Source organism: Haemaphysalis longicornis, unplaced genomic scaffold (assembly GCF_048455015.1).
Source record: "Haemaphysalis longicornis isolate Haplotype H1 unplaced genomic scaffold, Haemaphysalis longicornis Haplotype H1 scaffold_8, whole genome shotgun sequence".
Taxonomy (NCBI): domain Eukaryota; kingdom Metazoa; phylum Arthropoda; class Arachnida; order Ixodida; family Ixodidae; genus Haemaphysalis; species Haemaphysalis longicornis.
Genome location: NW_027526445.1, coordinates 124,773,275 through 124,889,075, shown reverse-complemented (window position 1 = coordinate 124,889,075; position 115,801 = coordinate 124,773,275). Strand labels below are relative to the sequence as shown.

At 46.6% G+C, this 115,801-nt stretch overlaps 3 protein-coding genes across 3 annotated transcripts; 1 reads left to right on the top strand and 2 right to left on the bottom strand.

Moving 5' to 3' along the window:
• Nucleotides 1-11,913: 11,913 nt before the first annotated feature.
• Nucleotides 11,914-55,379, bottom strand: LOC144149022 (WD repeat-containing protein 43). The gene is made up of 17 exons (XM_077680565.1): nt 55,147-55,379; nt 54,517-54,660; nt 50,709-50,830; nt 49,420-49,537; nt 46,997-47,121; nt 46,151-46,250; nt 45,159-45,223; nt 38,652-38,823; nt 37,828-37,920; nt 31,753-31,857; nt 30,754-30,897; nt 28,928-29,046; nt 21,630-21,693; nt 20,212-20,325; nt 19,253-19,313; nt 15,007-15,065; nt 11,914-12,928 (listed from the first exon to the last, which is right to left on the bottom strand). Exons 1-17 carry the CDS (start codon nt 55,369-55,371, stop codon nt 12,776-12,778), a joined length of 1,983 nt encoding a protein of 660 aa, XP_077536691.1. The 5' UTR covers nt 55,372-55,379; the 3' UTR covers nt 11,914-12,775.
• Nucleotides 41,484-44,521, bottom strand: LOC144149021 (uncharacterized). The gene has a single exon (XM_077680564.1). It carries the CDS (start codon nt 44,199-44,201, stop codon nt 42,147-42,149), a length of 2,055 nt encoding a protein of 684 aa, XP_077536690.1. The 5' UTR covers nt 44,202-44,521; the 3' UTR covers nt 41,484-42,146.
• A 321-nt stretch (nt 55,380-55,700) lies between the features above and the next one.
• Nucleotides 55,701-102,997, top strand: LOC144149023 (equilibrative nucleoside transporter 1-like). Its single transcript, XM_077680567.1, has 13 exons — nt 55,701-56,335; nt 64,765-64,846; nt 67,577-67,731; nt 71,342-71,436; nt 74,461-74,511; nt 77,393-77,478; nt 82,132-82,278; nt 84,633-84,666; nt 89,718-89,788; nt 92,869-92,983; nt 93,955-94,040; nt 97,676-97,875; nt 100,835-102,997. Exons 1-13 carry the CDS (start codon nt 56,112-56,114, stop codon nt 100,944-100,946), a joined length of 1,458 nt encoding a protein of 485 aa, XP_077536693.1. The 5' UTR covers nt 55,701-56,111; the 3' UTR covers nt 100,947-102,997.
• Nucleotides 102,998-115,801: the final 12,804 nt, after the last annotated feature.

Below are 115,801 nucleotides of genomic sequence, written 5' to 3'. Positions count from 1 at the left end.
ACTCTTGTTCCTTGGTATGTGACAAATGTGGAGAACGCTAGGCTTTATCCACATTCTAAAAGGGTAATTTGTTGCAGGCCCGTTGCAGGCCCCAATGATGCTGCGACGGGGAGGGCCAGAGTGGCGCCGTGCAACGTGGACTGCCCTGCCGGGCCGTGGCCGAGAAAGGAGCTGTGCTCTCTGCCTGGCGACCTGTCCCGTTCCATGCCCTCTTCGGCCCTGAAGGTGCACGTGCCTGGACGAGTGGTCAACCAGGGGCTTCACACTGGTGGCCTGTCCTGGTACTTCTTCAGGGGCCAGGGTGATGTGTTGGACATTAGAGGGACCATAAAGACAAAATACAACTTCACCCCAGTCGGAGGATTGCCTCGTATGAGTGACACTCGTGCTTGCTTCCGTGCCAACTTCGGGTGATTTGAATCCAGTCCCGAGCTACTTTCCTTGCATTGTGACCCAATACGGCTGGGCTCCTTCATTTGGCTGGCGCAGACCAAATTGGTTATTAAAATGATTGGGGGTGTTGTTAGAGCTTGTAGCACTTCAGATGCATGTTTTGTGGCCCTGAGAATTAACATGAAACTTTATATGAATCGAACACTTATGATGAGTGCTTCGCCATGTTTTAAGTGGCTTGTGTTACCAGTGACATATATATGTTGTAAGTGTAAAAAGCTGCCCATGGAAAATGTCATTGCACCCTCTTCCCCATGGTGATGTTGACCGAAATAATCTTGGTATTATATTTGTAAATGCTCATGTGGCAGAAAAATTGCAATCTGCTTGCCCTTTGGGGTCACTAATAAATGTTTCATTGATATAACAAACTCTTGTGCAGTTCTTTCGAGACAACGAACTTCGTTGTCCTTACAACCTAGGTCCAGGGACTAGGTCCTTCTGGTGGTTTGGTGCACGGTTTCCACGCGGTGTTCATGTGAGGTTCCAGTGTTCAACTCATTTCCTGGGCAGCCTGGACATTTGCTGTTGGCATGTTGGCCAGAGCTCTAAGGATGCGATCAAGGTGTGGGATTGGGCAATGTACAGTGGGGTGCTTTTCCGGTAATAAACCAAGTGACATAAGCCCTTTTCCTCTAGGAGCGACAAAAGTGTCACCACACGCTCCTTTTGACATGGGTACTTTGCTGAACCAAAAGAAGCGCATTACAATGTGGATACCTTACAGTCTTACAGGGTTTTGGATGGAACAAGTTGACAACAATTTTTTTTATTTCGAAAAGTGTTTTTAGTTCAGGTTCTGCAATCAGGGCCGGCCTTACCTCGTTTGGCGCCCAATGTGAACTCCTGCTGCCAAGGCGCACCCCCGCCACCCCCCCCCCTACTTCCCTGCAGCCATCAAACTCATTTTTACAGCGCAGCTGTCTGTGGCTAGGGTCCAGCAGATCGTCTCCGACTAGACAGCAATGTAGATAAGGACTGCACGCGAGCATTGCGCCCCCTTGCGGTGCCCACTCAATTCCACAGGATCGTAAAACTATGTGCCACATTTTCAGCGTATGAAAAAAATTCATGCAAAAATAAAAACACGTCCAGGACCTTCATATTTTGATAGGAGGCGGCTTGTATTGTCTTCCCAGAAATGCGTTTGTGTTGCGCCAGATGAGCCTACCTAAGAAGCTCGGTGTAAGCTTGGTCTTTGTAAGCTGGCTTTCCCACACTGGATGTTGCACAGGGAAGCATGTCCATTTGGGAGGGAGTATGATTACGAAAAACAACTCGTTTCATTTGAACTATTCCGAGACCAAGCGTTTGGAAAGTTATCCTCCAGGTTGTGGCACATGACATAATCTCTGACATGCGAGTGTTCTTTCTCCTAGATGAGTGAGACATGCGGTTTCGGTCGGCAGCGTGTCCGATCTACCGATATGGGCAGACCTTAGAAAAGCCAAGTCAGACCACCAGATCCTGCGTTTCCTCCAAGACGGCCGAATTTTTAAAGTGCAGAGCACTTTAGGGGCTCGCCTTGTCGTCGTAGCTCGCTCGCTCGTTGGACCCAAGTAGGGCCACACACATGCGGTTTTCCGTCGTAGCTGCTGTCGTCCCGGCGTCCCACAAAGGCTTCAAAAGCCAGGCGGTTTGTATAGTCATGACTCATAAGCGTTCTAAACTCGTGAACCACTGGCGCTTGTCCTACATCTCCCCATTGTTTAGCGCAAAGAAAGCTGTGGGTACATTTGAGGCAAAATATACGTAATTAACCGGCAGCGCCCGCGTTCATTAATAGTTGAAAACACTCGTTCGGTTGGTTTTTACGATAGTAAGCGAAAAAACATGGCAGTGAAACGCCGGCACGTGCCGGAGAAAAAGCAAGCACAAAAAGAACAGAACTTCCGCTGGCACAGTTTCAGGCAGGGGTCGCGCGAGCACTGCGAAGGTGGCAAATTTGAATTGCATTGGGTAGGAGCAGTGAGCGGATAGCGGCGCTACAGCCCATTATGGTGAATCACTGCTCTGTACTTCCGACAGCTTTCACATTGAGTGGAACGGCTTTATTTTTTCCCTCTTTCCGTCACAAGTCTGTAATAGATATCGCAACATTGTGGCAGCCATAGAGCTCAAAGCACATATCGTCCAGCAGGGCTTGGCAATTTTCTGTAAGAACAAGCAGTCACTGTGCTCTTGCTTAGTGGACAACCCCAACTTCGGGTCTGCAATGGTAGCTGTGTGAACACATCGCGGTATGCGCAGAATTTCCCCCTACACAGCTGTTCACTGTGAATGCACATTTCAACGGTAAAGGGCACAAAAAGCCATCAAGATGAGCGAGGTGTCGCAAGAAGTCTAGCTGTGGTGCCGGCAACAGAGCACACATGCTAAGCCGCTTAACCGAGCTGCCATGGATAACGGTGCTGTAGCCTTACATCCATGGGTTGAAGTTGCCCAGCTTTTCACCCTATCAGAGCGTATCCAGGAACTTACCTGGGCAGTGGCATGTGCACAGATACAAACCAAAACGATTAGGCCTGCACACACTGCAGATCATTCAGGATGCGTTAAAGGGACAATGAAGTAAAAATAAACGTCGCTCTATATCAATAGATCAGCTCACCAGGAACGCGAATACACCATACTTACGTGTAGCCTTTTATAATTGAGGCAGAAAATAGCCGAAACGTGAAGACGGGTGCCGCCGCCACTGGCTATACCACGCACGTGCACGAGACCTCAAAAGGACGATATGCCTTTCGTCAACATAGCATCAATGCTGATCACGGGTCCCACGAAAGAACATCCCAAGCAGCAGAAATTGCCAAGCCCAAGCATGGCAAATCATCAGTGGCCAATGTGTCCGAGCTTGGCAATACCTCGGCCGCCAATATTGGCTGGTGTTTGGGAAAGGTGACAAGCCAACAATTGGCCAAGCCCTGGAAGGCCAATATTGGACAACGCTTGGCAAAGTATCTTGCCATGATAATGCCAATGGGTGGACCCCACGCTATTTTCATGCACATTTTTGGCTTTGTGGCCAGTCCTTATGGCCAATGCTTATTTTATGAGTTGCCTCGCGGCCCGATTTCTGCTTTATACAAGCCATTATACAGGAAATTATTTAACGAGTGCGCATTAAATAAATAATGCGCACTCGTTAAATAATTTCCTGTACAATGGCATGTATAAAACAGAAATGGGACCGCGAGGCACAATAAGCGAACTGCATCAACTTTGCGAAGCAATTATACATACGTGACTTGCCAAAAACAATTCAGCAACACAACACACCGGGTCTCTCTGTGTAGCTTTTTTATTATGCACATCAAATATACGAGAAACCTGGCTTAACAGTGGCAAGAATACGAACACAAACACAACAGTCGAGAAAAAATTTTAAAAAGCGCTGCTCATGAAGCGCGAACCGATTATCATTCGTTTAACTGCTTGAGATGCCTACAAAACAGAAGCATTCAGGTAAATGAAAACAGGACGCTCATTCCCGGTAATTCGCCGACGTGCCAAGATCACAATATGTTGTTGAACAGCACTATTGTAGAATAGCCCAGTTTGGAAAGCTTGTCACTGCTGCATCCGCCACTTGTCCACGGGAAACACCTGTGCGTCGTAGCGCCTGTAATAAGTAAAAAAAATAGTTCACTATAATGGTCAATTCACGCTGATTACTAAATACAGCCCCTATACAAGCCTTACCACATGTCCGTGTGAAAATATTCAGCCTAAAGTTCTAGCTTGTTAACACTCGCTATGAAACATAAAACGTACTGCACTATTCATTTTTCAATACTGCGTTTTACGGGAGCAGTTACTTGGCTCGTTCTTGAGACAACAGTCCAGAATTTCACCGAAAATGGGCTTCACTCGTATTGCAGTCGCGCAAGGTAATATAAAAAGTCCAGTAGACAAAGCAACACGCCAGCGGTTCCGTGAAATTTTGTTGTGCCTTCGCTCACTTCTGCCCCGTCAGACGCGCAAGACGCGAACGGAACCGACGGAGAAGCCCAGCGGTAGTGTAATTACTTTGTCGCTCGACAATACCTTTACGTTGCTCAAGAAAATAATGAAACGAAATCTTCATTAATAGCTAGAGTTTAATTAAGCCAGCTTAATACATCCGCAACTCTTATACTGCACACGAGTCTTGCTTCAACGCTTGCTGAACGTCGTGAACCTGCAGTGGGAGCACCGCTGCTTGTTCGGAAAACACAAAGCCGGAAAAAGGATAGCTAGAACTGGCGTCACACAATTGGAAGCACATGTATGTGACCACTTTTTTCTTCGCAAGAACCAACAACACTAAGCAGCACTCGCGAGCGCCAGTTATAAACGACAGCTGAAGTTTTGGCGGGAACGAGCGCGAGCACTCCCACACCGCGAAAAAATGAAATGGTGACTTACGTTTTCAGCGGCGGCCGTAGCAGGCAAACGATGTTATTACACCAGTCAGGTATACTTCACACAGCCACCGACACCAAAACGCACCTCACAGACACGTACAGGAGTACTACCGCAGTTTCAATGCCACAAAAGAGACGGAGCCGTCGGTGCAACGCGCCCGTCCACGAGCCCCGCCGCGGGTTCAAAGAACGCGCAAAGGCACAACGCTGAAGTAGTTCGACGTTCACCGTTGCGTTAGGACACACAAATGACCAATTCCTACTGAACGTTTAACACTCACTCTCACGCTGTTTTGAATAAGCTGCACTTTAGTTTAAGTACGCTTTGTATCGTGGCACGGTGCTGTGGCTCTTTAGGTAACTACTTTTTGCTGCGTTTTGGCGGTTTTGGCCTGTTCACCGCGCTCTAACCGTCGTAAAGGCGCAACCACATGCGACGTTTTGGTCGCGTTTGGAGACCGTCCGCGGCGACGCGCGTTCAGCGCGCGCCACCAAATACACAGCAGCGCGCTCGGAGCGCCGGTGTCTGCGCATCCCAGATTTTCGGTCCGTTTTCGGCGTCTGCGCCGGATGTTGCTATCCTCAATTTCCGGTCCCCCTCCGCACGCAACATGGCGGCTCTTTATTTGGCGGCTCTTTAGCACTTTATTTAATAGAACATCAATTTAACTTGTTTTGTTTGTTGAAGTTTTGATTATCCTTCAGTTTATTAGGCATGACTTAAACAGAACGATGCTGCCTTTACCAAAGTAAGTCTGGCAACTTGGATCGGAGAAGCGCTCTTCGCGCGTCTCTTGTGGTTGCTCGCCCTCTCCAACGCCCGTTCCGCGTCGGCGCCAGGCGCCGCAGACGGCCGCAAGACGCGACCAAAACGTTGCATGTGGTTTCGCCTTAATCCGTCATGTTGGGGAACCGCCGCACCGCCGCGGGCAACGACCGCAGTGCTGCCCTCGAGTGGTGCTGCTTGCGCGCCGGGTGCGCATGTACACACGCAAAATAACGCACACGAGTGCTCTACAGTGAGACTTCATGCAACAATATGCAACAACAGGCAAGGCTGTCGGCATTTACACCTGCCAATACTTTTTATTTAAATGTGCTACTTGACACAAGCTTGAAAATGATTTGGAACTACTTTTTTTGTTGTGCGCTGCGCGTGAAAACAAATTCAAAAACACGCAAACTTCAGTAATATTTTGAGTGAACTTGAGTGGTCATTCAACTAACAAGAACATGCCAAGACGTGCGCAAAGGCACTCATAAATACCTGCGTCACATATAGGCTACTACTCTTCATAAAATTTTATGATCAAAAATTACGTCTGAATGAGCGCGCTGTCCAGTGTGATTTTTTGCGCACCGGCCAATGCGTGTCCTCAAGGCCGTTCGTATAGCGCTCGTTGTCCACGAATGGCTTTTGCGTACAGGCCGGCGTCTGGCCAAGCTATCGGAAGCCAAAGGGAAGCCAATGGGCGTCCAATGATTGGCTATCGGCCAATGCTGCTTGGGATTTTGCTTAGTAGTTGGGAGCTGTAAAGGACATGGGAGTTTGGGAAGGCTCGTCTGATTTGACCGAAACTGACCAAACCACTTGGTAGGTGGTAGCGTTGTATTCGGTGGCTTCTGTACCATTATAAATAACAGTTGCTCCGCTCGCATCTGGTTTATCGTGACTCAAACAGCGACTCAAGTCGCTGTTCGTGGATCATCATGTTTAAATTAGCAATTTCTCAGTAATTAACGGATCTTTCGGCGCCGAATGAACACTAATATAACTATGAGAATGTCAGACTTTTGTCTGAAACCAACTTGAGCACCACAAATGTGAGAAGTGTATTGCTCAAGATGTTTTCCTATTGCGTCCACGGGAACGATGTGAATGTAAGAAAATCACCAAGAAATCCACACCCAGTATGTCTTAAACGAAAGCGTGGCTTCCTGTGTACTGTCGCTACATTTTTGGATTACTGATGCATCCAATTGCTCACAAATATGATACAAACAGGAGGCTAGGGGCAGTCATAGTTATGTCACGAATTTGTTTGCTTGCACATTTTTCTCATTATACAGTCATTGGTGGATGGTGAGTTGAGCTCAGCAGGTTTAACAATGCAGATTGGGCTGTTGTAAAGCAACAGGCTCAAAATAAGGTGCAATCACATTTGAACTGCACTCACACGAATTTGATTCAGTTTTTCAGCGATTAGCAAGATCTCTGTTGTTTCGCATTCACTGTGTGAACAATCAAAGGTGCCCTGAAGAGTGAATTTTCCAAACCCAGTGATTCCAAGCAGCTTTGATCAAAATGCAGCACTGTGCAACTTGGCTTGCAGAAAGTATGGACTCTCATTTAATGAAGTATGTGAACACCGTGGAATGTACTACTACTACTTTTGGGCTATAAAAATGCATAGTGCCTGTCTCCAACCTGGCTTCAGTGCATAGAACTGCTAGGGCGCCCACACAAAATGCTGTCCGCAGACCCTAGCTCCTCGAGACACGAATATATATGAAAGATGAATACCGGATTGCATCCTGGGATGGTATGGTCATGCTTTGTCCGTTTCGTGTTCGTTTCAACCAAAAAGTTAGCTTTGAGCTGGCCTTGATTGGCTAAAAGCGAACAACTGGATGTGACGCAATGCAACCATGGCAAAGCTACTGCGTTGAATTGTGGCTTCTCTGAACAGACGATTTTGGCAGTTCTAATACGAACGTAGAAATTATTTCGTAGAAAGAACGTAGACAAACGGACGTAGACACATTAGCAGAAATCAAGAAATGAGTGTGGGCAGGACATGTAATGCCAAGGCAAGACAACCGCTGGTCATTAAGGGTAACAGAGTGGATCCCTAGAGAAGGCAAGCATGGCAGGGGGCGGCAGAAAGTAAGGTGGGCAGATGAGATCAAGAAGCTTGCGGGGATAAATTGGTCGCACTTAGCACAGGACCGGGATAATTGCAGATATACGGGAGAGGCCTTTGCCCTGCAGTGGGCGTAGACAGGCTGATGATGATGATTAATATGAACGAACCAGGCATCGCCTCATTGCTTCACCGGTGGAACAGGTCGACTGGGGAGTTCCAGGCCGAGTGGATCGATGACGAACGAGCTCCGCATTCCCAGCCATTGCTAAAGCCGTCACCCGGCCGCCTTTCACAGCTCCAGGATTTTACACCAGAGGTTTAAATGACTCATTTTGGCAGGCTATTCAAAGTGCCTGTAATGATGCCAGCGCCGATGCACCTCGTCAGGGCGATGACCCTCCTCCGTTCTTGTGGCTTGGTTGCGTCCCCCCCATCCGGTGGCAGAATGTCGGGGCGGCCTCCGCCGACGCCAGCGAGTCGCAACCCTTTGTATGGGCCTCTCCGGCGGCTTTTTACACGGCGTCAGGGAAGGCTTTCCTGTCCTCCTGACCTTCTGGGACGGTCACGCGGGGAGCGGAGGACAAAACCCCAATTGGAATGTGCGCTGCTGTGAGGCGGTGGCTTTGCGTGCGCCCTGCTCGCGCATACTTCAACAAGTTCATCCGGAGCAGCCGCCGAGAGCGCACGCTGGCACACTTGCTCCCGTGGTAGCCTCTGGGCGCCAGAGCTCCACGCACGTTACAGCCAACCGCGCGGCGGTTCGGCACACTCTCGGCCTACAGGCTGTTCTCCATTGGCGGTGAGCGCGAACACGGGCGGCGCTGCGGAGCACGCCTCCGTGACGTAAGCTTAGGGATTCTCGCATTTGTCGTCTGCTTCACTCAAGCTCGCTCTCCCTGCTGTTTCTTTGCGCTCGGTCAACTTCCAATGCTTGTCCGCACCAGAATTGGCGTGTGGGTAACATTTTATCATAATAATAGGCTTAAAGTGTGAGTTAAAGTATAGTTGTAGATACCGCTACGGAAGAAACATTGCCGGCGTCGCCCCCTTCCTTGCGAAGCCGGTCCTGTGCGGAGCGCGATGAGTCGGAGCTAGGCGTCAGCTTCTGTATTAAGCAATTGTTCGAAAAGGGAACAGATAATAACCGACAACAGCGAAAATGAAAGACCAAAACAAATTCTAGGCCTTCAGGGCTATCGGCTTTGGCAAATGCATTATGATTCCCGGTAATCATATGTATGGTAAAACAGTTTTTGCGACCTTGCCGTACGCTCGAAAGTATCACATCACATTGTATCACATCACTTTACTTTGTCATGGCATGAAAGTTTGCCGACGTGCACTATAGGCTGCAAAAACTATAGGTTGAGTTCCAAATAACTTACGGTGTGTATGGGCGCGCGCTGGTTTTGTACGAGGCTTCTAGGTTAATGGAGCAAAACGAGTCACGCCTACGTTAAAGATACAATAACAGTCTGTTTGTTCAGACATGGAGGGATATTTCGGTACATTTTCCACAGCCATATCCTCCCGATATTCGGATATGCATTATAGGAAAACTGCACTCAATACGAGGAGGAGGAACGGGAGGAGGAGAAAACTTTATTTAACAATGAAATCGAGGTGGTTAGTGGGCCGGGTCCTCAGTCCAGGACAAGAGAGTAAAAGCAATTTTCGTTAATTCTTCGAACGCCATCCCGAGTAGAATAGGATTTGGTCTTTGCGCCTGGAATGGTTGGAAAACAGTAAATACCTGCCTAGAATTATTCATCGGTTTCGATTCTTGTGTTATTTGCAGGTATACTATTTATTGCGTTATTTAGCGAGTATATAATGCCTTCAACACCGTAATCATGTCATCATTATTAGGGTTGAGAGTCAGTTCGTTATGATAACAATGGTTACGATAAAAATTCGGGGCACAAAAGCCACCTTCGAGTAATGCGGACAACGTTGTTTGGGGTGCGATCACGGTATCGCAGCACAAACCTCGTCATTGTATTTCCATGTGAATAAACAAAGCACGCTGCGGATATGCACATTCTTGCACGCAGCCGTAGTGAAAGCCAATTTGTGAAAAAGGGAATGTATGCCATACAACGTAAACAAAATAGCCACAGTATCTTTGTGAGACTCCCAAACATCCCCAAACCTCCTAATAAGACGTTTGGGATGGTGCAGGAAAGCTAATGCGTCGGACACAAAAAAAGAACAAGATACATTCATCCGATACAAGGCAACAACAACGAAAGAAATAGAAGACAGCCGTTTTATTTCCTGCTGTACGTGCGATGCGCATGTAGGGGCCCACGCTGCTTGGTACGCAGCATTAGACTTTTGGGTCTTCATAAGAGCAGCTCAAAACTTCTGCATGGAAGCCTTCGCACTTTGAATACTTATCGAGGAGCTCTTTGAGCGGTGATCCTCGCGAATAAGCTAGAAAGGACGAGTTACACGCGATCTTCTGACCGATGCTCTAAAGAAAGTTCTCTATCTCCTCGTGTGTTGCAAACTTGTGGGGGATACAGCTTCAAATTATTCAGATGCGTCAGAAGCTGGCAAAATAACTGAAGCACTAGAAATGCGCTTTTTAATGCACTACCGCAACAAAGCGGGCGATTTCTAGCACAGACACTGCTGCCCCTCACAAGCGGAGTGTAGCAGACGACAGCGGCGCGAGTCCCTAAGCTGACGTCAGAGCCAGGGGGCGCCACTCAAACATCTCACCGCCAATAGGGATTGCACTGCGATAGCCCTCGTACGCGGCGGAGTATTTCATGTTAACCCAGTTATCCGCATCTTTTGTTGTTGGTATGCCCTGTAAATACTCGTAAATAGACTTTCCTGAATCACCTACGCCGCGCGTCTTGTCATCTGGGACTTCACTCCATCCACGACGACCTCAGCAATCTTCATCGACGAAGCAACCATTACTGTGCCAATCATCTGTTATGAAATGTGCACCAACATTACTTTCAGAGGGCGAGTTAGAAACCCCCAGTGTGAAAGTGCTTAAATGTTTTAGGGGGGTCTTGCACGTCGAAGCTGTACCTAAGCCACACAGCATACTGTGTTTGAATAAGACCACCTGGGAGTCTAACAGAAGTCATAATCTCAGCACACAGGCGTTTTTGTTTTTCACCTCCACTAAAAAGACAAAGGCTGCCATAGCTGGTCGTTGTGTTTCGCAACATATCTCCTTCGTCTTTGTTATGTTCATAGCGGGACTCGGCGAAGTGACACGACTGCTAGCTACATGCATGTACACCCTTCGTGAAAATTTTCTAGGCGAATCCTAAGCCCTCGCGACCACGAAGAGTTCAAAGAATAAGCTTTGCCTTTAAATGTTACAAAAACATTTCACGAGAGCAGGAAAGGTGTTTTCTCTAGCCTTCCGGCATAAAAAGTTTCAGCCTCGCTCAGGACGTAGGCTTGGAGATTGAATTTCTTGTGGCCTGAGCGCTTCCAGCGTGGCCTTGACTGTACACCTTTTTTAAAACGAAAGTGTTATATTCCAAGATACACGAAGATTTCACTGACGTCATATCCATAACGGAAGTGACGCCAGTACAACAAAACAAGCGGCCCGTAAAGGGTGCACCCCTGCACAGAGGGTCTTCTTGCAGGGAAGCAACCTTTAGTACTAAAGAGTACGTTATACTTCAGGAGGGTTGTTCGTTTTCGGGTTTCATATTTTAACACGAAATTGTTTTATGCCGCGATCCCCCAAGATTTCACTGGCGTCATATCCATCACAGAAATGACACCAGTGCACCTTTACCAAAGCGACCCGTCGCTTGCCAAGCACACCCACAAGACAGCCGCCGACCCGCAAATCATGCTCAGCTGCAGATTTCACTGCACATTTCACTTTCGCGTTTTTTTTCTGATTCCCATGACAGAAGAATCAACCACTTTTTTTCCCCTGTCACTGAATGAACTGGCCAATGTCGCGCTCATTTTTCTTGGACCAGGAACATGTCTTGACAAGATCTTGGAGTGCAAGTAATCGCCGCACGGTGTTTAATTTTCCAGGAAGACGACTTGCATCGCCACACACAAGGCAACATTGTCACCAACCTTATAGTATAGCTCAACACAAATTTGGCAGTGCAGACAAAGCAGATTTAAAACCCCTCAAAAGAGAGACAAGAAAACAGTCCAGTGACACAGATACGAGAATGTTGCGTGCTTGCCTTTCTTTTTTAATGTGCGCACAGACTCGTGTGCCTTGCATCATCCGCTTCGTTTTCTCTGTACATGGCACCCACCCCCCGAAACGTCCCCAGCTTACCGTCAATGTTTGTAGCCAAAACCTACCTCACCCCTGCTCCCACCAGGGAAGAAAAAACCCCACTCGCCGCCAATAATTGAGGCATTCAAATGGGCAAAAATATTTAAGCAACAAAAAATACACAAAGAACAAAACACTTTCGACATTTTACGGCCACTTTTTTTACACACAAAGTACCCGAGCGAAGCACCCTTTTTGTTTCATGAAACACGATGGCAGCAGTGACGTGAAGCCAAGGAACCCAAAGAGGACCCCAAGCATGGAAAAGGGAGAGGACTACAGCGGGACCAAGCATGTATAAGCTGGGACCCGCGAAATGCTGGTAGAGAGCAGTAGAACCCGAACAAATTTATGGCGCCCACCTTATATGACGCCCACACTATTTAAAAGGACAAACAAACAAAAATAGGCGACTGCTCCACGAACAATCCTCCCACACTATTTAAAAGGACACACAAACAAAAAAACTGCTCCACGAACAATCCTCCCCTCGACGACGCTTGTGCTGCTCTCAGCGTTTACACACTTTCGCAGAAAACGCGTGCGGCGACGGGATTCTTCCCTGGGGTGGAGCAGTGTGTGCTGCGTGTGTGATGCCTTCCGAATGGCAGCTATGGTGATAACAATCGAACAGTAGTCCAGCCGGTAAAACGCTGCGGTGATGGGTGCTTTTGTTTCCTATTGGAGCGCGGGCGTGGCAACCAGATGCACGTGATGGGTGGTTGCTCGGCCTAATGGCACACGCGAGGCTACTATGCAGAGTCCGAATCGTCGAGGAGTCCGTCCTCGCTGTTTTCCTCCTCTGCAGAGTCCGCCTCTTCTTCGTCCTCCTCCCCGTCGGCCGCATTTCTCTTCGCCTCGTCACTCTGGCTTCCTTCGTCTTCGGACAGCTCCCACATGTTGTTCTGAAATGGACGACAAGCCAGTGTTACCAACCCTGCTAGCGCACATGAAAACCAAAGAAACATGTACTTCTTCAATTCGATGATGGTGGACGGGCATCAGAGAGAGAAAACCTCTAGGGGGTACAATGGTTTTAGAATATTCTTTTTTGCTTTCCAACCAATTTTGACGAAACTTCATGAGCTTGTTCAGTTTTCTTTTAGCTGATTTCAAATATGCAATAAGTTTTGATGTTAGGTAATTAGTTTCCGAGTTAATCAAAATTCTTCCTTTATTTTTCTTGAGAATAGGGAAAAAATTATTCAACAAAAAATTAAGAAATATACATGAATAGATACCAGAATTTGCGGAGAATGAAATGTGCGAAGCAGCTTTTTTTTTTGCAACCACATACAATTTTACATTGATTCTAACTTCTACGTCTGAAGTGCTCCAGCTAACCAATTAAAAATAACGCTAATTACGCAACTACTGAAACACGAAATGCAAAATCTGCTTCCCTTATTGGATGGGTTAAACATTCAGCTTCACAGTGCAAAAGAAGCGGGGAATCGGGCACCGTTTAATAAGAGAACAGCAGTGGCCACCTGGCTTTCTCTCATGATGCAAGCATACGTCAGCATCACCCCGAGCTGAGGGATGTCACCAAGTTATGTCAGAGGTTAGTGCCGTTGAGTTTAGCGTTGCTGAGTGCAAGGTATTGTGAATTATGCAAGACACTGCACCAGCCACATTTTATTTAACCTTTTCATCGCCACCTTTTTCCTTCTGTGCCATTTCCTTCTCTCCGTTACTACACCTGAGAGCTTGGCCAACTGCCTCTATGAGGAGGCATATGTTTACGCCAGGGATGTGCAAATATCGAATAGCGCCTCCCCGAATAATTGGATTTGTACATCGAACATCTACTATTCGACTTTTAGAATAGGCAAGTGGCATTTCCGAATGCTCCCAGCTTTGCGAAAGCGAGACGTCGGCGCACGCTAACGCACTGCTGCTACACAGTCTGCTCGGCAAGTTTCATCCAAATCGTGCTTTTGACAAGCGCACCTTGCAGAGGCCGCAAATTTTACCTCGCTGCGTGGAGTAATCTGTGATTGCGTCGATCAGATCTTTCTTTTGTGCCGTCACCGTAGACTGTGGCTGCCATTTCGAATTCTGCAACGGCATGTTATTGTTCATGTCTGCTAAGTGCTCGCTTCTGAGTTACAAGGCGCTCATAGTTGTTTTGTTGCCTATGATTGCAGTACAGCAACTTCACTGAAAGCCGTCTTTTTTTTTCCCCCCCAAATGCGTATTGTGCCCTCTCCAGACTCCTGGAGTGTCGCCGATGCGAGTTGAAAAGTTCGTTTTCCGGTTGAAAAAGAACGTCATATCTCCCAAAAAGTAGCTTCTGCCTTTGCACAAAAACCTACGAAGAATCAAGGCCTGTAAAAAAAAAATTGATATTCGATTTGATATTCAGCTGTCTTTCCAAATTCGATTCAATATCCGATTCAAAAGTTACTATTCGGTATTTGCACACCTTTAGTTTACGCTTATGGTAACCCTAATGTTGACCCTAATGACAAAGCAAGCAATGCGACACTCATTGTATCTGAAGCAGCTGCTGACGTCACTCCTCAAAGCACGACGTTAGGCCTAATGTTGGGGCACCGCATATCCGCATTTGCAGGCCAGTGCAAACCTGTGTTTGCAGCGAACGGGAATGGGGTTTCACGACGTAGCCCACGAATTTAATTACGGTGCTATGCCTCGCGAAACCGCGCCTCACGGGTTCTCAATGACGACCGCGATCATCAGTGGAGACCCCCAACCGTGGTTGCGAGAACTGCTTTGCACTTGTCAATGAATTTAGTGCCCCGCTGTGCATGTTGCGATGAAAGCAAGCGGCTAATCAAGTTTCCATTGCAGCGCTTGTCGGCTTCTGGCGGTCACCTTGAGCAACTATTCAAGTTATTCCGAGCAAATCACGGTTTGCTTCGTGGGCAAAGACAACTGTTCGCACAAGCCTCGGTTGTACAAGGCAAGGCAATGAACAGAAAAAAGCACCCGCAACATGCATGACAATGAGCCTCACCTCTTCTTCCTCTTCCTCTTCTGAACTGTCTTGATCCATGTCCTCATCCTCCGATGATTCTGAAAGAGGGGAAGGGAACGGTTACGAAAGCTGGGCACAGTCTAGCCATTCAAAAGGTTATCCACGCTGCAATGTTTGGTTGTTTTTTCCAAGCTAGAAAATATTCAGACACAACAGTGCTAGCAAAGTCTGCAAGTCCTTTGGAGAGCATAGTAAGCCGTAAAAACAGGTGGATGTCCAATTACTTCAAATGAACAAACACTTCCTTCGCTATTTGGCACTGACTTTGAATTGAACATAGCCATTCGACAATACCAAGCCATTTGAGATTCTTGAATAATCTGGCTTAATTTAAGACATTTACAAATCCAATTTAAAGATGCTTTGCAAACAATAAGTCTGAGGGACACGGCTGCAAAAATTTAATTTTCACTCCACCTCGCTTTTACATTCACACGTGATTTGGCAAAGCTCAAGAGCGCTATGTTATCATCACCTGTAGCAGATACCTGGCCACCAGCGGCCAGGAAATTGATTTCAGCACTTCGAACCATGTTTGGCGAACATTAGCATGGGATCATTTGACACCTACCTTTTTTATTTCGCATAAACTTACAGACCTGCTACTCAGCAGATATTAAAATTCATTAAATTTCTATGGCCATGTACGGAGGTGGAAGTGGGGGGGGGGGGGGGGGGGAAGGGGGGACCGTAACGTGCACTTCAATGCATCGAAGTTTTTGATACAGGGGTTCATTTTTGCTAAAGTTGCACAACCTCGCTGTTGCTCAGTCCATTTTCTATTTTACGGAGAAAAATACAGGCCATTTGCTAGTACAGTAAAACCCCGTTACACACTGTTAACAAGAGGCACTCGGTTATAAGAGATGCTCGAAGGAAAATGGTTTGGTTGGTTTTCGAATGCTCGCCATGTTAGCAACATCGCACACAAGAGACCTTGGTTACAAGAGGCATGTTTCCCGGGCCCCTTGAGTGTATATTGTGACGAGGTTTTACCGTAGCACGCTTCTCCGCGTACCGTATTTTCGCGCGTATAACCCGCACCAAAAATGCGAAAATGTCAGAGGTGAACTAGAGGTGCGGATTATATGCAAGGTATTTCATTTGGTGCAGCTTCACCTCAATGCGCATTGGGCCGTGATGCACCTACAGCAGTGATAGTGACTAAGCCACTGTTATCCCATTGACAGTGCTTATTTTGCACCCACAGCTCAACAATATACCAACCTGAAAAAATGTATGCGGCAACAAGTCATCTAGTTACGTAGTCAGCTTGGTAAGTTCTTTTGCATAAACAAATGTTGCTTGTGTTAGTGGCTTTGGTCCATCCTTCTATGTACAAAATATGCGGGCAATACGCGGGGATGCATATTTTTTATCCGTCGACGGAAAGTGGGGTGCGGGTTATAGGCAAAGGCGGGTTATACGCGCGAAAATACGGTAAGCTTGCTCAAGGTGTGTCCTGATCTGGTGCGCACCGTCACGAAAAGATTCACACGGCACGCCGATGAGCAAAACTTCATTCCAAGTCTTCTCGGAAGAGCTGAATGTCGTCCGGTATTTACTACGACTACTGCGCAAAATTGACAAGGTCACTAGCAAATCCGCTAGTACGTCTCCGCGTTTTTCAGTGTATGTGCCACCTTGGTTCATCGATGCTACACAGCGCTCAGGGGGTTCATACCTGTACTAGTGTAGACAGCTTATAACGTATGTCGCGGGAGCCGCAAAAATCCGCACTATAACCAAAACATGCACGAATCCAACCACATCGCAACCTGACTCTCAAATCGTCCTTTATTTGTCATCCCTCAAACGCACGGCACTTAAAAAGCAAAGGCCTGGTCTTTATATTGTATTTTTTTTATTTTCATCAGCCGCTGCTGCAGGGTCACTGCAAGCGCTGTGTTACAGACAGCGAGTACGGCTTTAACTTCCATTTTGTTTGTGTTTTGGGGGATCGTGGCTGCGTTTTTAGCGTCTATGAACAGATTCCGCAGAACGTGACAAGAACGCCTGCGGGATTTTTTTTTTTACCCCACCTTGCGTTCTCGATGCCGAAGGCGGCTGCTTATCAGCGCAGCGTACTGATGGGGGGAATCTTCGGCTTTGCGCGGCTCGCTTGTTTGGAAAGAGAAAGAGTGGTGGCTTATCTGCACAACAATCTAAAGCGTGAACCGCATGGAGCGATTGCAGTGCACGCATGGAACATGCAGTACACGCCGCAGGCGCAGCAATGCCGGCCCACAGAACAGGGAGGGCCGACCCAGTTACAACAGGCGTGGTATGCGGCGCAGTAAGATGCAGCAACATGGCGTCGGCCCTGGCCGCGAAGTGGTGCAGGCAGCTCCAGCGACAGCTTCTAACTGCTCACTGAAATGCCGCACGAAGCGCAAGCGAGGGTGCTCACGCAAGAAAAGAGCTGATAATATGGGCGAAAAGAGGAATATAAACTGCCATTCACGTTGCTTGTGAAAGCGCCCATCAAAAAACACCGCGGTGGTAGGCCTAAACATCTCTGACGTGGCCAGCCGGCTGGTCGGAGTGTTTCGGACATGGAGGATGGTTTCGGATCTCCCGCCATTAGGTGCACGTCTCCCCATTGGTGCAAGTCGTCAGGCTCCTCCCACTGCCACGCGAAAGAGCCACCGCGGGCGCAAAATCGTCAACACAAGCTTAAAAAAAAAAAAAAAAAAAGAAGCGTAACGTTGTTGTGCACGAACCATGTGCGATAACGGGCCATGCGGTTCATGCTTAATAGAATCAAGTTGATAAGCTGCGCGCGGACGGGGGTCGCTATCTTCCGAGGTGCGTCGAGCAAGGTCAGTTGTGGTTATCATGTAGGCGTGAACTAAAGGGTGCCTATTCTTTTCTTGTGTGCCGAAGTCAGAGGAGAGCAAGGGGTGCGCGCTGCGTCGATGGCGTATTTCATCCTTTCTTTTTTTCTTTTGCTACACTAAAACGATGCCCCAGCTGCGCCAGTCGATCAGCAGTCCCTCCAGAAAACCGCAATATAAACGGTATTGTGCTTCGGCCAACCGCATTCTAAGCGGTATGCTTATGCATTGAGTTCTATGGGAGGTGAACCGGTGGTCACAAAAACCCGCATTATATCCGGTCTCGCACTATAAGCAGTTACGTTATAAATGGTCTACAGTGTATTTCAACAAGGCCTCAAACTCCTTATTCCAATGCCAGGAACCACTGCTTTTGCAAAGCCACTGCAGGAAGCGACACCAATGCGACAGCGTGGCATCAGACATTGTTGCATTACGGGGGCACATGGGTCTTCGATCAAAAACTTTATTTTTACAGCTATGATGACGAAAATGGGAGGACATATAGTAGTTTTTCATTCTGATTGTACATGTAAATGTTTTTGTGTAAAGCGACTACATTAAAATTTATTCGGATTTTTGCATTTGATTGTTTGACAGCCATTATAAAAAAAAGAACTGCTGGAGGGATGCAGCTGAACAAGGCACCAGTGAACTGTGCACACATCAAGTAGTGCAATAAGACTAACAGTATCATTCTGTCTGGTCTGCAGCAGAAGTTACGACCACTTGAAGTTCGGGCCTGGAAGGTGGGAACCAGAAAAACTGGTTTTGCCTTCCAGGACCAAACTTCAAATTCTCGGAACTTCTGCTGCAGACCAGACAGAATGATACTGTTAGTCTTACTGTTAATATACTGCTAGTTAGTAAAAATAAATATTTTTGGTTTATGACCAGCGTGCCCCCTTAATCACGCGGGGAAAAAAATAAATAAAATAAACCAAACCAAAGGTCTGACGCAACAGAATAAAAGAGGGCAAGCGGAATGCTCGTTTATTGGGTGACCAGCATGGCGGTCACCGATGGGGATGGGAGTGTTTGTTAAGGACACTACAATGGCGCTGTGGATGGCGCCCTTGGCCTTCCCACGGCGGCGCGAGTTACCACCAAGAATAGGAAGCCTCTCTTCTTCTTTAGCGTTTTTGGGTATCAAATGCCGAGAATTTTCTTAATTTTTAACAATTCGGGCAACATGCGTCAAGTCACAAAGCAAGTGAAAATTCCCGGACTTTATAAAAAGTTTACGACAGCTGTGTTCTGGTGCTCGCACAAGAGGGATTAACGCACAAAATTTCTTTTACACAACCACGTTAGCTTTGCTTCCAACCGGGGGGGACCTAACTTGCAAGGACTCAAGCCGGCTAGTGGTCACACAACGTCCATCTTACCTATTTGCACAACGCAGAGGGGCTCCATAGACACCTTTGTGTCCTCGTGCCTTGCAGCCACCTAAAGAAGAGAGGGGAAAAAAAAAAAAAAAAAAAAGAGTCAATTCTCTCACTTTTACACTACACACGCCTTCTCTCTCTCTCTCTCACACACATATCTGATGGAGTGCGGCTTGCCCACGGGTACAATTTCTGGCTACTGCGCCACTACCTACAACTATCCTTTATTTGCGTCTGGCCACGCTTGCTAGCAGATTTCATCACTCAGCACGTGGGCACGCACGCATTTGTCTCGTGTCGACGAGCTGGGCTTGACCACGGGCGAATGCATTCATCGCTGACGCCGACATTATAGGCCTGCACATTTTCCGCACTGTTCGGGGCATGCAAAAAAATAACCAGGCTTCATACTGGTGAACAGGAAACGCAACTGTTGCTTCACATTTCTTTTCTTTCCAAAATTCGTTGGGACAGCTGAAGTGCAACCACAAGCACCATGCTTTCTGGTGTTTACGCCGCACAAAATTTAAAACTGCAACACACGCAAGGGTGCGGCTTTCGCTACAAAAGTTTGGCGAAAAGTACGGCTGCTACGTGACGGTGCAACCCATACAGTGTCGCAGCTTACGCGCCAGAAAATACGGTAGGCATTCACAAAGTTAAGGGAAGCACAGTTCATGCTACGCCCGACAACGTGCATTGAGCCCAGCTGCGAATTCAGATACATTAGAGGTAGAAAGAGCAAAACACGATGGCCAATAAAACGCGAGCTGGACTAACAGTTGATAAAAAAACGCTTCTAGTACACACAATGTCACTTGAGGACACGACACAGCGGGCGGACAGAAAATTGCTGTTCTAAGCGGCTCACGCAAACCGCCCAGCAAAACACCCACCGAAATGAGGGTGCAAGGGAGATGGGAGAGATCATGAGCATTTCCTTCTTGCTGCGAGCTCACCTGCGACATGATAAGGTCTACCCGGCCTCTTAGCCTGCAGACCTTGTCGAAGACCTCCGTCCGGGCCTCCAGGAGCTCCAGTAGGGGCGTGAGCAGCGCATTCGCCTCCTGGCACTGAAGGAGAAAGTAGAATAGAAACAATCGAAACAAATCAAGAATGAAGGCCAAGGCACCGCAGTACAGGGAGTCAGTCGCGTATAGTATTCTCGAACCACTGATAATTTTTAAGGGGGCAGATGGGTCTTTAGGGCCAAAAACCATCAAAATGATCTTTTTTTGAAAAATGGCATTTTCGGCATCCACGGCCATATTTCAATGAGTCTGCAAATTTTCTCATCAAAAGTCACGAAATTTTTTTGTAAATAGCATTTTAAAGTGCACTCTACAGCTCAGTTTGCACAGAATTCAATGGTAAAACGGCATGTCCCTTGCAATGCGAAGCTAGCAGTTTGCTGACGGATATCTCAGCACCTAGAGCAGGTACGACTGTAATTTCTTTTGCTTCCGATACCTAAATGTGTGGACAGTACGATGTTGGAAACACATTTTTCAAGTGGATGCTTTGGAAAATTATTATGGTGTTCAAGTGACACCATCCGTGAGCCATTTCTGGCAGAGTGTTGGTGGAGTGAAGTTCAGTGTGTTGTAACATGACCAAACACGATTAAATCAAAAAACTTCTTCCAATGTTGCATTCTTTAGTCATTTCTCTGCCTAGCCACTTGGTAATCGCCCTTCTGTATGGAGTGGTTATTTTGTAATTGTGACCCAGAATTACGGCAATTAATAATTAATTAGCTCAACAAATAACGAGCAAAAAATCCCATTGCAGATTTGAAATCAGCACAAAAAACTCCATAATGCCGGCAGTTTCATTAAAATTGGTTTGTGAATAAAACAAACAGCTCTAAGACCAGTCTAAACAAAAGCCACAAAGCGTCATAAGCGCGCATGCCTTCATGTATGCCAACTGCACGAGAGCAGACTCCCTCCCTGCTTATGTGTGCACTAGCAGAATGAACAAACTGGCACACTCTGGAACAAAGCAAAGTTACTCGCTGTCTTCACATTCCCCTGTGATCTTCTTCAAATGCCCGGAGCCCCTTGCAAGTGAGCAACCCAGGGCAGCTAACTCTTTTATTACGAGAGATTGCCCCACAACATGAAAGGAAGTTTTAAAGGCACAACCTGCACCTGTCTCACGCAAAAATCCAAGAAGAGACTGCTGCCCAAGGCTCTTCTTGTGAAAATCCTGCCACTAGAGAGACACACTTGCACCTTTTCGAAGCAGGTCACCCTAGTTTAGTTCTTGCAAAAATGCTCAAAAGTTCGTGCTTTTACGAAGTAAAAGAGTACCAGTGCCCTTCCTTAAAGGCCCCCCTCGACAGCGACTGATTGCTGCAACAACGATCACTCACTGTCATGAGGTAGGACGTATGTGTCGCAATCAGGGCCTTGGTCCACTTCATGTAAGGGAACACCCTGCAAAAGGGCAGAGAAGCACCGCTTAGGTTGTACACACCACTCAACGATGCAATCGCACACACAGAGAGAAACAGTGTCACTAAATGCAACAGGTTATGTCTTTCCTTGCAGTGTCTTTGCAAAATTGTACTGTCATTAGAAGGCATCAATCAATCAATCAATCAATCAATCAATCAATAAATCAATCAATCAAACAAATATCTTTGTTCAATACCAGGCCTAAAAGCTGCTTTACGCAGCTTGATGGGGCCCCAGATACCATTACAAGGCACGTAGGTGGTGATAGACAATGATACATCGTGGAATACAGCAATCACAGTAGAATCTCGATGATGTGAATCTCGTGGAACTGCGAAAAATACAGTTGAACCTCGATATAACGAACCTCGATTTAACGAAATTCGCGATATAACGAATTTTTTCAAGTTTTCTAACAAAATTTTGCTAAATGCATGTATTTTTGTCTCGATTTTACGAAATAATTTTGTGCGGCGCTTTCGATTTAACGAAGTCACGGCAAGAAAGGAAGAACGAAATTCCGGTCGAGGCACGTTTTATTTTGCCTCTCAGGCCCTACATTGAAAAAATTCAGTACTCAAATTGACTCTTGTAGGCTAAAATAAAAGAAAAGCGGTGAAATCTACGGTTCACAACAATTAAAAGCGAAGAACGAAGCTGCACAAACCGCTAGCGGTCATAGACGGTTTAATAGTGCAGCCACTATTTTGACGTCTCCATCGTTGCCTACGCCAGCGCCCCCTATGCTTAGGCTACCGAAGCCTACTTCAAGCTTTTTTTTTCTACGCGTCATTGCTCACGGTGCTGCTGCGCTAGGTTATGCTCGCTGATAACCAAATTAATATTTCGTTCGTGCATCGTTAGGTGAGTCTTGTAAGCAGCATGAGCACTCCAAGAGAAAGAAAAGTGTTCCGAACAAGAGCCTGAGGAAGCTCGGTGAAACTGACAGCCACCGAAGTGTGATGGATGCCATCGATGTTCTGCGGAGGCACGCAGGTGCACACGAATGTTTAAGACCTTGTTAGCGCTGTCAGCATACGAGCGTCACGTAAAGCCCGCCCTGGTCAAGAAACGCCAAGCACTGCTTACGGACTTCTTCACTACGGCTTGAACATCGAGTGCTGGTGGCAATAAATTGCTCTCTTTGAACGTGGTCATCTTCGTTTCACCAGCGTTCATTAGACAGCTGCGGTGCGGAGAAATCAGTTTCGTAAGGGCTCAGTGGGCATAAAAGTAATTGCTTAATTGAATTTGGCCGGAAGATTTTTAATGTAAGCTTTCCGCTTTCCGGATCACGTAAGCGCTGCTCCACACAGTGAAGCGGTCCGCGTGTACTCCGCTCAACTCGCAATCATGGTTTTATCTCGAGTGTTGTGGTTGAATCACGCGCCCATACTGCGGAGCCCTTGTACATGAAAAAAGTCTTTCGAAAGTTTCATAGCAGCCTTCCGCTGTTGGCCCGCCGCGCCTAAGCCTACCACTGAATGGACGAAAAGAGGGGTAACTTCGAACGAGCACCTCGGCGGGGTGAAGTTCACGGGACATGGACGCGGGTTCAATTGACTAACAGCGGCATTTAGTAGTGACCGAAATGAAAAAAGAAAAAGTGGAAACCTAGTCTGCTATCATATTTAATGAGGCGTTGCAGAAAAAGCACCGGTTTTACGATGACACATGAACTACCGTCGGCTATCCGAATTCCATTGCCCAAGTGTTGAAACTCTTAATTCACACAATTTTCGCGGCCAGTTTTAGTACAAATTTCGCTTTAATTGGAGAGGGAACTACATAGCAGTTGTTGCCTGGCGAGGGCCAAAGTGTTAAAACCCCAATAACTGGTTAAATGAACTGTAAAATCGGAACCTCGATTTTACGAAATTCTCGATTTAACGAAATTTGCGGCCCCAAGTACAACTTCGTTATATCGAGGTTTAACTGTATTCATATCATCCGACATTCGTATGAACTGCCACAGACCAGACAACTGAGCACTAAAAAACGTTTTTGTTTATACGTTGCCGTTACTTGCTCGCTCAGCAGTCTGGCGCCTTGCCAGCTCGTTCGTATCATCTGCCGGGTGCGCAGGTCCTTTCATAAAAGCCGAAATTTTGCCTATTGCAAACCATACAATTTTGCCAGGACTTGTATCATCCTGAAATTCGTATCACTCGGAATTGTATCATCGAGACTCCACTGTAGTACTAATGACACTGCACTCGAACCAAACATTCACGCTGTAACATGGATTACCAATTCGCCAAAACCTACAGCAAACATGCACATTGTAACAAGGCATATCTCGGCTGTGACGCAAGCCACAGTGGAGGCCTACAAGCCAGACACAACACACATCGATGGCAAGCACAAAAGAACACACGGAGAATAGACAGCCGGTTTTCCACCCGACAGTGTTTGGACCCTGGTAAATGGTTAATTAATTGTAGGGTTTAACGCGCCAACGCAACGGAGGCGATGAGGCGCGCCGTAGTGGAGGGCTCCGGATTAATTTTGACCACCTGGGGATCTTTATCGTGCGCCGAAATCTCGAACACACGGGCGTTTTTGCTTTTCGCCTCCATCAGAAAAGCGGCCGCCGCGGCCGGGAGTCGAACCCGCGACCTCGTGCTCAGCAGCGCAACGCCTTAGCCACTGAGCCACCGCGGCGGGTCCTGGTAAATGGCAGATGGCACCAAAGTGAAAGCAAAGGGCCCTCCTTTTGAGGATTGGGACTTCCAAATGTTCGCATCACAGGACACACGACTCAGTAACCAACACCGAAAGTTGTAGGGGAAGATGCTCACAAAGTGTCTGAAATGACAGTATCCCCCCACAAGAAGCCACAGCCCCTTACCTACACGAAATTGAAACGCACAAACAGTTTTGTTCCTGAACGTTGCATTACCGACGCTTCTCAATGGTGCCGACACTCGCATTCTGTGTTCCCAGACCTCCTCATTTCACCCTTCTGTCCAGCTCAAAGGATTGGGTAAGAGCCACTCCAAGCCACCCAGACATTTACACACGGTTGCACCTAGCATCACAGGATTCGTACAGGCTCCAAAGCAAAAATTCAAGGTCCCCATCTAATGTTGTATCTGGGAGTATTTATAACTTTTCCAACACTATGCAAAAGTTTTTTATTGCACAATACCTAAGCAATTAGTGCACATTTAGATAGGTGCTAACGGGTTCATAAATGCTCCCCCAGCTTCATTTTTTTAATTTCATGGCTGGTATTTAGAGGTTTTTCTTTTTCCTTGGTGTTCTTGTGAGGCTGTTTGATTTCAAAACTTCGTTAATGTTGCCTGCATCTCCTGCGTTGTCAGCAAGAGTATCAGCTGAAATTAACTCGGCAAGTGCTGCTGCTAGGCAGGATGAACAATGTGCACGTCCACTATTTGCACATAAGAGCAAGCGCAGATGGAGCGCATGAGGCACAGCAAACATGCAAGGAGTGAGCGTCCACAGACTAGATGGAAGATGCAAGATGGAGAACAGAAGCTGGCTTTCACTGGATTGTATCGCGATATGGATTGGATTGACAAGTGCCTGCTTCCAATGTTGCCTTGTAAAATGAAAATCCACCAAACTTGCAATTTCACGCAATACACTGAAACTTGTTACAATGTTTCTTTACATAACACCTAAAATCCATGACAAACACTTTAAATTCTTGTGAAAAGACAGGGCCGTTTATTCTGTCTGAAAAAAAAATCAAGAATCAAGGGTTTTCAAGGACCATTTAAGGGGGGACGTGGCTTTCAAAATCAACTTTTTTATTTCTTTGTGGATTTTGATGAAAATTGGCACAGCAACTGGAAATGCTTCCATGATAACACCATAAAAATTTCAAACTAATATTTTGATAACTTTTTTATGTATTAAATTTTCTTTCTGTTCCGCTTGTACCGAGCTTGAGCGGCTTATAAAACATGATAGAAAACTTGTTCGAAGTGCTTTGCATTCCCAAATGAATGGACGAGGTCGTGACAGTTTTAGAATTTTTTTTTACAACACAATGTTTTTTAGTTTTCATTTTTTTAGAGGTTAATGTGCAATAGGCATGTTGACTGTGAACAATTATTTGAATAAAAAAATCACAAAAAACAAATCTGGAAAACCAAGAGTGTCACGACCTGAACTGTTCATCAAGGAATGTAATGCAAGAAACGGAATCAAAATAGACCCAGCGGCCACAAAGAAATCCCTGGTACAAGCGACACAGGTGGCAAAAAAAACTGTTTTGAGAAAACGGCTTCCGAAGTTGCAACATAGGTTTCACTTATCAAATGTCGTCACGGTTGTAGCCTTTCATGTCCTTTTGAACATGGGGCTTCTGGAATGCCTTGCCTTGAAATTGGAGTGCCTTTTACAGCCTTTCTCTTTCCAGAAAACATCATTTTCAGCTCCTCCGTGAAGAGTACATACCCCCCTTTGCAAACCAAACGGAGGGGAGACGGGTTTCAATGGGCTGTCAATGCAAAGTAGGTTAGTTGGTTGGCTGTATCGCACTGGACAACCTCCTTTTGCAGTGCTTTCACCATGGCAACAAGTTAAGCATTTTTTTTACTTAAATTTGAACATTTTTGGCTTTTTTTATGTATTATCATCTTGCCTGGCACAGCAACTTAGTACTCATACGTGCAGGTGTTCATTGCCAAAAGTTTGCATACCACAAGGATGAAAATGAGCTACTTTGAAGCTTCGTAGAGTATTCTGCATAACTCCCAACTTCAATGCAAGAGCATATTTTTTTACTACTTTTGACATTCAAGGCATCCAATATTTCTCGCAGCAAAGCCAGTATGCCCTAAGCAATGGTATGATTTCACTAAAAAATCACTGTTCAATGCTGCGACAGTAACGTACATTTTTAATGCAGAGAACATATTTTTATTCCTATATTACTAACTCAAACCTGTTTGCATGAAAATTACAAGTGCACGGGAAACGTTGCGCAAAGGCGATATGGCTCGCGCGCATCGCAGCGCACGCTTACCGCGACATATCGAACTTTGATTATACCTTATATGGCTGGTCAGGTCGCTTTTAAGATTAAATCTAACGTCGCAGGCATTAATTACAACTACTGGCGTTCAATCGTAACCGGTTGCCCAGTCATGTGCTGCTCCAATGCGCGTCGGCTATGCCGTGCGCGCTGCAGCGTTTGACGCGTCGACCGTTTCTTTCTCAAGGCTAGCGAGCCCACAGTCAAAACACAGCAATAAATAAGCGTGTGAACATCGCAAAAACGACTAAAAGTTCACTTCACGAACCGCTATCGCAAGCGCGCACACCGCGTCACCCTCCGGGGTCTGGCGACGGTAGAGTCACGCGCACCACGAAGCGTTCGATGACCTCCTCCTTTCAAGCCACACAACTTCCCGTAATCTGGCTCGTTATCTCCGGCATTCCCACCGCGATAACGTCCGTGTTGAATACCATAGATTGAACAGAAACTCGGCCGAGCGAAGCGGCGAAAATGAACTCAACCCGCTCGCTACGCAGCTCAGGCGGCCGCCATCTTGCGTTGCGCCCGTGACATCCAATCAGGAGGGTCGTTGTTCTGCGCCCCGACGGAGGACCAATAGCGCTTCAGCATCTATTTCTAGCTTCGTTTGTGCGTCGTTTCTTTTCTGCCGTTTGTGCGTTTGGGAATGAACGAAGATAAAAGAGACGAGCGGAACCGGAAAGACGATCGCTCGGCCGATCTAACCATATCAAAATGGCCGCGCCTGGTGGCACCGTTGCGGAGATAGAGCTCTCCGAAAATTGCCGTTTTTTCGCCCTTTTGCGCTGATAGTTTGTCACCGCGCCTGACAAAAGTATTTTTTTATGCCACTTTGCGACTCTTTTCGGCCTAAAAACTTTGCAGACGCATAGAATAGGAAACATAGAAGCCGAATATGCGGGTTTCAAAAAAACGATGTTTTGGTCATTTTTCCGAAGTTGAAAGCCGCGCCCCCCCTTAAAAATTCCAGGACTTTCAAGGCCTTGAAATTGACAATTCTAAATTCAAGGGTTTTCAAGGTTTTCAAGGACCTGTGCGAACCCTGCATCATTGCTACATTCACAGCCCACAGACAAGGTTGCCCTGCTTTCGCTCATTTCAGCCTTCTGGAGTTCTGACGCAGTGATACAGTATCATTTGTGCGACCACAGGATCGACCGCTTTGGCATTTATCGCTTCTCCAGTGCACCACCCTGACATCGGCGGAAGTGAATGTCATCAAAGGTGATGTCACACCCCAAAGTCGCATTCCCTTTGATGTCACTTCCGGTGACGACTGGTGTAAAACATTTCCACCTGCCTCTTCGACCCAAATAGGACCATTACCAAGCCCGTGACCTTCACATGCCCTCCACAAACAAGGCTTTACAACACCTAGCCAGCGAGGCCTAACAAATGCTACTCAGACGTTTAAAAGGGGAAAAAATAAAAAAATAAAAGAGCAAGCCAATCCGCCCTGTGGAGGTGGTTGGAAAGCGAAGCTCTAAACGACACCCACAACAATTGCCCACGTGACGTCGTCACTTGAATTCACACACACGCAGCTCTACAAAGAGTGCAATGCACTTAATAACCACACCCTTTATTACTTCAGAGATATTCTCTGCTAAGGTTAAATCAATGCATGATCCATGAACGGTGGTTGGTTGAGTTTTACTGCACATAAGTGGAAACTCATTTTCTTATAAAATTAAAGGAAGCTCAAACCCAGTGTTAGACAGTCTCACTTTTCCTATGTCTCTGCCACTGCCGACGGAGGCGACGAGATCGGTGACAGAGACGGAGGAGAAGTGAGATGCTATGCGTTGGTGTGAAATGCTTTTAATTTTTATGAACTCCTAGCGCAGTACAAGGCGTACGCACGGCCGCTACACGTGCCATAGCTGGAGCGCACAGCTTTGCAAGAGGTTACGTGACGCTATCACGTGGAATTCAGCGAGAATGCAGCGGGTAAACCCACAGACGTGCTCAGTGAGCGCACTGTCTGTCTCCCCCGTCTCCGTGTGGGCTTGTTGCTCAATCGGTAAGACAACGGGCCCTCTCTCCACTTCTCTATTACTGGCGGTGCCAGTAACTTCTTTCATTTGCTCGCGGGAGTTTTCTGTTGACACCAACGGTCGCGACAGAACCTTTGGGGGGCAGAAGTAAAAAGCTTCTGCTTTAAAATAGAAAAAAAAAAAAAAAAAAAGCAAGCCCACTGACCCCGATCCCCTACTGTGCATCCGCTTGTGCAGTTCTTTGAGCAGAGAGAGGATGCTGGAGAGGGGCAGCCTCCGAACCGTGTTCTTGATGAGCATCTCATCCGTCCGCTGAAGCACACTCTGCACACAAAAGAAGAAGAGAGGGAAGAGAAGGACGCGTTACATAAGATTTTGCAGTCACAGACGACAGAAGACGACTGCCTCTGAAAAGGTCAGAACATGGAAACTCCTAGATGAGACGAAGCCAAGTGGATCTAGAATGCAATTCCTTGCCCTGGGCCACCAGGACACATTTTTTTTTATCCCAATAAATTAATTTATTTAAGAGTCACGGTGGCGTGAATTGTAGGGGGGAGCCGGCGTATGCCGCAGAACTCCCAGCATGCAACTGAAGGTGATACAGTCGAAACCCGCAATAACGAAACCGCCGGGGAAATCAAGAAAATTCGCTTTTGCGGGAATTTCGTTGCCGCGAGAATGAAACATAAACGACCGGAAAATTGGCCACAAACCAAAAATTTATTTCCTAAAGTCGGTTATATTACTTCGTGAGCCTTACCTTGCAGAAAACGTCACAGTTCAGCTATCACTGTACATGTGGTTCATTGCTAGTCGTCGTGCGCGCCCAAGAACGAGATCGTGTCAAACGCATCCAAAACATTCCGTGGGTTCACCTTCTCTGCACGTTTTCCGCCCTGGCCCTCGGCACCGAGTACGTCTGATCATGCAAGTGGAGTCCAGCTTCTTCTGTTTACGAACTTTGCCAGACAGAGTGGCACCTCGTTGCACCAATACTGTTTACAAAACTTAGTGAGCACCGCTTTCTAGACGTCCAGAAAGGTCACAGCTGTCACTGTTTTGCTTTGCGCACGTGCGCCATTGAAAACTGGTGGGATCTTTGGTTTTCAAAATGGTTGAGCTAGTTGCAGGCGTTTCGAAACTCGTCGGCGCTATCCTCCCTTGGGCCACTGACTTGGGCGATGATGGCTGCCTTATCTCGTAGCGATAAAAACCTCCACTTTTGGGCTGGCGAAGGCATCTTACTGAGAGCAAACATGCCAATCGCCACACACAAACAACAAACGCACGCGCTCTGTTCAGCGGTAGTGGGCTAGCGTAGCCCAAGCCAAAGCCGCGACATAGAGAAAGAAATGGCCGCGACTTGAGTCACCATGTGTCGCCCCCTGGTGGTGCCGCTGCGAGGCTGCCTCCACGGCCGCCGGCTGCGCGGTCTTTTGTAAACAAATATGGCGGCGGCCATGCAAACGTGCTGTGGCTGAAGTTTACGCACTTTGAGTCCAAAAAAAAATGCACTTGAGCACTTTTTGGATACAGTTACCCTCCAACGGGTAGGTAAAATGCCGACCAAACTTGCACCGAATTTCGTTAACGCGGGATCAGTTTCCGAGAACGTTTCGTTGCCGCGAGATATAAAATACATGGGCGTCTATGGACGTTCGCCGGGGATGCGAAAATATTTCGTTGCCGCGGGAATTTCGTACCAGCGGGGTTTCGTTATCGCGGGTTTTGACTACAGCAGAGAGGGGGCCGGAGGAGTGGCGCTGTTGCCACGGTAACACTGCCAGCCTTTCGCTGCTGCATTTTGCAGGGTGGGCATTACTACCTCTGCCGATTCTCCAGACAACCACAGCGACTGCCTCAGGCACCAAGTGGGCTAACCATTTCTCTTTCGCACACAGTTCTAACAACTTTGCCCAGACTTCAAATGGGATTCTCCTCCCCTCATCGGCACTGATGCTGCATCCGGGAAAACTGCGTCCCCAAAAAGCCCCGAAAAAGGAACTCGGTGGCGAGGTCACTACTCACGTTGAGCAGTTTAGGGTCGTCGCTCTGGAGTCCTTGCAACAACAGCTGGGAGAGGTTGTCTGCCCGCGGGGGTTCACGGCGGTTGCCCGTCGACTGCGTGATGGCCGCCGTGTCGATGGCCCGGAGCCGCTCCTCCATGGGAAGCTGCAGGGACAAGGAAATGATTGGGAGTCATGCGACTCGTTGCACGGTGCGATCGCCATTTGCACTTTTCTGAGGGCTGGGCTATGCCAGCAGCTAGACAACTAGATTGAGTTTCGGGAAGAATCACCCCCCCCCCCCGCCCCCTTTTTTTTTGCTGTGAGGTCGCTTGCTACTATAAAAGGACCAATTAAACCTTTCAGCCTCGAGTTTTTATTTGAAGCAAAACAATATTCTCTGTGTTTTCTTAAACTTTAGGATCTCAAAAGCCTCCAAACAAAAGTAGAACTGAAAGTATAAATAATAAAAGATTTATTAATGAGGCAATTAATTAAAACATCTTGGATTAAAAATGTTGTCGAGCACAGACATAACTTTTGCATGTTTTCCTCTACTTTACAACTACATGAACCTACAAACAAAAAATGAGCTTTGTAATGCACGTATGTATAGATTTACAAGCTTGGGAATAGAGCTCAGACCGCCATGTATTTTTCAGCTTCAATGCTGGAATTTCGTCTTCCCTGGGGTTCTTCTTTGTAGTGTGCAGCTTCACTAAAATGAAACAACAGTGATATCAATCGCAATAGGCATCAATGAAGAACATTTCCTCAAAAAACTAGCAGCTTTGGTTACGTTTTCTATGCGCTAAAGGCACTTTTATCTGATGGCGTCAACTGACACCCAGGGCCGAAAGGGTTAAAACGGGAACAATCCCAGAACTCCCAATGTCAGCTACAGCTGCGGAAAAACGATGAGTGATGGCCTTGTGGAATGCTACCACTTACAAATATCTGCACTTAGATTGACTGATCTAAATTAAAGTAACAGAGCACTACAGTCAGTGCTGTGCCGTACCTGTGTGACCGGGCCGGCCTGCTTCTTGGCCTCGCGGACGTTGGGCGCCAGGTGACCGGGTGCCAGTGTTGTCACCTCCCTCGAAGGCTGCACTGGCTGCTTTACCTGGAAGAGGGGGACACCGGACATGCCATTGATGTCAAAGCCTTCAGAGCATTCTAAATGAAGTGCACGTCCCACCACGGCAGTAGACACAGTGAGAAGAATAAAACTAGCCCAAACTTTTCCCCACACAGGGGTGAGACAGCCCAAACAGATTTGGGAGCAGTTTTCGGAGCAGCAAAATTTCGATTTTGGAGCAGAAGAATCTTGATTTGGAGCAGTTAGGGACATTTAAAACATCGTCTTGTGAGCTAAAAAATCATTATTTCAGCAATTTGCAGGGTCAAGTGCACATTTCAATAAGTTTTGAATATACAGAACACTCAAACAGCCTTACCTGAAAGAGTTTTTAAGAGTATCACAAAGTACTAACTGCACTACCTTTTTCCTAACTGGTGATATTGTGTTGCACCTGCATGCAAAACTGACAACACAACTGCCGTTAACATTAGAGAGTTTTAGCAGTCCATCTGTTCTGTTGGTTACTTTGTTACCGGGTTGACCGGACCGGTCTGCGCCTACGGAAGGGCGAGGAGACGCGGACAAGGCGAAGGCAGGTCCGCGGAACTAATCCCCCTACGGCTACGAATGCCCAAGTGCCCAGACGAGTCCCGGTGAGAACGGTAACTACGTACACGACGGAACAGACGGACTGCTAAAACTCTTGTCAAATTTAAGGGCTCCGCAATTGTGGCATTTTTTTGCTGTTTTAATGCTAAAATTATTATTTTTGTAATCCCAGGCTGCGTTGTACGAACGACTGTAGTCACGGCAACAGTTGAGCAGCTTCGAGCTAACGGTCGCATAGCCCAACCAGCCCACCCGTTTCAGTACCCGGGGCGCAGGTTCACCCTATGGTCATTTGAGTAGCGTTAATGTTCAGCCACCTAGATTTTGGCATTAAATTTCCCTTTGCATACATCAAGTGTTATAGTTGCGTTCTATGGCAACCGTGTAGTCCTGCAGCTATTGGGCGCTGCCTGAACAGGTCACGGCGCCGCAGCACAGCCCGCAACTTTAGTGTCGACCGTTCCATCCCCGAGGCTCGCGATCGCGCTTCTAAGCACAGCAACACCTCAGCATTTTACAACAGCACAAGCCAAAAAATTCACTTCACGAACCCAATTATAGACACCCGCACCGCATTTCGCACTTAAGGACAAACCATGCCGAAGTCGTAGGCCCCACATATCAATGAACTTTTTTTCGAGCCGCCCAACTTCCCGTAATCTGGCAACAATCTCGAACCATATCCCCGCGTTAACGTCACTGTTCAGAGCCAAGAACTGATAGCATGAATAGACTGGAACCCAGCTGATAGCGTAAAATAAACCAGGGAAAATATCGGCGATACGCACTGAGCGCGTTGGTAGCAGCCAGATCAGGCGGCGGCCATGTTTGTTGCCACAGCGATGCCTTATCGAGAAGGCCGTTTCAGCGAACCCGGACGGAAAGCGAATTGAGTTTTAGAAGCTATCGCATGCTTCATTTCAGTCTTTCTATTTGTGCCATTTCTGTGTTTGCGATTGACCGACGATAAAAGTGGTGACAGGGATGCAGGAGGCTTTTGTCCCCGCCGAAACTGACATGAGCATCAAAATCCGTGTCGTTTATTTATTTATTTATTTATTTACAAATACTGCTGTCTCAACGAGAGACATAGCAGGAGTGGAAAAGTTACATGAAATACACATACACGATAGATACAAGTAATAAAGACTGTAAAATGTACACGTCTAACAAAAATGTTACATCACTCTTACACATAAAAAACCACCTAAAATTCATAGTATTATGGAACATGATCAGGCAAGTCTTTCAAGAACAGTTCAGTGGGCAAACGTCGGAGGGATGGCTCAAGATTGTTCCATCGTTCAATTGTTTGCGGAAAAAAAGAATGCTTAAAAGAATCCAAGTGCGCTCTAAAGGGGACAATGTTCAAAGGATCAGTGCGTCTTGTTGCGCGCCACGAGCAGTCTACGAAGGAAATTGGTGCGGCTAAACAAGTGGAACCATCTACAATCTTGTGCATCAAAGCAAGCCTGTCACAATCACGCCGGTGAGATAAGGGCCGAAGCGACAGTTGCTCAGCGTGAAATGTAGGGGAAAAGTTGCGATCATAGCGACGGAGTATAAACCTAATTGCCTTCTTTTGAACAGATTCAATTTTACCAATATCACATTTTAAGTAAGGCGACCATACAACTGAAGCGTACTCAAGTACTGGACGGATAAGGGTTTTGTAAGCAGTTATTTTACAAGGTGGAGTAGAATTTTTGAGAGTGCGTTTTAAGTAGGCAAGCTTCCGGAGCGCCTTCATACAGATAAGGTCGATGTGTTTGCTCCATTTCAGGGTTGGTGTAAAAGTGACACCGAGATATTTAAACTCATCGACATTAGTTAATTGTTGTCCTGCATAACCGTAAGTGAAATGACAAGGCTGTTTTTTGTTAGTGAAAGTCATCGCAACTGTTTTGTTAAAATTAATCTCCATTTGCCAGTCCCGGCTCCATGCGCAAAACTTGGTAAACACATCATTCAAGCACCGCTGATCTTCAACGTTTCTAACATTGCAATACAAAGCACAGTCATCCGCGTACAACCTCAATTTAACAGGCGTGTCACAAGTAATTTCAACGACGTCATTGATGTAAATAATGAATAACAACGGCCCAAGAACCGAGCCTTGTGGCACGCCTGATGAAACTTGCACTCGTGATGACCGCCTGTTGTTAAATGTAACGAACTGTGATCTTGAGTGCAAATAATCTTCTAACCATGAGAGCAATGGGCTGTTTCCAAGAAGTGTTCGTAATTTGTGCAGAAGTTTTCTGTGACAGACCTTATCGAACTCTTTACAGTAGTCAATGAATATCGCATCAATTTGACCCCTGTTGTTAAGTTCTGAAGCAATGTCGTGTGTGAACTCTAGTAGCTGCGTGACGGTAGAGTGTCCTGCGCGGAACCCGTGCTGATGCCGTGTTAGCACACCGTTTTCACTGAGGTACTGGACAATGTGCTTGTGGATAATATGCTCTAATAACTTACAGCATGTAGATATTAATGAAATTGGCCTGTAATTTGGAATTAATTGCTTGTTGCCCGCTTTAAGGGGGCAGTTGGGTCTTTGGGGCCGAAAAAACGGTCAAAAAAAGCATTTTCTCAAAAATGGAATTTTTGACCTCCACGGCCATTTTTCTAACAATCTGTAAATTTCCTCATCAAAAGGCATCATATTTTGTTGTTATTATATTATAATAGCATTTTAAACTGCACTCTACAGCTCAGTTAGTGCAGAATTTGATGGTGAAACAGCACTTTTCTTGCAATGCAAAGCTAGCATTTCATCCTCAGATATCTTGGCACCCAGAGCAGGTACAACTTTAATTCTTTTTGCTTCTGATACCAAAATGTGTGGCGAATACAATATAGGAAACAATTTTTTTAAATGGAGGCTTTGGAAAATTGTTATTGTGTTCAATTGGCACCACCTGCGAGCCATTTCTGGCAGAGCGCGGGAGAAGCGAAGTTCCCTGTGTTGTAAAACGACCAAAAATAGCTAAATCAAAAAAGTTCTTCCTATGTTGTATTCTTTAGTCATTTGTCTGCCTAGCCACGTGGTAATTGCCATTCTGCATGGAGTGGTTATTTTGTAACTGTGTCCCAAAATAATGGCAATTAATCATTAATTAACTCAAAATATAATCAGCTTACAAAAAATATAATAGGAGATTTGAAATCAGCACAAAAAACTCTATAATGCAGTGCAGTTTCATTAAAATTGGTTGGTAAATAAAAAAAATAGCTCTAAGACCAGTCTGCCCCCTTAAACACCGGTACCACATTGGCTGTTTTCCACACCCCAGGGACAGATGCTGATTCAAGAGATCTGAAAATAACGGTTAAATAGTGGGAAGACCATTCAGAGAACCTTTTCAAAAAAAGGTTGGGAATGTTGTCAGGGCCGGCACTCTTCGCTGTGTCTATGCTTAATAAGAGTTTACGAACTCCAGCTGAAGTAATCTCTAGCTGAGGAAACACCGTTAAATCACTGGGAGCATGAAAGTTAGGGATTACGCCATTTTCAGAGACAAACACGAATTTGAAAAAATTATTAAAGGCCTCGGAGATAACACTGGCATCAGAGCATGGTTGATCGTCGATGAAGAAAGACTGTGCATCGCTGCGGATGGGGCAAATCGTCTTCCAAAACTTTGAAGGGTTATCTTTCATGAATGTCGATAGCGTGTGGTTGTAATAAAATTCTTTTGCTTCCTTCATCTTAGCCTTTAAGGAAGATTTCATAGAAGATAACTGGCCATTTTGATTTCGATCGTCTGGTGGACAGCGCCTGCGTGACCGCTTGATACGACGTATAAGCTGTAGAATTTCCCGGGTGTACCAGGGGTGTTTTTGGGTGGCGTTTGACACATTTGTTTGGAACAAATTTCGTCATACATTCAGTGACAATATTGCAGAATTGATTGTACAAAGCATCGACCGACAGACTCGAGCTAGAAAATAAAAAGTTGTCAAAATAAGAAGCCAGAGTAGAAACAATTGAAGCATCGTCAGCGCGGCTGAAGTCGGCCACAGTTCTGTAGGATGGCCTACTCTGCTCACACGTGATATTGAAGTCTACTAGGACAGCCCGGTGGTCTGACAAACCTTCAACTATTTGTTGTTTGACACCACCCGGCAGGAGGTCACTGACGAAGACAAGATCTAAGAGGAAATTTTCCCGCGTTGGGGCCTCTATTACTTGGGTTAGGTCATAGGATACTGCTATGTTAATTAAAGAGTCACAGATCAATTTTTCGCGGCCAGTTGAGGTAAGATCTTCCAATCAATGCAGGGGGTATTGAAATCACCAGTGATCACAAGCCTAGATTCGTAGAACCTGTGTTCTGCGAGGTAATCAATAACAAGGCCAAATATATCACTGGAATTCAGAGAACGGGATATTCCTCCTATAACTATAGCCAAGTCTTTAAATTTAACCTTGCACCAAACTGATTCTGAGGCTCTTGAGGCTCTTCTGGAGCAGTTTGGCGCAATTTTCGCCATTTTCGTGCTTTTGGAGCAGCTTGGCGCAGGAAAATGGAATTGTATCACAAAGGCGCAATATGCGCAGCTGTCTCACCCCTGCCCACATGTGGTACAGTAGCCAACCGTTTTTTCGGACTCCGAAAAGTCACACTTGCAGAATATTCCGGACTTTCCCTAGGAACCGCCAGTTGTCCCATAGGAGTAACGACTCACTGATTTTTCGGACTTCTCTCTTATTCGGACTATTCTTTGTTCCCCTCCAGGTCCGAAAAATCGGTTGGATACCGCAGTGCCAAGAGCCTAGCAAGAAACATGGTAAAACAGCGTGCATTGGGCCCTTGCTAAACTAATCAGACAACACCATCAACGCTGTTCAATTGTTATACGTCATACATTTAACACTAAGCACTTGAACCTAACATGCTCAACATTCTACCGCACACCCGATTTTCATGGCTAGAAAACCGAAAAAGCGCAGAGGTTTTTCCTCACAGGACAAACCGTTTACGGGCACAAGAACATCTTACATTACTGTGATACGACAGCTTTTGTCACCCTCCAGTTCTAACATACGTTATGGTAAACTTTTCATAGGGTGTGCCCTTCTGCACTGAAGTCTCAAAAACTCAGGAAAATATTTTAAAAAATTTTCAGCGCAAGGCTGAAGAAACACTGTTCAAACGAGCGTGTAGGACTTAAGTTAGCCCATACAAATGACAGCAATGCAGCAGTTGTGCCTGATGTTTTTTACATGAAGGCAGGAGAAGGTGATAAGTGCGTAAAACGTTGCTCCAGCCAAGACTGTGGACGACTCTACTCGATTCTAAAGTACATGCAATTTTGCAACGCATTACCTGGAGAAACAGTGCCCGTTAGATTCGAGTAATTACGGTAAACGCAGGGTCGAAGAGACGGGGCACTCACCAAAGAGACGCCGTCCTCGACGGTGCACGGAACGGGAGGCTGCACTTGCCGCACGAGCCACGCCTGTGCCTGCAGCTCCGGTGATGAGATGCTCTGAAAAATATCCCTCCTGTTAGCCGGTTCTCACCCCTCAAGCAGGGTTCTTTCACCGAGAGTCTGACACAGTGAAGAGTTGCTTTTGTTGATGCCTTAAAAAACCAGCTCATTTTGAATGCCACTGCCAAACAAACTCCTCCTAGCCTGCAGACCATTATCCTGCACAGACACTGTGTAGTGGGGGGGGGAGAGAGAGAGAGAGAGAGAGAGAGAGAGAGAGAGAGAGAGAGAGAGAGAGAGAGAGAGAGAGAGAGAGAGAGAGAGAGAGAGAGAGAGAGAACCATAGCCCTGGTTTTGCATGGTTGCACTCTCTTGACGTCTTCAGTTTGCTAAAAGCCAGGCAAACTGAAGCCACCTACCAGCCTGAACTTTCCCTGGTCTGAGGATGCCGCCACCTTTCGGCGGGGGTACAGCGCTGGCATTCAAAATAAACAGGGCCAAACAGACAAATCTTTATCGTACAACATGTGAGTGGCTATCGATTTCCCAGGCTCAACTTCGGTAAGCGCCTTTCGGACAAACCCACCGCTACTGTTCTCAAAGTGCTCCACAGCAAACCATGTGGCCCCATTTGATTGGACTGCAATAAAGTTCGGTAAGAACATACACGCGAACAGCTTGGGCATGGCTAGTAGTACCGCAAGCCAGCCGTCTGAGTACAAAACAGCCCACAATGCTTGTTGTTTGAGGCCACCACAGCGAATCAAGCCCCGAACTACAGCACTCACCAGGCGCTCGAAGCTGGGCCTGAGGAAACTGTTATAGCACATGACGAGGGCGTCATCTTGGGAGAAGGCCGCTGCCAAGACTGGCACAGGCTGGGGCTTGGGTGCCCGGCCGTTCTGGGCCTCGCTGGCGATCTGGATGGTGAACTTTGGCTGCAGCGGCGTCTTGCACCTCCTGCACAGAGATGCGAGGAAGACAACAATGCAAAAGTGATTACAAGGAGACTGCTGCTATGCACCCATCTCTCGCATCGAGAGAGGGAGATATATTACCAGAGGGGGGGGGGGACTCCTATTTCAATCTACCTTAGCACACCCAACGGGTAATCGCTGCAGGAGTACCGCATTTTCACAATTCTAGCTATTGTAATGCGTAGGAAAGTTTACTTTAAAATTTTCGAAAAGAAAAATTTTGTTTTGACGGGATTGAGTTGTATCTTTGCAGGTGCTCTTTACACAGATATGCTGCTGGCCGCTTCGAAGCCAATTTGAGCCCGACTGTAATGCACACACAAATCTCAAAGTTACTTCCAGCAAGAAAAAAAAAAAAGGGGGGGGGGGGCGGGGGGGGGGGCACGTTAGGATTGTGCAAATACGGTATACCGGAAGGTCCCCCAGACGGAGGTGTTCTGGAAATGCGCAAAGGGGGAGACTGCCTCTCTAAATCCTCGCATCGACAGGGAAACGACTGCAAGTTGGGGGAGGTGGGGGAAACTAGGTGTGCCTCTCGTGAAGGAAGGCGCGAAGAAAGCGGTACACGAGATGACCGCAGGAAAATACAATGCACGCCTCAAAGTTATTTAATACCCCTGTCACACGGGCACTTTAAATCGCGATTGAAGTGAATCGCGATCGAGTTTTCGAGCGCGCTCGACGCACTGCCGCTGCTACACAATCACGATCGAAAAGTTGCACCGGTTGCACTCGTGTACGCTAGATGGCGCTAACATTGCACTTGCGGCCGGCGTCTGGTAACGTCTCGCGGTCGTGGGTATACGTAACTATGTAAATGTTACCGCACGCTTAACTGGGTCAAGTTATTTGACACAATTTGTGGCGTTAGTTGAAGTTGTCACCTTCTGTGCCATTACTAAGCGGGGACGAGAGTATCGCCGCCTTCATTCGATCGCGCTTGGAAGCCTCGATCGCGCTTGAAAACCAGGATTGAGTTCGAGCGGGATCGGGCTCGATTGCGATTGAAACTGCCGTATAGCAGAGCCTGATCCTGATTGAGCTCGATCTGGATCGACTCAATCGCGATTGAAAGTGCCCGTGTGAGAGGGGTATTAGACCCACTTCAGCCAGGACGGCATTCAAAGCACCCGAGAAGTGCAAATTACGCAGAATTGGCGTGTGCAAATGCCACTGTTTTCCAAAGTTGTGCACGAACGAGGCTGGGGGCTTTTTATAGATGGTGAACCTCAAAGTGTTTACAGAACTGTGAGCTAACAGTTAAAAAAAAAAAAAAAAAAAAAGAGAGAGAGAGTGAGATCGACAGAGAGAGAAAACGGAAAGCAAGGGAATGAATGAAAAAGAAGAAAGAAATAGGAACAAGACGGTAGAGTTAAACTGATTTACCGTAAGTTCCAAAAGAATGCCCACCCATGCAGAGGTATCCACCGAAAAATACAGGACGGGCAATCTTTCGGGTCAGGTGTGAAAAACTACAAAAACGTGGCCGCATGGCCAACCAAAGCTGTGGAGGCATTAAAAAAAAAAAAAAAAAGGAAACAGATAGGCGAACTTTCAAGTCAAGTGCGGAGAGGGCAAATAAATGACAGTATCAACCCATGAATCAACGATTCATGTTTATTTTGTACACTCATCGGAGCTAAAGCCATCTCTTTCATGGGATGGGCGATCTTTGCAGTGTTCTAGTATATTAATATTGTTCACCCCTAAAAGGAAGGCAGGCAATGTTTCGGGGGTGGGAGTTCTCTCTGAACTTTACTGTAAGGTAATCTTAATTAAAGAGTTTATTAAGTATTTACGAAGAAGAGAAAGACCGAAGAGCCCCATTTTGAGAAAAGCCGTCCTTGTCGTAGTTGTTCGCTCAAGGAAACAAATGTCGCTGTACAGAGTAAACAAAAGCACACTTGCGTTCACACGGGATTTGAACCCAGGTACAGGATGAATTTTTCTTCAACTGTGAAGTTTCCGACAAAGCTGCCAGCTTTCCACTGTAGCTCTATGGCTGCATTTTTGCATATCTGTCAAAATTTTCCTTCGCAGACTTAAGGGGGGACACTGGTCTTGAGGACTGAAAATTTGCCAAAAAATCAGTTTTCTGTATTAATTTTATTTGAAGTCTACAGGTCCCAAAGAATGTACCTGCAAAATATCATAGCTGTACCATAAGTATTCACAAAGCTGTCGCCCTTTGAAGTCGCCTAAATGACCATTTTTGCCTATGTTTGCAAACTTCGTGCTCGGTTTTCTCAGAACCAATTTTTTTCCCACATGGTCAGCTGTCGGGTACAATATCTTGGGATGTACTGGTTCAATTTACATCATTTTTGCTGCATTCGAAAGCTTAAGAACTGAACAGTGCAATAAAGCCACAAAAGTACACAATTTCTTTTTGCTTGCACAAGATTTTATGCAGTTAGTTTTAAAAAAACATTGTAAACTGATGACCTGACATTTACGAATTTTACAGCATTTGCAGAAACCATGCTAAAATTACTGCAGTGGTATAGTTGCACTCCTTGATCCTTGTAGAGCACAAAGGGATAAAAGCTATTTGGGTATTTCATAGGTACATAATGAAAAAAAAAAAAAAAAAAAAAAACGCCTGAAACGGAGTGACATAACATGTTGGACAACTCTAAACTTACACCCTATAGACGAAAACTGAAAACTGACTGCATATTTGTGCTCAGGATGTTGAAATACACTCAGTGTGTAAATCTCAAGCACATAGGTTAAAAAATAACAAAAATGTCCTCAAGGCCTTAAGGGGGGACGTGGGGATCGAAGCTAACTTTTTTATTTATCAGCAGATTTTGATGAAATTTGGCACAGTTGTTAGTCATTTTACAAAACCAAAACTGTGAAAATATGGTTGAAATATCTCAAGTACTTTTTTGTTTACAAAATTTTTCCACTTTCGGTTTTGCAAGATGGATGCAGACCTGTAAACTTATGCTAGAAGATCTAGCACACACTCATAGTACACCTAAACATATACTCCACACAATGACATTCCTATAATTTTTTTTACCCGACAGAATTTTTTTTAATTCTCGTTAGTTGTCACCTACTCCTGCTGCATGGAAATTCTCACCGTGGAAATAAAAAAATAACAAATTAGCAAGACTAAAATTTTGAAAACAAAACATGTCATTGTGTGCAGGAATGTGCAAGGAGTGTAACAAAACAAACGGGGTAAAAATATTCAAAGCGGTTGTTGAGATATCGGCATTGCAAGGTGACCTTGGTAGTGAAAAAGAAGTTGCGAGAAAAAGCTGTTCAAAGTTTTGAGTCATGTTTATTGGCTTAGAAACCACCGGCCTTGTAGTTGGTTGTGTCGGGTCTGTCTCTCTTCTTCTTTGACTTGTTTTGCTTGTCTTCATGGGCTTTCTGCGCCCTCTTCTTGCGCAAGGCATCCTTTTCGGCCGCTCTACGGAGTCCATGTCCTGCAGGCTGCACACCAAGTGAGGTGCAGAACTCTCGGTACGCACGAAGGGTGCCACTATTGAACCGGCACACTGCCTCGCTTACAGCAGTCTCTACTGCAATGAGGGAGGCATGTTTGTCCTTCGGCATGATGGACCAGATGACAGAGTGCAGGCTTTCTGAAGCATTTTGAGTTTTTTTCCCCTTGCAACGCTCGAGCAACTGCGGCTCGGAGAGGCGCTTGAAAACTGGCAACATGGCAGCAGCCACGTGTGGCTTCAGCTTGTACTTGTGAGCAGGCTGCGGTTCATCCTTAGCTTCTGCTGCTCGATGCCTGCACCAACTGGTTGGCCCCGCAGGACAGAGCTCGTGGTGCGGTTCTTCGTCTGTGGAGGTGATATGGTGAAATGTGGCCATGACCGCCCTCTGCATGTCTTGCACGTTGTCGCTCCCTCTCAGGGCCTGTCCATAATAGCTCGTCAGCCGCTTGATGAGGTCTTGCGTCAAGCCCCCTCGGCCGCCAAGTGGTTGGTCCCTGTCGCTCTTTGCGACCACGGAACGCAGGTTCGTGCCCATCCTTTTTTCCACGTGATTTACGCAGTCCTCCTTAGTAAACTGGATGAAACCGTATGTTCTGTCTTCGCACAGCGTCCAGTATGTGCGGCAGTCTCCATCGCACACGATGGTTGTGTAACGAAGATCGTACTTTTCCAGAGAACGACGGAAGAGCACAAGTGCGTCCTCCACCTCCATCTTTCCAGACTTCACGTCTGTGTTCTTTTGACACTGGTGCGTCTGCCTCCACTCATTGTAGTTACTGTCACCTGGCTTCGGGCCCAACGTGCACCCATGGCAGTAGTTCGAGAGAACCACAAAGTCCAGCACTAGGCCACTGTAAAATTCAATCACAGCCCCTACGCCAATGTGGCTACTGTGACCCCGGGTCATCCAAGTCCCATCATATATGACTGTGATGTTCTTTGTGTACGTTGGGTCCATGTCAGTGTAGATGCCTTTCACAGCTTCAGCAGCATCAGCGCACACGTTAGTGGCAGATTTGTTTGCAGCTGGCCCGAATTTCGCTTTCAGGTGCCCCTGAAACGTCTTCTGATGGAGGCCCCTATAAGACACATTCATCACGGACCAAAAATCCGTAAGGGCAGTAGCACCTTTCCCTATGCTCTTTATGGCCTGAACAGACCTCAAATTCACCTCGAAGGCCCGGCTTCCTTCTTCTCTCGGCGACGACCACTGAGCTTCTGCGGCTCCGCATGCGGAACAACGTAAAGTCATCTTTACGGCAAGGCCAAGCCTGGTTTCTGGCACTACCTCTATAGCCGGTTGAAAACACTGATGGCACAGCGTTTTACTGAGCAGTGAATTCAGAGCAGAAATTTGCACAAGAAGAAACTCATCAGAGTCCGCCGCCGCCGAGCTTCCTCCGTCGGCCGTCAGCCGAAACTTGCGTTCGGTTGCCGGCACAGAACAAAGGGACTCGCGAACAGTGGCGGCAGTCACATTGAGCTCCTCCGACGAAATGAACTCAGGTTCCAGATGCACTTGAATAGTGCGACTGTTTCTGCTGCACGGTTCATTTTCAGTGCCGGTAGACGTAGGCGCTGGAACCACACTTTCGCTGTTCACCTCGGTGACGGCTGCGGTGGAATCGGCGGGCGTCGCGGCGCATCCACGGGGCGCTGCAGACAAGCAGGCATCCGAAAATGCGTCTACGTGCGGAGTATTGTCCGCACTAGAACACAGGGCTGTAACAGCCTGCGGAGTGTTCGGCGAAACGTCAACAGTGTCACTTGCAGGCTCCGGCGCGGGCACATTTCTGCTAGGCCTACTTGCCTTCCGGATGTTCGGGGGCTTGCGCTTGCGGCTGCCGAAGCGGTGCTTCGTCGCGAACTTCGTTGCCCACGTGCGCCCAGTCATTATGGCAACCACAAAACAAAACGAAAAACTCAAAACACGATGAAGCGGCGACGTGGCTCGAATTACAAATACGTTGACAAAGAAGCAGCGGCCAGCGCGCGGAGAAGCCGGAGAAGCAGACGCCGCAGTCGCTCTCGCTTGCAGAACCGGCCAATGGAGAGGCTCGTACAGCACATGTGACTGAGCAAGCCAATCGGCGGCCGCGAGGAGCAGCTCCGCGACCTTGACACTTTTTGTGTTTTTGTGCTTGCTCTTCTCTCTATCACGAAACGAAAGACGGGAAACGCAAGGCGAAGAGGCGCGCTTTTCAAAGCTACCAAAATGGCGGCGTTCCGCGCTGGCGTTCCGGAGCTTCGCGCACTTGAAAACGGTGATTTTTCCACCGATTTTCACGAAATTTTCGCTGTATTGCCTCATAAATATAATTATTTGAGGTACTTAGCGGTCGTTTTTAGCGAAGATACTTGGAGAAATTATAGAAAAAGGGTCGAAGATTCAAAATCTTCTACTTTCTAAAAAGTGATTTTTTGGTCGTTTTTCCCGAGTTGATCCCCGCGTCCCCCCTTAAGTGCACCAAAAAGCTTTTTTTTCTTTCTCTCTCCCCCACCCCCTTGCCTGTGTGAGATGTACTCATTCCAAGGTCTTCTAGGGCAATCAGGTTAACAGTGCTGTCGATTGTAGAACAACTCAGTTCAGCTTTGCGCACAAGATATCGCGGCGCGAGCCTCGCCTTCTGTAGCGTTTCGAGACACATGAAGCTCTGACAAAATTTTAACGTTCGCAGTGCCACTGTTTCCCCCCCCCGTTTACTTTCGCGGACAAAAAATGAAACAAACCCGAGTTAACAACAGCATAATTGTCTGAAGCACACCAGCCAGTACCGAGACACGCTCTAGCAGAGTTATCAAGTCGAAAGTATGCATAATGCACTTAAGAAAAAAAGCAAAGAACTCTTACCCGTTAAGCTGCAGCTCAAAGACGTGCAAGCTGCCAGACCTGGTCACAGCAGACAGGTACGCCATCTGCAGTGGTAAGCAAAAAAAACATGAAGCAGCAGGGCACTCTGCCTAAATGAGCATCGTCACCAGCCTATCTACGCCCACTGCAGGGCAAAGGCCTCTCCCATGGATCTCCAATTATCCCCGTCCTGTGCTAACTCCGACCAGTTTATACCCACAAACTTCTTGGATCTCATCTGCCCATCTAACTTTCTGCTGCCCCCTGCAACGCTTGCCCCTCTAGGGATCCACTCTGCTACCCCTAATGAACAACGGTTATCTTGCCTTCGCATTACATGCCCCCGCCCATTTCTTCTTCTTCTTCTTAATTTCTACTAGCATGTGCTTAACACGCGTTTGTTCCCTGACCCACTCCACTCTCTAATGTTACACCTATCATCTTCCATTCCATTGCTTGCTGAGTCGTCTTCAATTTAAAAGTTCAACCCTTTTTGGTGAGCCTCCAAGTTTCTGCCCCGTAGGTGAGTACCGGTAAGATGTAGCCGTCATATACTTTCCTCTTCAGAGACAAAGGTGGGCTGCCATTTATTATTGGAGAACGCCTACCGAATGCTAAACGAGCATGTCACGAGCAAAAGCAAAGACTACACACACAGTGTTTCATGAAAGTTTGCCTTTGCATCATATTTCCGAGCCCGTTGCCAAGGTACATCAACTGGATGACCGTAGTATGCCTTTCCCTGGCACTGAAGGGCAGAGAGCCTGGCTGGTGCGCCATTGATGGCAAGGCCGAGGGGCAGAGCAGCGGCGAGGCAGCCATTTCCCCCTCGCCTGGTCACTCGCCTAGCGATCAGAAAGAAAGGCGCAACTTCTGTGCCGATGGCTAAAGGTCGCTTGCGACACAGCGAACGACCTTGGAAGATGTAGTGTAGTAGAGCTTTCGCTTTAAAATGCCAACAGAGAGAGCCAAACGTGGAACGGATCCCGTACCTTTCCCGCCTCTGCAGGGCTGGACACGCCCATGAGCACTGCCTCGTCGGAGAGCATGAAGTTTGCTAATGAGGACGTGCTGCCGCCCTTCTGGAGATGCCTGCGTGGGGAAAAAAAAAAAAAAGGTGTTTCGGGCAAAACATGTCAACAAAGGTACGAGGCACACCATGGCAGAATATGCAAGGACAGGGCCTCAGCAAGTTATCTGCTGAGGCCCGGATGGCTCATCAGAAAGCCTCGGACGGCTCATCAAACATGAAAAGTGACCACAGTCATCATGGTCCGTCAACACGAATTGCACCAAAATGGCCACCACTGTAAAGAAAGCAGACAGTTTAATCTGGCCGTGTGGCACACAAATTCCCATCTGCCTTCAATTTAACTTCTCAGTGGCTATTGTGAGTGTCAAGGCAGCAGCATGTACTGCTTTAAGACACGGGAGCAATCGAGGTTCAGCGTGAACAACATTATCCCCTTGTTGGCTGCACAGCACACTTCCAAAGCCACCCTGACACAACTCACAAAAAGAGAGACAAATAGACAGGAGGAGAGAGAGAGAGAAGAGAGACAGTGAGGGAGAGGGACAGAGAGAAAAGAGACAGCAAGAGAGGGAGAGAGAGAGAGACAGAGAGAGGAACAGAGACAGCGAGATAGAGGGATAGAAGTGAGTAGGGAAAAGAGAGGGGGAGAAAGAGACAGAGAAAGGGAGGAATATAGAAACAGGGAGACAGAGAAAAAGGGAGAGAGGGGTAGAAAAAGAGAAAGAAAGGCAGAGAGACAGAGAGATAAAGAGAGGGGGAGACAGATAGAAAGAGAGAGAGTGAGAGAGAGAGAAAACCAACTCACCATGCACTCAGTTGCCGGTCGTTGACCGCAGACGACAGAAAGTACGTCCTCCCCTCCTCACCGGACTTGCTGGGCACGAACACCGGGAGCAACTGCCGCACCTCTGTGACGTGGCCTGTGAACTTCTGCAAGGTGAAGCAAGAACGCGTTCAGTGGCATGCGGAAAAAATACGACGGACTGAACAAGAGCCGTTCTTTTGTGAGCTATGTGCAGGCAGTTTTTTGCAAGGTATGTGAAACTGCACTTGCAGGTGATTTCAGCTAGACCTTTGCCAGAGTCCCCAGCCGTTTCCAAACTCCTCAGCTGCTCTCCCAGTCTATCTGTAACCCTGCTGCCAGCCCGTCCCACTGGCTCGTGCCAAAAAGGATCAGCCGGTGAGTCGTGCAATCTGGTCCGGGGCATTTAGCACCCGCTTCCACTTTTTTTTTAGCGCTAAACAAAAAGTTAAAAAGTTTGGAGTTGACCCAGAAAGCCCAGAGCGGGCCGACATGACATTATCTGCTACTTGCCCCAAACTACCAACGTCGGGGCTCCCGTAACAAAGCCTACGCGGTGGCTGTGGTTGGTGTGCACTGCTCCGGCGTATGTACGCGTCATGGTTTTGGGACTCATGCCGTGTGATAACTCCTGTCATGGCGACCGCTGGCGTTCATTTTGTCGAAACCGAAACTGACACGAATAAACGACGCCGTAAATGAGTGTTTACGCTGCGCTCGACCGTCTAATCTGTCATTCTATGATTAGTGGGCTGGTAGGCACGCATAACAGCGGAAAAAAAAAAAACGTAACAACGAAAATTTCGTGTCAGTCTCCATCTGAAGAACACTACACATCAGTGGATTCTCTCGGAACAGTAATCCTGATAGGGCAACTCTCTAAGCTTGTGGCACTTGCCACGACAAAAACTACTCCGCATACAAGAAAACTTGTTATCATGATCCTCCCACCTTCTCGAGCCTTTTCTGCCATCAGCCCAGAGTTACTCAACATGTACAGGTGCCATCATAAGTAATTGGAACAAGGATTCGTGAATATCACAAAATATTTCTCTTAGTGGCTTTATGACAGCCATTACCGGTTTACAGGAAGCTTTTTCTATTAGCGAGAACTCCGCTAAATGTACACCAATGCAGCCAGGCAGTTTCTGGAATAAGAAACTCCTGTAAATTTACGAGACCGTGATCTACCAGTTGCGAAACTCCCCACAGGACCCATATATCAAAATCCGGTCTGCGGTCGGCCCCACTGTGCTGGGGCAAGTGTAAGGCAAGTGCATTACAGCCTGTCGTCTTAAGGCAGAAAGCTGCAGTAGTACTCAGTGGTTGCGGCTGCTGCCGTAAGTCATAAAAGGGAAAACCAAAGAAACGTAAACAAACACTCACCTGAGTTACGTTTCCCAATTTGAAAAGCAAGCCTTATTTTATTACGTTGCGTTATTCACTAAGTGTTAGCAAACACCAGTTTTTGTGTGCTAGTTGATGCGCGCCGTCTGGGTTCGGGAGCGAAGTTTCGCAACTGGAGAATATTGAGGAACTCTGCTTCTTCGATATATACACACCCCCCAGAAGAGCCCTTGGTGGAATGAAGTCGTTGACCACAGCACATTAGTGCATTACATGTGTTGAATCGAACGAGGGAAGGGTCCACTACTACTACAATGAAAACAGACTCAGCAGTTGTTAACATTCCTCACCTGACGAACAAATGACAGGTTCTGCCTCATGCATCTCTATACCCGTACACAAGCATGCATGTTTAACGCTGATAATGGCCTCTACTTACGGCATGTGGCACAGTTCCTGCAAGGAGTTTAAAAAGAAGAGTGTTCCTTAACTAATCTATCCCACTTCCACCGGCCCCCAGTTCACATATTCAATTGAAAAACCTGTTCGTACTGACAGTAGGCCCTGACAAAATGGCAGTTTCGTTTATGCGGGCAATTTTAGATTTCATGAATTTCAAGCAAGGAAAGCAGCTAAAACATAAGCACAAGTGCAGTACTACAAAAAAAAAAAAGTTTATAATCCCAACCTGGCCCTACAGATCAGCCATCCTAATTGTCTTCACTAATCCACTTCACTTATATTTTAAACAGAGCCATTTCAGGCACACTTTTTTTAACCTTACCGTTATTAATGAGTTAAATTTTTGGCACTCGCTGCTTTTCATAGTCCGAGCCAAAAAACAGACAATTATAATCATCAAAATATGGATATACAGCTCTAACTGGAGCCAGGCAATGGAGGGGACACAAGAGATCACACACGCCGAAACACCAGGGCAAGGTAAATGGAAATAGGGTAGCACACCAACCTTGCAAAGGGGAAGGCACGGCACACATACGGGCACACGGTTAGTCTTTTTTTTCCGCAATAGACTACAAACAAACAAACGGGCCAAATGAAGCCTGCGGCATGCTCACCATGACCACCGTCTTGGTCTCCACGTTCCACCACTTGATGCTGCTGCTTGCCGAGAGGACCGTGCTGGCATCGATGGTGGCTACGGCGTGGATGCTGTGCCGATCGGCCTTCCATTTGCTGCGTTTGAGGGGGTGAGAGAGAGAGAGAGAGAAGAAATTGAAGCACGGGCGCACAACAGCGGCCAGAACTCCTAGCTTTATGCGGCAGAAAAGTTCAAACACTCCAAACTTGGATAAGGGTATCAGCAAAATTCTGCAGCAACGCTGAACAGGCACAAGGCGCAGTCTTTGTCAAAATGTTCTAGGCCACGCCAGAAGTTCATAGGCCACCAAAAATTCCAAAGTACAAACCTACCTCTTGAGCAAGCTGAAACGTTTTTTTTCGGAAAGCTGGAGAAAATGGCTTTCTGTCTAACTGCCATGAAATAATTTAGTTTCAGTTAAATGTTAAGCTTTCACTTTGAATTTTTGTGGGCCAGAAACCTCTGACATGGCCTAGAAAATATTGGCAAAGACTGTACACACATACCATTTATTTGTTAAACCTTTTTCAGGCTCCAAACGTGCTAGTGTTAATTAATGACAATTGAGAGAAGGAATGTCACGAGCGCTTCCATTACTTTCCTGTATGGAAGTTGTCTTTGTACTGAAATTTCAAGCTACATTTCTTCTATTTTCTCCACTCTGGATTGAGTGCAGAGGCCCTATTTGCTTTTTTCACCCTACAAGTGTCAGGATGGCCACATTTGTGGGAAGGTTGGATTTGCAGAACTACGAAGTTGCAATTTTAAAGTTTAGGGAGGGAGGGATGGAGAGCAAGAGAGATAAGGCTTACAGAGAGAGAGAACAATGTCTGTGCTGAATTCAAGGCCCTTTTCAGCGATTCAAAGCAAGTTCACCACATAAAGTTGTTACGGCTGCTTACTGAACACTTGGTGTGGCTGACTCAAGATGACTTTAGTGTCCAACAGCTGCGACACTAGTTTCCTCAATGCAAGAAAGCAATTCAGCCATATCATTAGTACTCATTACTTTTTTTTTTTTGGGGGGGGGGGGGGGGGGGGGGTGCAGTGGATTAGCGTTTTGATGGAAATTTCGCAAAGATGGCAGCAGCAATAGCTTTGAACTGGTGCACAAGTTTCCTCACAACTTCACCAAAAACGAGCGAGCTAGATGCCGCAAGCTATGCTACTACAGATGCCAGATGCCCGGTTTTCTGTAGTTTTCTGTAGATGCCAGATGCCCGTCGGAGCGCGAAGTCACTCATGATGGAAGAAACGGGCACCCACCTCTTGACTTTACACGAGGAGACGCTCCAGTGGACGAGGTGCTGGTCATCGGAACAGCTGAACAGGGAGTCCGACTCCGCGTGCCAAGACACTCCGTTGACGGTCCCTGTGTGGCCCCCCGTCTGGAATATATTTGAGACAGGCACACACAATTTTAAAGTGGAAGCTTTCTTGGTGGGATCCATAGCACCCGGTCCGAAAACTAATGCATTTCTCCATAGAGCGGTTGGTCAACGGAAAAGCTCTGATAAGATCACTGGACACACGGCACGTGCGTGAAACTGGGCTTCCATAGTATCAAAATGGTTACTTCAAAATTGGGGGAAAAGGAGCAGTTCCAGATAAGACAATAAACACATCGATCACGAATAGTAGACCTCTATTTCATAAACCACATATTCGTATACCTTTAGATCGTTCATAGTAGCGTCACTAAATTGGCTGTAGGGTTTAACGCGCCGACGCAACGCAGGCGATGAGGCGCGCCGTAGTGGAGGGCTCCGGATTAATTTTGACCACCTGGGGATCTTTAACGTGCGCCGAAATCTTGTACACACGGGCGTTTTTGCTTTTCGCCTCCATCAGAAAAGCGGCCGCCGCGGCCGGGAATCGAACCCACGACCTTGTGCTCAGCAGCGCAGCGCCTTAGCCACTGAGCCACCGTGGCGGGTAGCGTCACTAAATAAGCTATGCTTAAGAGTACTGCCACTTCGTGCACCCAAAAGTGTCTGGGGCCGTTTTGTTTCTGACTTGCAGTGTTGCCATCTCTCCCAACGAAACCACCGCCGGTTGTGACGGGCAGTGTGACCGGCCCCTCTATCGTCCGCGCAGCAGAGAGAGAAGAGGCGCCTAGAAACAAAATGGCTGCGCCCATATGCAAACATATCATGTGGTGCCGACCGACCAATAAAAATCCCAGCGGCACATAACAATGAGAGAAAGAGTGCCGATACTCTAAAAGCCTTTATTTAGTGACGCTAGTTCATAGATGCGTGTGCTTAGTACACGAGAAATCGTTGCATGCGTTGTTCTTTGTTTGCGATTTGGGTCTTCGAAAGTTTGACAATCGATCGGATGCACTTTCAGCGAAGGTGAACGGACTATTAACGAAGGTTCTGACCCCCTTTAAATGTGATAAAGCTTCCGCGCTTCTCTCAACTTTCTTTGGGAAAGGGTGGCAAACAAAATGGTTTGACCACTCAGCGCGGTCAGTGACTCTATGTCAATGAGTGCTGTGAGTGGGATTGTGTGGGCTTGTGTATGAGTGACGTGTGGGATTGATTGGTTGATGTGGCCAATCAATGGCTTATATTAATTATTTTGAAAGGGGTCTTCGCTCCTTATTTTCTTGTTACAGCTCCTTTAGGTACATACAGGGGTGAGACAGCTGAACCAGATTTGGGAGCAGCTTTTGGAGCAGCGAAATTTCGATTTTGGAGCAGAAGAACCTTGATTTGGAGCAGAAGAACGACATTTATTATGTCACCTTGGGAGCCTAAAAAGTCAAATTCTTGGCCACTCGGGGGGGGGGGGGGGGGGGGGGAGTGCGCTTTTTAATCGGTTTTGAACGTACATAACACTGAAACAGCCTTTCAATAATTTTTTTCTACCTGAGTATCACAAGGAACGAACTACACTACCTTTCAAACCATTTTTTCATTCTTGGGCTCTAAGCATAGATAACGCGGAGTTCCGTTGAAACTATCAAATTAAAAAACAGCAATTTTAAGAAATTTTTATTATCCCGTGAATGCCGAAGTTGTTATTTATGTAATCCCAGACTCGGTGTTACGAACAACTAAGAGCCACGGCAAAAGTTGCGCAAAGCGAGGTGACAGTCGTCGCACCCTACCAGCCCTCCCATTTCAAGCCCCAAGGTGGGCGTTCACTACGATCGTAATTAGAGTATTGGTATGTTTTGGCATTAAATTTCAATTCAGACAGATGAACCATTATTACTCGCGTGCTATAATAACCTGTCCCGCTATCGGACACTGCTTGAACATTTGGCGGTAATGCAGCCTGCGCCGCCACTTCTGCAGTGTCCATCGTCCCACTCCCGCTGCTCGCAAGCTCACTGTCAACAGCAACAATAACTCGGCATTTTATAACGCCGTAATGAGTCCCAAATTTCACTTCAAGCACTCACCGTGCCTCACACTCAAGGCCGAAACACGGCGATATTGCGGGTACCCCGTTGTTTTTGATGAACCCCCGTCTTTCGAGTCGCGTAACTTCCCGCGATAGGTCAAACGACTAAATGTAAACCCAGCCACCCCCATAACCAAAACCGCGGTAGAAATCGGCGAAGAGCAGTCTGCCTGAACCACCAGAAACTGCTTCGCCCAGCGGCCATGTTTTCCAATCTTCACCCCACCAACATGGCGGCGCCCAGTAATGTCGTTCTGGAGGTGCGGCGCTCCCAAAATTGCTGTTTTAAAATCAACTTGCACAAGTAGTTTGTGGAAACTTTATTTGAGAAAACTTTAAAAATTCACACAATATAACATGTGCAGTGCAACCCGACATTGTGACTTTTGAAAAATCTATCCCGTGGGCAATTTTATGCGGGTTTTTTTATGGAATGATCAATCAATTAAACCCTTACAAACAGCATCACCTTCAAGGTGCTCGAAAATTATGCCGTCAGTAAGCATTTTCCACTACTGAAATTGACGGGAGCGTTAAAATCTTTGGCTATCATATTCTTTCGGAGCAGTTTGGCGCAATTTTTGCAATTTTCAAGCTTTTAGAGCAGCCTGGTGCAGGAAAACGAATTTGTATCAAAACTGCGCAATATGCGCAGCTGTCTCACACCTGTACATATGTACATATATTTGGTGTGTTGCTGCCATTTCTTTATGAATCTGCCTCACTTCTATGCCTGTACCATTGACCATCACCTGCAGTGGAATTTCTGTATTTGCTCCCCCCTTATGTAATACCCCGCAAGGGGCCCTTAAGGGTATAATAAATGATGATGATGAAAGCTTTGTTTGGCCACCAGCCCCTGGTGATAGAGAATTGCTGGAAACAGTGGCAATGCCATTCACATGTTGCGTGCACAGAGTACAAGTATGGCAGAAGAAGTTTCTTTTAACAAAGTATGGCTGTTGACTGCCGACGTGTTTTCTTAGCCACAGCAGTTGTTCTTTTTTCAAACGCCGGAAGTCACAAAAGTGAAGAATTCACTGATACAGTGCCTTATTTTTTATATTTCAGCAGCTTGTGCAATGCTTACAAATGGGGTTAAAGTAACACGTCCCCAGTGACACTACAAAAAAATGCGTCACACCAGTGCATATAATTAAAAATTCAACCAAGATCTAAGGCAAAGTACAGATCGAAAACTAGCTTGTAAACCCCAAGAATAAACGCTTCATACGTTTTCGCAACGGCACAGCAGTTCATTATTTACTGCTGCTATCTTGCTGTTCCTGTCATCCCACATTGTGCACTGTATTTAAATGTTCAACAGCTAATGACATACGTGTTTCAACGCTACATGCAACGTGACGGGTCTCCACCATTTCACGGCGACGTCTTTCCATAATTTCCCGTTGTTCACCCACCCACAACCTCCCCTTCCCTTATTTTGTTTCTGCACAGAACTGCGGGGCAACATTTTGTCACGGAGTTAATAAAGTATATCCAATTACCGACATGCTCGGAGCCATTTCACGTGTAGCATTTCGGCTTACGAATAGTCCGTCATTTCGCGAGTGTTTAGAGTCGACTGGCCGCATCACACGCCAGATGTTAGGCCCGACTGGAACGGGAACTTCTTTTTAGACGGAGATTTACTTACGAGTTCGCTGTGGAGGTCGCCTTTGGCCGCGCTGTACAGCAAAACTGTTCCCTCCGCGGTGCCCATCGCCAAGAGGGCAGCCTCTGATATGGCTCCGGCTGCATCGTCGCTCGTTTTTTGCCGCTTTTTCTTCTTCGGTGACGACTGCAATATGAAACACAAAGAACGAAACACGCATTAATCCGGTCCGAGCGTCACGATCACAAACAGCCGGCTTGCGGCAAGACGTCCGATCCGTGAGAAAACTGCGAACGTGTTTTTCCATACGCATCGCCGATACGCAAAAAACGACCGATGAGTCACGGCGTTCACTCCCATAACCAGCCGATGGTTTCTTCCATCTCCACAAGCAGAAAAGGGCGACATTAGCGCACATACGCACTTAGATGCGACCAGCCTCGTCCGTGCGCGCGAAGTTGCCGCACTTGTGTTGGGAGCACATGGTCCAAATGACAATCGAGCCGCTGTTGCTCGAAAAAGGTGATTTTGCGAAAAGCACACCAGCGATCACCACCGCGTATCAGTAGCGCGTGTTTCCCGGCGCTGACATACAATGCACGGGCAGTCCCGAGTGCGTTATTTGCAGATATATCACGTTTTTAGCGCGCCGCACCGACAGGCCGGACTTACGAAGTCGTGCCGCGTAGGTCCCCACGACAGGCAAGTGCACTTCGCCGAGAGATGCGCACTGGGCGTGTATTCTTGCTTTAGCTTTCCCGTTGATGTATCCCAGAGCTTTAGCCGGCCGTCAGCACTGGAATACGCTATAAATTCGCCGTTGTTAGACACGGCCACGGGCTCCACGAGAGCCGCCATGTTTTTGTTACACGTGAACCTAAAAAAGGCAGTGCGCATGCGCCGGATAACTCTCGACAGCGGGGCTCTCGACAACTGGACAAATGAACACTCGTTGGGTTTCGAATTCGAAAAGGTGAAAATGTTATATCAGCAAACAATTTTTCTGTTTGTTAGCTACTAGTAAATATTACAATTAATTATGACTGAAATACTTACAAAAATTAAATTTTTTAAACTTTTTTTAGGATTGGGCGCTGTCCTCCTGCGTTAATAAGTGTTTATGGTTCGAGTCGAAATTGGTAAGTAGCGCCAACGTCACCTTTGTTCCGTTACATACATCTCCACAAAAAATGGTCAAAACAATTTTTACGAAAGTTACGCTGTGATCAAAATATTTGTGTTCCCATGATGTCAACACTTCAGCTTTTCGTAGTATTTACCCACTATGTGTCGTAAACACGGTAAACACTCCGTGTTTTTGTTTTGTTCTCACGTGACACACCCGTTTCGTCAGCTGTGACGCTTGTGGTCGGTGTCATTTGCAGTTGTGACAGTTGCCAGTAGCCGTAACAAGATACCAGAAACACCTCGTGCGCGGGACCGCTTCGTTCCTTCAATCTCGTACGCTTTTGCTCTAGTATGACCCACCAACGTCCCGAAATGTTTCCTCGTGCAATAATTCCATGCCGCAGGACCTCGTAAGCGCGGCGATGTTTTGTGACATGACCGACCGATGTGCCAACGCACTGTGCGTACTTCTCCCAGCTGTTCAGTTGGAAGCGTGAGAAAAGGCAGTCATGGATGCTGACGTGCCTACGTACAGGCGCAATTTCCGCACTACCTTGGCGCTGGAGGCCGACAATGTGCCGTTGGATCGAGGGGACGCTCCGTCGACCGCTAGTGTAGCAAAGGCGGCGGCACAGAACGCAACATTGCGGGCTGCCGACGAGGTCGACTGCAGTGTGGACGATCCCCTGCTCGTGCCGGAGTCACCGCCTCCGTTTGTTGTCCCTGTTGACAGGTGAGTAGTGTGAGAAGTAGGGGGCAGACGCCGGATCGGCCTGACCCGTCTCATGAGCGCGATCGAATGAATCGTGCTTATATAAACTAAGCGCGCCAACACCGAGTGTTCAAATTCATTGCCCGTCATTTTGATCGCTCTCTAGCTCTGGTAAAAGTGCAAGATCGCGCACGCCCGTATCCACGGCACCCAGTGGGTAGAGCTAAAACTATAGAGGGTGTTACGACGATAATTGGAACATTTGAAATTTTTTTCCTGAGCGAACTGCTGCTCGGTTCATGCTCAAACTTCACACGAAGGTCGCATTTTGTGGTCTATTTTTTTGACGCCGGGAACAGAGGCGGTACTTACCTGTTTATTCTGAAAATAAATAAATAACGATTTTCCCCTATGGGAAAAAGGCGGCCGATTTGGACGTGCGAGCCAGTGCAAGCTGATCTTGGAATGACTGCGCCAGCTGGGGTATGCAGAGCGAAACAGGCGATGGATATTCACGCTCCTTCCACGGCAGGAAGGACCCAAGTGGGGTAGCAGACGATCAGAAAATGCAAAAGTGGTTTTTCTCCTTTGGCTCTTTACTAACGTGGAAGGAGCCAAATGAGGTAGCAGGTGATCAGAAAATGTAAAAGCAGGTGAGGAAATTAATCCAACGTTTATTGGCAAATATTAACCGTGGGGGTATTTTACTATGACTGGTATCAGCTGTTATGCAACTATTTGTGGTCATCGTAAACTACGGACGAAACAGGTTTTCTGGTCGTCTGCTACCTCATTTGGCTCCTTCCTACCATGAATCCACATCATCTGTTTCGCTCTGCATACTCCAGGTGGCGCCGTCGTTCCAATACCAGCTTGCACTGGCTCTCACGTCCTAATCAGCCGCCATTTTCCCATGGGCAAAAATCACTTTTATTTATGTTCAAAAATAACTAGGTAAGTACCGTCGTCGTTCCCGGTGTCAAGCAAAATAGACCACAAAGTGTGACCTCCGTGTGAAGTTTTAGCGCGAACCAAGCATGACTATGGCTTGTCTTGTGCTGCTGTACAGCCTCCCAAATTTTTAATACCATAACAAGAGCAACGACCGATCGGCATTTCAGCGCCTCATCACGGTGTTCACCAGCAAAGTAAGTGAGAGTACACGCACGCGCATAGAACTATCTGTTGTGCGGACCGTTGTCTGCTCCACTGTTCTCCTCAGGGCAACACACCCCCTGTGTTTCTAATTTTTAAAGGCCGTTTCGCTACTGTCAAAGGTAGCTAAGCAGCGTGGGGCACAAGTTTTTATTTTTTATCAGATTTGTTATTTATCGATTATATTGTGCAGCGGCCTGAGGCCACGCCGGTCATAAAACCGGTCCTGTTCTACTTTCATTTATCTTTTCAGCGCCATTCATCACGCTGTGCGGGGCAAGTGATCCAGAAAAAAAAAAATCGAACGCGCATTTAATATGCACATGCGCTTCAAATAACCACGGCTTCTCGTGAACAAAGTCATTCAGATGCAATGGCAGGGGCTGTACCACTCTCAAGGAATCAGCGTAGCAGACGACACTCGTACAGCAGTAGCCCTATGCACGTGCGCGTACTCTCGCCTATTTTGCTGCTAAACCTTGTGATACGGCGCTGACATGTCGATCAGTCGTCGCCCTCACCATATTATTAAAAATTTTGGATGCTGTATGTGCATAGTAATTCAAGTGTGTACAGTAAGTGCGCCGCTATTGAAGCACGCAGTATTCACAGGAAATGTTCAGAGTACACTAAAAGTACGCCGAGCACAGACTGTATGTGCACAAGTAGATCAAAAGCAAGCCAGAAACTGATCTTTGCTGCCACACATCTATTGTACCCCGGCCTTGTCGAGCATTCGGCAAATATTGGCCTTCTTTCATCCTGTTTGAAGGGTTACCACATTGTTTTGCGGCGCAGAGCCTGGAAAGGTTGGCTATTTTGTACAATACGTGCGGCGGATTTCCTCATTTGCGAAAGATGAAAACTCCTCATCTAAGGCAGATCTCGATTCATTCCTCTGCTTCAAAGTTGGTCCTCTTGCTATCGGCTAAAATATTTCCTGTGCAAAAAAAAAGAAAGGACAACAGCACACGTGCGAGGAAATAGAATGCACTGGAGCTTGCAGAGTGCAGCTTTGCAGCTGATATTTAGTTGGGAAAACACTTGACCTTTTCAATACATGCACAGCAAGTTGAGCGATGTTGGGAAAACACTTGACGTTTTCAATACACTCACAGCAAGTTGAGCGATGTCGGTGACTTGTGTCAAAAGTGTCATTAGCTTGCCCGTAAGAGCAAATAACAGTGAACTCACACTCTCGTTCCCCACCATCCAGGTGGAAAAGACATAAAAAATTTTCTTCTTTGGTAATTTCCACCGGCCTTTTTTGTTTTTGTTTTCACTGACATCTTCACACTAAGCAGTGGCTTTCTAAAAAAATGTTTCAGTTAAAGTCGGTACTCTGTCTGCCATTGTGTGTGTGTCTTGTACTGTTGCTCATTTATTTTGTTTTATTTGTACCCCAGTTTTTTTTATTTTGCGTGAGCCTGATCGAACTAGCCCCTTACAATTCTCCTACATATAGCTTTCGTAGACTCTTCAGTGTGGCACAAGATTGGGTGCCCAGTGGCTCCAGAAACCATAATTCAGAAGCTGGCAGTACACAAACATTAAAGATGTCACGTCATGAGTTTAAAAGGGTCATGCTGTTACTATGGTTTCTACAAGGTTGGCACGAAATTGACTGAATTCTTACCTCGTGACTGTAAAATGCTTCAATTAAAGAGCTCCTAGTAAATGCAAAGTTGGGATGGTGACGTGCATCATAAGTCATGTTATAAAGATACTCTTTATAAGCAAACAGGCATGGTTGAACCTTCCCCCAGGAATGTCGTCGAGTGCGCAAAACAGGCAAATGAACCTTTCATTCCTGAGAAATGATCGAGCGCGTGTAATGAAAAGAGGAACCTTCTGAGTGAAGAACCGAACAAGCGAGCACACGAATTTGCATTTGTAAAACATTGCACAAAGCATCTTTACTGGACATTTCTCAGCACGTACAAGGGCTATATGCAGAAATATGGCCTGGAACAGAATGGCCTTTTTTCACCCACTTGTACCCTATGAAAGGCCGTGTGTGAAGCTTGTATTTAGCTCGATCCCCGGAGCTCGCAAACCAGTCTTGTTTTCCACGTCTGTGTGCGATGTGCCAATGCATGCAGGCCCAAAAACATTGAAGATGGGTGGTGTAAAGTTAAAATCAGGGCCCCTTTCCGAGGTGTTTAAAATGGCAAGCTTTATCCCATGCAACGTGAGTCAAAGTCAAATTCCAAAAAACACTGTGCTTTGACCGCTGTGACTTTGACCGTGCTTTGATAAACCTCGGCGTATCAGCTCGAGGGACCCAGGTTCAGTTCCAACCACAAGAAGTGTTTTTTTTTTCCCTTAAGGCGCTCGATGTGCCTTTGCGTATCATCATCATCGTTTGTGAAACCCGTTGTGTAAAGTTGGCTTTTCCGCAGTGCGTTTTACTTGGACGAACGACGCCACCTGTGAGGCATAGAAATCTTCACTTCAAAAACCAATTTGTGCAAGTGTTGGCTTGCCAGGCAGCAGGAAACAGTGTAGTGGAAAGGTCTTTGTTGGGCCAGTGATTCATGCTGACGCATTTGCACAGTCTCTTTCCTTTTAGTACGTAACGTCCTCATGCGCACTTTATGTCCGAGGAATTCTTTATTGCCGGTCGGCCCCTGGCAACGTCACCCGGTGTATATATGTATTTGTACATATATACGCATACATGGAGGCAGTAAGATGTTATCAGCATTTACGAGGTTTTGTGGTGCTATGCTCCTGCGTGGAATGGCGGAGTGCACTGGGTGTCTGACTCTTTTTGACTGCAAAGAGAGCGAGCGGTTTTGTGTCCCCACATTGTGACATGCCATGTTGCTGGAGTCAGTGACCGCTTCATTACCTCACGTTTTAAGTGAATTGAGATGACAGCATAAATGTTTTGCTGTATCTAGTGCGAAAACGCTGCGTCTTTTACAGAGGAGTTTTGAATTTAAAAAGAGTGTTCCAGATTACCCGCTATCTAGGCGAATTTTATGATTTTGATGAAAGTTCTCACAGTGTATTTGGGCGAGCGGACAAAAATGGCCAGCCGGTACATGTTAGTGTATAGAAAGAACTGCAAGTTGAGCCATCATCAGTTCACTTAGTGTATTGGTATTTGATCTCGAAAAAATATCTAAATCACCTCCGTCAGAGTCCTTCAATGCTTTTCTGGTCACGAAACTCCGCCGTAACGCTCTGGGAGCAGTTTGCTATGTCGCCGAAGCCGCCGCGGGGCGGCGCTGAGTGCATAGTGGGGGACAGACGAAACCTGCGCGCTGCGTCTGCGAGGCTGCACTCCCACGGAATCCGGTAGCATCGGCACGTTGTTTTCTGAGTTTTAAGTTACCAGTTGATGTGACGCCTTTGGTGATACTGTGTGAGGACACTGGGCGGAAATGCCCAAGACTTGTTGCGTACCGGGATGCCGCTTCGGCTACAGAGGTACGAGCGAAAAGGTCTTGTTGTTTTGCTTGCCAAATGACGCCGATAAGCACGAGCAGTGGAAACGTGCAATACTGCGACAGGAAGCCGGCGGCTGTTCTTTTGACTCGCAGCATGTCCGTGTCTGCGAAAAATATTTTGACACTGCGGACGTTGTTTGGAACGACACCTTTTTGGTGAAAGGAGACGTCGTCTCTTTGCGACGTGAGAAACCCATGCTGCGGCCCGACGCCGTTCCAAGGCGCTTAGACGGGCTGCCGGCGTATTTGAGCAAGCCGAAGCCGCGATCCCGTTCAACGAGGGTCCAGCCAGCAACAAAGAGACGTCGTTGTGCTTTTTTTTAGAGACTTTGAAACACTGCTTCATTTCAGTAGGTCAAGCATCCCCGGTCAAGTATCTTCATAACTATGCCTTGCGAGTATAGTCGATCATAGCAAAACGCCCTGTTAAACTGAAGCATGCAACATCGAAGTGGTAGTTGGATTTGGCTTGGAGGGTGGGACATTTCTGGGAAAGCAACTCATTCGGAAATTGGAGCTTCCCGAATGACCTTGAGTGGCTGCACAGTATTGCGCGAGACGCACTTTCCCTTGTTCTGTGCCTATGTAACGTTACTCTGTTGAATGAACCAACTAGCCCAACAGCAAGTTTTATTACCCTGTTGAAGTTTCATGAAAACGAACACAAGGTAGCTGCGAACTCGAACTTAAACTTGGTTAGAATCTTAGAGATGGGCATGTATTAATGCGACGAAAGCTTCATCGCTCGCACTTTGAAGCTTTGCTGAAGCTCTATGTAATGAGCGCACAGGAATGAGGTCAACTGTAACAAACTAAACACTCGAAATTTATAGCTTTAGCTTCGCGGCGATCATCGGCGGCGTAGACGGTCGGATTGCATAGCGCGATCGGCATCGCCGCGGGGGCTCACTGCACGTATCATATTTGCAAATTTCTAAATCTGAGGCTTCGCCAGAGTCCCAAAACCAACGAAATAACCTTCGCTTAAACAAAGCACAATTTTACGCTGCCCTGCACGAGATGAAAGAACTGTTGCAACAACAGGTACATTCATAACTGCTGCGGCACGACTGGCTCCATCAAAGCGTTGATATCATGCAAAGGTAAGCGAAGAAAACCTTTTCACACGCGAGTGGAGCAACCACATTGTATGTCAAGCTAAATCTGAATGATAGCAGAATATTTTATGAGCTATCAACAACTACCTCGAACGGGTACCAGCTTCGGCAGAATGCTTGCGCGCGGGTGGCGCGGGCATGAAATGCCCCCGCGCTGACAGCGGCGACCCTAGCGGCAACTTTTGTCCCTGTATGAAACGGGAGCCGGAGTTTCGTGACCAGAAAAGCATTGAAGGACTCTGCCTCCGTCTAATGACAATGGTGGTTGGAACACAAAGCTTTCTTGCGTGTGAATATCAAAAGCAATGCGTCATAGTGAAAGCTGCTGCCTTCAAAGTCCACGTGTCGATGATCAAAGTGCAAATCACCTGCGAGTCAAAGTGAAAACTCTGACGACAGCAGACGAATCCCTCACGAGAAAGCTGACCCTCCCCCCCTCCCCCACCATCGTCGTCGTTAGACCACTGTCATCTACAACCCATTGTCCAAATCAACTCGGCCAAAATCCAAAGCCAATGCCTGCGCAATGAACCCAAAGGAAATGCTGAACACAGCCTACAACCCATTGTGTCCACTTCAATGCGGCCAAAGTCCAAAGCCCCCGAAACGAACCCAAAGAAAATGCTGAGTGACCTGAATGCAAGGATGGTGTGATCGGATAGCCATATCCCCTTCATAGTGTGACGGGCCCATGTTCAATTCGAACCACGGGAAGAAGTTGGCTTTTCCTGTTGTGCGTTTTAGGTAACAGCGCCACAATCACTGGTATCGAGAAAGCTTCACTTGAAAACATATTAATAGCATTTTACTTGCGTAACTTTGGCTTGGCTCATTGTTATACAGTAATCCCTCATTATAACGAAGTCAGCGGGACGGCGAAAAATTTCGTTATAAGTGGTACTTTGTTATAAGCAACCACTCAAGAAAAGCTAGAGCATTTGAGCTTTCTTTGCACCACAGCTCTGCGAGGAACCAAAGCACAATGTATTCAGTGCAGCAATACTTTATTCAGGAGCAGAAAAGCCAGTGGGCTTTGACAGTTTCAAGTTCCTGCTGGTCGCGAGCAACCCCGGCTCCAATTTGGCCACGCATTGCATGACGCTGGGGTCGCCGCATGTAAAAGTGGCATGGCAGTGGCCACCGTTATGTGGGGGTGGGGGGTGCGGGCATCACGGAATGCTACGAGAGTTCTGCTCTGTAAAGCGCCGCAAACGGCGTGGCTTGAGTCTGAGGTTGTGTTTGTTAAGCTAAAAAAAAAATGATTAACCGCTCATTGTGGGTACACAGCACCGGTTTTGCACTAGGGGCCTTGCATGATCACTGGGCAATTTTTTCCTGGGGTGTGTGTGCCGCCGTGAAGTTTGCAACACATAAGTTTTTTGGTGCCCCGTTGTCGACGACACTGCTAATTCTAGTGTTCGAGTGTCGGTGTTCACGCACCGTTGCGTCCGTGCCATTGACCAATGTCTAGAAACAAAATTCAGTGACCCCACCACGCATTTGGACAGTTTGTCTAAAGTCGGATGCGGTGAATCGAGTATGACCGGCTCAAGAGAATCGTTGAGGAAGCACCAGCTTGTGTTGACACGCCATGTTAACAGCCTGACTCGCCGCTGCGACGTCTCCGCTCGCCACTTCGCTCTGAGTGGGTCAAGCTCTTTGTGCGCTTTGAGTAATGCGGCCTAAAATGCGTGTGTTTGGGTTGGGACCAGAAGAAATTTTGAATAAAACGATATTTCGAGTAAAGCGATTTCGAAATAACGAGGGATTACTGTACACTACCCCCAGGCGTGTGCCTTGTACAGTGGAATCTCATTAAACCGTACCCGCTTACTAGTTTGTTTTTGTACGTAGTTAAGCCGAATCGTCGATCCAGTTTCCCTTTAACCTAATGCATTCGGATAAAGCGTGGTGCCAGTTAATGCGTACTTGTTTCGCGTCCCCGTCAGGTGCGGCTAAACGAGGTTTAACTCTAATTGCTTTGCTTCCCCCAAAAAAGTTTAGATGTTTTCTCGTCTCAACGTAATGTTCGTACCCGAGGGCTTTTCAGGCCCTCTTGATTGTGCAGTGGCGACCTAAGTACGTACTGCAACCCTAACAAGGCACATTTCTGGTTTACGGGAAGATTCTGTTTTCTCACTCAGACTTCCGATCTGTCAGATTTTCTGTGGATCACAGCTGTTACCATTTGACTGGAACATCCTTCAGTTGTATTGCGATCATACATAATCATAAATTATGAACCTGTGCCAGCACTCCATTTGACTGTAACCATGCTTCTAGTGTGTTTTCTAAGTTGCAAGAGCACCCTGTTTCACTCATTTTTGGCATGTGCGTTTAATAAGCCCTCTGCTAAGATCACCCTTTTTCTTATGAGCAGAGCTTCTTTCTATACAAAGTTTTCCTCCAGCACAATTACTACAGGAGTCCCCTCTTTCCTTTACGCCTCTGTGCAGAGACGTGTTGCGGCGAGAGCGCAAAATTTGGCTTTGATGTTTCTCATCCTGTTTTATAGGGTCTCGGTGTGCAGTTAATGATCTTGTTTGATAAGGTATCTGTGTGCAGTTAATGATCTTGTTTTATAATGTCTCGGTGTGCAGTTAATGATGTTGCTAACAGCTGTGCTCAACTTTGTGTTTCAAGTGCCTCAGCACCATTTGTCCTGTATTGATTAGCTGTGCGGCTTGCATCTAACGTTCCCCCAAACCCTCGTTCCCAGGTACTACTTTGTGAAGAATGTGTTCCTCCTCCTGGGCGTCGTTCTCATGCTGCCCTGGAACTTCACAGCCAATGCCACTGACGTAAGCTCTCTGTGCATCTCCTTCTCTCCTGCCTAGAGGGGCCATTCAGACAAAATGCAAGTTTGTTTTATTCGAAAGATTTCGTGTTCCATAGTGCCCCCAGCGCTTTTCCAGAAGCAAATGATGCTTTATTCACTGCGAAATTAGTCAATTTAAGCTAAAATTTTGATTCTCGTGCCAAAACGTGTGTATGTACAATGTTTGCAATGACATCATAAGAACATGTCTTTCAGCTAAACTTGGCGTGGAGCGGAGACTTGCTTACTGTTAGTCAACCTAGATGGCACCACCATACAGCGGCGGGCTGTTTTCTGCCTTTGGTTTGTTTGTGACTGTATTTAAACCTGGCTTGTTTTTGTTCAGGGAGAAAATAATCGTTTCGTGAAACATGGTGCTCGCTCGACAAATATGGTCACGTAAGACACCGTCGCTTGCGTCAATAGGCCATTGTCGTCTGAGACAACCCCAAAGCCTGGCAGTCCTGTGCAGCTAAAACAAGCCTAGTGCTCGCAGTACCACCAGCACTACGCATTGGAACTTCTATGTTTACATGTACTTTCGTAACTTCCACTATTTGTCCCACCGTTCTTACTGATATAAAGAGAATGTGCCCTAAATTTAAGCGCAAATAGCTCGTTCGGCAAGCTGATAAGCTCTGCGTAATTTGCGCTCGCTTTTGCCGGCCTCCGCCAATGGCAGAGCTGGCTGGTTTGACATCACAGGTTCTGTTGCGGGAAATGAGCTGGTGGGTCGCGTGGCCATTCCCTTTTTTCCTAATTATGTAGCTTATTTGAGCGAAGTTTGCGTTAAAAGTGGTGTCAGCATGATTCCAACGAGGCAATCTTTTGAATGAACCAAACTTGCATCTTGTTTGCATGGCCCCTTTTTAAGGTGGCGCTTAGAGGAAGCGATGTGACAGAGACGACGTTCTGTTTGCCTCGAACACTGGGCAGGACTATAGGAGGTGAGACAACAAGCACGGTTGAGCAACCAGGTAATGTCACAGTAAAACCGAACGCAGACTTCAAGGCTTTGTAACTGCGACGCAAAGGAGAGGGTAGCGGCACTTGGTGGGCAGAATAATAACAGCCGCAACTGAATGCTGGGCTGCGCAGTGAAGTGACGATCACGGCAGCCGTGCAGTTTCTTCTCTTGTCACAGGTGCCGCTAGCTTAACCTGTGCCAAGTGCTTGCGAGGTTACCCAGTTGCCCAAGGAAGCGACGTTTCCCCTGCTATCTTGCTCTTACTTCGTAGTCTCGGACAACATTCTAGTTAATCAGTTCATCAAGTCAGACAGTTAAGCCAATCCATTCGCAAACTTTTATTTTCAGTTGTTGTACAGTGGGGAAAAAAACAGTAGCGGGGGAAAAAAAACAACAAAAACAAATCCACTCTTGTGCGGCTAATTAGGTATCCAGACGCCCATCAAAAGTGACGTGCAGTAAAAATGATGTTTCAGCTTAATTGCTCGAGTTCATAAATAAAGCATTGATTTTTTTTTTTTTTTTTTTGAGCAGTGAAGACAACGTGCTTGAGTGCAATGGCGTGTCTGTTGGTTTCCAGACAATTGGTTAGAACGAATCAAAGGACTGTTTTATGTCCAAAAAAATCCAAGGACACCTAAGTACATGAGTGTTAAAAGTGCAAAAGCATGAATGTCCAATAAAACGTTGCTGAGGGCTCCTTCGTGCTTTGTTCTGCAAGTAGTGCTTTCGACTTTTCCTGCGTGGTATCTGCAGTGTACTGGCGTGAACAGCCCCGTTTCACTACTCCCAAGGTTGCAGCCTTGGACGATGTACGTGCGCCACACTAAAGAGTAGTACGGTAAATAATACCACACAGAGCAATGCTGTGGAATGGGTTGCAGCCAGTGGCTGGTTTGGGAGCTGTTTTCCTGCTTCAGACACCGGGCGAGGCGTTTTTGCTCAGTTGTGAATTTAATGGTTTAGCAAGCATTGCTCAATCCCCCTTCCGGGTATGTGTTACATGTAGCAGCCAATGGAAGGTTTAGGTGCCAACTCACTGCTAAAGATGCTGGACGCGGGATTTTTTGCTCAACGATGTGTGAAAAAATGTGCTGTCCTCACCATCACAACAGGCATGTGGTGAGTAAAAAATTGGCGATCTAAGACGGCAAAGATACACATGGGCTATAAGGCACACTGTAAGATGGGGGGGAAGATCTCCGGATTACTTTTGACCACGTGGGGATTTTTAATGTACACAAAAATCTCAGCAAACAGGCGTTTTCGCCTTTCACCTCCATGAGAAAAGCAGTCGCACGGCTGGGTTCTAACCAATGTTTGTGGGCTCAGCAGCACAGCATCGTAGCCACTGTGGCACCCTGGTGAGTTACCGTATTCACTCGCGTAATGAACGCACTCGCATAACGAACGCACCCCAACTTCAGTCATCAAAATTAGGTTTCTTTTTTTTCACCGCATGATACACGCACCCCCAACTTTGCTTCTGTTTTACGCGAAAAAAGTGCATTCATTACGCGAGTAAATACGGTATTTGAAAAGTGTCGTGTTTGTTTTCCATTTTTTTTTTTTTTTTCGGGGTGTGTTTGTGTGTGTGTGTGTGTGGGGGGGGGGGGGTGGGCGGGGGTGACAAAATGTGCATACAGAACTTTCGCTCGCAACATCCCCGCCTCATAGATTACTACGGACTTGCCATGTACTACAGTTTGTTGTTATTTATTTTCCCCCTTCTTCACACGTGCGCAGTACTGGATGTACAAATTCCGGAACGTCTCCATTCCGTACGACCCCAGCCTCGCGCACAAGACGTCGCTGCAGGCCAATGCGTTCAGCGTTTTCTCTGTGGCCAGCACGTTTCCCTCGCTCGCGGCCGTCTACCTCGGGACCTTGTTCAACCACAAGTAAGAAGCAGGGTGGCATTTTCTTTCGTCCTCTGTGGTGGTTGTTCTTCCCCTGTGCATGCTTTGTCAGAACATTGACAGAAAGAGTTGTGCTTCGCGTCTCAATGCGAAGATTTGTTTTTTGGTGCGCAAAGGGCCAAGCTGCCCTTTTTGTCTGGGAGCTTGCAGGAAGAGCTTTGATGCATTTAGTTCAGTGTGTCAAACCGAAAAAAATACCGGTTCGGTTACGGTTCGGGTTCAGGAGAAATCATTTCGTTCCGGTTCAGTTCCGGTTCGACAAAATCACGTACCGAACCGGTTCGCGAACCGGTTCAGGAGCTTGAACCGGTTCGCGAACCGGTACGATGAGTTGAATTATACTGAAATTAAAAAAAAAAAACATTTATTAGTTTAAAATGACAGTCACATCAAAATACAAACAAAAATTCAAAATGCTGTTGTTCCCCAAGGTCAGTGGCGCAATTGCAAAGCAAAGTTTAAACAATTACGAGATATTAGAAAAACAGATGAAGTGGCGACGCTTTACCATCTATTTTCCCGCCCATACTTTATGTTGTCCTAGCGACTATTCATAAAACCACCACGAAGAGGTATGACGGTGGGATATATTTTCTGCCCTTTCCTTTTTTGTTGAAATCGCAATCGTCGCTATGGAATCGCCCATCACGATAACCTTGAAGCCTTAAATTTAGGCCTGCATAAACCATTGGCGTACATTTTTTATATTTGTAACAAAACTGTAAAATCATACCACAGGCACATAAATACTACCAATGAATTAGATTATTTGGTCACCCTGAATAATTTGTTAGCTGTCACCTTATCGAATGTGTTAGCCACACTTTTGTTAAAAGTAAGCTTCAGTTAACGCTCTGTCACTGCATTATTGCTCTGACCACTGCAATTCCTTTTGCGGTAGCTATACCGGATGAGTGCATTACAACCAGTATGTCATAGTACCGCCTGACCCCCTGCCATCGTTCCGTGTGCTACATTGCGGAACCTTATAAGAGAATATGCTGTTACAAAATGAATGGGAAGTTTGACGCGCGGAGCATATGCGATGGGACTTTTTTTGGCTAGACGCTCTTTAATTCGTCCACAGCAGTACTCCCCTCCGGAACGAGTAGCAGTAGAAGTAATGTAGCGAGTTGGGCAGTCAGTACAGGTGCACCTTCGAAAAAAAGCAGATCTTAAAGAGACAAAACTGCATCAGCAGCACGGCTTAGCCACTGAGCAGCTTCTGCAGTCACACTTGTCAAGTATTAACAATTTGCAGGTGTCGGACCTTTTAAACAAATTATGAAATGTCAAAAAGTTTGCACAGATCGGGTGTGGGCTTTCGCTGTTGCGCAGTGGAGCACTCCTGCAGCCTGATTGCTCCAATAAAGTCGCAGCTAGGGAAGGGCAAAGTCGTTTTTTATCCCCTGCAAGCTGCCGAGAATGACATTTCGTTTGGACAGCTTGCACTACGCTCGCGCTTCCAGCAGCAACAGACCATTGCTGCATTGTTGCTGATTCATTTCCCCTGTTGTTACATAGAGCGAAATAGTAAAGAGTTTTAGCTGAGCGTTTTTGACGCTCCGCTATGCTCCCGACGTCCCGCTCAGCACAACAGGAGCGTCAGCAGCCGAAAGGCTTTTACCTAAGCGATAACCGTATCTCCCTCGACGGGGAATGATTCGCATGACTGGTCGTTTCGCGTGCGCCTGTAAACCAAAACTTCAACCTAAAGGAAACATAAGAATTTGTATTTGGTCACCCAAACAAAGCAAAATAACGTGTTTCTTGCCCTCATTTAACCTTTTTTTTCTATTATGTAGTCACTGACATGGTATAATTTTTCTAAATAACAATAAACAAGCCGATAAACTTTGGAATAGCCAAGCCAAGGCTGTCTTTCTCGGCGCTGCATAAAAGCAGCCCCGCGCTTCGGTCGACGTTTTTCGCTTTCGTTCTAAAGATCTTTGAGGTGTGTGGCACCACTGCCTATTTGGAAGCGCTTTCATGGCTTCGTCGGTGGTGTTTCAACTGAAGAAACGAAGTTCGCCGGAGTGCGGTCGCATTGCGGGGGCAGCCATTTTAAAGTTCCGCCCGGTAGCATAAGCTGCCGCGACGGTCCGCTAAGAGGCCCCAGTTAGTGGAGCGGGGCCCCGCTCCGGTATCGCGGTTACTATCGCCGGTAGCGCCCTAGCGTGCCACGCGTGCGCAATGATGCTCCCGCTTGCTATTGGAGCGGAGCGGACCGTCAGAAAGGGTCAGCTAAAACTCTCTAGTGTTCAATTGTCTGGAGGGGAAAGTGTGCGAGCGGGTACGAAGTTGATGGTACGTGAAAGAAAAAAAAAAGGCCTCAATTGCATTGACTGTGCAATATCAACCGCGGAGGGTCGAACCGTTTCGACATAAACCGGTAACCATTATTTCTTTTTTCGGTTCAGTTCCGGTTCGGGTTCAGCCTGCTCAAAAAATAACGGTTTGGGCTCGGGTTCAGTTCCGGCCAAAATACCGGTTCAGTTCCGGTTTTCGGTTCGGTTCGGTTCCGGTTCGACACCCTGGTTTAGTTACAAATGGGGCAACTAAATGCGGACGTCCCTGTGTGTAATCTTGTCTACTCGGTGACCCGAACTTGGGGAAATAAGTGTGACATTTTGGGAGACGAGAAAAACGTGCGATGAAAGCGAAAGAAAGGTGGAAAAGCAGGATGGGCCACTAACCTCAACTGATTGTCATTGCTTTGAGCGCCGTTTTTACCGCTCTGTAATTTTATGAGCGTTCGAGAGGCACTTTTGACAAATCGACTGCTGCCTTAATTTAATGATTGTGGATTCATATCACATTTCCATTTCAGTTGTCAGTGGGATGCAACTGAAAAGCTGCTTGTAACCATTTTAAACCATGCCTGTCATCCGAACGTTTGTTGGGCATTTTGGAACCAGATTTTAGATGTCCGGTACCAAACTTTGTTTTGTACTGACCGCTGCGTTTGTGCGTGCTTTGCCACTGGAACCCCGTTTTTATGGGACACTAAAGTGACTGGGTGACAAGACGAGCTGTCATCTTTACTTTTCACAACACTGGCACACTGTGCGGTACTTTCTACACCTACTTGTGGGCGCACCACTGCATCGATTTAAAATCTTTTCCGTCATAAAAGTACTTGCAGGAAATGGGAAAGAACCGTCAGCGCTGATCATTTATTTCTAAGTAGACATGGCATTGTTAGCCGTTGAAACATAAGCCGAAAAAGCTACAAAAAATGTTATTACAAGTGTCGTTGTTTTTTAATGTTTCAGAGCCGTTTTTTTTTCCCTATAAATAAGTACCTATAAATAAGTATTGTTGCCCACTCCAGCGCAGACATTGAAATGCCATCAGAGAAGAGCTATCTGGGTGGTACTCGCTGATGGCCACTCTGAAGGAAGGTATGGCACACAGACATGTCTGGCGACTTCAGCTGTAACAATTCTTATTCCTGTACTAATGCTTTTGGGAACGTGGGAAAGCAACGTTTGGTGAACGAAACCTTTTTGCGAGGTCGTCGAGTGCAACATAGAGCTGTGTGTTGTCGCGTACAATGTCTTGTGTTCTTTTCCCTCTTGTTTCCACCCAGGTTGAAGCACGAGACGCGGAACATTCTGGGCTTCTGCCTCTGCATTGCCTTTTTCGTGATGGTCACAGCCTTTGTGAAGGTCGACACCGACAACTGTAAGGGCCTTAAGGGCCGCATTTCTTGTTCGCTTTGTGGGCTGTATTATTGAATTGTCACTGGCCAATCGAGAAGACCACCCTGTGCTCTCAGAAGTCTTCTCTCGGTAGGGCATAGGTTCAGACCAGTTGTCTATTCCATGCTGTGCGTTCACCTGCACAAAAAGACACAAGGAGAGAACACGCGACACAAAGCGCAACTTTCAGTTGACTTTATTTTGAAGATATCGCACTTTTTATGCTGTCCCCACGATTATACGTCGGTACAAAGCCTCCCTTCCCCTGTGCGCGTGTCGCTTTTACATTGTCATAGCAAAGCATCAGCTTGCTCCAGAAAATACAATTTTTTTTCTTTAACTCTTTCGCTACCGCAGAAAATTGACCAATTTTTAGGGGTCCAAGAAAACATTTTTTTTCCTGCTAAAAAATTATTTAGGCACTAATTGCAGGAGCACAAAATGCAGATTATTTAACGGCCTTCCCAATAACACCAGTTTTTTAAAGGTTTTTATATATCATAGTTGTGAAAAAAAATATCAAAATCGAAATTCTTGTCAAGTTGTCGAAAAAAATGATAAAAAAGGAGTTGTGTATATCAAACCACCGGTAGTAGAAAAAAATTAGAATATACATTTTGTAGGGAAACGTTTCAAAAACACACCCTAAAAAAATGTCGCCTTGCGCGGAACAGTTTTTCAGATATAAAAAAAAAATGTTAGCACGCACGGTGCTCGTGTCATGCGGTGAAGCCCAACCTCTAATTCAAAATGTGCAATTTCGGGTGGTTCCCCGGAATAAATCTGGCGGTTTGACGTTATCAGGGGCACCAATTTGCCCCCACATAATGTAAAAACATCTTGTCAATGGCTGACTTTGCATTTACAGCGAGCACAATATTTGGGACAAGCACGCGACGCGGAAAAAAACATGCATGAAGTTGAAAACGGAACGCCGTGGCTGATGCTTGTTGTCGTTCACGGTCAGTTATCTCTCAAAACATAAAGCTGAGCTTTATTATCACCTTCTTACTCGCAATTGTAGCCTTGCTCGCAAAAATGAGGTACGATGAGCTAGAATCATGCCGTGCGATCTTTGGCCGAGTAGCAGTAGCGCGCTAAAAAAGATCAGCACAACGAGCCTCCTCTATTGTAGCGCCACCTAACATTTTTCAAATGAAACAGTACAAAAACTTATCAGATACTCCGTCCGAATAGACAGTTCAACTAAGCAGCAACATTAGACACCCGGATATACCCTCGCATGGAAACGAAACTGGAAGGCGAACAGCTGGCAGTGTAAGGCCGGTTTGAAGCGCTGTCCTCGGCGGAACAGATATCTGGCGACTGAGTGTGACCTTTTGACTTGCATCTGAAGTTCTTATCGCAGAAATCGGCTTAGGGTGGGGGGAAATCAGGAGCGGCGTGCTTTGTTCGAGGATCAGTCGCGGACGCTTCAGGCGCCATGGCAGGTAGCCTTGAAGTTGGGTAACTGCGTAGTAGCGCTAAATATGAATTTCGCGATGCAGAAACGAAACTGAAACTGTTGTAAACTGTTTGCGAATGGTCCTGGGGTAAGTAGAACTACCACAGTACTTAGAACAACTTGCGCAAAGGCAATAAAACTGCCTAAAATCATAAAGTAGCTTTGCAACCAGGCACTGCTTGACATTTTCAGCCGATTTCTGGGATTATTACTGTCAGAGCGTGAACCTTACGATTGAAAATCGTTTGCTAGTTCCCCATTCACGCCCTGATAGCAAAAAACAAGCGCTGGTGCCGAGTAATTATGAGTTGCACGCATTCTTCGTTGGTAGCCGTGACGCACGATGACCACGCCCCTTTTCCACACCCAGGTGATTCAAAAGTGTGTCAAAAATCACGTTTCCGTTGAAAAAATGAAAACAAAACTGATTTTGAAAGGCCATTTTCTGATGTAACTCCGAACAGCTTTACTTGTTCGAGAAACGCCTGGAACGCTATGAAAAGGCGCTCCCAAAAGTATCGATCAAATTGATCGATTTTGATAGGCGCGGTAGCGAAAGAGTTAAGGGAGAGAGAGGGAGAAAGCGCTCACACAACAGTCAGCAGCAGTGCTTTTAGTGCCTTGTTTGAAAGTTTGCACCACCTCCTTACAATGCTTAGCTAGCTCTTTTTTTTTTTTTTTTTTTTGCCAATTGCTTCCACGCATTTGTTTATTTTTCACAAGGCATGTAATTGGTAAGTGTTTTCAGTCGTAGTTGCCCCGTTTTAGCACCCCTAGTCGAAAGTTGTTAACTTTTTCTTTCTTTTTTTTTCAAGAAAGGTTGACCTTGGTTTTGTTAACGGATGCTTCACTGTCCACCACAGACATTTCATCGGACAAACAGTTGAACCCTGTCTGTTCCGAGTTCAGGAAAGCTAAAAGACAAGATTTAGGCTAAGCTGTATCTTGGGTCAAGTAAAATGCCGGGAAAAAAAAAAAACAACGCTCAAAAACATTGACAGTTTTAGCAACTTTCAGTAACGCAACACAATGTTGATGCAACAATTTTTTTCTTTTCACTTGCTGGTACTGGTTTTGTGAGTGCACAAAAAACAACCTTGGCTCTACGAAATTCATGTGCTAAGTACTTAGTTTTTGCTTCCGAGCATGAACTTTACCATGCTGAGGCTAAGAAATCAGCCAAGTACCGGAATATTGGTTGTGTATATGTATGTGTTCTCATGTAAGGCTGTACAGAGCAGTAAAGAACTCAGTAGCAGTGATGACCAAATGGCAAGTATGCAGGGAAAAAAAAAAAGAAAAGTAGTATTCTCCTACAATGACCTAAAAAAGACAAGTGTTGAGCATTGAGATTATATCCTGAGTTATTTCTGGTGTGCTCCCAACCCCCTAAAAACACGAGAGTGCTTTGAAATGTATTTTGAAGCAAAAACATGCTTGTTTAAAAAGTGCATTCCCTGAGCTCATTTCAAATGGGGCTTGCTGTGTGACTGACTGACTGCTGAGATATTGTAGTAACTGCCAACACTTTCTCATTTGCAGGGCAAATAGGATTCTTTGTTCTCACGGTCTACCTTCTGGCTTTCCTTAACGGCAAGTATTACCTCCGGCATGGCTGTGGTTGCCACTTGGTGAACTGGCTGTGCGGTTATTAAACACAATACATAGTATTTCTTGGGCTCCTTAAACGAAGAAATTTTGGTCTGTCTGCCTGTCTGTCTGTCTGTCTGTCTGTCTGTAACTCGATTCAGCCACCCGGCCAAACTAAAATCAAAGCTGCACAATAGTTTTATATACCCACAGCCAAACCTAAACGCCAAAGTCCAGCGTCAATGTTCATACTTGTCAACATTATTGAACAAGAACAATACATCACTTAAATATAAGGCAGAAAATCAATGCACGAGTGAGATTTGCAGTGCTTCTTTATTAAACAATTCATAAATGCCTCTTTTTTGTGATAGCAAATGAAATACTACATCAACTGCAGAAAACCATCGCGCGTTGTTGCCCACGCTCCTGGTGACATTTAAGAAATCAAACGGTAATAGCAACGAAAGGTTCCACTAGATAGGTTCCACGTTCTGCTTGGAACGCTCATGGAGTAGGGGCAACGTGGTTCTATAGATGTTGTAGTAGGGTGCCTCGATTCATGCGCGTCTCCGCCGTACGGCAGTGCTGGCACCGAGGCACCCGACTTGGAGCAGTGGAACGCGGTAAATGTAAATTGACGTGAGCAAACCTCTAGTGCAGTGGTTCTCAAATGGAGTTCCGCGGACCCCAGAACCTCTAGTGCAGTGGTTCTCAAATGGAGTTCCGTGGACCCCCTGGGGTCCGCGAAAGCATTTCAGGGGTCCGCGAAGCTTCCCTCAAAACTTTTACCCCGACATTTTTTTCTCGATTTTGCCAGCATTTCCTTGCAATACAAAAAGCTGACTCCGCCGCATTACTTGTACGTTTAGCTTCTCCGCGTAGCACAAATTTTAACATCTGATTTGTGCACAACACGCCAGCTATGAGAAGACAAAAAAAAAAAACAGACCCACAAAAGGCAGCGTATGGGTGTCTAGAAGACTTATAGATTCCAGTACAACTTGTTTAACATTATGGACCCGATCAACATACGCTCCATCGTGGGGTCCCCCATCCCTACCGCAAGCCCGAAAGGGGTCCCCGGGGGAGTCATGGCTGAGAACCACTGCTCTAGCGTGTTATCTTGGAAGGATTGAGACGGGTGAGGAATGGCATGAGAGGTGAGCGGAAAAGGGAAGGGAGGTATTTACTTGCCAGGGGTGCCAGTCGGCTATCGTCTTTCATCGACATTTGCAACAAAAGGAGCAGATACGCGGCCATTTTTTTTTTTTTTTCTGTGTATGGTGTTCGAGCTTTGCTTCATAGTAGCATCGGGCGTGTTTTTTTAGTGAAAAGGACACGTGAAAACGTTCCAATCAGTAATACCTGCATCCGTGCAGAAAACAGCGTCGTACAGCTTAAAAGAGGAAACGACAAATCTACCTCATCTTTTTCTGCGGTGCCGTGCAGGCTAGAGGCCTCTTCTGGTGTTCCACCTTTTTCAAAATTCAAGTAGCATCGTTCATGCCTTTGCGAACGAAAAGACAGGTTGTTGTCTTATTGCTGTCGTCGTGTGTGTAGCTCCTGATCGACACAGCTGTTGGTGCATTGAAATGCGTTCGAGTGCGTAATGTTACAGACGTGCAAGATAAAGACTATCTTGTGTGTGTTTGGCGGGTAAACAAGTCCGTTTTGGGCTTTTCTGCCAGATCGGTCAATGACACCTTGGAGGCGTGAAAACAGACAGTCTTAGATAAGGCTTTCGCTCTGTAGCGTGTGCCACATTTTTCGTTTGTCTGTTTGTTTCTGTTTGCTTTCGACTTTCTCCCAATGATGATGTCGTCAATGCGGATTCTTCGTCGAGCTGTCTCGTGCCGACAGCGGGGGCACGTGGGTCTTTTTTGGTTTAAGACTTAATATACTTAAAATAAACTTTTTTGGTTTTTAAGACCAATGTGCTTCCTTAAACTCGCAAGGCATGGCTTACAAATGCAGCATCTGCGATTTAGCTCGAATTAAAGTGATGGTTTGAATTAAACCAGTCACAAAATGTCCATCACGCTTAGTCTTCAAGCATGAAGTCTGCCTCTGCTCGACCTGCTGCACCCGTTTTTTGTGTCAGTCTTGTTGCAGCGATTTCGATTTCTCGTTTAGCGCGTAAGCAATCTTTGCTGAGTGCCTCGACGCAAACTGTGTAGTGCCTTCTGTCTGCACAAAATGAGTACTTGGCGATGTTTTAAGACATTGAATCCTTATAATGTTGTAAATGTAGTTCATTGCAAGAAAAAAAGAAATGAAAAAAATGCGTAGAAAAACTAAGCAAAAAAGTTCCCAGTTTGGCTATTGACATCGTATCTGGCAGCCATTGTTCGTGGCAGAGAACCAAGCTAATATGTATTTTAAAAAAAACTGAAAAAGAAGAAGTGAAATCACAGAGGTGTAGCTAAGATAATCTAGCACCCTCTTGCAATTAAGTAAAAAAAAACAGTGAAATTTATAAAAACAAAATAAAACCAATTATGAGTGGACAAAATAACAAAGGTCTATCTAATTTAGTAGCCTCACGTAATTTACTAAAAAATAAAATACGCAAAAAAAGACCGTGTTAGAGCTGATGTGTTCCTTCAATGCCACAAAAGAGAGATAACGTTTGTGAAACAGAGATGTGGCATAGAAGTGCTTGCACCTTACTAGGCGATTCCCAGATGTTCTATATAGCTTTTTTTTCTCCCCCCACTTTTGGCAAGAAGCCACCCCTGTGTGGCTTCTTGCCGAAATTAAAGGAAAGGTGCACGTTTCTGAAACGTTGTGTTCCGGCTGAGAGGGCGGTTTAGCTTTCTTTTGTTTGTAATTTTGGGTCCCTCTCTCTTGATTCGTTTTTCTTTACTCGTTTCCCACTCAGCATTTGCATCCTGGCTCCAGGGAGGGCTAATAGGCCTGGCCACGGTCATGCCGTCCGTGTACATGCACAACCTGGTCATCGGCATGGTACGTGGCTTGGCTTGGCTTGGCTTGTGTCTGTACGAATGGGAGCATGCTTAGGCATTGGTTGAGAACCTTTTTGTTTTTTGTTTTTTTGTTTTGTTTTTTGCTTTCACAGCATCAGTTGGCAGTCTGAAAACAGCTTAATCTAGGATCTGTGGCATCTTCGTAAACATCAAATTGATGCATAGTCGGTCCTCCAGTGAGGCCTGCGGTTCTGAAAATGGGTAAACATCATTAAACGGGCTGCCCCACGCTGCAAGAGCGGCAGGCCTTGTTTCAATTTCTAGTTTGACCACAAATGTATTGCTTTGATCGAATGTTTGTCCCGCTTCAGAAAAAACAAATATCCGTCAAGAATCACGTTTATTGGTGCGTGAGTGAAAATGAAACCGATTGTAAAGAAAGGCGTCTCCCGAGCTAACCTGTAGAAATGCCTCGAATGCAGTGAAGTAGGCGAGTGAAATGCCCAGTCTAAAATGGTATCGATCTAAATAGGCACAGTAGTGGAAGGGTTAAGACTGTATACGCCTGAAGCACTGCCTGTAGGGGTGCCACTGAAATCCCCCTAGCGGCTCGTTTCGAAAGCAGTCGCAGGAGTCTCCGGCCCGCTGCCCACTGTCGCCGCTGCTTTTGCTCCATGTTCACGAATGAGATTTATTGTTCGCACGCGTTGGAAATACAAATTTATGTGGAGCAGTCACTCTGTTTGCAAATGTGGTGTATTCACGAGAGTGTAAATGTTTCTGACGTGATCTTAGTGTGGTACATTCAATACACATAAGCGCCAGGTGTGTGTCACAGGCCAGAGTCACGAAACCGGGATATGCGTAAAGCTGATTGTAATTTCACTGCGCTGAAATTTACGAACAGCGTTTCCTCGTATGGTCATGCTACGGCTATGCACTATGATGTGACTCAGTTGTGCGCTTGCATAATCTAGCAGAGCACTCATACCTGACAGCGCGCTAGTTAAGCTTGCCAATATCATACTTCGGATATTGATGCTGAACCTGGAGAGCCAATGTTGCTTGAATTTCACGAACATTCTTCAAAGGAAGTACGACAAAATTACACTCGGCAAATCAGCACACGACGAAAAAATTATGCTGGGTTGTCTTGTCCCAAGGTGAGCGCTCGCAAACATTCATCTGCTACATACCGTATTTACTCAATTCTAAGCACCGCCTTTTTTTCCACGTTCGCGATGCCAAAGTGAAGGGGGGTGCTTCGATTCGAAAAACAAATTACTGCCCTCCCCACCACTTTTTTCATGGCCGTACATCGACAAAACAGGGCAAGGAATAACGTTTTATTTGGCAAATATTAAAAAAAATCGGTACAGACAGTGAACCTGCTGCTTATGTGTGATACTGTCAACCTCACTACCATTTGAGTCCGTTATGCCGCTTGGGCCGCTCCTCTCAGTGTCGCCCAGTAGGTCGTCTTCTGTTGCGTTGAAGTGGTTTGTAACTTAAAACTTCATAAATGACTTGGCCGTAACATCAACTCGGGCCTGCTTCCAGTGTCTGAAATCTATTTTGCGATGGCCGCTTAGAGAAGGGGATGCTCAGATTCACATGCAAACTTTTTTCCGTTTTTTTTTTTTTTCCGAAAGTAGGGGAGGGTGTTTAGTATCGGGTGGTGCATAGAATCGAAAAAATACATCCTCCACAAGCAGCGTGGAGATGTGCTTACACAGTATTCCGTGCCCACAACTAAACGCTTCGACACAACATCATATGACAAACGGAGCTTTCACAGTCCAGCACAAGCTAGAATCAAAGGGCTTATCAGATAGCACATTCTTCCAACGACACCGTTTATCGCTTGTGAACTGCCTACCCGTATACTTCAAAAAATACGTCTGCCGAGTGATCAGCTGTTCGTTGAAGCTGAAAAACAAGAGGAAAGTAAACATGCAGCTTGTATGCCCCCCCCCTCCCCCCCACCTCACCCACCTCACCCATGTCGGGATGCATTTCGCATCTAGTTGGTTTGGTGAGTCATACCTGGTTTAAATTTGGTCGATTTTGAACGGGAAAATATTTAACAAGACACAGCCTTGGAATATACCTGACACTTTCGTGTGGCTTGTATTCCCATAAAAGGTACAAGTGCTTGTCAAGTATGGGGTAATCACCTCCTCGAAACTAAATTTTCTACGCCATATATATTTGAAACGAAGCTGCATTTGCTATTTAAAGGGACACTGAAGTGAATTTGTCAAGCTCCCGTTTTTGCTTTCACTGCGTAGACTGGCTCAAATTAGCACACTTTTCATCGTTTATCCGGTTGACAAATCGGTAATTATTTTACACAGCGCGAAAGAAGAAAAACTACTATGCGCGGTTTGCGGCGGCCGCACCAACTAACGCTGTGACGTTGGGAGGAGGGAGCACCGTGATTGGACGATGCCCAAGGTTAGCAATCAAACAAGTTTCGGTTTCGGTTTTGTTTTCGGTTCTGTAAAACACAACCGATGGCGTTGTTGGATGGGCATTCTCAATATCTCAGTAATCATCGTACCGCGCTTCTGCCATGTTGTCGGCTGTAAAATGCGTAAGATAAGCCTCCCAGGACGGCTTGGAATCGTAGCATTCACTAGCCGAGGCCTACGCAGTGCATGAACGCCCTCCGCGTACCCGCAGACGCCCAAAATGTCATGCGCTTTTCCCCCATATTTGGAGCTTTCCTCCCTCATGCCTGTATCGTAAAAAGCGTGTTCGTACCAGGCCAAGGGTCTGTTCATTCTGGCCTGTGCCCACTGCCCGCAATCAGTCGGTGCTTATGGCAACAGCACGCCAATGAGAACTCGCTAGCCCGCCAGTGCCAGCCTGCGCGCGTTCTGTGAACTAGTTCGTGGAGCAATGAACGTTGCGGCCCAAAAAAAGGTGAACTCGGTATAGAAAACATCGGCGGAAAACGAAAAAGTCAACTTACAAAAAAAAAAAGCACGTACCTGCCGGGATTTGAACTCGCGACTTGCAAAACACTTGCGATGAAATACCTAGTGCCCCAGCCCACTCGACCACGGGGACGGCTGTGCTGAACTTGATAATATATGGTATTTATTGTATAACCAGTTTACACTTTTATTTAGTTTCGGCATTTCAAGCAGCTTACGTGACTGTTTGTTGTATTGCGCTCGTGCAGTAAGCATCCCCCAAGTTTCCACAATATATCACGTCTAGCAATTGCATTTCTTAGACGGAAAAGCGTTTGCAGATGCGTCGTGCTGCTGACCGCTGTGCTTGTTCGCCCAGCGCAAAAAAGTGCTTTGCGCACCCTAGTTTTACGCTGTACGATAAAAATATCAGTTGATTTTATTTCCTTAGTACCTATATTGACTTCGCTGACTCTTCTCCCGCCTTCAAGAGGCCTTATATTTTCCTACTGGCGTACCAGTCAGCGAAGCGTCGCATGTGCGCTTGTGCAGCGCTTGTGTGAAGCGACCTTGACTTGGAGCTAGATACAGTGTACAAACTAACCAATTAAAGAAAGGCACATTCTTCCATTCACAAACGTGTCCTGGCTTCGTTTCAACTGAGCGAACGAATTGCGACGACCCGTCGGCGGCCGGGGAGCCGTGCAGTAGCGCAACCAATTGCGAGCTCGGCTCCTCCCGACGTCACACGAAAACGCCACAGAAAATGGGCGAGCGTAAAGAGAGGAGGACAGCATTTTCGAATTAATTTTTCTACTAAATAAAATCGCGTAAACGCGCCCAGAGCGGTCGAAACATAGCCTGGGGACTCCGGACTACAATTTGCGCTAGTAATCCCGCAATGTTTACATATCACTTCAGTGTCCCTTTAACAAAACTTGTTGGAGGGCTAGTTGGTTCATGATTCTGAAATATGTTTAGCGCAAAAACCAAAGACAGTACACAAGAAAGGAGACAGGACAGGTGCTAACTTTCAACTGAACTTTACATTACCTTTCACTTTCTGTATTTACCGGTTCCGGCAGTGATTAAAGTTCAGTTGAAAGTTAGCGCCTGTCCTGTCTCCTTTCTTGTGTACCGTCTTTGGTTTTTGCGCTAAACATATTTAAGAAGGATGCATTTGTTATACGTGCTGCAAAACGAAACCACCCTCTCACTGTGCCAGTATCAGGTCTAAACGAGACGACAATAGAATTCACTTGTGCCTGACATATTCGGAGGTGACAGTGGTGATATGCTGCTGCTGTCGCCGACGCCCGTAAGAGCAGCCTAGACGCGTGCAGAACCACATCCCCAGATAGCTCCTGTTGGCTTTCGAGCACTCTACCGGGACGCAGCTGTTTTTTGAAGTGCCCTAAATGTACTATTTGATTTGCTTACAGATGTGACCATGACAAGTTGTTGAGGGCGCAGAAAGGCAAAAAAAAAGTGAGAGAGAAGCAAAACATTGCATGAGCCCCTATCAGCCATGCAGCCCTTATCCCATAAACGCCGTGGAGAAGCGGTGGCAGGTGGCGCAGCGATCGCGAAGCTTGAGGTGTATAGCGCGTACTGCGTGTAGCCGTTCTGGAAATTACTTGTGGATTGGCATTTTTTAAGCAGCCAGTCCTGTGTTCTGCTTGTCAAAACAGTGCATCCTGTAACTCATGGGGACAAGTGGAACCGGGCATGCGGCTTGTCTTGGCTTGACTCTTGTCTTGGCTTGGATGCAGGCCATGGGCGGCGTGTTTGCCTCGGTCATGGAGATCGTGTGCCTCCTGGGCCACACGGACCCGTCCACCTCGGCCCTGGCCTATTTCCTCTGCGCCATCGTCGTCTTTGTGGTGGCCCTGGTCTGCTTCACTGCCATGCTGTCGACGGTATGTCATCATCATCATCATCACCATCACCAGCCTCGTTGTGCCTGTCACAAGACAAAGGCCTCTGCATTTGCTTGCTGCTCCCGCCATCAAGCCAGTCCTGTCGTCCACCAATTCTATTACGCTGATAGTCCGTTGGTCGTCAGTTTTTGGGGATATACGTGCCACCCCACAGGTCTTGCTCCCGTGCGTATGAAGTAACGAAACCACGGCTGTAATCAGAAGTGTTGTGTAATATTTGGAGTTCCGAAATACCCCACGGTACCTCTGTGTGTAAAAAAAGTGATCCTTGATCTGTTTATGTGGTTTGTCGAAATTGCGGACTCGACTGCCACCTGTTGGCAGGAAGCTGAACTGGGGGACGATGTATGGCAACATTTAGCACGTTAACTGGATCGCTTAAAGTTGTTGACTTATGATGGTGATTCACTGTATGAGATGGGGGTGGGCGTGTTATTAGAATAATTGAAGAGGCGTGCTTTTCGTCGTCAAAAAAGGGAAGACCCTTTAAAAAGGAGCATGTTCCAAGGCCAAGGTTTGCAACTGGAGTGTATTGAAAGTTCTCCTGCTAAAAAAAATAAATAAAAGCAAGTCTTACTGTTCTCTGCTTTTTTTTAATGCGGAGTGTTTGTAATAGCAAGGTACAGCTAGATCTTTCCTTGTCCCTGCCTTCTGGTTGTCTCATCTGAATTGGTTTGTATTTGTAGGGCCTCTTCGTAACACCCCATTCCCCTTTTCATTTTCATTTTCATGTTTTGATTTGTGTCGACACCCCGCCACCTTCCTCACCGCATTCATTTCTGGCATATCTTTTAGCGCTCAGTCATGCTAATGAGTGCTGTCACACATGTAACATTACTGAACAGTGCATATACATAATAAAATTCGAGGTTAATAACAAAATTTCTAGGTGCGCCTCCAGGTGCAGTCTTGGCGTATTGACACGCCCCCACCAATTTTTGTGTTAATATGAATTGGTAGGAACATTTTTTATGATCCGGGGAAATGTGTTTATTCTTCTACACGGCGGGGTATGCAAATACTCACAAGCCCACACTCAGGCGCATGCACATAAGAAATCACTCGTGCCATTCTTTTAATTTGTCTGTATTCTTGCGCCTGCATTTTGACTGTTCATAATTTGGATCACTGGGTGAATTTGACTATGTAATATAGCTGTGCTAGTTGACGCCAAACTCGGTGCTAACGAGCATTCAGAAATTCAAGCCAAAAGAAACACGCTTAGGAAAAGCAGCACGGAAGGCAGTGCAGCAGCGAACAACCAGTCTTTATGTGCCACGCGATGTTATAGCACTTGTAACTCTGTACTCACAGAAAGAAACAAAAATTATAGCCTTTTTACTCAATGTGAAAGCTGTCGGAAGTGCAGAGCGGTGATTCGCCATAATGGGATGTAGCGCCGTCGTCCGCTCACTGCTACCACCCCATGCAATTCAAATTTCCCGCCTTTGCAGTGCTCGTGCGCCCCCTGCTTGAAACTGCGCCAGCTGGAGTTCTGTTCTTTGTGCTTGCTTTAATTTCGTATGCTAGAGCTGTTTTGCGTCATTTCGAACGCGTAATTTTTTTTCTTGTGCGGCTGGAGCTGTTTTGCGTCATTTCGAATGTGTAATTTTTTTCTTGCGCGGTCACTTTTTCCCTTGCACAGCTGGAGCTGTTTTCTGTCATTTCGAACTCGTAATTTTTTTCTTGCACAGCTGGAGCTGTTTTGCGTTGTTTCGAACGCGCCAATTTCTTGTGCATCGAACCTTTCTGCGTCATTTCGAACGCGCCATTTTTTTCTTGCGCAGTCACTTTTTCCGCTTACTATCGTAAAAGCCAACCCAACGAGCATTCCTAACTAAATGAACGCGGGTGCTGCCGGTTAATTACGTATATTTTTCCTCAAACGTACCTACAGTTTTCTTTGCGCTAAACAATGGGGAGATGTAGGACAAGTGCCAGCGGTTCATGAGCTTCAAACGCGTACGACTATATAAACCGCTTGGCTTTCGAAGCCTCTGGGCCACGCCGCGACGACAGTGCTACAAAGGAACGCCCCGTTGCTCTACTTGGGTCCAGCGAGTGAGCTACGACGACAAGGCGAGCGCCTAAAGTGCTCTGCACTTAAAATGACCTCTACAATTGTAGTGTTGTTGATCGTTGCTTTGTGTAATGGGCAGCCACAAAGATCTCACACCCTGTGAGTGTGGCAGAGTTGTTGTCATGATGTGGTGGGGGAGCAGGTGATGGGGCGGCCTTATTTTCAGTTCTACTAGTAGTGGTGCGTCGAATATGATGCAGTGTGGTTGTTTGTGAGTTTGACCTTTTGCCCTCCTTTTGTTCCCTCCCCCCAGGACTTCTTCATTCACTGCATGAAGAACCCAAAAGGTGAGTCAGAGAGAACAATCAGTTAATCGCGGATAGGTAGAAAAAATGAAAATTAATAGCTGTGGCATGCAGGCCCTGGTAAAACTCCTTTTGTGGCATTTGGGAAGCTTACAACCAGGAGGTTGAGGGGTGGTGGGAGTCAGTGCAGGGGAAAAGAACACATGACGTGTGTGTGCGTGCGTGCAAATACAGTCTTACCCACTTCTAACAATACCGGCAAAACAAACAAGAAATCTTTCCCCCTTTCGTCTAACAACTACGATGGTTGAACGTGAAGCTTTCTCATGGGGGATTTTCTGGTCGGTTATTTCCACACTGCGAGTATGCGGTACTCTGGAGGTACGCACCACTTTTCTATAATTCCCACAGCACCTCTCGGGTGTGCACTCCGTAGGCCTAACTTCTGGTTCTGGGGTGTACGGCACGAATCGGTGCCTGCTGCTTGGCGTGCGCTTCGACCATGTCGAAATGGAGCAATCGGATAGACCACCGACTTCATAACGTGGGGGACCCAGGTTCGATTGCGGCCACGGGAAGCGTTTTTCTCATTCATTCGTTCACCCACGATCATCCATCATCATCGTCAGAGGAAGTTGGCCTTCCTGCTGGGCGTATCGACGTTACAGACACCATCAGTGAGAACACTAAAGCTCCGCTCTAATGTATTGGATATAACAGTGAGCAGTCGAGGCACCATCAACTTTGCCATATGGTCATTTTCCATATTATTGGTTATAACAATCAAGCCTTGCAGTATGAGCCTACATAAGGTGTAGTAGTACTTGGAGACGTGTGGGAGAGCATGGGTGCATTTTGTCTGACTAGGCGTGACCTTAAGGGGGACACTTGTCTTAAAACGACTTCTTCAAAGTTTACTTTCAAGTGAACTTTGCGAAACTTGTCAGTCTTGCTGCGTATTTCTCGCTCATTTCAAATATGCCATTATTTTTTCAGTCCGTCTTATAGCTCCCAAGAGATAATTAGCCATTTTTGGTCAAACAATAGCAGTGTTGGTCATAAAACTGCAATCTTTATATTTTCCAATACCATGAACCATGGTGAGTGCAAAAAGTGAATCAGTTTTTTGATGCATCGCCTGGAACTAATTTTACAGCTCATTAAACTTCGGTGTTTGAAAATTTTACAGCTCATTAAACTTCAGTGTTTGAAATGGGCACTCAAAATGGTTCCTTGCCACTGGTGCCACCAAGGTTGAATGAGCTGTAAAATTAGTTCCAGGCGATGCATCAAAAAATAACTTCGATTATTGCAATCACCAGAGCTCATATTATTGAAAAATAAGGCAAAAAGCAGAAACGCCCGTGTGTACGAGATTTCGGCGCACGTTAAAGATCCCCAGGTGGTCACAATTAATCCGGAGCCCTCTACTACGGCGCGCCTCATCGCCTGCATTGCCTCGGTGCGTTAAACCCTACAATCGTTAGTATTGAAAAAATATAAAGATTACAGTTTCGTGACCAACACTGTTTTGTCTATCGTTTGACCAAAAACAGCTAATTATCTCTAATTATCTTGGGAATTAATTGACCAGCTGAGAAAAAAAATGGCATATTTTAAATCAGTGGGGAAAAAAGCAGCAAGACTCACAAGTTTCACAAAGTTTCCTTGAAAGTAAACTTTGAAGAAGTTGTTTTAAGACCAGTGTCCCGGGACCATTAAGCATGCAAGAAATCGCGGCATCTTCTATCTTGCCAACACTCAGAAAATGTTGGGGCATCTTATGTAGCCACGCTATCTGCAAAGGAAGAGACTTCCTGACTGCCCCTCTTATCTCCTGCTGTCAGCTGGCCCAGGAAATAAGGGAGGCAGGGGGCAGCTCTTAAACCATGTCTAGATTAATGAAAATAGAGCTACACTGCGGTAAAGGGACCCTGTAGGCTATTGTTGATTACGGACGTGAAAAAAAAAAAAAAAAGGCACTAAATTAACATGCAACCTGCCAATCATTGAAAAAGAAAAAAAAAATGACGCCAAGGATTTGATGTGGAAACGTTCTCCTATGAGAAACATGTTTGTATTTCCTAAGGGACCAGTTGAGCCGGTTGGCACACACATGGCTTAAAGGGGCCATGCGGACAATATACAGGTTTGTTTTATTCGAAATATCTCGTGTTTCATAGTGCCCCCCAGCACTTGTTCGGAAGCAAACAATGCTTTATTAACTGCGAAATCAGTCAATTTAGATTAAAATGTTTATTGTCCCGCCAAAACGTGTGTTTTAACGACGTCTGCGATGACATCATAAGAACGGCTCTTCAAGCTTAACTTGGTGTGAAGAGGAGACGTGTTTACCGTTATTCAACCTAGATGGCACCAGCATACAGCAGTGGTACGTTTTCTGCCTTTGCTTTGTTTTTGACTGTATTTGTACCTGGCTTATTTTATTACGTACTGGTTTTTATTCCGGTAAAAAGTAATTGTTTTGTGAAACATGGTGCTCGCTGGACAATAATGGTCCGGTAAGACGCCGTCGCCTACGCCAATTGGCCAGTGTTGTCTGAGACAACCCCAAAGCCCCGCAGTACTGGTCAGCCAAAACAAGCCTAGTGCGCGCAGTAGGTTAAACCTCGATGTAACGAAGTCGGTAAAATTCGTAATTTACTTCGTTACATTGAAATTTCGCTACATTGAAATTTCGCTACATTGAAATTTGCGGTTATAATGAAGTGTTCATCCCGTAAAGCGTTTCCCGAAAAAGAAAACGTGGCGCGCATACACGGCCGGCGCACTGTTTCTGATTCTATCGGTGCTTAATCGTCTACGCGGGCATCAGCGTGATCCGCATGGAGCGTTTTCTTCCCGAAAAAACGCGCCCCGCAAGCCGCAGGCGCGCTGACGCAGCCGCGGAAACCACCCGCACGATGCGGGTAGCTCCAGCGACCGATTCTAACCGCTCGCTGAAACGCAACTGGAGGGGCAAACGAGATGGGTATGCGAGAAAATAAGCGGATAACGTGGGCGAAATTTTCACTGTAAAACGTCATACGCGCCGCTTACGAGAGCACCCATCAAATATCCTTCGGGGCGGCCTTATCGTCTAGCCAGCCGGCATCCCCGAGCGCTTCGAAGCTCCCGCCATAGGGTGCGCGCCTCCCCATTGGCGAAACCATGGCGAAACTGGTCAGGCTCCTCCCAATGCCGCGCGCAGCGCGAGTCACTTCCTGCCTCCGGCACGCAATCGCGGACGCCGGTGTGAAAAAAAACGCGCGTGCAAGGCCAATAAAGATTCACAAATGCTTGCTGGGACGACGAAACCCAACAAGCATGAGCGAACTCGAACGAAGTGCAAAGCGGCGGCTTGCGGCGGCGGCGGCAACGCCAGAGGCGATTAGGCTTATCACCGCGGAGGATATTTGATTGGCGCTTTCGTAAGCGGCGCGTGTCATGTTTTACAATGAAAATTTCGCCCACGTTATCCGCTTTTTTTCTCGCATACCCCTCGAGTTGCGTTTCAGAGAGAGGTTAGAAGCGGTCGCTGGAGCTACCCGAAATCGTGCGGGTGGTCTCCGCGGCTGCGTCAGCGCGCCTGTGGCTTGCGGGGCGCGTTTTGCGTTTTTGCAGGGAGAAAACGCTGCGTGTGGTTCACGCTGATGCCGATTAAGCCGTAGACGATTAAGCTCCGATAGAAACAGTGCGCCAGCCGTGTATGCACGCCACGCAGTTTGTAGGCAAGGGACTTAATCAAAGACTCCGTGGCTGGCAGCATCCGCGGCTTACCCGCGGTTCGCGTTTTATTGGGATCCCATTTCGGCGCTTGCGTCTTCCAAAATCTACTTCTACAACTTAAATATCGTGCCTCGTTCTCCATGAAACTTCGTTACATTGAAATTCCGGCAAACGGGACTTCGTTACACAGAGGGTGAAAATACATGGTGTGCATACACTTGAAGTTACAAAAAATTCCGTGGTTCGTTACATCGAGGTTTAACTGTACCACCAGCAGTACGCATTGGTACTTCTATGTTTACGTGTGCTTTCGTAACTCCACTGCTTACCCCACTGTTCTTACTTTTATAAAAAGAGTGTTCCCTAAATTTAAGCACAAATAGCTCGTTCGGCAAGCTTATAAGGTCTATGTAATTCGCGTTTGCTTTTGCCGGCCTCAGCCAATTGCACAGCTGGTCACATATGACATCATAGGTTCTGTTGCGGGAAATGAGCTAGTGGGTCGCATGGCCATTCCCTTTTTTCCTAATTATATGGCTTATTTGATCGAAGTTTACGTTAAAAGTGGTTTCAATACGATTCTAATGAGGCAATCTTTCGGATGAACCAAACTTGTGTTTTCTCTTCATGGCTCCTTTAAGCGGCAACCACGCGGAGCGTTTTGCTTGCATCTAACGGTTGTCTGTTCTCCTAGTGGTGACATGAAACGGACGTTAGAGAGGACCAAATTCACAAAAAGAAAGAGCTAGTTAGACCAGTTAGGTGGTTTTTTGCCAGCAAACCAATCTGACAGGTGTTGGTGGGGTAAATTGTGCTCTCCAAAGTATTTTGCGTCGCCTCCATGAGACACCAACGGCTGCCAGACGCGAGTAAAATGCTCCATGTGGTTGCCGCTTGGAGTCTACGTGGCCGGCTGCGAAAGTTACTTTTCCATTTTTTAAATATGCTTACAAAAGTAACTTTCTCTGCCGTACCTGGTTATAACAGTGAGTTTTTTTGAGGCTCTTCAATATTGTTACAAGTGGGTTAGACTGCATAAACATGCACACGCGAACAGCACCTACCCAGGGTTGAAAAGCAGCTGGTGGAAACGTAAGTAAGAGCAAAGGGATCTGGTTTGCCGAGTGAAACTCGGTCATCTTCTGGCTGAATTTGAAGCAAGGCAAAGCGCTCCTCAGCAGATAGGGCTGATATCTGAAATTACCAGTGAGACCCGGCCATAACCCAGCACATGCAAGGAAATTCGCTCCAAATCTAGTAATTGTAAAATTCGCGGTTTTTGGGCGGTCCTTGGTGTTCTTGCATTTCAGTCGTGTGAGCTGGTCTCACGGTGCTCCCTCTTTCCTTCGAACCCTTTGTTTCAGCAAACATCCAGGGCATGCTAAGTTACGACGAGCTTGGGGTGAGCGTATCAGCCCTGGTGATCCTGAGGAAGGCAAGTGGTCGCCGTTCAGTCCTTGTACTCCTTGCGCTCTTGTTGAAGCATTTGTCTGTCGAGATTGTTCAATCGACGTATCCCAACTGGGCTTGTATCAAATGTTCTTGTGTGTGTCTACCATGTGGAGATAGCTGGAACCATATTTTGGGGTGTGGAGTTTCGTTAAAGGGCTGGTGAAGAGCTTTTCAAAAAAATTTTGTTGGGAGCATTACTTTATGGATACCTTGACGCCGAATTCGAAAAACATGTTTGTTTTATTTGCGAACAAACCATCTTTTTTCGTCAAAATAAACAACCCCTGCCTGGCGGCGCGGTCAGAGCGCTGGCTGCCTTTCAGGATTGGCCGGCTACAGACGACGTCATATTCAGAAGTGCCGGCGCTGCCGTGACCGCTCGGCCTGAAGATCTCATTCTGTTACCGTTCAGATACGGGCCAGAAGGACCTCTGGTGAATGGAGGGCTCACACGATCTTTCCTTAGAATATGAGAGCCTCAGGGAAGTTGTGCAGATATTGGTTCACCGCTTTTACCACCAGCGCTAGTCACAATTCCTGGCACAGTTTTTCGACGCACCGTCATCCCCTTCTTCGCATGTGTGACTTCGTTTTTACATTCGGGCAGGCGGTAACAAGCTGTATGCAGCGGCCTGCGATGCGCACAGGCAGCAGCTAACGAAGGGGCCGCCGCCGGTCGCCGCGTCGCGCCGAGGTTCTGGTGCCGAGTCGCTGCACGGCCGGTCAGCGGAACGTGTCATTGCTGCACAAACGCAGTTTTAGAATAGGGGAACCGAACACTGGTGGTCCCCCGATAGGTAGAGGAACCAAAACGCAGCACGCTGGTCCCCGACAAACTTTAAAAAAACGCCTTCCCAAACAACTTCAGCCAGCTTGGGTTGCACGGATTGCCTCGGATGTTGGGAACTTTATACTTAGCACCGATGCCGATATTTGGTCGCTGCTACCTCTACAATTGCGAATGAGTATCCTTAACGCAGTTTTTCACCCCCTATCATCCCCTTTCTCGCGTGTGGAACCTTATTTTCACGTTGATAGTTATTCTAACCATCGGTGCTGTTTTCATTCTTGCGCGCAGGTAACGCCATCCATCGGCCTCTCGCCGCATCTCGTGCTCGGGCAGGTTCATTTGCTGCCGTCGGCGAGCTCCGCGACCGGTCGGCGCTCCGCATCGCAATGCAAATTCGATCACCTCTTTCAAAATTACCTTGGATGACAATCCCTAGCAAAATTTTTCACCACACTATTCAGCCACTCTCTCGCACATTCACTTGCTTTTCGCGACGGCCTTGATTCTGGATGGCAGCAAAGAGAGGTCGCTGCCGTGGCATGCGTGGTGCGAGCCATTTCGGGCGCCGTACGGGCATGCACGACCACCGCGCGCAGAAAACGCTTCATGCTTTCAGCTTGCTTGATTTCTTCTTAAAATCTAGCTACTCAGCTAAGCTGTCGTCGGGAAAACGAGCAAGTTCGGGAAGCAGCCCAGAGCGCTGCGGTCCCACAAATTTTCTAATCCCCTTATAATAATTAATGGATCAGGAACTTGGGGTACTTGCATTTTGTTTGAGCCCGTCTCTTCGTGTATGAAGCACAGAGCACCCGACAACACGGCCGGCCCCGCGGCTACTCGTGAAGGCAATGTAGTAGCCACGGGCGCTCGGGTAGGAAATCTCTGGTATCTAGGAGTCGCTTTAGGGAATCACACAGTAGCATTACGGTTGAAAATCGTTGGGAAGCAACTCTACGCAATAAAGACTAATAAAGTGCAGATTACACGCCTGCTTAATTCGGAACTTCGCTGAGAAAACTGGGACATAGCGAAGTGGTGGCGCACGCCGCTGGCCGTCTTCCGAATATGACGCTACTTCCGGTCGCTGCCTCTCAGTTTCTCGCTCTTCCGGTGATGCAGCAGGGAGCAGTGGGCGTGGCATAGGGTCAACTACGACGAATACCGCTGTCCCCAAGCTAAAAATGACGAAAAAAAGTTTATAGGCATAAACTGACCAATGTAACAATTGCAAAAAGTAGAGTTTTGCCCGGTTTTAAAAGCGCTTCAGTAGCCCTTTAAGGGGGCACATGGGTGTTTGATCAAAAACTGCATTTCTACAGTTATGATGATGAAAATTGGTGGGCATGTGTAGTTTCTCATTCTGATTGTAGATATAAAATTTGTTTTTGTGTAAAATGACTATAATCAAACTTATTGAGATTTTTATAGTTGATTTTGTGACAGCTTTTGTAAAAAAACTGCTGGAGAGATGCAGCTGAACAAGGTACCAGTGAACTGGGCACAAATCAAGGAGTGCAATAAGACTAACACCATCATTCTGTGTGGTCTGTAGCAGAAGTCACGACCGTATGAAATTTGGGCTTGAAAAGTAGGAGCCATAAAAACTGGTTTTGCATTCTAGGCTCAAACTTAAAATGGTTGTAACTTCTGTTACAGACCACATAGAATGACCACATAGACTACCCTCCTAATTGGGGAACAAACTGTTTATAAGTGTGATCACAGCCCCTCCACTGATGAGAGCTGAACATCTGTCTCATTCACATGAGGAGCATGGCATGTCTTCGTTTACAACAGTGCTTGGACAGCTCAAGTGGCGATTATAAAAATATGGCCTTTGGTGGAGAACTGAACGCAGAAATTTTGGTCGGTGTCTCTGTCACTTGAACGCGCCGTATATGTGGCGGGTTTGCGGCAGACCATTAGCAAGGAGCTGGGCATGATCATGATGTTGATGGGGTTTCTGCACGTAAAGGTCACGCACCACTCTTTGTGGTGGAAAAAAAAAAAACTTTGGAAGTGTGACTCTGCCTGAAGAAGGGCTGTGCGTGGCTAGGTTTCCTACCCCGATTCCGTTGGGTAAGTGACGCTGGACAGCTAATCACCCTCATTTGGAGGAGGGGGGGCGTGGTTAGCCATTCACCTGAAAGTCTCGGGGTGCAGTCTAGTGCTGCTCTTCTTCTTTCCTCCCCTTCTCCCCTCTCCTGCAAATACTTGCGCATGCGTGCGCTCACGAAATGCCGTCGTTTCTCTCTCCCCCTCCTCCCTCGCAGGTGTGGCAGCAGGCGGCCTCTGCTCTGTACACCCTGCTGATCTCAATGGCCATCTTCCCGGCGGTCGGCGTCCTGGTGGTGTCCACGAGCGTGGGGTCGGGATCAGTGTGGACAGGTCTGTCCGTTTTTCCTCAAGTTTTAAGAGAGAAGACTCGCTTTAATATTGTGTTGCATCAGAATGGGGAGCAGGGAAGTTTAAACCGCCCAAAGTATTGCAGTTCTGAGAGTACTGATGTGGGCTGCGCCTCGACCCTGCACCAAATTCATCAGGAAAAGAACGCGAGAATGTGTCCATTTTCAGGATCACAGCTTCTGCTCCCCTTGCCCCCCCCCCCCCCCCTCCCTCTCTCTCTCTCTCTCTCTCTCTGCTTGCATGCATGTTTGGCGTGATGTGGACCAAAGCTTGACCCATACCATGAAAAATTCTAAGATGGCTGGCGTCTTCCAACATAGAACTGTGCAGAGAGTTTTGAGCCCGTGTGTGCCTTCTTGGCAAAAGGCACTTGGAGGCAAACACTGTGGCTCCTCTACTCTTGTCTTGCCAACTGCGGCTCTCTCGTGCTTTCACTCGACCACCTCAAACTCTGCCAATTTATCTCAGTGGTGGCACGCGTTATGTCTCAAACTCTGAGTGGTTTTTCTTAGCCGTGCCTCTCCTGTCCAGGCCTTTTTAAGTGGCTGCCTTTGCCACCGCTTCATTGGAGCAAGCCTTGATCAGGCGCCTGCCTAAAAGCGTCCTACACCAAAGCTTTTCCAGCTGTTTCCCTATACTTTTTCCCATGAGGCTAGACGATCTGAAGTCAGTTGTGCCTCAGTTTCTATTTACGCTTCTGTGCTAGTAACTCTAAGTGCAACTTTTCGCATCTCAGTCTGACCGCATCCCGAGCTACCGTGTTGTCGCACTCGATGCAAAGATCTCAGGATGAGTTCTCCGAGGTTTGAAGTTTGCGTTGCGAAAAGTAGTTCTCAGCGGTTGTTGCCACTGAGTTAACGAGCCCGTATTTGCACAGTTGTACTAGCGGAGAAACGAAAGAAACGTGGAAATTCGGGAGTGTGGCAAATGTTGTGATCCTCGATGACTTGCAGGAAGGCTTTTCATCCCGGTGTGCGGCTACCTGCTGTACAATGCCGGGGACCTTTGCGGAAGGATTGCGTGTTCCTACGCACCGTTGGTGAGGACCCATGTTCACACGGGACACTTGGCTGAGTAGTCCAAGTCTGTGATGTAATGTGGCGTGTACATTTTCTGTTGGTTGCGTAGAAAGCTGCAGTTGCTTTAGTCACATTACAAGCTGTCGAGCTACATCTGGGATGCCAGACTGCGAGAGGAAAAGGCAGCTCAAAGCATTTTTGTCAAACGTTGGCCAAGTTAGTATCTGTAGCATCAGAACAGAAGCATAAGCCGCATTTCCTGAGCATTCAGAATCGGGCTGAACTATTTTAAAGCACATTTGCTGATGCTTGGGCAACATTTGCAACGCAAGCTTTAGTGCAATGTAATTTGCAGAACATGGAAAAAAGTGCACATCGGTGTGTTTAGCCCGTTTTTGCATATCTTGGTGAAGATATTGAACCGTTACCTGATCTGTTTCACTTTAAAGCAATGTCGTGCAGTGAGTTATTTAATTTTTTAATTTAATTTAACTTATGTTGTCCATCACGCTGTTCAGCTATTTTGAGCAATTTTTCTTTTTGTTCATTTTTTAGCCTGCGGTTCGTAACACCAACTACAGAGGGAATGGCTAGCTACAGGATGGCCAAGTTGGCAGCATCGCAGTCGTTTGTAAATCAGGGAGGGGGGGATGGAAGTGGCAGTTTTTGGTTGGAAAAAATCTACACGACCGAGCGATTGAATCTGCAGGATGCAGTCCACCTTTCCTGAGGACGCGATATGAACCTGAAAAAAAAATAAAAATAAAAATGGTAGTCAACAACTGGCATGCTATTTGATTCTAAGATCTGCTCTATTAGAGGGCTGTGTGTTGGGGGAGTTGATGAATGTTCACCATTAGAGATCAGTATGAAAAAACCCAGCACAAAAGATCAAGAAAGAATACAATAATAAGCAGTGTTGTCGTGTCCGTTTGTCATTCTTTTGTACCGTGTTTTTTTTACACTTATCTTTAAAGGGGCCATGCAGACAAAACTCAAGTTTGGTTCATTCGTAAAACTGCTTCGTTAGAATCATACTGACACCACTTTTGCATGCTTTGTTCAAATGAGCCATGTAATTAGGAAAGAAGGGAATGGCCATGCGACCCACTGCCTCCTTTTCCGCAACAGAACCTGTGATGTCGTAACAGCCAGCTCTGCAATTGGCAGAGGCCGGCGAAAGCAAACGCAAATTAGGCAGAGCTTATAAGCTTGCCGAATGAGCTATTTCCGCTTTAAATTTAATGCAAATTCATTTTACAGTAGTAAGAATGCTGCGGTAAACAATGAAAGTTACGAAAATGCACGTGAGCATAGAAGTACTGATGCGTTCCTTTGGTGGTACTGCACGCACTATGCTTGTTTTATCTGCACAGCGGTCCGCCGCTTTGGAGTTGTCTTGCGCAACACTGGCTGATATGCGTAAGCAACGTTGTCGTACGTGACCCTGTTTGTCGAGCACACTCCAGGTTTCACGAAACGATTACTTTGCACCGTAACAAAAACAAGCCAGGTGCAAATACGGTCAAAAACAAAGCAATGGTGGACAACGGTCTGTGGATGAGTATGGTAGCGCCATCTGGGAGGACTGACTTTTTAACTCTTTCGGGACCGCTCCATATGCCATCGATCACATATGATCGATGGTTTCGCGAGCCTGCAGAATACAAATTTTCGCTCGATGGAACACCTAGCGCCATCTAGGAGATAGTTTGAAAACTGGAGTTTTCTCTTTTGTGAAGTTTCTTTTTTTATCGCCAGGCAGCAACGCATCAGATATTTTATTCTGACGGGCAGTGGTTTCGAATGTAAACAAACATGGCGCCATACTCGCCTCGGCTCGCATATCTTCGCCTTCTACTGTGGATTTTAACGGTAAGAGTGGCAGTGCGGAATGCGGCTTTAGAGATCAGATTTCAGCTCGAGTGAGGATTCGGGTGTCGATCAGCCTGGAACATCAAATCGCGCTCAAAGGTGGGTGTTGGTTTCGGTTTCAATTGGTTCTGGAGTAGGTATGTGCGCTCGAAATATGTTCTGGCTGGTTTATATTTGTTCGCTAGGGTGTTAACTACCTATGGTGGTGATCTCCTGCCACCAGCGCAGAAACGGATCAAGTTTTCGGCGAGACGAGAGCCCGGCATGTACCTGGGCAACGACATAGCCATGGCCGTAGTGCCAAATAAATCACACAGAAAACAAAAAACCAGTTACACCTAGCCGCATCAAACTTTCGCGATGAAGAAACAAAGCATTGTGTTAGATTTTGTATATCCTGAAATAATTTTATTCTTTTTTAATATTTTTATATTGACGCTTTTTTTCTGTAGTTTTTTTACGAAGTTCGTACTTTCAAATTTTTTCATGGTTCTATCATCAGTGTTGAAGTAAAACTTAATATTGTATGTCAAAGAACATATAATTAGCTGCATTTTGGTATATGCTAAGGCAGGATGGTGCCTTTGCTTTATGTAATAAAAAATTTGTACCGAGACCTCCCTTTTTCATCACCTTTTCTGGCGGTCCCGAAAGAGTTAAGCAAGGCTGCAGAGCCGAATGACGCAGTGGAAGTTCGTTTGAACACCCGCCCTTGTGACATGGCAGACGTCACGGAAATGCACGATTTGGCGGGAGAATCAAAATTTTAACCTAAATTAATTAATTTCTCGGTGAATACGGTATCGTTTGGTGCCAGACAAGGGCGCCACAAAGCACGACATCTTTTGAATTAAACGAAGTTGTATTTTGTCTGCATGGCCCCTTTAATGGTGATCCATTTAAGGGGGCAGACTGGTCTTAGAGCTATTTTTTTTTATTTACCAACCAATTTTAATGAAACTGCACTGCATTGTAGAGCTTTTTGTGCTGATTTCAAATCTGCCTTTAGATTTTTTGTGAGTTGATTATTTTTGAGTTAATTAATGATTAATTGCCATTATTTTGGGTCACAGTTACAAAATAACCACTCCGTACAGAATGGCAATTACTGCATGGCTAGGCAGCCAAATGACTAAGGAATACAACATAGGAAGAACTTTTTTGATTCAGCTATTTTGGTCGTTTTACAACACGATGAACTTTGCTTCTCCCGCGCTCTGCCAGAAATGGCTCGCGAGTGGTGCCAATTGAACACAATAATAATTTTCCATAGCCTCCATTTGAAAAATTTGTTTCCAACATTGTATTCTCCACACATTTCAGTATCAGAAGCAACAAGAATTACAGTTGAACCTGCTCTGGGTGCCAAGATATCTGAGGACGAAATGCTAGCTTTGCATTGCTAGAAAAGTGCCGTTTCACCATCGAATTCTGTGCTGAGCTGTAGAGTGCACTTTAAAATGCTATTATAATATAATAACAACAAAATATGGTTCCTTTTAATGAGGAAATTTACAGACTGATAGAAAAATGGCCATGAAGGCTGAAAATGCCATTTTTCAAAAACGCTTTTTTTGACCGTTTTTCGGCCCCAAAGACCCAACTGCCCCCTTAAAGGGGATGGCAAGACAGGACTGCCCTACATTTCCGAAAGATGCCCAGAGCACCGCTTCAACTGTTCAGTTGAAAGCCTGCCCCGTAGCGTGCAGAATGTGAACCGAAATCTACCCTCGACATTTCTGATGCCGGCCCATTTGCAACGCATTCCTTCCCCCGGCAGGACGTGAAGCACGAGCGACTGGTGCTCGTGCTTTCACTCGCCCGCACGGTGTTTGTGCCCCTACTGATGCTGTGCAACGCCCAGCCCCGCCGTCACCTGCCCGTCGTGTTCCACTCGGACGTTGCCTTTGTGGTGTTCATGACCGCCTTCTCCTTTACCAACGGCTACCTGCTCTCCGCCTCCCTCATGCAGGTCTCCAGGTGGGCCTTCTTCTGTACCAGTACCAGTGCTGGTACAGCCTCCCAAATTTTTAATAATATAGCGGGAGCGACGACCGACTGGCATGTCAGCGCCTTATCACGGTGTTCAGCAGCAAAATAGGCGAGAGTACGCGCACGTGCATAAGGTTATCTGCTGTATGAGTGTCGTCTGCTATGCTGTTTTCTTGAGAGTGGTACGCCCCACGCTGCTTAGCTACCTTTGGCGGTAGCGAAATGGCCTTGCAAGATAAGAAAAACAGAGGGTGTGTTACCCTGAAAAGAACAGCGGAGCAGACAACACTCCGCACAACAGATAGTTCTTTGGGCTTGCACGTACCCTCGCCTATTTTGCCAGTGAACACGGTGATAAGGCGCTGACAGGCCGATCAGTCGTCGCTCCCGCTACATTATTCAAAATTTGGGAGGCTGTACACATTGGGTGCCAGTCCATTCCTTGGCTTCGCCGCACTGTAACCGTCTTCTAATTGCAAGAAGAGATGTGCGAGTGCCGGTGACTCAAGTACCAATCCGTTCCGTTGGCTTTGCCACGCTGTCGCCGTCTTCTAATTTCGAGGAGAGATGTACCAGTGCTGGTACATCAGGTATTCCGGTCTATTCCAGTGGCTTTGCCGCGTTGTTGCCATCTAATGCTTGTGCTTTCTTCCTTTGTTGCCACGGGACAAAAAAAAAAATGGTGAAGCACGTTGGGATTTGCTAATACTAACACGTGTTTGGTGCGCAAAGTGATCGATGGTTTAAAGAATGCGAAACAGGTCAAAGGATGCTCGGATTGACGCCAAATTTCTGAACGAAGCTCCTGTAGACAGAGTTGAGTGATTTAGTTGGAAATGAAGCTGGGTGGACTTGGGCCTGGCTGGGAACGGGAACCAGGGCCTCCTGAATGCGGGATGGGGATGCATCCCAGATGATACTAACTACAGTCTACGCTCGTTACAGCGGATCCGGCAACAACAGACTTTCGGTTACAACAGACCATTTCTGTTGGTTTGTCTGGTACCCATGCATTTTAAATGGAGTCCACTCCGCTCACAACGGACCCGGCTAGAGCAGACTATCGGCTACAACAGACTAAATTTTAGGCAAAAATTGTTTCGACTGAACGTTTATAGCGGACTTCCGCAGGGCCGGCGCCCGGTGTGCTTTTTCGTTTATTTTGGCAAGAAAAATATTATGTCTGGCAACATTGCTGGCAGCCAAGCCAAGTTGGCGCAGCCAAGCCAAGCCAGTGGCTTTTTTTTTTTGTGCGACCAGCGGCATGAGCGGCAGGGTAGCTGATTTCACTGTCGGATAAATTAAGCGTAATTAACGCTGTTGAACACGAGGAAAAACAGGCTGACATCGCCAGAAGTACAGGCCTGTCTAAGCACAGTGTCCGCTGTACCGTCAAGAACAAGGCCGCTGCCGATAAACGCGACTCCGGTGAGATTGAAAACAGGGCAATCGAATACTCGAAGTGGTGCACTCGAAGGCGAGTCTGCCCTCATCAGTTTTTTTATGTAATAAAAAACTCGGGTTCAGTGAATTTCGGCTTTTATTATTCCCACGCATGCATCGTTCCCGTTCCGTTCGGCGAAAAAGGTAAGAAATGCCTCAAGTAGGGGTTGTTCCCCATCCATTGTGTGCAATCTGCCGGTAACCGTGCGCAGTCCAACTGGTCTAACTTTCGATTTTACAGCTGACCGTCATCAGATTATTTCATTACATCTGTTTCAATGACCAGAATAAAATCGCTAAAAATGTGGAATCTGCCTTGAGGGAACGTCAGGCAGCGATCCGATTTGTTTGACGAACGGTTTCGGGAAAACCTGCCTCGTCGTGAGGGGATTTAAAAGAGCCTAGCTAATGCTGATGGGCATGACTGATGTTTTATAGCTGGTTTATAATTGCGCCTAGTTATATTCTTGCATTATTTGCTCAGCTCATCTTGCGTCTTTACACGCTTGACCACATGCGCTAGGCCTTTTCGAAGTGCCGGTGCTAAGTTTTGGAAACGGTGTTTACGCGATTCTTTGCCCTCGCGCGAACACTGTGCAGAGGTGCTGCAGGCGTGTAGAAAGAACAAAGTGTATGTACTATGCATGCAATATCGGTCAAAGTACCCACTGTAGGGCTCATAGCCCCCCCCCCCCGTCGGATACTGCATACTTCGGCTACAGCGGACGTTTTTTTCCGGATTCAGAGGGTCCGTTGTAACGAGCGTAGACTGTACTGTAGCACGGCTTGGCGACTATAGCTGACAGAGGGTGGCCCTAGTGAATGCGTTGCGGCCTTTGACTTGGAAACGTGTGTTGGAGGCGTGTACCGAGGCCTGCACCGGTAATTTGAGTGTTGTCATTACAGAGGTAGCTTTTAGAAGAGTAGAAGCGTATACATTCTTGCTAAACGTCCTCTTTACTTGGCGATGCAAAGGCGGGTACGTGCCGGGTCATAGTGATGGACCGAAGATGCAAACGGGAAAGACAAATGTGGGCCCTGTGGATGCATCGCGGCCTTCAACTTGTAAAAGCGTCTCAGAGGCATGGTGTCCGCGAGTAATTTGAGCATGCTAATCACAGAAGTGTCAGTTAGAGCAGTAGCAAATTACATTTTTGGTAAATGTCTTCTTTTCTGGGCGATGCGAGTGCCGGTGTTTGCTGAGTCGTAGTAATGGAGAAAAGGGGAAAGAGGCACAGAGGGAAAATTGTGATGACGACGATGAGGAGGAGGTGACATGTTAGGAAATTGTGCACTTATGCTTGCACAATCATTGGTGCTTGACTCGGTACGAACCCAGTCAAGCCGATCCTGCGAGAGCTTTTTGTCCGTGCTCCTCCCAACATCTAAGAGAACAGTATTGAATGAATATGATTTGATTTGATTTGGTCTCTCCACCACAGGGAGTGCTTAGCTGTCCTCGTAACTCTCCTCCCCCCCCCCCCCTTTTTCTTCACTCTCGCAGGAAAGTGGAGAGCTACCTCCAGGAGAGGGCCGGCTTCCTCATGACCTCTGCAATGATGACGGGCCTCTCGATAGGCGGCTTCCTGTCTGCCGCCCTCGTAGCGATCCTCTGACCCTCGTGCGTGTTTATCCTTCCGTTTTTTTCGCGACACCCTGGACCTGTTTTTTGCTCACACGACAGCTTCGCCAAGATTTCAATCGGAGCAGCCCCCCCCGCCCAGCGCCCTAAAGACTGTGATTCGCTGTGGTGCCTGCAGCGGAATTGCGTGCTTTTTTTTTCGTGTGTTACGTGTCGAGGAAGCTGTGTCTTAAAATGTACAAAGCCGTGTTGAAGTGTGTGTTCTTGCTTTTGCAATTGGCTTCCGGTGAGAGTGTCCCACAAACCACGGCCAGCTTGTGTTGCCGATAAGCTATGAGCTGTGGGTTGTGTGGGAATTCTGTCATTGCAGTCTGAAAAGAAACACGTCAATGTTTCTCTCTTTGTATATATTGCCTGTATTTCAAGGCACGTAACCTTCCCGGTTCTTTTAGTCCTTTCAAATATGTGCAGGTGTAAATGTTGGGTTCGCTTTTTTATCCAACTTTTGCCAGTTGCTGTGCCTTCCTCTTTCTTTAAATCCGTGCGTTTGACGAGCGCAATTAATTCGCAGTGCACAAAAGCAGCGCATATTTGCAGAAGTCCTGGTTAAAGCGTAGTAGAGCCTCCTTGCAACGCGAGCCAGACATAATTTGTAACCACTGCTTCATTATAGCCATTGTTTACATCCACTGCCACAATTGTGGAGAAAGTTGCAGTTTTTTGTTTTGTTGTAGTGAGGTTCAAGTGATTAAGACCAATTTTTGCAATGCCTTCCATGCAGGGTCAGAAAGGAGACTAGTTACCCAATAGCACATAATTTTTTGCAGGTTTTTACTGCTGTTGCTACAAGTGAAGCCATGGGGAGGGGGCGGGGTGTTGCTGTGCTATTGTTGCTGCCTTTTATTTCACTTGACGCAGCTAAGCTGACTTTTGAGTTTGTTAAATCAAAGTGGAGAGGCTGAACGATGATGTTGGTGACCTACCTTGCCTTAGCTATTTATGTTTCCGAACTGAAGTTCATGTGATTCAAACGGTGAAAGTGTTCTTTCTCTACTTTTTTTTTTCATTTTTGCACATTTTGCTTGGAGGGCCGTCCTTTTTTTAGTATGAATCAAGTAAAGACTTGCTTGCCCATCGTCGGAGTGGCAGCTGCCTGATCAAGTCTGTACTGCAGGGAGCATTACAGGTGACGTTGACGTCTCGACGCGACCACTTTACTACGGTCCACTCCCATTTTTTCAGGAAATCTCATCACTATAGTGAAACGAGAAAGCTGGGTCTGAACCCTTCCTCCTATTTCCTTTCTTTTTGTAGGCATTTATCGTTTATTCCTCGTGTGACATAGCCCACATGGCTTGTACTGTCCTTCTTTCACAGTTTTCACGAGGACAGAGTTGCAAGGTTTGGTCGAGGCTTGCAGAATTTACCCCAAACAGTTCTTGTACGTTGCTGTTACGCAAACCCAGTGTTGCTAGTGTTGTCTTTTTGTGCTCATTTCCTTCAAGGCTTGCTACATGCGTCGTTTTATGGAAAGTGAAGCATCTGCACCCACTCGCGTCTTAAAAACCGTTCACAGCCTATTTATCATGACCCTTTTCCTTTTTCCTTCTTCTCTGCTTTATTGTGTTGCTGAGGTACTCTGATGCGAAACTGTCAATAGGCAGTGCAAAAGTGTCTCGCTCATTGTTTCATTTTATTGGTTGTACTTTGTTCTTTGGATCAGTATGCCAACTTCTTAGAACTAGACTAGGAGCAGTGAAGCAGGTTTTATGGTGTATGAAAATACAGATTGAGGTCTACTATTGCTAATTTTGGGACTATACACCGTCCACATCCACAGAAGTTTTATTGTTTGTCTGTTTGTGTAATCATTCTTCCTCGAAATTGTGACAGATGTCTTTATCCTGCACTGTTTACACAATACGATACGATAGGAGGATAGGAGGTCCCTTTAATGATGAAGTTCTTCAATCAGAATTTATTACTTCTCATTATTGACAATGTTGTGTTCGTAGATGCATATCAGTCGACTACGGGGATAATTGTTATTCCAAGAATTTCATTGTTGTACAATCAAGAGTACTATCAAGAGCTTGACTGTGAATGGAAGTACTAGTACTTTAACATTTTGCCTCACTGTCAGGCAGCCAATAGTTCACTCAGTGTTCTCTGTTTAGTTCGGCATTACTGAGGTTATCACCGCAGAAAAGAAAAAGGAGCACAGTTGTTGTCGAGAGATTATTTATATTTTTATCAGCTTTTCGGTTTTATTTAAAAACTAGTTCCCAATGGACACCACACCACTCCTTTTTTTCATTCTGTTTAGAAAGCACTGAGGCATCAACAGGCCTCTTTCCGCTGTTGAAAGAACTATATATAGATACTCTCATGAGTGCCAGCATTTAGAAGTTCACGTTTGCATTTTTTTTTTTCTTTTTTTGTTTAAACAATCTCATATAGACCCGTTTATCTCCAGGAAATCGACTGCTGTGAATGCAAATGACACTGACGTCAGCAGTGTCGAAGCATTAATGAAATAAGGATGGGAATTGTAGAATCTCCCTTTTTTTTGCCTTGTAATTCTATGTAAAATTTTGCTATTAATTTTGGTTGAGAGATTATTTGTCGCCAGTGTTGTGTTGTTAGGCTGTTGTACGTGTCGTCACCATTGTTTCTTTTGTTCTCATCACCCAGTTCAGTGCTTGTTATTCAGTTGCAGAAGTTTTTTGAATGACTGTCTTCATGATTGCTGCGAAACCTGGTTGTTATTACGGAGAAAGTGGTATAAAGATTTCCAACCTATGTGCTCTACACATTCTTTTTCACATCACTTTTAGCGTAGCGAAGTAGAAATAAAGTCTATGAACGGTTTCCATGTCTCCCACCATTGTGTTTTACCATGAAGAAAATATTTTCATGGCTTCAACTGAAAGGCGGAATTTGGGCAACTTTTCCATTTACACATGCTACAATGTTATTCCACGAATTGACACACAAAGAAAATGCGGTCTTTGCAGCAACTACGCAAGCCCAATAGAAAATACCGTAGGTCGACCTTGTTAACACAGCGGGCCAATTCAGCATGTAACAACCCCATGCCATTAGGCGACATAGCCATAGACTTTGTTCTGGCTTGAGACAATAAGCAGGACTAGTCCTCTGGCTCCCAGCAAAACGGCAAGTGGCATCTGTTTGAAATTTTTCAGATTAAAAAGCTATTGCAGGAGCCATGTAAGCGATAGTTTAATCTCCCCTCAGCTCAAAATGCCACTAGTAGCATTCGACCAAGACGCACCCGCACTATAGTTCGTATATCCGCGCTTTGCACGCTATAATGCGGTAATTAAAAATAGCTAGAAATTCCACCGGTGTCACAGGGCACGGTCGGCGCCGCTTGGACCCAAGACAACAAAGGTTGCGCCTTTCCACACAAAAAAAAAAAAAAAAGAAAGCTGACAACCCTTCTGTGGATTGGATTATTTGTATCGGTAAGACGTGCACTTGGCCTTCCCAGATAAACGGTGAAAAGTGGAGAGCGTTTGCGTGGCTGCGCTATGCACTTTGAAAGCAGCCGTTTAAACCCGAACACAGGGGCGGATTATTCATGGTATAAGGCAGTGGTTCTCAAATGGGGTTCCGCGGACCCCAGGGGGTCCGCGATAGCATTCCAGAGGTCCGCGAAGCTCCCCGCAAAACTTTTCATCCGCCCTTTTTCTCTCGATTTCGCCAGCATTTTCTGATGATGATGATGATTGCTATTGGTTTCCCTTTGAAGCGGGGCGATGACATGTCATCTTACCAAAAAAGGACTAATACAACCATGTTTTACACTCGTGGTTTAATACTAGCGCTGCTTAGGTTTAATACTAGCGCTGCTTTCTTGCAATGCAAAAAGGTGGCTCCGCTGCATTACATGTACGTTTAGCTTCTCCGCGTGGCACATATTTTAACATCTGCATTTTTCACAACACGCCAGCTATGAAAGAAAAAGAAAACAGACCCACAAAAGGCAGCATATAGGTGTTTAGAAGACTTATAGATTCAAGTACAAATTGTTTGACATTATGGCACCGATCAACATACGCTCCATCGTGGGGTCCCCCATCCCTTCCGCAAGCCCAAAAGGGGTCCCCGGGGCAGTCATGGCTGAGAACCACTGGTATAAGGGTGTAAAGGGAGGACACTGGTCTTGAAACAACTTATTTTAATTTTCGAGTAAGCTCTGTGAAACTTGTCAGCCTTGCTGCTTTTTCCCCACTCATTTCAAATACGCCATTATTTTATCACTTGGTCAATTAATTAGTTCCCAAGACAATTAGAAATAATTAACCATTTTTGGTCAAACAATAGACAAAACAGTGTTGGTCATAAAACTAATCTTTATCTTTTCCAGTACTATGGACCCTGGCGAATGCAATAAGAGGAGCGTTTTTTTTATGCATCACTTGGAACTAATTTTACAGCTCATTAAACTTTGGTGGCACCACTGGTGAGGAACCATTTTGAGTGCCCATTTCAAACACCGAGGTTTAAAGGGACACTGAAGTGGTTTGTAAACATTGCGGGATTACTAGCACAACTTGTAATCCGAAGTCCATAGGCCATGTTTCAACCACTCTGAGCGCGTTTACGCGAATTTATTTAGAAAAATCAATTCGAAAATGCTATCCTCCTCTCTGCATCCTCGCCCATTTTCTGTGGCGTTTTCGTGTGACGTCAGGAGGAGATGAGCTGTCAATTGGCTGCGCTACTGCACGGCTCCCCGGCCTTCCGACAGAGTCAGTCGGCCCAGCGTTTAGTCCGCCGGCCGCCGACTGGTCGTCGCAATTCGTTCGCTCATTTGAAACGAAGCCACGACACGTTTGCGAATGGAAGAATGTGCCTTTCTTTACTTGCTTAGTTTGCACGCTGTATCTAGCTCCAAGTCGAGGTCGCTCCACACAAGCGCACATGTGACGGTTCGCCGACTGGTGCGCTAGTAGGAAAATCTAAGGCCACTTGAAGGCGGGAGAAGAGTCGGCGAAGTTAATATAGGTACTAAGGAAATAAAATAAACTGAAACTTTTACCGTACAGCGCAAAAATAGGGAGCAGGAAGCACTTTTTTTTGCGCTGCAGGTGAACATTAAGCACAGCGGTCAGCAGCACGACCACACATCTGTGAACACTTTTCCGTCTAAGAAATGCAATTGCTAGACGTGATATATTGTGGAAGTCTGGGGGACACTTACTGCACAAGCGCTATACAACAAATAGTCACCTAAAGTACTTGAAATACTAAAACTAAATGAATGTGTAAACTACTTGTACATTATATACCTTATATATCCGACCTCGGCCGCGCTGGCTCGTGTACGATGGTCTGAAGCGCTAGAAAACTAAATGAAAGTGTAAACTACTTGTACATTATATACCTTATATATCCGACCTCGGCCGCGCTGGCTCGTGTACGATGGTCTGAAGTGCTAGGAGTACTGTTTTGCAAGTCGCAAGTTCGAATTCCCGAGGGTAAATGTGTTTTTTTTTAGATGCAACGCATCTCTTTAACTCGCCTTGTCCCGCGTCGTTGTCGCGGCGTAGTCCGCATCCCTCCCCCATTCTCCTCGCCGCGGCAGCTGCGCGCTCCTCCGCTCTCACCGCAGCGCCACTTGTGCGTCAGCGCGGTCAGCGCGCAGCTTGCGCTTGGCTGCTCTCGTTCCCGTCGCCGTGCCAGCTGTGGGTTAGCGCGCAGCTTGCGCTCGGTTAAAAATTGACACCATCTTCCCGCGAGGGGAACCATGGGGTAGATGCGACGCATCGGGGGTGAATTCTGCATGCTGCGTAAATAGGATACACAACAACAGCAATCCACGCGCTGACATCGCTAACATAACGGAAACGCAACGGCAACCCCCGATGCGTTGCATCTAGAGTTCCTGTAGAGTTGCATCAACCCCATGGTTCCCCTCGCGGGAAGATGGTGTAATTTTTTTTTTGTAAGTTGATTTTTTTGTTTGCTGCCGATGTTTTCTAAACTCAGTTTACCGTTTTTGGGCCGTAACGTTCATTGCTCCACGAGCGAGTTGGCAGAACGCGCGCAGACTGACACTGATCACGCGCGCTAGCGAGTTCTCGTTGGCGTGCTGTTGCCACAAGCACCGACAACTTGCGGGCAGTGGGCGCAGGCCAAAATCAGCAGACCCTTGGCCTGGTGCGAACACGCTTTTTATGAGGCAGGCATGAGTGAGGCAAGCTCCGAATATGCGGGAAAAGCGCTTGGCATTTGAGCGTCTGCGGTGACGCGGAGGGCGTTCATCCACTGCGTAGGCCTCGGCTAGTGATTGCTACGATTCCAAGCCGTCCTGGGAGGCTTATATTAGGCATTTTACAGCCGACAACATGGCAGAAGCGCGGCACGACGATTACTGAGATATCGAGAATGCCCATCCAACGATGCCGTTGGATGTCAAGCATGTTGTTTTACAGAACCGAAACCGAAACTTGTTTGAATGCTAACCTTGGATATCGTCCAGTCAAGTTGCATCTCCTCCTGTCGTCACAGCCTTCAGTTGGTGCGGCCGCCACAGACCGCGCATGGTAGTTTTTCTTCTTTACCGCTTTATAAAATAATTACCGACTTATCAACAGGATAAACGATGAAAAATGTGTTAATTTGAACCAGTCTACGCAGTGCAAGCAAAACCGGGAGCTTCACAAATTCACTTCAGTGTCCCTTTAATGAGCTGTAAAATTAGTTCCAAGCGATGCATAAAAAAACTGCTTTTTCTTATTGCATTCACCGGGGTCAATAGTGCAGGAAAATATAACGATTACTGTTTTATGACCAACACTGTTTTGTCTAATGTTTGACCACAAGTGGCTATTATCTCTAATTACCTTGCGAAGTAATTGACCAAGTGAAAAAATAATGGCATATTCCAAATCAGTAGGAAAAAAGCGACAAGACTGACAAATTTTAAGGTTTACTTGAAAATAAATGCTGTTTTAAAGGAGTACTGCCACGAAATTTCTCACTTTCAGGCTTTATGCTGTAAAGAATACCTATTGGCCCATTACGAAAATCGAACCGAAAGCCGTCAGCCGCCAACACAGAATTAATTATAGCACGTTTACTGCAACCAGTTTCAAATTCTGTCGCCGCGCGGGAAAATGGCCATCGAAGGCCAGTATGCAAGCGGGCCAGCCTTACGTCACGGTCTCCCCCGTGACGTCATGGACGTTTGCCGCACATGGTCCGCACTCGCTCGCAGAGTCGACATGTCGTCTGAATCGCCAGACTCGGATGAGTCGCTGCCACCCGACAGACTGAACAATTTTATTTGGCCCGGCGATGAGGCCGGCGACGTCTTCGCCGTCGTCCGTATTTTAATATCAATGCGCCTCGAACCGGCGCAGACCGTGATAGCAACAGCTTGTCGCCTCTCTTATAATCAATCTGTTCGCGAAAAAGAAGTTCCACATGCGAGAAAGTAGATGTTAGTGTGGTAAAAATTGTGCTAGGCGTTGTTATCAGCGCTGAATTTAAAAGCGGCGTTCAGATATGCCGCGATGGTAAGCCTACGCTGACCGGAAGCGGAGGTTCGGCGCTCTGACCCAGAAGTGCCGGCACCGCGGTGCGGCAAGCGGCTGAAAGATGCCGCCATCTGCGCGCTAGAATCAAAATAGGCCACGGCAGATGTCTTGATCACCGATCGCTGAAACGGGAATTATCGCCAAAATAAAGCTGTATATGGGAAAAAGGGGATGGTAGTGGATTGAAAAGTTGTGTAAGGGATGGCCATTCGCAGTTGTACAGATACCGGCGATCAAATATTCGCCACGATTCTAAGCCTGAAGTTCCCAACACCCAAGCTGAACCGAGAAACGCCGAGCCCGCTGGCTTGGGCGACAGTTCTTGCCGCCGCCGCCGCGCACGAACTCAGTCCACGTTTAGCACTGCATGTCGTCGCGTGAAAAATAATGCATCTTGGCGTCGTCGTCGATTTGCTCGGAGAGGCTTCCACGAGCAGTACTTCGCATTCCGCGAGCTTGCCATAGCACAACTTGGGCGAGCTCGGCGACGCGCACCGGCCGGCGCGTCGCCGCGGTGCGGTGCGCGTCGACATCGCGCACCGCGCGGTGCCGGCACCATGCAGTTTTCGGCACTAGTGCAAGGCAACACCATGCGCCGGCCACGAACTGAAGAGCAAAGACGTCGAACACGAAAAGTGCGCAAAGTTTACAAGCATTGCTCACACAGCTACACCCGCGTCTCCTGCCCAAACGAACACCACCAACAGCAGCGCAGGATATCGTTTCCGGTTCCGAAAACGACTATATGACGTCACCCTGAACCAGCCAGACACGCGGGCCGATGTTTCGTCACGCCGAGAGCGATTTCGCTAGTGCTGCCGATTTGTGGAAGCTCGCGGCCGGGACAATCAAACTCGATTTTAAATGTGACTACGGCCTCGGATCGCTGCAAAAATTAATGTGAGGCATCTGTACAAACTACTGAAGCCAATTATATCATTTTTAGGCGTCAAAATTTGGTGTCAGTACTCCTTTAAGACCAGTGCCCCCCCCCCCCCCCCCCCCCCCTCAAATGAACCGGACCCTCTGGGCTTAGGGGACCCCCGAGGGCTGGAAAAAATGTCGTGGTTTGGTTGAAAAAATTTTAAACCTTCTGCTGATCTCTCCTGATGGAAACATAGATTAATGCGTCGAAAAAGCTCTCCGTTGCATATTGTGCATAATCCTGAAGTCAGCTCGCAGTTCTGAGGTGAAGACGTTGCGCTCGCCCAAAACCAAGCATCGCATAAAGCGAAGGAGCTGACCCAGTTGATGGACACGGCAGTCGGACTGGGATTTGAACAGCTGCGGTCCAATGGTAACCACCCGCGCCTAAACTGCATGCTGCAGTAAAGTTTATTCCACCTCCAACGATTTCGGAACACGAAAAGTGAAGCTACAGAGAGAGATTACTGTTAGAATTTTTTTTGTGTGTGGTTGTGGGTCAAATTTCACTGGTGAACGGTCATTCAGCAAGCTGAAATTGATCAAAAACAGCTTCGATTAAGGATGACTGAGGCCCACCTGAATGAGTTATCGCTTCTCAGTGTGAGGACAGAGATTGCTTACAGATGTCAGTGTTCAAGACATCATCAACTAACTGTTCCAGCAAGAGAAACGATAACGCTTGTAGAAACGTATATACCTTTTCTTTTTCTTTTCTCAAAAGATGAATAAATGTAGAAAACTTGCTGATACGTATACTCGCTCCGTTTCAAGATTGAATTTCTGCGAGACGCACATAACCCATACTTTGTGGTGAAGTCGAAAATTCGAGTTCTCGCCGTTCGAATGCCTTTTCGGCCTAGAGGGCGCCAAAATAGCCAGACAACTCTAACTTCTGTTCAGATTACAACCACCACTTAATACGCCTCGAGCGCGGCCTGTAGGGGCGCCACTGAAATCCCCCTAGCGGCCCGTTTCGAAAGCAGGCGCGGGAGTCCCCGGCCCGCTCCCCCCTGTCGCCGTTGCTTTTGGGGCTCGTTCAAGACAGCGATTTACCATTTGTCCGCGTTCGAAATACCGAATAAAGTGGAGCAGGCACTCTGTTTGCAAGCGTGGTGTGTTCACAAGAGTATAAACGTTTATGACGCGATCTTAGTGAGATGTATATGAGCGCCGGGCGTGTGTCACAGGCCGGCGTCCCGAAGCCAGCATTTGCATGCAGCTGATTGCAATTCCGCTGCCCTGAAATTTAGTGGCAGTGTCTCCGTAAGCAGTGTTTCCTCCGATGGTCATGTAGCGGCCATACACACTATGATGTAAATCGACTTTGTGCACTTAGAAAATCCAGCGGAGCACTCATACCTGACAGCACGCAAGTTACGCCTGCCAATATCACAAATCAGATATTGATCAGTACCATATGAACAAGCCAATGCGGCATAAATTTCACAAACATTGTACCAAAGAAGTACGATGGATAATGCAAAATTACACTCCGGAGTCAGCACACGACGACAAATTTAATGCTGTGTCGTCTTGTCCCGAGGTGAGCACTCGCAAAGATTCATCTGTTACATTTATCCTCCGCAGAAGCGCGAAGATGGGCTTATAGAGTAATCCGCGTCCGTGACCAAACTCTTCTTCGAAACATCGTCATATGACACAGGGAGACTGCAGAATCTAGCATGAACCGAAATCAGAGACTCTTATCAGATACGACACTCTTCCAACGAGCCCGTGTGTACGAGATTTCGGCGCACGTTAAGGATCTCCAGGTGGTCAAAATTAATCCGCAGCCCTCCACTACGGCGTGCCTCATCGCCTCCGTTTCGTCGGCGCGTTAAACCCTGCAATCAATCAATCAACTCTTCCAACGACACCTCGTATCGCTTGTGAACTGCCTACCCTGTATTCTTCAAAAAATGCGTCCGCCGAGTGATCAGCCGTTCGTTGAAGGCGAAAAACAAACGAAAAGTGAACACGCAGCTTGTGTGTCTGATTACTAAAACGTTCATTCGTTGATTTCGCTCCGCATTTGTAAACAACGATAGTTGAGCGTCCTCCTCCTCACCTCCCCCCCCCCCCCCCCCCGAATGTCTAGCGAAATAGTGCATTTCGCATCTAGTTGGTCTGGTGAATACTACCTTGCTCAAACAAACGTCTTCACTATTTCACAGGCTGCACTCGGTTTTTTGTTTTTTTCATTCCCGTACGACTATTCTATTTATTCCTGACTTGCGGACCATTCATTTTCCCGTGGTTTCATTAACTTATATCTTGGTGCTTGCTATAAAGCTTCATTGAGCACATATTTGACATCGCACGGCCTTCGAGTGTACTTAACATGTTCGCGTGGCTTATACTCCCATAAAAGGCACAAGTTTTTGTCAGCTATTGGGTTATCACATCCCCGAAACATATTTTTCTACGACGTACATATTCGAAGCAAAGCCGCATTTGTTGTCTGCGCTGCAAAACGAATCAACCTCTTACAGTGCCAATATCAGGTCTAAACGAGGCGACAATAAATAGAATTCACTTGTGCTGACGTGTTCGAAGGTGACAGCGGTGATATGCTGCTGCCGTCGCCGACGCCCGCAAGAGCGACCAAGAAGCGCGCAGAACCGCCTCCCCGGGCAGCTCTTGGCGTTAGAGCGCTCTACCAAGACGCAGCTGTTTTTTTTTAAGTGCCCTAAACGTGCAGTTTGCTTACAGACGTCACCATAACAAGTTGTTTAGTGCGCGGAAAGGCAAAGATAAGCGAAAGAGAACCAAAACACTGCATGACCACCTATCAGCCACGCAGCGCTTATCCCGCAAACGCCGCGTTGAAGCGGCGGCAGGCGGCGCAGCGATCGCGAATCTCGAGGCGTATAGCTGTGCTCGAAAGCTTGTAGCGGTTGGCACCCGTCCGCAGGTAATATAGAAAACAACGGTGTTTATTTTCCCTTATGCGTGCCTTCTTTCCAAACTTATGGGTCACTGAAACTTGACGATGATGATGATGATGGTTGGTGTTTAAAGGGACACTGAAGTGATTCGTAAACAATGCGGGATTACGAGCGCAAACTGTAGTCCGGCGTCCCTGGGCCCTGTTTCGACCACTCTGTGCGTGTTTACGGGAATTTATTTAGTAGAAAAATCAATTCGAGAATGCTGTCCTCCTTCCTTTACGCTCGCCTATTTTCTGTGGCGTTTTCGTGTGACGTCAGCAGGAGAGGAGCTGACAATTGGCTGCGCTATGCACGGCTCGCCGACCTTCCGCGACCGAGTCCGTCGGCCCACCGTTTAGTCCGCCGGCCGCCGACGGGTCGTCGCAATTCGTTCGATCAGTTGAAACGAAGCCACAACACGTTTGGGAATGGAAGAATGCGCCTTTCTTTACTTCGTTAGTTTGTACACTGTATCTAGCTCCAAGTCAAGGTCGCTTCACACAAGCGCTGCACAAGCGCACATGCAACGTTTCGCTGACTGGTACGCCAGTAGGAAAATATAAGGTCTCTTGAAGGGGGAGAAGAGTGAGCGAAGTCAATATAGGTACTAAGGAAATAAAATCAACTGATATTTTTACCGTACAGCGTAAAACTAGGGTGCGGGAAGCACTTTTTTGCGCTGGGCGAACAAGCAGAGCGGTCAGGAGCACGACTACGCTTTCGAACTCGGAGGACGCTTACTGCACGAGCGCAATACAACAAATAGTCACCTAAGCTGCTTGAAATACTAAAACTAAATAAAACTGTAAACTGGTTATACATTATATACCTGACATTTTCCAATGCCGCCAGCGGCCTCATGTGGCCTAGTTGTCTGGTGCACTAGATATGTCCCCGCAAGTGTTTTGCCAGTCACAAGTTCGAATCGCCGCGGGTACATGCTTTTTTTTTATGAGTTAACTTTTTCGTTTTTCGCCGATGTTTTCTATACTGAGTTCACCTTTTTTTGGGCCACAACGTTCATTGCTCCACGAACTAGTCCACAGAACTCGCGCAGGCTGGCACTGCCGCGCTAGCGAGTTCTCGTTGGCGTGCTGTTGCCATAAGCACCGACTGCTTGCGGGCAGTGGGCACAGGCCAGAGTCAACAGACCCTTGGCCTGGTGCGAACACGCTTTTTACGATACAGGCATGAGCGAGGCAAGCTCCAAATATGGGGGAAAAGCGCATGCATTTGAGCGTCTGCGGGGATGTGGAGGGCGTTCATGCACTGCGTAGGCCTCAGATAGCGAATGCTACGATTCCAAGCCGTCCTGGGAGGCTTATCTTATGCATTTTACAGCCGACAACATGGCAGAAGCGCGGTACTACGATAACTGGGATATTGAGAATGCCCATCCAACGACGCCATCGAATGTCAAACATGTTGTTTTACAGACCGAAACCGAAACCGAAACTTGTTTGATGGCTAACCTTGGGCATCGTCCAATCACGGCACCCCCTCCTCCCAACGTCACAGAATTAGTTTGTGCGGCCGCCGCAAACCGCGCATTGTAGTTTTTCTTCTTTCGCGCTTTGTAAAATAATTACCGATTTGTCAACCGGATAAACGATGAAAAGTGTGCTAATTTGAGCCAGTCTACACAGTGCAAGCAAAAACGGGAGCTGTCACTTTGTCAAAAGTTACTGTCACTTTGTAAAGAAGAGTGGTCAGTCTCACTACGTGAGGGATCTCGACTCACGCAAACTGATCACCAGCACACAACACAATACGTTCACATACATACAACTGAACTGCACTCCGTCGATCTTCCTTGAATAGTAGCTGCAGACGCCTCAGGTTTTTCTGGACGAATGGCGAGATGACATGTGTGATGAAGTCTGTTGAAATGGCTCACACAATAAAGATACTATACTGGCCTTCCTGACTTTCAATGCAGTACAGGCATACAAGCGTTTTGAGGGGCTGATTTATAGGTTTTATTTCAGGGCGTGGGTGGTGCCGACATTTTGCAATTTAGAAGGAAAGGGTGTACGAGGTGATGGGACGGCAGGGGAGGATGTTACACTCTCACTACTAAGTGTAGCTGTGAAGATTTTTTGCCAGATATAGCTGCAAATTTGTCCGAAAACTGCAGTTCTTGCGGCAGGGCTGCATAAATCTGGAGTTTAGAAAAAAAAAAAAAAAACGTCAGACCTTTTCCAATTGTTCGCTATCTTCAATAGCCAGCACAGGCAGTCTGTTTCACGGTTGTCACATGACCGGCAATGTCAGCCAGTGTCTAAAGTGCAATGTTGACCGTAATCCTGAAGGACGTTCCATACGGATACGCAGGACCTGAGTGTGCTAATCATTCGAGTAGCGTGGATTGCGGGCTAGTTGGTTCACGTACATAATTAAAAAAAACTTTGCGCTAAAGGACGGGACAAAGGAGAGAACGTCAGTGTCGTTCTCTCCTCTTTTCTGTCCTTCAGGGCAAAGTTATTTTAATTATGGGCTAACCAAGCTGTGCAGCTTTTTTGTAGTGCATAAAAATATCCGAATCTCCAGGGGGGGGGGGCAGTTGCCCCTCCTTTTCCCCCCTTCCGGACGCCCATGGAGAAAGTAAAAGTGAAACGAAACAAAAGACAATTAAGATGACTGGTGTGTAGGGCCAAGATGACCATGTGAGTTGTAAGACAAGATCTGCAGAAAATTTATCTCTGCTAAAAATTTAAAAACACGCTGGACAAAAAACATTGGTTCGTTGGCTAAAAAGTGTGATGGGTGCATTGGAATCTGTAGTACACATGGGCAAAACGGCTCACTTCAGTGAGCGGCTCGGAACGGCTCAGTTCACTGAAGTGAAGCGGTTCATTTGAACGGTTCAGCGGTTCATTTTTTTTTTATTCACGAACAAGTTATACAGGTTATTTAGGTCTGTAACCTGTGTTAAGCATGCATAATCTAAATTAGTGCGTAATTGTTATTGAGACATTTATTTTGTAACAAAATCCGGTGTATTTGTACTGAAAAGAATTGGCCTCACCATCATGTGTCAGTGGTATTTCAGGATCACTCTCGGTCGATATATAAAGAAAAAAATGCACTTTTTGTCAACTTTATTACCTCGCAAATATGATCTTACTAGTGAGCTCTGACGCCAGCAAAAATGATTGAAAAATACGATGCAAGAAACTAATTTTTATTATTGTGGTTTGTGAACAACACTTTGTTCAGTTTATTCGAAGCGAGACAGGTTCACCTTTTGGCAGCGATAATAGGGACCGGGCAGCTGGACGGGCGGCGCCACCACGCGGCACTCCCCTGGTTAGTGGAATGAGCCGGCGCATTGTACCACGCAGGCTCCCGCTGTTTTTGCCGTGTGTGCACGCTTTTGTGTTTTGAATGTCTTGGTGGTGTTGTGAGCGGATATGTATGGTGAAACGAAGTCTAGACAGATGTGTTGGGTTCTTAGATGC

What these genes read in the sequence shown, in the direction of transcription:
- LOC144149021 (XM_077680564.1), bottom strand. Translation starts at nt 44,201, where the DNA reads ATGACTGGGCGCACGTGGGCAACGAAGTTCGCGACGAAGCACCGCTTC.
- LOC144149022 (XM_077680565.1), bottom strand. Translation starts at nt 55,371, where the DNA reads ATGCGCACTGCCTTTTTTAGGTTCACGTGTAACAAAAACATGGCGGCT. An exon ending in GCGACCTCCACAGCGAACTC is followed by an intron (nt 50,831 to 54,516) that starts GTAAGTAAATCT and finishes AATATATTCCAG; the next exon opens with ACGGGGGGCCACACAGGGAC. An exon ending in ACGACCCTAAACTGCTCAAC is followed by an intron (nt 29,047 to 30,753) that starts GTGAGTAGTGAC and finishes TTTTGTGTGCAG; the next exon opens with AGTGTGCTTCAGCGGACGGA.
- LOC144149023 (XM_077680567.1), top strand. Translation starts at nt 56,112, where the DNA reads ATGGATGCTGACGTGCCTACGTACAGGCGCAATTTCCGCACTACCTTG. An exon ending in TCACAGCCAATGCCACTGAC is followed by an intron (nt 64,847 to 67,576) that starts GTAAGCTCTCTG and finishes ACACGTGCGCAG; the next exon opens with TACTGGATGTACAAATTCCG. An exon ending in CCTTCTGGCTTTCCTTAACG is followed by an intron (nt 74,512 to 77,392) that starts GCAAGTATTACC and finishes TTTCCCACTCAG; the next exon opens with CATTTGCATCCTGGCTCCAG.